Source organism: Diuraphis noxia, unplaced genomic scaffold (genome assembly GCF_037042655.1).
Source record: "Diuraphis noxia isolate RWA-SAM2 unplaced genomic scaffold, SU_Dnox_SAM2 contig0005, whole genome shotgun sequence".
Taxonomy (NCBI): Eukaryota; Metazoa; Arthropoda; class Insecta; order Hemiptera; family Aphididae; genus Diuraphis; species Diuraphis noxia.
In genome coordinates this window covers 17,000,535-17,144,713 of record NW_028301715.1, presented here as the reverse complement: position 1 = coordinate 17,144,713, position 144,179 = coordinate 17,000,535, and the positions used below count along the sequence as shown (strand labels likewise).

Genomic DNA, 144,179 nt, shown 5'->3' with positions numbered 1-144,179 from the left:
GTGTATATTATTTTGATTAATTTTGAATTTGTCATTTGAGCATTCCAGAAGATAAGAATGTTGAAATGTTACAATAATTATAAAATATACTTACTATTTGGTTCTGTAAAAAAATATATATATTATTAAACAATGGAAATTAATATTATAATTATATATAATTTTGAAATTATCTAAAAATTTTATCTAATGTGATAGACCACTTTGGTTATGTCTACCAACTACCATTAATGGAAATATATAAAATATTAGTACTGAAATGTGAATATAAATAATATGCTAAATAATATGATTTTCACCGAATGTTTATATAACCATTCTCTATATTTGGTAAATGTATCAAAATATTTTGATTTGTTTTAAGCTGACATTTTAATTTTTCAACTTTTTTAGGTTTTTTTTGTCATAAATGTCGATACAAATTTATTTGTCGGGTAGAAAAGCTTGAGAATTAATTGCAAGGCTTCTAACACATTTTGACAATAGCAGTTGAAAAATATTTAGTATATAAGTGCCTATAGGCATGTTTTTTTATATAAGCATTTAAAGTTTAAATTTTGACCTAAATTTTGAAATACGTAAAAATTACGGCATAGTTTAAAATTGTCATACATAGATATTCATAAAAGTTTTTCTTTTTAAATCTAAGATTGGAAAATTTAATACTAGGCTCGTAACATTTTTTTACGATAGCAATAGAAAATTAAAAATAAAACTTAGTCAGATTATTTTTTTTTATAAGCATTTCAATTTTAATTTTGACAGCATACGTTACAAAAAGTTTATTTTATAATTCCCAATAGACCAACTACACAAATTTGATAAAGAAATATATCCTTCACTTAAATTTATCAGGTAACGTTAAAAATATTTTATTAAAAAGGCAATGAAATGACAAACAGAAACAAAAAGTATTTCTTACCGTCTTTTTGAAAATAAATATAAAAATACAATAGTAATATTAATAATTTGTTTTCAGCCGTTAACTGACATTTTAATTTTTAATTTTCTTAGTTTGTTTTTCTATGAATATCGATACAAAATTATTCGTTGGGGAGAAAAGCTTGAGAATTAAATGCAAGGCTTCTAACACAATTCGACAATAGCAGTTGATAAATATTAAAAATACATGGTCATGATTTTTTTTATAAGCATTTAAATTTTAATTTTGACAACATAAGTTACAAAAAGTTTATTTTATTATCCCCAAAAGACCAACTAAAAAAATTTGATATAGAAATATATCCTTCACGTAAATTTATTAGGTAACGTTAAAAAATGTATTAAAAAGATCAATGAAATGACAAACAGAAACAAAAAATATTTCTTACCGTCTTCTTGAAAATAAAAATAATAATAATAAAATTAATAAGCTGTTATAAGCTGTTAACTGACTTTTTAATTTTTCAACTTTTTTATTTTTTTTTTCTATAAAAATCGATAAACATTTATACAGTGTATATTATTTTGATTAATTTTGAATTTGTTATTTGAGCATTCCAGAAGATAAGAATGTTGAAATGTGACAATAATTATAAAATATACTTACTATTTGGTTCTGTAAAAATATATATATTATTAAACAATGGAAATTAATATTATAATTATATATAATTTTGAAATTATCTAAAAATTGTAGCTAATGTGATAGACCACTTTGGTTTTGTCTACCAACTACCATTAATGGAAATATATAAAATATTAGTACTGAAATGTGAATATAAATAATATGCTAAATAATAGGATTTTCACCGAATGGTTATATAAGCATTCTCTATATTTGGTAAAAGTATCAAAATATTTTGATTTGTTTTAAGCTGACATTTTAATTTTTCAACTTTTTTAGGTTTTTTTTTGTCATAAATGTCGATACAAATTTATTTGTCGGGTAGAAAAGCTTGAGAATTAATTGCAAGTATTTCTTACCGTCTTTTTGAAAATAAATATAAAAATACAATAGTATTATTAATAATTTGTTTTCAGCCGTTAACTGACATTTTAATTTTTAATTTTTTGAGTTTGTTTTTCTATGAATATCTATACAAATTTGTTTTTTTGGTAGAAAAGCTTGGGAATTAAATACAAGATTTCTAACACAATTCGACAATAGCAGTTGATTAATATTAAAAATACATAGTCATGATTTTTTTTATAAGCATTTCAATTTTAATTTTGACAACATACGTTACAAAAAGTTTATTTTATAATTCTCCATAGACCAACTACACAAATTTGATAAATAAATATATCCTTCACGTAAATTTATCAGGTAACGTTAAAAATATTTTATTAAAATGATCAATGAAATGACAAACAGATACAAAAAGTATTTCTTACCATCTTTTTGTAAATAAAATTATCAAAAATAATATAAATATTTGTTTAATATTAATAAACCAAAGTTATTAAGAAGAAAATAACTATTTAGAAATTATATTAATGAGCTAATTGTTATGATAGACTTATTTCAAAGTTAATTATCATCAATTTTTAATCATCATTGTAGATTATAATATATATATTCAACATTTTAGATTTTGAGATAAGCGAGGAATGTGTTAATTTTATAACGATGTGTGTTTTTTTTTTTTATGTGTGTGTGTCATTACGTTTTGGGACAGGAAAAGTTCTTCGAATTTTAACTTCAGTAAATCGTTCGATTAGAAAGTGAATCTTGTCGTTACTTTGCCGGTTAAAAGTAAAAAATTCTAACGTTAAACAATTAATTTATTAAAAAGATGAATGAAATTACAAAATTGAAACAAAAAGTATTTCTTACCGTCTTTTTGAAAATAAAAATGACAATAATAATATTAATAATTTGTTTTAAGCTGTTAACTGACATTTAGTTTTTAATTTTTCTTAGTTTGTTTTTCTATGAATATCGATACGAAATTATTCGTTGGGGAGAAAAGCTTGAGAATTAAATGCAAGGCTTCTAACACAATTCGACAATAGCAGTTGATAAATATTAAAAATACATAATCATGATTTTTTTTATAAGCATTTCAATTTTAATTTTGACAACATACGTTACAAAAAGTTTATTTTATTATTCCCAATAGACCAACTAAAAAAATTTGATAAAGAAATATATCCTTCACGTAAATTTAATAGGTAACGTTAAAAAAATGAATTAAAAAGATCAATGAAATGACAAACTTATTCAAAAAGTATTTCTTACCATCTTTTTGAAAATAAAAATATCAAAAATAATATAAATATTTGTTTAATATTCATAAACCAAAGTTATTAAGAAGAAATGACAATAATAATATTAATAATTTGTTTTAAGCTGTTAACTGATATTTAGTTTTTAATTTTTCTTAGTTTGTTTTTCTATGAATATCGATACGAAATTATTCGTTGGGGAGAAAAGCTTGAGAATTAAATGCAAGGCTTCTAACACAATTCGACAATAGCAGTTGATAAATATTAAAAATACATAGTCATGATTTTTTTTATAAGCATTTCAATTTTAATTTTGACAACATACGTTACAAAAAGTTAATTTTATCATTCCCAATAGACCAACTAAACAAATTTTATAAAGAAATTTATCCTTTACGTAAATTGATTAGGTAACGTTGAAAAAAATTATTAAAAAGGCAATGAAATGACAAACAGAAACAAAAAGTATTTCTTACCGTCTTTTTGAAATTAAATATAAAAATACAATAGTAATATTAATAATTTGTTTTCAGCCGTTAACTGACATTTTAATTTTTAATTTTTTTAGTTTGTTTTTCTATGAATATCGATACAAATTTATTTTTTGGGTAGAAAAGCTTGGGAATTAAATACAAGATTTCTAACACAATTTGACAAAAGCAGTTGATTAATATTAAAAATACATACTCATGATTTTTTTTATAAGCATTTCAATTTTAATTTTAACAACATACGTTACAAAAAGTTTATTTTATAATTCCCAATAGACCAACTACACAAATTTGATAAAGAAATATATCCTTCACTTAAATTTATCAGGTAACGTTAAAAATATTTTATTAAAAAGATCAATGAAATGACAAACAGATACAAAAAGTATTTCTTACCATCTTTTTGAAAATAAAAATAACAAAAATAATATAAATATTTGTTTAATATTAATAAACCAAAGTTATTAAGAAGAAAATAACTATTTAGAAATTATATTAATGAGCTAATTGTTATGATAGACTTATTTCAAAGTTAATTATCATCAATTTTTAATCATCATTGTAGATTATAATATATATATTCAACATTTTAGATTTTGAGATAAGCAAGGAATGTGTTAATTTTATAACGATGTGTGTTTTTTTTTTTTATGTGTGTGTGTCATTACGTTTTGGGACAGGAAAAGTTCTTCGAATTTTAACTTCAGTAAATCGTTCGATTAGAAAGTGAATCTTGTCGTTACTTTGCGGGTTAAAAGTAAAAAATTCTAACGTTAAACAATTAATTTATTAAAAAGATGAATGAAATTACATATTGAAACAAAAAGTATTTCTTACCGTCTTTTTGAAAATAAAAATGACAATAATAATATTAATAATTTGTTTTAAGCTGTTAACTGACATTTAGTTTTTAATTTTCTTAGTTTGTTTTTCTATGAATATCGATACGAAATTATTCGTTGGGGAGAAAAGCTTGAGAATTAAATGCAAGGCTTCTAACACAATTCGACAATAGCAGTTGATAAATATTAAAAATACATAATCATGATTTTTTTTATAAGCATTTCAATTTTAATTTTGACAACATACGTTACAAAAAGTTAATTTTATAATTCCCAATAGACCAACTAAACAAATTTTATAAAGAAATTTATCCTTTTCGTAAATTTATTAGGTAACGTTGAAAAAATTTATTAAAAAGGCAATGAAATGACAAACAGAAACAAAAAGTATTTCTTACCGTCTTTTTGAAAATAAATATAAAAATACAATAGTAATATTAATAATTTGTTTTTCAGCTGTTACCTGACATTTTAACTTTTCAACTTTTTAAGTTTTTTTTAATATAAATATCGATAATAAGTTATTTGTAGGGTAGAAAAGCTTGACAATTTAAGGCAAGGTTTCTAACACATTTTGACAATAGCAGTAAAATGCTAGAATTATTAAAAAGATCAATGAAATTTTAAACAGATACAAAACGTGTTTTAACATTTTGACAATAGCAGTTGAAAAATAAAAGAAATACATAAGCACATTTTGTTTTTCGAGCATTAAAATTTTAATTTTGACAACATAAGTTACAACAAGTTTATTTTATTATTTTCAATAGACCAACTAAAATAATTTGATAAAGAAATATATCCTTCACGTAAATTTAATAGGTAACGTTAAAAAAATGAATTAAAAAGATCAATGAAATGACAAACTTATTCAAAAAGTATTTCTTACCATCTTTTTGAAAATAAAAATATCAAAAATAATATAAATATTTGTTTAATATTCATAAACCAAAGTTATTAAGAAGAAATGACAATAATAATATTAATAATTTGTTTTAAGCTGTTAACTGATATTTAGTTTTCAATTGTTCTTAGTTTGTTTTACTATGAATATCGATACAAAATTATTCGTTGGGTAGAAAAGCTTGAGAATTAAATGCAAGGCTTCTAACACAATTCGACAATAGCAGTTGATAAATATTAAAAATAGATAGTCATGATTTTTTTTATAAGCATTTCAATTTTAATTTTGACAACATATGTTACAAAAAGTTTATTTTATAATTCTCCATAGACCAACTACACAAATTTGATAAATAAATATATCCTTCACGTAAATTTATCAGGTAACGTTAAAAATATTTTATTAAAATGATCAATGAAATGACAAACAGATACAAAAAGTATTTCTTACCATCTTTTTGTAAATAAATATATCAAAAATAATATAAATATTTGTTTAATATTAATAAACCAAAGTTATTAAGAAGAAAATAACTATTTAGAAATGATATTAGTGAGCTAATTGTTATGATAGACTTATTTCAAAGTTAATTATCATCATTTTTTAATCATCATTGTAGATTATAATATATATAATATTCAACATTTTAGATTTTGAGATAAGCGAGGAATGTGTTGATTTTATAAACATGTGTGTTTTTTTTTTTTTTGTGTGTGTGTCATTACGTTTTGGGACAGGAAAAGTTCTTCGAATTTTAACTTCAGTAAATCGTTCGATTAGAAAGTGAATCTTGTCGTTACTTTGCGGGTTAAAAGTAAAAAATTCTAACGTTAAACAATAAATTTATTAAAAAGATGAATGAAATTACAAATTGAAACAAAAAGTATTTCTTACCGTCTTTTTGAAATTAAATATAAAAATACAATAGTAATATTAATAATTTGTTTTCAGCCGTTAACTGACATTTTAATTTTTAATTTTTTTAGTTTGTTTTTCTATGAATATCGATACAAATTTATTTTTTGGGTAGAAAAGCTTGGGAATTAAATACAAGATTTCTAACACAATTTGACAAAAGCAGTTGATTAATATTAAAAATACATACTCATGATTTTTTTTATAAGCATTTCAATTTTAATTTTAACAACATACGTTACAAAAAGTTAATTTTATCATTCCCAATAGACCAACTAAACAAATTTCATAAAGAAATTTATCCTTTTCGTAAATTTATTAGGTAACGTTGAAAAAAATTATTAAAAAGGCAATGAAATGACAAACAGAAACAAAAAGTATTTCTTACCGTCTTTTTGAAATTAAATATAAAAATACAATAGTAATATTAATAATTTGTTTTCAGCCGTTAACTGACATTTTAATTTTTAATTTTTTTAGTTTGTTTTTCTATGAATATCGATACAAATTTATTTTTTGGGTAGAAAAGCTTGGGAATTAAATACAAGATTTCTAACACAATTTGACAAAAGCAGTTGATTAATATTAAAAATACATACTCATGATTTTTTTTATAAGCATTTCAATTTTAATTTTAACAACATACGTTACAAAAAGTTTATTTTATAATTCCCAATAGACCAACTACACAAATTTGATAAAGAAATATATCCTTCACTTAAATTTATCAGGTAACGTTAAAAATATTTTATTAAAAAGATCAATGAAATGACAAACAGATACAAAAAGTATTTCTTACCATCTTTTTGAAAATAAAAATAACAAAAATAATATAAATATTTGTTTAAAATTAATAAACCAAAGTTTTTAAGAAGAAAATAACTATTTAGAAATGATATTAATGAGCGAATTGTTATGATAGACATATTTCAAAGTTAATTATCATCAATTTTTAATCATCATTGTAGATTATAATATATATATTCAACATTTTAGATTTTGAGATAAGCGAGGAATGTGTTGATTTTATAACGATGTGTGTTTTTTTTTTTTTGTGTGTGTGTCATTACGTTTTGGGACAGGAAAAGTTCTTCGAATTTTAACTTCAGTAAATCGTTCGATTAGAAAGTGAATCTTGTCGTTACTTTGCGGGTTAAAAGTAAAAAATTCTAACGTTAAACGATAAATTTATTAAAAAGATGAATGAAATTACAAATTGAAACAAAAAGTATTTCTTACCGTCTTTTTGAAAATAAAAATGACAATAATAATGTTAATAATTTGTTTTAAGCTGTTAACTGACATTTAGTTTTTAATTTTTCTTAGTTTGTTTTTCTATGAATATCGATACAAAATTATTCGTTGGGTAGAAAAGCTTGAGAATTAAATGCAAGGCTTCTAACAAAATTCGACAATAGCAGTTGATAAATATTAAAAATACATAGTCATGATTTTTTTTATAAGCATTTCAATTTTAATTTTGACAACATACGTTACAAAAAGTTTATTTTATAATTCCCAATAGACCAACTACACAAATTTTATAAAGAAATATATCTTTCACTTAAATTTATCAGGTAACGTTAAAAATATTTTATTAAAAAGATCAATGAAATGACAAACAGATACAAAAAGTATTTCTTACCATCTTTTTGAAAATAAAAATAACAAAAATAATATAAATATTTGTTTAAAATTAATAAACCAAAGTTTTTAAGAAGAAAATAACTATTTAGAAATGATATTAATGAGCGAATTGTTATGATAGACATATTTCAAAGTTAATTATCATCAATTTTTAATCATCATTGTAGATTATAATATATATATTCAACATTTTATATTTTGAGATAAGCGAGGAATGTGTTGATTTTATAACGATGTGTGTTTTTTTTTTTTTGTGTGTGTGTCATTACGTTTTGGGACAGGAAAAGTTCTTCGAATTTTAACTTCAGTAAATCGTTCGATTAGAAAGTGAATCTTGTCGTTACTTTGCGGGTTAAAAGTAAAAAATTCTAACGTTAAACGATAAATTTATTAAAAAGATGAATGAAATTACAAATTGAAACAAAAAGTATTTCTTACCGTCTTTTTGAAAATAAAAATGACAATAATAATGTTAATAATTTGTTTTAAGCTGTTAACTGACATTTAGTTTTTAATTTTTCTTAGTTTGTTTTTCTATGAATATCGATACAAAATTATTCGTTGGGTAGAAAAGCTTGAGAATTAAATGCAAAGCTTCTAACAAAATTCGACAATAGCAGTTGATAAATATTAAAAATACATAGTCATGATTTTTTTTATAAGCATTTCAATTTTAATTTTGACAACATACGTTACAAAAAGTTTATTTTATAATTCCCAATAGACCAACTACACAAATTTGATAAAGAAATATATCCTTCACTTAAATTTATCAGGTAACGTTAAAAATATTTTATTAAAAAGATCAATGAAATGACAAACAGATACAAAAAGTATTTCTTACCATCTTTTTGAAAATAAAAATAACAAAAATAATATAAATATTTGTTTAAAATTAATAAACCAAAGTTTTTAAGAAGAAAATAACTATTTAGAAATGATATTAATGAGCGAATTGTTATGATAGACATATTTCAAAGTTAATTATCATCAATTTTTAATCATCATTGTAGATTATAATATATATATTCAACATTTTAGATTTTGAGATAAGCGTGGAATGTGTTGATTTTATAACGATGTGTGTTTTTTTTTTTTTGTGTGTGTGTCATTACGTCTTGGGACAGGAAAAGTTCTTCGAATTTTAACTTCAGTAAATCGTTCGATTAGAAAGTGAATCTTCAGAATCTTGTCGTTACTTTGCGGGTTAAAAGCAAAAAATTCTAACGTTAAACAATAAATTTATTAAAAAGATGAATGAAATTACAAATTGAAACATAAAGTATTTCTTACCGTCTTTTTGAAAATAAAAATGACAATAATAATATTAATAATTTGTTTTAAGCTGTTAACTGATATTTAGTTTTTAATTTTTCTTAGTTTGTTTTTCTATGAATATCGATACAAAATTATTCGTTGGGGAGAAAAGCTTGAGAATTAAATGCAAGGCTTCTAACACAATTCGACAATAGCAGTTGATAAATATTAAAAATACATGGTCATGATTTTTTTTATAAGCATTTCAATTTTAATTTTGACAACATACGTTACAAAAAGTTAATTTTATAATTCCCAATAGACCAACTAAACAAATTTCATAAAGAAATTTATCCTTTTCGTAAATTTATTAGGTAACGTTGAAAAAAATTATTAAAAAGGCAATGAAATGACAAACAGAAACAAAAAGTATTTCTTACCGTCTTTTTGAAATTAAATATAAAAATACAATAGTAATATTAATAATTTTTTTTCAGCCGTTAACTGACATTTTAATTTTTAATTTTTTTAGTTTGTTTTTCTATGAATATCGATACAAATTTATTTTTTGGGTAGAAAAGCTTGGGAATTAAATACAAGATTTCTAACACAATTTGACAATAGCAGTTGATTAATATTAAAAATACATAGTCATGATTTTTTTTATAAGCATTTCAATTTTAATTTTGACAACATACGTTACAAAAAGTTTATTTTATAATTCTCCATAGACCAACTACACAAATTTGATAAATAAATATATCCTTCACGTAAATTTATCAGGTAACTTTAAAAATATTTTATTAAAATGATCAATGAAATGACAAACAGATACAAAAAGTATTTCTTACCATCTTTTTGTAAATAAAAATATCAAAAATAATATAAATATTTGTTTAATATTAATAAACCAAAGTTATTAAGAAGAAAATAACTATTTAGAAATGATATTAGTGAGCTAATTGTTATGATAGACTTATTTCAAAGTTAATTATCATCATTTTTTAATCATCATTGTAGATTATAATATATATATTCAACATTTTAGATTTTGAGATAAGCGAGGAATGTGTTGATTTTATAACGATGTGTGTTTTTTTTTTTTTTGTGTGTGTGTCATTACGTTTTGGGACAGGAAAAGTTCTTCGAATTTTAACTTCAGTAAATCGTTCGATTAGAAAGTGAATCTTGTCGTTACTTTGCGGGTTAAAAGTAAAAAATTCTAACGTTAAACAATACATTTATTAAAAAGATAAATGAAATTACAAATTGAAACAAAAAGTATTTCTTACCGTCTTTTTGAAAATAAAAATGACAATAATAATATTAATAATTTGTTTTAAGCTGTTAACTGACATTTAGTTTTTAATTTTTCTTAGTTTGTTTTTCTATGAATATCGATACAAAATTATTCGTTGGGTAGAAAAGCTTGAGAATTAAATGCAATGCTTCTAACACAATTCGACAATAGCAGTTGATAAATATTAAAAATACATAGTCATGATTTTTTTTATAAGCATTTCAATTTTAATTTTGACAACATACGTTACAAAAAGTTAATTTTATCATTCCCAATAGACCAACTAAACAAATTTCATAAAGAAATTTATCCTTTTCGTAAATTTATTAGGTAACGTTGAAAAAAATTATTAAAAAGGCAATGAAATGACAAACAGAAACAAAAAGTATTTCTTACCGTCTTTTTGAAATTAAATATAAAAATACAATAGTAATATTAATAATTTGTTTTCAGCCGTTAACTGACATTTTAATTTTTAATTTTTTTAGTTTGTTTTTCTATGAATATCGATACAAATTTATTTTTTGGGTAGAAAAGCTTGGGAATTAAATACAAGATTTCTAACACAATTTGACAAAAGCAGTTGATTAATATTAAAAATACATACTCATGATTTTTTTTATAAGCATTTCAATTTTAATTTTAACAACATACGTTACAAAAAGTTTATTTTATAATTCCCAATAGACCAACTACACAAATTTGATAAAGAAATATATCCTTCACTTAAATTTATCAGGTAACGTTAAAAATATTTTATTAAAAAGATCAATGAAATGACAAACAGATACAAAAAGTATTTCTTACCATCTTTTTGAAAATAAAAATAACAAAAATAATATAAATATTTGTTTAAAATTAATAAACCAAAGTTTTTAAGAAGAAAATAACTATTTAGAAATGATATTAATGAGCGAATTGTTATGATAGACATATTTCAAAGTTAATTATCATCAATTTTTAATCATCATTGTAGATTATAATATATATATTCAACATTTTAGATTTTGAGATAAGCGAGGAATGTGTTGATTTTATAACGATGTGTGTTTTTTTTTTTTTGTGTGTGTGTCATTACGTTTTGGGACAGGAAAAGTTCTTCGAATTTTAACTTCAGTAAATCGTTCGATTAGAAAGTGAATCTTGTCGTTACTTTGCGGGTTAAAAGTAAAAAATTCTAACGTTAAACGATAAATTTATTAAAAAGATGAATGAAATTACAAATTGAAACAAAAAGTATTTCTTACCGTCTTTTTGAAAATAAAAATGACAATAATAATGTTAATAATTTGTTTTAAGCTGTTAACTGACATTTAGTTTTTAATTTTTCTTAGTTTGTTTTTCTATGAATATCGATACAAAATTATTCGTTGGGTAGAAAAGCTTGAGAATTAAATGCAAGGCTTCTAACAAAATTCGACAATAGCAGTTGATAAATATTAAAAATACATAGTCATGATTTTTTTTATAAGCATTTCAATTTTAATTTTGACAACATACGTTACAAAAAGTTTATTTTATAATTCCCAATAGACCAACTACACAAATTTTATAAAGAAATATATCTTTCACTTAAATTTATCAGGTAACGTTAAAAATATTTTATTAAAAAGATCAATGAAATGACAAACAGATACAAAAAGTATTTCTTACCATCTTTTTGAAAATAAAAATAACAAAAATAATATAAATATTTGTTTAAAATTAATAAACCAAAGTTTTTAAGAAGAAAATAACTATTTAGAAATGATATTAGTGACCTAATTGTTATGATAGACTTATTTCAAAGTTAATTATCATCATTTTTTAATCATCATTGTAGATTATAATATATATATTCAACATTTTAGATTTTGAGATAAGCGAGGAATGTGTTGATTTTATAACGATGTGTGTTTTTTTTTGTGTGTGTGTCATTACGTTTTGGGACAGGAAAAGTTCTTCGAATTTTAACTTCAGTAAATCGTTCGATTAGAAAGTGAATCTTGTCGTTACTTTGCGGGTTAAAAGTAAAAAATTCTAACGTTAAACAATTAATTTATTAAAAAGATGAATGAAATTACAAATTGAATCAAAAAGTATTTCTTACCGTCTTTTTGAAAGTAAAAATGACAATATTAATATTAATAACTTGTTTTGAGCTGTTAACTGACATTTCAATTTCTTATTATTTTTAGTTTTTATTTTATTAATATCGATACAAATTTATTTTTGGGTTGAAAAGCACATTCTTGAACTTAGCGGCACTCATGTAACAGATTTCAATAAAAACTATCCAACAATTTTGTTGGACATTGTTGGAAAGGCTTTACAATTTGTTGGACCGTAATTAAGAAGTTATAAACATTTTTCCAAAAACGCCACTAAGTTCACACTAACGGCCAATATTAAATCAAACACATAAAAAACTGTACAAAACTGTTCTCCACGGTTTGTTGGATGTTGTTGGAAAGGGCCTACCATTTGTTGGAACTCTGTTTATTTTATACGAATTTTTGAAAAAGCACCGCTAACTTCACACCATCGGCCAACTTTTTTTAAAAGTTCAAAAAACAATCCAAAACTGTTGTAAACGGTTTGTTGGACGTTGTTGGAAATGTCCCGCTATTTGTTGGAACTCTGTGTGTTTTATACAAATTTTTTAAAAAATTCCCCTCAGCCAACCTTTTTTTAAAAGTTCAAAAAACTATCCAAAACTGTTGTAAAAGGTTTGTTGGCCGTTGTTTGTAAGGTCCCACCATTTGTTGGAACTTTGTTTACTTTATACGCATTTTTGAAAAAGTGCCCCGGCCAACTTTTTTTAAATGTTCCAAATGCTATCCAAAACGGTTCTATATGGTTGGTTGGACGTCGTTATAAAGGTCCCACCATTTGTTGGAACTCTGTTTATTTAATACAAATTTTTGAAAAATGCTCCACAGCCAACTTTTTTTAAAAGTTCAAAAAACTATCCAAAACTTTTGTAAAAGGTTTGTTGGACGTTGTTGGAAAGGTCCCGCCATTTGTTGGAACTCTGTTTTATACAATTTTTTTAAAAAATGCCCCTCAGCCAACTTTTTTTAAAAGTTCAAAAAACTATCCAAAACTGTTGTAAAAGGTTTGTTGGACGTTGTTGGAAAGGTCCCGCCATATTAATTTGTTAATTCATGTTAATTTGTTTACATATTCGATGTGTTAACTTCGAGTTAAGTATACACAGATTTCTTAAATTTAAGTTACACGAAAATCGTTATTCCTGGTTTAAATATGTAATTTTGTCCAAATTTAAAATTAAAATATCTGTAAAAAATAAATTTATTTATATATTTTTAAGAATTTTGGTAACAGTATGAATTATTTATGAGAATCTTTGTTTGAAATTTTCAACCCTTAATTTTAAGAACTGAACATTTTATAATTTTTTAATTACAAATTATAATATATATATAATATAATATAACTTTATAATTTTCAAAATGTTATTAAATTTTGTCAAAATTTGAACTTTAATTTCTTATAAAAAAATTCGTGTCTATGTATTTTCAATATTTTTCAGCTGCTATTCAATCAATATATCAGGAACCTTGTATTACATTTTCAGACCTTTTGACCACCAAATAAAATGTAATTGGCAATTATAAAAATAAAACTAAAAAAAGTTTAGGAATTAATTTTAAACTCATACCTTATTTGTTTGTATAATAAATTACTATATTATATTTTATTTGTTGAAATTTTTTAAACATGAGAATTATCAAAAAAATTCAACAGAGTTCCAACAAACGGCGGGACCTTTCCAACAACTTCTAAAAAACCGTTTACAACAGTTTTTGATGGCATTTGGAACTTTTAAAAAAGTTGGCCGGGGCACTTTTTCAAAAATTCGTATAAAATAAACAGAGTTCCAACAAATGGTGAGACCTTTCCAACAACGTCCAACAAACCGTATACAACAGTTTTGGATAGTTTTTTGAACTTTTAAAAAAAGTTGGCTGAGAGGCATTTTTTAAAAAATTTGTATAAAACAAACAAAGTTCCGACAAATGGCGGGACCTTTCCAACAACGTCCAACAAACCTTTTACAACAGTTTTGGATAGTTTTTTGAACTTTTAAAAAAAGTTGGCTGTGGAGCATTTTTCAAAAATTTGTATTAAATAAACAGAGTTCCAACAAATGGTGGGACCTTTATAACAACGTCCAACCAACCATATAGAACCGTTTTGGATAGCATTTGGGACATTTAAAAAAAGTTGGCCGGGGCATTTTTTCAAAAATTCGTATAAAATATACAGAGTTCCAACAAATGGTGGGACCTTTCCAACAACGTCCAACAAACCATGGAGAACAGTTTGTACAGTTTGTTATGTGTTTGATTTAATGTTGGCCGTTAGTGTGAACTTAGCGGCGGTTTTGGAAAAATGTTTATAACTTCTTAATTACGGTCCAACAAATTGTAAACCCTTTCCAACAATGTCCAACAAAATTGTTGGATAGGTTTTATTGAAATCTGTTACATGAATGCCGCTAAGTTCACGAACGTTAGAAAAGCTGGGGAATTAAATGCAAGATTTCTTACACAATTTGACAATAACAGTTGATAAATATTAAAAATACATAGTCATGATTTTTTTTATAAGCATTTCAATTTTAATTTTGACAACATACGTTACAAAAAGTTAATTTTATAATTCCCAATAGACCAACTAAACAAATTTTATAAAGAAATTTATCCTTTACGTAAATTTATTAAGTAACGTTGAAAAAATTTATTAAAAAGGCAATGAAATGACAAACAGAAACAAAAAGTATTTCTTACCATCTTTTTGAAAATAAAAATACAATAGTAATATTAATAATTTGTTTTCAGCTGTTACCTGACATTTTAACTTTTCAATTTTTTAAGTTTTTTTTAATATAAATATCGATAATAAGTTATTTGTAGGGTAGAAAAGCTTGACAATTTAATGCAAGGTTTCTAACACATTTTGACAATAGCAGTAAATTGCTAGAATTATTAAAAAGATCAATGAAATTTTAAACAGATACAAAACATGTTTTAACATTTTGACAATAGCAGTTGAAAAATAAAAGAAATACATAAGCACATTTTGTTTTTCGAGCATTAAAATTTTAATTTTGACAACATATTGACAACATAAGTTACAACAAGTTTATTTTATTATTCCCAATAGACCAACTAAAAAAATTTGATAAAGAAATATATCCTTCACGTAAATTTATTAGGTAACGTTAAAAAATTGAATTAAAAAGATCAATGAAATGACAAACTTATTCAAAAAGTATTTCTTACCATCTTTTTGAAAATAAAAATAGCAATAATAATATAAATATTTGTTTAAAATTAATAAACCAAAGGGATTAAGAAGAAAAAAACTATTTAGAAATGATATTAATGAGATAATTGTTATGATAGACTTATTTTAAAGTTAATTATCATCAATCTTTAATCATCATTGCAGGTTATGATATTTATTATACATTTTAGATTGTGAGATTTCATGATTTTCTAAGTCACAAAAACCACTCACGAGGAAAGGGGAACACTTTCCTCGTGACCTGTGAGCCGCACCGCGTGAGACCCGAGGGTCAAGTCGGTGGAACTCACAGGATTTGATACACGCAGTGGCGAATGAACGCCAAAGATTTATTTAAAAGGGGAAAACAAACAAAAAAATTTATATTAATAAAATAATAAGCGTAAAGTCTTATGATAACTATGGGGATATATTTTACATGGTTGTAATAAATAATATTATATAAGTTAAGTATGATAATAATAGTGGCTCTCGCTCACAGCAACACAAGGTAGTAGTATATTATACAATTTGGCAGACACGGTTTTGAGAACATGGTGTGTTTTAAACAACATGAATAAAAAATATATAATATTTGACACATGGCAAAGTGCCTAAAATACAGGGAAAGATGTATAATATAATGCACATGACAAAATGCACAAAATACAGGGAAAGATATATCAGGCACGGAATAATCATCATACGTCGGTATGACGCATTATACTATTACATGTGTTAAAGGAAAATACCCACGGCTCCGCATGACGGTTACCGGGGCACCTATGAGGAAAAATGGAGCATAAATAGAAATACGTTGTAGTGATACATAATCAAAATGAAAAAAGAAAAGAAAAAGTTGTGATACATAATCAAAATGAAAAAAGAAAAGAAAAAGTTGTGATACATAATCGAAATGAAAAGGGGGGAATGTTGAGGGAAATAGTTTTGTACGTTACACAAATGATGATGACTTGAGTTGTGGCTGGATGACGAAAGTGTGGATGACCGACGGCTGTGACAGGCTGGCCAGTTGGCCGTCGACCCCCAAGACACGTGGTCGACATGGCCCATCGTCGTCGGTCACTGGAAAAAAACGGAGGCTTCCCCCCCTGACATCGGGCCCGACGACGTCGCTTAGCCCATCATCTCGTACATTACGAGTATGGATGACAATACAAAAAACTATAAATCGACTATTGACCACGAGGTTGATCGGACCGCAGAATGAGTGGGCCGGTGGTGTTCGTTACGTCTTGTCGAGTAGACGTTGATTTAAAAAGTGAAAATGGCTGGCGAACGGTGTCCGGTCGCTGGCCGTTGTTGTCGCAATTGATGTCGTAGTAGGGAAGGTCAGGGTAGGCGTATTGCGGGATTTTACAATAATATGGGTAATTAAGATAATTGCACTGCGGCGATCGCACCGACGGACGCGACAGAGACATGTTACAGTGACGACGGTGAACACTGCTGCAGGCGGGGAGGTCAGGGATCATTTATTGCATAACATAGCGGTAATCGCGGGCGCGCTATTATATTAATGGGACGGTCACTGACCGACAGGTATGCTGATATTCTAGGTATTAGCATTGATTTTAGAATATACTAATATTAGAATATACTATATTCTAAAATCAATGGTATTAGGTATACCCAATGGTTTGATAATAATAATAAGGCCTGAAATTCTGTGACGTTACAAGATTTTGAGCGGAGCGAGGAAGGTGTTGATTTTATAATGATGTGTGTTTTTGTTTTTTTTTTGTGTCTGCCATTACGTTTTGGGGCAGTAAAAGTGCTTCGATTTTTTACTTCAGTAAATCATTCGATCAGAAAGTGAATCTTGTTGGTACTTTGGGGGGTTAAAAGTAAAAGATTGTCAATATTTTTCTAAATAATTGGAATAATAAAGCTAAAAATTAAGGGAAAAGTGGGAATTTTTACACACAATCAGTTTTCGACAAAATCGATTTTAGTTTTTGATGTAACTTTAAAACAAATGACCATATTTGCACCGAATGTTTATATAAGTATTTTCTATTCACCATACAATTATTATTAGTTTTTGTTACAACGATTTTGTTCTGTTTAATTTTGAATTTGTCATTTGAGCATTCCAGAAGAGAAAAATGTTAAACTATGACAATAATTATAAAATATACTTACGTTCTGGGACTGTAAAAAAATATATATACTAATTAATTTTGTATTTTATTATGGAAATATTAAAAATTATAGCTACAAAAAATTTAATTCTGAATGCTAAGATTTTAGAAGAATAACTTTCTGTACTTAAAAAAATACTTCATAAACTACACGTACTTTAATATTACGATAATATATGATACTAATGGTCACACTTATTCATAATTTATAGCTTTTGAACAATTTTATTTTATAATTCCCAATAGACCAACAAAATAGGATTTTAAAATTATAATTTAAACAAAAATAATAATATTTATCCATATACTAAAATATTTTATAATTTAATATGGATAACGGATATGATATATTAAGTCATAAGTTATTGCATAGTTATAAGTTTAAACATTTTGTTTTTTCATACATGATATCTAATAAATGTAATAACTAATAATAATAACAATAAAACATTTGAACTTTTTTGACAATAAAAAGAAATACTTTTGGTTCTGACAATAAACTTGAAAAAAATATACAATTTTTTTAACTCCGAGAAATCGTCTTACATTATTTACTCGTATTTTCAACCTAACCTAAAAATTTTTTACAATAGCAATTGAAAATTAAAAGAAATACATAGTCACATTTGTTGTTTTTATAAGCATTTAAATTTTAATTTTGACAACATAAGTTACAAAAAGTTTATTTTATTATCCCCAATAGACCAACTAAAAAAATTTGATATAGAAATATATCCTTCACGTAAATTTATTAGGTAACGTTAAAAAATGTATTAAAAAGATCAATGAAATGACAATAACAGAAACAAAAAATATTTCTTACCGCCTTCTTGAAAATAAAAATAATAATAAAAAAATTAATAAGCTGTTAACTGACTTTTTAATTTTTCAACTTTTTTATTTTTTTTTTCTATAAATATCGATAAACATTTATACAGTGTATATTATTTTGATTAATTTTGAATTTGTCATTTGAGCATTCCAGAAGATAAGAATGTTGAAATGTTACAATAATTATAAAATATACTTACTATTTGGTTCTGTAAAAAAATATATATATTATTAAACAATGGAAATTAATATTATAATTATATATAATTTTGAAATTATCTAAAAATTTTATCTAATGTGATAGACCACTTTGGTTATGTCTACCAACTACCATTAATGGAAATATATAAAATATTAGTACTGAAATGTGAATATAAATAATATGCTAAATAATATGATTTTCACCGAATGTTTATATAACCATTCTCTATATTTGGTAAATGTATCAAAATATTTTGATTTGTTTTAAGTTGACATTTTAATTTTTCAACTTTTTTAGGTTTTTTTTGTCATAAATGTCGATACAAATTTATTTGTCGGGTAGAAAAGCTTGAGAATTAATTGCAAGGCTTCTAACACATTTTGACAATAGCAGTTGAAAAATATTTAGTATATAAGTGCCTATAGGCATGTTTTTTTATATAAGCATTTAAAGTTTAAATTTTGACCTAAATTTTGAAATACGTAAAAATTACGGCATAGTTTAAAATTGTCATACATAGATATTCATAAAAGTTTTTCTTTTTAAATCTAAGATTGGAAAATTTAATACTAGGCTCGTAACATTTTTTTACGATAGCAATAGAAAATTAAAAATAAAACTTAGTCAGATTATTTTTTTTTATAAGCATTTCAATTTTAATTTTGACAGCATACGTTACAAAAAGTTTATTTTATAATTCCCAATAGACCAACTACACAAATTTGATAAAGAAATATATCCTTCACTTAAATTTATCAGGTAACGTTAAAAATATTTTATTAAAAAGGCAATGAAATGACAAACAGAAACAAAAAGTATTTCTTACCGTCTTTTTGAAAATAAATATAAAAATACAATAGTAATATTAATAATTTGTTTTCAGCCGTTAACTGACATTTTAATTTTTAATTTTCTTAGTTTGTTTTTCTATGAATATCGATACAAAATTATTCGTTGGGGAGAAAAGCTTGAGAATTAAATGCAAGGCTTCTAACACAATTCGACAATAGCAGTTGATAAATATTAAAAATACATGGTCATGATTTTTTTTATAAGCATTTCAATTTTAATTTTGACAACATACGTTACAAAAAGTTTATTTTATAATTCCCAATAGACCAACTACACAAATTTGATAAAGAAATATATCCTTCACGTAAATTTATTAAGTAACGTTGAAAAAATTTATTAAAAAGGCAATGAAATGACAAACAGAAACAAAAAGTATTTCTTACCATCTTTTTGAAAATAAAAATACAATAGTAATATTAATAATTTGTTTTCAGCTGTTACCTGACATTTTAACTTTTCAATTTTTTAAGTTTTTTTTAATATAAATATCGATAATAAGTTATTTGTAGGGTAGAAAAGCTTGACAATTTAATGCAAGTTTTCTAACACATTTTGACAATAGCAGTAAATTGCTAGAATTATTAAAAAGATCAATGAAATTTTAAACAGATACAAAACATGTTTTAACATTTTGACAATAGCAGTTGAAAAATAAAAGAAATACATAAGCACATTTTGTTTTTCGAGCATTAAAATTTTAATTTTGACAACATATTGACAACATAAGTTACAACAAGTTTATTTTATTATTCCCAATAGACCAACTAAAAAAATTTGATAAAGAAATATATCCTTCACGTAAATTTATTAGGTAACGTTAAAAAATTGAATTAAAAAGATCAATGAAATGACAAACTTATTCAAAAAGTATTTCTTACCATCTTTTTGAAAATAAAAATAGCAATAATAATATAAATATTTGTTTAAAATTAATAAACCAAAGGGATTAAGAAGAAAAAAACTATTTAGAAATGATATTAATGAGATAATTGTTATGATAGACTTATTTTAAAGTTAATTATCATCAATCTTTAATCATCATTGCAGGTTATGATATTTATTATACATTTTAGATTGTGAGATTTCATGATTTTCTAAGTCACAAAAACCACTCACGAGGAAAGGGGAACACTTTCCTCGTGACCTGTGAGCCGCACCGCGTGAGACCCGAGGGTCAAGTCGGTGGAACTCACAGGATTTGATACACGCAGTGGCGAATGAACGCCAAAGATTTATTTAAAAGGGGAAAACAAACAAAAAAATTTATATTAATAAAATAATAAGCGTAAAGTCTTATGATAACTATGGGGATATATTTTACATGGTTGTAATAAATAATATTATATAAGTTAAGTATGATAATAATAGTGGCTCTCGCTCACAGCAACACAAGGTAGTAGTATATTATACAATTTGGCAGACACGGTTTTGAGAACATGGTGTGTTTTAAACAACATGAATAAAAAATATATAATATTTGACACATGGCAAAGTGCCTAAAATACAGGGAAAGATGTATAATATAATGCACATGACAAAATGCACAAAATACAGGGAAAGATATATCAGGCACGGAATAATCATCATACGTCGGTATGACGCATTATACTATTACATGTGTTAAAGGAAAATACCCACGGCTCCGCATGACGGTTACCGGGGCACCTATGAGGAAAAATGGAGCATAAATAGAAATACGTTGTAGTGATACATAATCAAAATGAAAAAAGAAAAGAAAAAGTTGTGATACATAATCAAAATGAAAAAAGAAAAGAAAAAGTTGTGATACATAATCGAAATGAAAAGGGGGGAATGTTGAGGGAAATAGTTTTGTACGTTACACAAATGATGATGACTTGAGTTGTGGCTGGATGACGAAAGTGTGGATGACCGACGGCTGTGACAGGCTGGCCAGTTGGCCGTCGACCCCCAAGACACGTGGTCGACATGGCCCATCGTCGTCGGTCACTGGAAAAAAACGGAGGCTTCCCCCCCTGACATCGGGCCCGACGACGTCGCTTAGCCCATCATCTCGTACATTACGAGTATGGATGACAATACAAAAAACTATAAATCGACTATTGACCACGAGGTTGATCGGACCGCAGAATGAGTGGGCCGGTGGTGTTCGTTACGTCTTGTCGAGTAGACGTTGATTTAAAAAGTGAAAATGGCTGGCGAACGGTGTCCGGTCGCTGGCCGTTGTTGTCGCAATTGATGTCGTAGTAGGGAAGGTCAGGGTAGGCGTATTGCGGAATTTTACAATAATATGGGTAATTAAGATAATTGCACTGCGGCGATCGCACCGACGGACGCGACAGAGGCGCCGGCGGCAGCCGATGACGACATGTTACAGTGACGACGGTGAACACTGCTGCAGGCGGGGAGGTCAGGGATCATTTATTGCATAACATAGCGGTAATCGCGGGCGCGCTATTATATTAATGGGACGGTCACTGACCGACAGGTATGCTGATATTCTAGGTATTAGCATTGATTTTAGAATATACTAATATTAGAATATACTATATTCTAAAATCAATGGTATTAGGTATACCCAATGGTTTGATAATAATAATAAGGCCTGAAATTCTGTGACGTTACAAGATTTTGAGCGGAGCGAGGAAGGTGTTGATTTTATAATGATGTGTGTTTTTGTTTTTTTTTTGTGTCTGCCATTACGTTTTGGGGCAGTAAAAGTGCTTCGATTTTTTACTTCAGTAAATCATTCGATCAGAAAGTGAATCTTGTTGGTACTTTGGGGGGTTAAAAGTAAAAGATTGTCAATATTTTTCTAAATAATTGGAATAATAAAGCTAAAAATTAAGGGAAAAGTGGGAATTTTTACACACAATCAGTTTTCGACAAAATCGATTTTAGTTTTTGATGTAACTTTAAAACAAATGACCATATTTGCACCGAATGTTTATATAAGTATTTTCTATTCACCATACAATTATTATTAGTTTTTGTTACAACGATTTTGTTCTGTTTAATTTTGAATTTGTCATTTGAGCATTCCAGAAGAGAAAAATGTTAAACTATGACAATAATTATAAAATATACTTACGTTCTGGGACTGTAAAAAAATATATATACTAATTAATTTTGTATTTTATTATGGAAATATTAAAAATTATAGCTACAAAAAATTTAATTCTGAATGCTAAGATTTTAGAAGAATAACTTTCTGTACTTAAAAAAATACTTCATAAACTACACGTACTTTAATATTACGATAATATATGATACTAATGGTCACACTTATTCATAATTTATAGCTTTTGAACAATTTTATTTTATAATTCCCAATAGACCAACAAAATAGGATTTTAAAATTATAATTTAAACAAAAATAATAATATTTATCCATATACTAAAATATTTTATAATTTAATATGGATAACGGATATGATATATTAAGTCATAAGTTATTGCATAGTTATAAGTTTAAACATTTTGTTTTTTCATACATGATATCTAATAAATGTAATAACTAATAATAATAACAATAAAACATTTGAACTTTTTTGACAATAAAAAGAAATACTTTTGGTTCTGACAATAAACTTGAAAAAAATATACAATTTTTTTAACTCCGAGAAATCGTCTTACATTATTTACTCGTATTTTCAACCTAACCTAAAAATTTTTTACAATAGCAATTGAAAATTAAAAGAAATACATAGTCACATTTGTTGTTTTTATAAGCATTTAAATTTTAATTTTGACAACATAAGTTACAAAAAGTTTATTTTATTATCCCCAATAGACCAACTAAAAAAATTTGATATAGAAATATATCCTTCACGTAAATTTATTAGGTAACGTTAAAAAATGTATTAAAAAGATCAATGAAATGACAATAACAGAAACAAAAAATATTTCTTACCGCCTTCTTGAAAATAAAAATAATAATAAAAAAATTAATAAGCTGTTAACTGACTTTTTAATTTTTCAACTTTTTTATTTTTTTTTTCTATAAATATCGATAAACATTTATACAGTGTATATTATTTTGATTAATTTTGAATTTGTCATTTGAGCATTCCAGAAGATAAGAATGTTGAAATGTTACAATAATTATAAAATATACTTACTATTTGGTTCTGTAAAAAAATATATATATTATTAAACAATGGAAATTAATATTATAATTATATATAATTTTGAAATTATCTAAAAATTTTATCTAATGTGATAGACCACTTTGGTTATGTCTACCAACTACCATTAATGGAAATATATAAAATATTAGTACTGAAATGTGAATATAAATAATATGCTAAATAATATGATTTTCACCGAATGTTTATATAACCATTCTCTATATTTGGTAAATGTATCAAAATATTTTGATTTGTTTTAAGTTGACATTTTAATTTTTCAACTTTTTTAGGTTTTTTTTGTCATAAATGTCGATACAAATTTATTTGTCGGGTAGAAAAGCTTGAGAATTAATTGCAAGGCTTCTAACACATTTTGACAATAGCAGTTGAAAAATATTTAGTATATAAGTGCCTATAGGCATGTTTTTTTATATAAGCATTTAAAGTTTAAATTTTGACCTAAATTTTGAAATACGTAAAAATTACGGCATAGTTTAAAATTGTCATACATAGATATTCATAAAAGTTTTTCTTTTTAAATCTAAGATTGGAAAATTTAATACTAGGCTCGTAACATTTTTTTACGATAGCAATAGAAAATTAAAAATAAAACTTAGTCAGATTATTTTTTTTTATAAGCATTTCAATTTTAATTTTGACAGCATACGTTACAAAAAGTTTATTTTATAATTCCCAATAGACCAACTACACAAATTTGATAAAGAAATATATCCTTCACTTAAATTTATCAGGTAACGTTAAAAATATTTTATTAAAAAGGCAATGAAATGACAAACAGAAACAAAAAGTATTTCTTACCGTCTTTTTGAAAATAAATATAAAAATACAATAGTAATATTAATAATTTGTTTTCAGCCGTTAACTGACATTTTAATTTTTAATTTTCTTAGTTTGTTTTTCTATGAATATCGATACAAAATTATTCGTTGGGGAGAAAAGCTTGAGAATTAAATGCAAGGCTTCTAACACAATTCGACAATAGCAGTTGATAAATATTAAAAATACATGGTCATGATTTTTTTTATAAGCATTTCAATTTTAATTTTGACAACATACGTTACAAAAAGTTTATTTTATAATTCCCAATAGACCAACTACACAAATTTGATAAAGAAATATATCCTTCACGTAAATTTATTAAGTAACGTTGAAAAAATTTATTAAAAAGGCAATGAAATGACAAACAGAAACAAAAAGTATTTCTTACCATCTTTTTGAAAATAAAAATACAATAGTAATATTAATAATTTGTTTTCAGCTGTTACCTGACATTTTAACTTTTCAATTTTTTAAATTTTTTTTAATATAAATATCGATAATAAGTTATTTGTAGGGTAGAAAAGCTTGACAATTTAATGCAAGGTTTCTAACACATTTTGACAATAGCAGTAAAATGCTAGAATTATTAAAAAGATCAATGAAATTTTAAACAGATACAAAACGTGTTTTAACATTTTGACAATAGCAGTTGAAAAATAAAAGAAATACATAAGCACATTTTGTTTTTCGAGCATTAAAATTTTAATTTTGACAACATAAGTTACAACAAGTTTATTTTATTATTCCCAATAGACCAACTAAAAAAATTTGATAAAGAAATATATCCTTCACGTAAATTTATTAGGTAACGTTAAAAAAATGAATTAAAAAGATCAATGAAATGACAAACTTATTCAAAAAGTATTTCTTACCATCTTTTTGAAAATAAAAATAGCAATAATAATATAAATATTTGTTTAAAATTAATAAACCAAAGGGATTAAGAAGAAAAAAACTATTTAGAAATGATATTAATGAGATAATTGTTATGATAGACTTATTTTAAAGTTAATTATCATCAATCTTTAATCATCATTGCAGGTTATGATATTTATTATACATTTTAGATTGTGAGATTTCATGATTTTCTAAGTCACAAAAACCACTCACGAGGAAAGGGGAACACTTTCCTCGTGACCTGTGAGCCGCACCGCGTGAGACCCGAGGGTCAAGTCGGTGGAACTCACAGGATTTGATACACGCAGTGGCGAATGAACGCCAAAGATTTATTTAAAAGGGGAAAACAAACAAAAAAATTTATATTAATAAAATAATAAGCGTAAAGTCTTATGATAACTATGGGGATATATTTTACATGGTTGTAATAAATAATATTATATAAGTTAAGTATGATAATAATAGTGGCTCTCGCTCACAGCAACACAAGGTAGTAGTATATTATACAATTTGGCAGACACGGTTTTGAGAACATGGTGTGTTTTAAACAACATGAATAAAAAATATATAATATTTGACACATGGCAAAGTGCCTAAAATACAGGGAAAGATGTATAATATAATGCACATGACAAAATGCACAAAATACAGGGAAAGATATATCAGGCACGGAATAATCATCATACGTCGGTATGACGCATTATACTATTACATGTGTTAAAGGAAAATACCCACGGCTCCGCATGACGGTTACCGGGGCACCTATGAGGAAAAATGGAGCATAAATAGAAATACGTTGTAGTGATACATAATCAAAATGAAAAAAGAAAAGAAAAAGTTGTGATACATAATCAAAATGAAAAAAGAAAAGAAAAAGTTGTGATACATAATCGAAATGAAAAGGGGGGAATGTTGAGGGAAATAGTTTTGTACGTTACACAAATGATGATGACTTGAGTTGTGGCTGGATGACGAAAGTGTGGATGACCGACGGCTGTGACAGGCTGGCCAGTTGGCCGTCGACCCCCAAGACACGTGGTCGACATGGCCCATCGTCGTCGGTCACTGGAAAAAAACGGAGGCTTCCCCCCCTGACATCGGGCCCGACGACGTCGCTTAGCCCATCATCTCGTACATTACGAGTATGGATGACAATACAAAAAACTATAAATCGACTATTGACCACGAGGTTGATCGGACCGCAGAATGAGTGGGCCGGTGGTGTTCGTTACGTCTTGTCGAGTAGACGTTGATTTAAAAAGTGAAAGTGGCTGGCGAACGGTGTCCGGTCGCTGGCCGTTGTTGTCGCAATTGATGTCGTAGTAGGGAAGGTCAGGGTAGGCGTATTGCGGGATTTTACAATAATATGGGTAATTAAGATAATTGCACTGCGGCGATCGCACCGACGGACGCGACAGAGGCGCCGGCGGCAGCCGATGACGACATGTTACAGTGACGACGGTGAACACTGCTGCAGGCGGGGAGGTCAGGGATCATTTATTGCATAACATAGCGGTAATCGCGGGCGCGCTATTATATTAATGGGACGGTCACTGACCGACAGGTATGCTGATATTCTAGGTATTAGCATTGATTTTAGAATATACTAATATTAGAATATACTATATTCTAAAATCAATGGTATTAGGTATACCCAATGGTTTGATAATAATAATAAGGCCTGAAATTCTGTGACGTTACAAGATTTTGAGCGGAGCGAGGAAGGTGTTGATTTTATAATGATGTGTGTTTTTGTTTTTTTTTTTGTGTCTGCCATTACGTTTTGGGGCAGTAAAAGTGCTTCGATTTTTTACTTCAGTAAATCATTCGATCAGAAAGTGAATCTTGTTGGTACTTTGGGGGGTTAAAAGTAAAAGATTGTCAATATTTTTCTAAATAATTGGAATAATAAAGCTAAAAATTAAGGGAAAAGTGGGAATTTTTACACACAATCAGTTTTCGACAAAATCGATTTTAGTTTTTGATGTAACTTTAAAACAAATGACCATATTTGCACCGAATGTTTATATAAGTATTTTCTATTCACCATACAATTATTATTAGTTTTTGTTACAACGATTTTGTTCTGTTTAATTTTGAATTTGTCATTTGAGCATTCCAGAAGAGAAAAATGTTAAACTATGACAATAATTATAAAATATACTTACGTTCTGGGACTGTAAAAAAATATATATACTAATTAATTTTGTATTTTATTATGGAAATATTAAAAATTATAGCTACAAAAAATTTAATTCTGAATGCTAAGATTTTAGAAGAATAACTTTCTGTACTTAAAAAAATACTTCATAAACTACACGTACTTTAATATTACGATAATATATGATACTAATGGTCACACTTATTCATAATTTATAGCTTTTGAACAATTTTATTTTATAATTCCCAATAGACCAACAAAATAGGATTTTAAAATTATAATTTAAACAAAAATAATAATATTTATCCATATACTAAAATATTTTATAATTTAATATGGATAACGGATATGATATATTAAGTCATAAGTTATTGCATAGTTATAAGTTTAAACATTTTGTTTTTTCATACATGATATCTAATAAATGTAATAACTAATAATAATAACAATAAAACATTTGAACTTTTTTGACAATAAAAAGAAATACTTTTGGTTCTGACAATAAACTTGAAAAAAATATACAATTTTTTTAACTCCGAGAAATCGTCTTACATTATTTACTCGTATTTTCAACCTAACCTAAAAATTTTTTACAATAGCAATTGAAAATTAAAAGAAATACATAGTCACATTTGTTGTTTTTATAAGCATTTAAATTTTAATTTTGACAACATAAGTTACAAAAAGTTTATTTTATTATCCCCAATAGACCAACTAAAAAAATTTGATATAGAAATATATCCTTCACGTAAATTTATTAGGTAACGTTAAAAAAATGTATTAAAAAGATCAATGAAATGACAAACAGAAACAAAAAATATTTCTTACCGTCTTCTTGAAAATAAAAATAATAATAATAAAATTAATAAGCTGTTATAAGCTGTTACTATTTGGTTCTGTGAAAAAATATATATTATTAATCAATGGTCATTAATATTACCTATAATTATATATAATTTTGAAATTATCTAAAAATTGTATCTAATGTGATAGACCACTTTGGTTTTGTCTACCAACTACTATTTATGGAAATATATAAAATATTATTACTGAAATGTGAATATAAATTATATGCTTAGTATGTATATGTATATTATTAACTATATTAAGTAAATATTAGTAGTATGTTCATAATATCTCAGAGTATATGTATTCTTTTTTATGGAATCTACTTTATTTTGAATTTTATTATGGAAATATTAAAAATTATAGCTACAAAAAATTTAATTCTGAATGCTAAGGTTTTAGAAGAATAACTTTCTGTACTTAAAAAATACTTAGTCAGATTGTTTTTTTTTATAAGCATTTCTGTAACGTTACAAGATTTTAAGCGGAGCGAGGAAGGTGTTGATTTTATAATGATGTGTGTTTTTGTTTTTTTTTGTGTCTGCCATTACGTTTTGGGGCAGTAAAAGTGCTTCGAATTTTTACTTCAGTAAATCAAAAATTGATGTAACTTTATTTTGTATTTTATTATGGAAATATTAAAAATTATAGCTACAAAAAATTTAATTCTGAATGCTGAGATTTTAGAAGAATAACTTTCTGTATTTAAAAAAATACTTCATAAACTACACGTACTTTAATGTTACGATAATATATGATACTAATGGTCACACTTGTTCATAATTTATAGCTTTTGAACAATTTTATTTTATAATTCCCAATAGACCAACAAAATAGGATTTTAAAATTATAATTTAAACAAAAATAATAATATTTATCCATATATTAAAATATTTTATAATTTAATATGGATAACGGATATGATATATTAAGTCATAAGTTATTGCATAGTTATAAGTTTAAACATTTTGTTTTTTCATACATGATATCTAATAAATGTAATAACTAATAATAATGACAATAAAACATTTGAACTTTGTTGACAATAAAAAGAAATACTTTTGGTTCTGACAATTAACTTGAAAAAAATATACAATTTTTTTAACTCCGAGAAATCGTCTTACATTATTTACTCGTATTTTCAACCTAACCTAAAAAATTTTTACAATAGCAATTGAAAATTAAATGAAATACATAGTCACATTTGTTGTTTTTATAAGCATTTAAATTTAAATTTTGACAACATATAAGTTACAAAAGGTTTATTTTATTATCCCCTATAGACCAACTAAAAAAATTTGATATAGAAATATATCCAAGGCTCATACCTTGTTAATATATCATTAAATAATTTTACCAATTCAATTTCAATATTTATAAATTACATTACTAACTACGCATTATAATGGATCACACAGAAATAAAAAAATTAAAAACCAGGAATCTGAATAACTCTATAAACAGTTCAAGTAATATCAGAATATATTTGAAATGTCAATAAAATTGATACATTAGGTTAATTATTCAGATTTATCATCGATCTTTTATCTTGAGCTCAAGTTGTACGTATCACAGACTTTATTCAATAACGTATTGTTGCATTAAAATTGAATAAAACATGAAAAACTATGTTTACCATTTTTCTAAATCTTTGAATACCTACCAAAATAATCATGTCTTACTTTGTTTTTTGTTAATTTATCTCAAGTACTTTGAATAATTGTTAAAAAATTTTTTTTAATTTTATCATCAATTGAACTAACTACGTGTAATTTTTTAATGACAAATTGCCCTAAATGTAAAAAATAGAATTATTTCAAACAGATTATCATACTATACTAGTTCTTATCAGAATATCACATTTTAAATGTTACGTATCACAGTAAACAACTTAGGTTGTTCTTGTAGTATGTAACAATAAATATATTGATAATACGTACTATATAAGGCTGAAAACAATAATGTTGTATTATAACTTAAAACTCTTTAAGTATATCCATTTTTCATATATAGATAATATGCATATTTGCTATTCATAATTATAAAAATCCTAGATTTTAAAAAAAATAGTCATTCAAATTAGTATAAAGTGTATTCTAATTGTAAATACTAATTTATCATATTATATATTACGATACAGTGAATTCAATCAATTAAATAAAACTACCTATCTAATTTAGTCAAAACGATATCTTGACACGTACAGTAGTTATTTTGGACTAGTTCGATAATCCAGATATACAATTAATATTCTCCCGGAGTAGTTTAATTTGCTTAATTGTTAAACAGAATTGAATATTTTTTTTTACAGAATGTAATTTTGTTATGCATTTATGACATGAAGAAAATAAGAAATTAGGAACGTGCATCGTCATTTATTTTTTTGCTTATCGAGACGGTATACAATTTAAGTGATCTTTTAATTTATGAATTTTAAAAATTAGTTTGCAGGGTCCTTAATTTGTCAGTAATTGATTAATGTAGTGTTTGGTTTAATCATGAATCTAAATGAATTACAATTACTGTATATCAGTGTTTCAAAACCGGTTGTCGGTGGGGTAATCATAGATGGTCTGCGGTACCATAGATTTTTTCTTCGATTTCTATTACAAATTAAATTTTTTTTTTATAGTGAAAACATCACAACTTTTTGAGGAACCGTATAATATTATACGCTGTATACGGTTATAACATTTTACCGTAATATAAGGTTATCTTATCGTTGTTGCTGCTGATTTTTGTCATTAGATCATGACGACCAATTAGTAATTTCATTTTTTAAGTGTGTACATTGTAGTTATCAGAGTAATAAATGATACTAATATCGCGACGATCATAGTTATGTTAATTGCAAACGTTGTTTAACCTAACTAACGGTTGGGTCCCGTGTATTTTGTTTTTCTATGTTGTCAACCCGGTCACCAGCAAAAATGATGGGCTAAGCCAACCACTACAGGCCCGAGGGGGGCGGAGCCCACACCACGTCAATCAACAACCATGTGCAGCTCAAAAGTCGTAATTATTTTTTCCCCTCTGTCCCCTCCCCTTGTAAAAGCACGATTTATAGGCGTCGCAAGACGCGGGTTTTTTTCCCCCTCATTTTTCTCAGCTGTCGCAAATCGCTCACTTGAGCCCCAAATATAAAAAAAATAAGGAAAAACAAGCAACACGAACACCTTGTGCCTCACACTTTGCGCGAAGCGCGTTATATTTCCCGGTAACCCTGCGAGGACACATCATGAGAAATTTAATGTGCCACCTCCCGTGGGCCGGGAAAAACACGTGAACTTCGTGAGAATTTTGTACAGCAGTAATTTAATAGGTAGTTTAATATTTTGAGAAGTTAGGAATGGCCGAAGAAGATGAAAACGAACGTTCAGTGTTCGACTTTTATTTTTAATGTGAAATGGCCGGGTAAGTCGACGGTCAATGTTGATTCCGAGAGTTAGATTCGTTCATTTTAACTCCCCATTCCTCGTACCAGGCTTGTATAAGGTTTAGGTGGTCTTGAACAAAGCCAAAGGCTAGTTGTGGATCAGAACTAGAGACTAAGATAGGTTTATCGTCGGCAAAGTCACTGACAAGCGTATGGAGGGATGAAGGTTGATCAGATATATATATATTAAACAGGAGGGTAGCTGTGACTGCACCTTGTGGTACGCCTGCATTAATTAGAGTAGGAGCAGATAAAGGTGGAACCTACTCGCTCTAAGATGTTTCGGTCTTCTAAATAGGATTTGAGGATTAAATAGTAGTGACTAGGGAGAAGAATCTTAATTTTATATAAAAGACCAGCATGCGACACGCGGTCAAAAGCCTGAGAGACATCTAGAAACGCACCAGTGCAATAGAGTTTTTCTTCCAGAGCATAGGACATTTTGCCTACTAATCTGTGGATTTTATGAATGGTGAAGTGGCTATTTTGAAAGCCAAATTGAGAGTTAGATAAAGTGTTTACAGTGTCGGCAATGGGTACAATATGTTTTAATAGCAGTTTTTCGAATAACTTTGAAAGTATTGGGAGAAGACTGATACCGTCGGAGCGGGATACTTTGCTCCAGAGGTTAAACATTGCTCCAAAAAAAATATATATTGATATCAATCGTCGCACATTACGATTTTGTGATAAGCGATTGTAGTTTTTTTTATATTGTTGTTATTTTCATGACAAATGTTTTGAAACGTTTCAAACATCAACCTGTCAGTTTGCCTCCAAAGTGTATGTCGTGATAAAAGTTGTTATCAACAACAAAAAAATCGCAACGGAAAAGTTGTCCAAAATCTACAAGATTGAAATTTAATATCCAGGTAAAACGTATTTTAATTAGTAACATACCTTCTCAACTTCAAAAACATATATAGTTTATTACAATTTTATTGTTATTTTTAAATATTTATCTGTATTTTGATAAATAAACCAAAAATCATAAAATTTCATGTAACTTTGCTCCAAACATTTTTTTTTTATTTACTATTTTATTTTATGTTACCTAGCATGCCTAACAAGTACAAACGAACAGTGGGTTCAAGGCCCTATAAAAACTATTCAGATCACACATTGAAACGTTGTTTACTTGCTGTGACGACCAAACAAATGACTCAACGAGAAGCTGAAAAAGCCTTCAAAATTTCTCGGCGAACAATCATTAACAAATTAAAAGCCCCTCATGTACAACCTGTGGGACGTCCCACTGTATTTACTGAACAAGAGGAGAACAATTTTGTTGGAAACATTCATGTTATGAGTGAATATGTTTTTCCTATTGATAAGACTGATCTTAAATTTATTATTAAGTCATATTTGGACAGAAATGGTAGGCATGTTAATTTTTTTTTAAACTATCTACCTGGTCGTACATGGACAGATAATTTCATTGAACGTCACAAAACCTTAAGTGTTCGCTTAGCTTCTAATATTAAAAGGTCAAGGGCCTCTGTAAATGCCGAAACCTTAACAGAGTATATAAATAATTTAAAAATAACTCTTTCTGATGTTGATCCACAAAATATATATAATTATGATGAGACCAACCTAACGGATAACCCTGGGCAAAAAAAAGTTTTTGTAAAAAGAGGATAAAAGTATCCTAAACGAATATGTAACACCTCAAAAGTCAGCATTAGCTTAATGATATGTGGGAATGCTGTTGGTGACATTCTTCCTCCATACGTTGTGTATAAAGTTAAAGGTCTTTGGGAGAATTGGACGGAGCATGAACCCAAAGGCTGCCGCTATAATGCCACAACTTCTGGATGGTTTGATGCAAATATTTTTACAGATTGGTTTAATAATACACTACTTAGCCATTTAAAAAAAAAAACAGGTAAAAAGTTGTAATTGGGAACAACTTGTCATCCCATTTAACACCTGAAATCATTAGCATTCCATAGTAGGATTAAGAGGGAGTTAGAGATGTATGAATTATTTATAATTTTTAGATTCAATAAGTTTAGTGATGACAGTGTTCAGAAGGGTTATTAAGGGGTTAACTACTGATTTAAGTTCATCCAAGAATTTGGTAGCATGAAATCGACATTGATTGAAGAATTATCAGTATTATTTTGAGTGGTGTCGTTACCTGTTGCATTAGCGTATGATCGAGTACTAGGTTTATTAGTGGTGTGAGAGGTTGCTTGATTGGCTGGCTGGTAGTTGGACTGGTCAACTGGAGGATGTTGAGGCTGTTGTGGATGTTGTAGACGGGCATGCTTGGAGCTCACGGAATGGCGACGTCGTTGTTTGAGTTCTTTATAGACAGTGCAGCCTTTATAGTTTGCTGGATGGTTGGCATTGCACAGTGCGCAGGTGGCAGGAGTTTCGCTTGACTTGGAACAGTCCGCGGAGAGATGATGTCCGCCACACTTAACGCAACGTGGACTACAGCTGCAATAGCTTTTAGTATGACCATACGATTGGCAATTTAAACACAGAGGAATCTGACGTGGTTTGTGTGGCTCTTCGACTTTTATTTTTGTGTAGAGTATGGATGTGACATCAAATATATCACTATTTTTTTCATCAATCTCAAGGTCTACAAAGAACAGTGGCAATGGGATTTTGGTTTGATTATGAATAATATTGGTGACTTGTCTGACAGAATGACCAATTTCTTCAATTGCTGTTGAGATTTCAGAAACGGGAGTCAATGGATGTAGATTTCATAACACTACTCTGAAAGCTTTATCAGATTTTAATTGGTATGTATGATTACTCTGCATCATTGTCTTTAAGAAAGTTGATTATTTTATAGTTATCAGGGGTGTCAAGCTGGAGTTTAAGATGCGAAGACGTTGACTTAAATCTGAAGCTGTCTGGGCCAGTGATAACAGCTAGTTTGTTAGATAGTTCGAAAAAATCTTTTACGCCTTTAACGAATATCGGTGGTGGCAGATCTACTTTCTTTTGTGTATGTGTAGTAGAGTTCACGGACCCCTGACTTTGTATGTCAACTTCAACTGGATTGTTATCGTTAGATTTTGTGGATTAGGTCTCATTATCTGCCAAGACAGAGTAGCGATTTGGAGAGACAAAGAATCTTGATTTCTTGGTAGCAGTAGTAGCGGAGGAGTTAGCAGTGTTAGAGGGGGTCGTCGGCGAAGAAGGTAGAGAACGTTTATTATTTGTTGATTGCGACTGTGGGTTGTTATCTGTGTTTATATTACTCGTATTAACAACTTTGCTCATAATTATTTTTATAGGCGGCACGGTGCGTGCGCCCGAAGGTTTGTTATTAGTAGGCATAGTTATCTGAGTCCAAAGGTCAACGTAAGCGACGTTGCCTTGGTTAAGTCTCGACAATCTATAATTTAGTAGTTGGTTAAATACAGTATTTTAGAATTAGTAGGTATTACAGTTTAGATTATTAATATTCACTTTTCCCGGTGAAGGGCCTTGTGGAATGCGTGAAGAGGAAACTGGGTTATCTTTGAGTACGATTTCGCTTCTGTTGTTTTTGGACTGAGACAATTGTTTCGAGATAAACAGTAATAATATCGTTGTACGAGACAGCGAAAAAAAAATGTGACCGCACTCGACGGCTGCGCGGCTGTCCGAAGATTATCATATTATCCTAGTTCTTATCAGTATCTCAGAAAATTAAATGATACGTTTTACAGAAAACATCTTAGGTTGTTCTTGTAGTATTTAACAAAAGATATATTGATAATAGTAAGTTATTTCTATAATATAGATAATAGTGTTTCCAAACAGATTATCATACTATCCTATTTCTTATCAGAATCTTACATTATAAATTATACGTTTCACAGAAAATAACTTAGGTTGTTCTTGTAGTATGTATCAAAAGATATATTGATAATACTTACCATCATCGACTGAAAACAATAATGTTTAATTAACTTACAAAGTTACAACTCTTTAAGTATATCCATTTTTCATAAATAGATAATATGCATATTTGCTATTCATAACTAAAAAAATTCTAGATTTTAAGAAAAACAGTCATTCAAATTGCTATAATGTGTATTCTAATTTTAATAACTAATTTACCTATCATATTATATTATAATGATACAGTGAAATCAATAACTTAAATAATACAACCTATCTAAATTATTCAATACGATATCTTGACACGTACAGTAGTAATTTTGGACTAGTTCGAGAATCCAAGATATAAAATTAATATTCTCTTGGAGTAATTTAATGTGCTTAATTGTTAAACAGAATTACATTTTTTTTACAGAATGTCATTTCATTATGCATCAGAGTAATAAATGATACAAATATCGCGACGAGCATAGGTAGTTATGTTAATTGCAAACGTTACATAGATATTTAAACTTTATGTCATTGATTAATATGGGTTATGGATATTGTCATATACTATTCATACTATAATCCTATTTACACCATTCAACATAATGTCTTTACGGATTTAAAGTTAATAACAATGATATAATATTTGTAATATGCTTCTATAATACCTAGGTAACTGACAATGTCACAAAAACGCAATGGTTACAGCTAATATAATAAGCTACTCATATCGTGTTAATATATCATTAAATAATTTAAACAATTTAATTTTAATATTTATAAATTACATTATAACTACGTATTAGAATGGATCATACAGAAATAATAATAATAAAAAAAACAAAACAGGAATCTGAATAACTCTATAAACAGTTCAAGTAATTGCAGAATATATTCAAAATGTCAATGAAATTGATACGATAGGCTAATTATTCAGATTTTTCATCGATCTTTTATCTTGAGCTCAAGTTGTAGGTACGTATCACAGACTTTATTCTATAACATATTGTTGCATTAAAAGAGAATAAAATATGAAAAAAAGAGTTTACCATTTTTCTAAATCTTTGAATACCCACTAAAATAATCATGTCTTACTTTGTTTTTTGTTCATTTATCTCAAGTACTTTGAATAATTGTTAAAAGTATTTTTAATTTTATCATCAATTAAACTAACTATGTGTAGTTTTCTAATAACAATTTGCCCTAAATGTGAAAAATAGAATTATTTTTAGTGTTTCCAAACAGATTATCGTACTATAATAATTCTTATCAGAATTTCACATTTTAAATGATACGAGTACTATCACAGAAAACAACTTAGGTTGTTCTTGTAGTATGTAACAAAAATATATTGATAATACGTACCAATACGTGCTGAAAACAATAATCTTTATTTAAAGTACAACTCTTTAAGTATATACATTTTTTATAAATAGATAATATGCAAATTTGCTATTCATAATTATAAAAGCGGGTAAGTGGGTATCGCTCTGCTGTACATTGGGGGTGGGGTGGACCTCTGACTAAGGTAGGTTAAAGTTGAATGCAATGATAGGTATCATTGTATACGAAAAACGATTCTGAACGGAAATGATTTGTCAGTCAAGGATATATTACATTTAAATATTGTCATATATTCTAATTTGAAACAAATTTTTATTTTTCAATTAGGTCTTATTTTACATATGGCATGGTTAATCAATTTTTTCAAAAACATTGCATGTAGTTACCATAATTCATAATACCTTATATTATCATAGATATACATAGATATACACATACTTGGTTTGAGGATAAATCGTTATCGTTACGCAATATCATAAAAATTTAAAACTCAAACGCTCAAAACATTTTTACTATAATGATTAATGACGCTTCAAAATTTCTCTATAGCTACTTGAAGGAAAACTTATGAAAAACTTAGTGTTGAATTTTTTAAATTAAGATATAAATACAAACAATTTTATGAATTTTGAACTACAAAATAATCTGCAAATATTCATGGTTTTTACAAATTTTTGTCAATATTTGAACTTGAAAAAAAAATTGTGCCTATGTATTCTTATAATTTTTTAATCACTATAAGAATAACTTATGAGGAACATTGTATTAAATTTCAAGTATTTTGTTGTGGTCAAAAAAATTTTATCAACACTTTAAAACAAATTTTTCAGAAAAATTGAAAATTTCAGTTATCTATAAATATCTCAAAAAACTCAAAAAATTAAATCATGTAAAGAATATGCCAATCTAAATAACCTAAAACTTTCTAGTATCTACGACTTATACTTTTTGAATAATTACAAATATTTTAAATCGTTTCAGGATAAATCGTTATCGTTAAAATATTTCGTAAACATTTAAAATTCAAACGCACTTAAAAATTTTTCTATAATGATGGTCGACAGTGAGTTCTCTGTCCGACACGGAACGACACACGGCCCTCACACTCCTAACACGACTTTCATTTTAAGTGTACAATCTTTATTGTTTTTTTTTCGTGTTGATCATTTTCTTGCGGTTGTATTTTTCAACCACCACAATAAAAGAATCATAATACTATTTAAAGTACAACTCTTTAAGTATATACATTTTTTATAAATAGATAATATGCAAATTTGCTATTCATAATTATAAAAGCGGGTAAGTGGGTATCGCTCTGCTGTACATTGGGGGTGGGGTGGACCTCTGACTAAGGTAGGTTAAAGTTGAATGCAATGATAGGTATCATTGTATACGAAAAACGATTCTGAACGGAGACGGTTTATCTGTCTAGGATATATTATAGATTATTAAAAATTTTCAAATCTTAGATTTAAAAAGGACATTTTTTTAAGAATTTCTAGCTTAAAATAATTTGCAAATTTTCGTGATTTTTACGTATGTTGTTAAAATTTAAATTTAAACGCTTGTAAAAAAAAAAATGTGACTATGCATTTCTTTTATTTTTCAACTGATATTGTAAAAATATTTTAGGAACATTGTATTAAATTTTCAAATCTTAGATATAAAAGGAAAATTTTTTATGAATTTCTAGGATAAAATAATTTACGAATTTTTGTGATTTTTACGTATGTTGTAAAAATTAATAATTAAATGCTTGTAAAAAAAAAACGTGATTATGCATTTCATTTATTTTTTAACTGCTAGTGTAAAAATATAATATGATCCTTGAATTAAATTCTCAAATCTTAGAATCAAAAAGAAAAACTTTTATGAATTTCTATCTAAGATAATTTGAACATTGCCGTAATTTTTACGTATTTAGTCAAAATTTGAATTTTAAATGCTTATAAAAAAAATTTGTGACTATATATTTATTTTATTTTTCAACTCCTATTGTAAAAATATGTTAGACGCCTTGTATTAAAGTTTTAAATCTTAGATCTAAAAAGAAAAACTTTTATGAATTTCTATCTAAGATAATTTGAAAATTGCCGTAATTTTTAGGTATTAAGTCAATAATTGAACTTCAAATGCTAATAAAAAAAAATTGTGCATATGTATTTTTATAATTTTTTAATTACTATAAGAATAACTTATGAGGAACTTTGTATTAAATTTTCAAGTATTTTTATGTGGCCAAAAATATTTTATCGACACTTCAAAAAAAATTATGCTGTACATAGACACACAAAAAAAAACAACACACATCATTGTAAAATCAATACATTCATCACTTCGTTCAGAATCTAAAAATTCTAGATTTTAAGAAAAATATTCATTCAAATTGCTGTAATGTGTATTCAAATTTTAATAACTAATTTATCATACTATATATTACGGTACAGTGAAATCAATTACTTAAATAAAACTACCTATCTAAATTTGTCAAAACAATACCTTGACACGTACAATAGTAATTTTGGACTTGTTCGGGAATACAGGTATAAAGTTAATTTTCTCCTGGAGCAGTTTAACGTGCTTAATTGTTAAACAGATTTAATTTTTTTTTTTACAGAATGTTATTTCGTTATGCATTTATGAGATGAAGAAAATAAGAAATTGTGAATATCCGTCGTCATTTATTGTTTTGTTTGTTGAGAAGGTATAAAATTTTAGTGAACTTTTAATTAATGAATTTTAAAAATAAGGTTGGGTCCATAATTAGTCAACAATTGATTAATGTAGTGTTCGTGTTCATCATGAACTTAAATGAATTACAATAGGTTACTGTTTATCAGTTGTCATTTGAGCTTTCCAGAAGAAAAGAATGTAGGAATATGACAATAATTAAAAAATATACTTACAAATTGAGTCTGTAAAAAAATATATATTAAATACAATGGTAATTTTAAGTCATACGTTATTGCATTTAAAAAGATATTGATAATAATTTAGTTTAAATTTATACAAAATTCATCAATATGACCAATATTTGCAAATTTAGTTGAAAATTCATAAAGTCTTAAGTTTAAACTTTTTCTTTTTCGTACATGATTTCTAATAAATGTATTAACTAATAATAACAACAATAACACATTTGAATGTGATTCAAACTTTTTTGACATTAATTTTTAATGTAAAAGAACTATTTTTGGTTCTGTCAATAAACTTGTAAAAAAATGATATACAAGATCTCAAATAAACTGATATTTTGGCTGTTGAATAATATAATTTTTTAATATTTTATTCATGGATTCTGGAAACTTAGACGTTATAGTATACTAATGCATTTTACAATACACAATGAAATTTCCAAAACATTTGATTGATTAATAGCGCACGTCATATACTATTCATACTACAATCCTATTTAAATCATTCAACATAATTTCTGTATTGATTTAAAGTTATATCAATGATATAATATCGGTAATATACTTCTATAATAACTGACAATGTCTCAAAATGTCAAAATTGCAATGGATACAGATTATAATATGGTAAATTCATCATATCGCGTTAATACGTATATCATTAAATAATTTAACCAATACAATTTCAATATTTATAAATTACATTACAAACTACGGATTATAATGGATCACACAGAAATAAAAAAAAATAAAAACAAGGAATCTGGATAACTCTATATACAGTTCAAGTAATTGCAGAATATATTCAAAATGTCAATAAAATTGATACATAATTAGCCTAATTATTCAGATTTATCATCGATCTTTTATCTTGAGCTCAAATTGTATCACAGACTTACTAGCTATCTGCAATCACGATATACATCCATGCTACACTCATCACATCTTCTGAATTAGAAGATTTATAATACATATACAGAGTGTCCCGTGAGGATTTACCCATTGCAATATCTCCCGAAATAATGGTGATATCGAAATTCTGGTCATGTAATAAGACTCATGGGGATAAGAACTACAAGTATATCATATTTTAATTGATTTTAATGTTTTGGTAAAAAAGTTAAAAAATATATTTATTTATTTAATCATTTCCAAAAAAATTAAAGATAGCCATTTTATAGAGTTTAATTTTATGAAGATATTAACGTTTCAAAATTTTATTTTCATTAAGCTCCCGATTTTTAATATTTTTTTTTAGTTTCGAGAAAAATTTCGAATTATTTAACACAGTATAATGTTATCAAACATGTGACCAGCCGCGCCGTGCTCATTCCCATACGGCCGCGGGCCGGCCGAATGCCTTTCTATATCATATGTTCCTAATAGTTATAAATAGGGGCCGGAATTATATTCTTTACGTACGTGAAGTTGGCCCACCCACTTTGGAGTAGCGACTTAAAATCTTCACCAATATTTTGCGAGTTATTTGCGAGAATTTGCGAGTTCACTTTTAGAATTTGCGAGATAGCCGTTTATGAGCAGCAAGCAAAATAAAAATGGGTGGGCCAAGTTCACGTAGCCCACCCATGTCGTGCTAAAACTTTGAAATTGGTATCAAATGATAGCCTCTAATTTGCGAGAATTTGCGAGTCCACTTTCAGAATTTGCGAGTCGACCATTTACCCACAAAACCCACTTTTTGACCGTGAACTTGGCCCACCCATGTTGTCCTAAAACTTTGAAATTGGTATCAAACGAAAGCCTCTAATTTGCGAGAATTTGCGAGTCCACTTTCAGAATTTGCGAGTAAGCCGTTTGTGAAATATTGATGGGTGGGCCAAGTTCACGTAGCCCACCCATGTTGTCCTAAAACTTTGAAATTGGTATCAAATGATAGCCTCTAATTTGCGAGAATTTGCGAGTCCACTTTCAGAATTTGCGAGTCGACCATTTACCCACAAAACCCACTTTTTGACCGTGAACTTGGCCCACCCATGTTGTCCTAAAACTTTGAAATTGGTATCAAACGAAAGCCTCTAATTTGCGAGAATTTGCGAGTCCACTTTCAGAATTTGCGAGTAAGCCGTTTGTGAAATATTGATGGGTGGGCCAAGTTCACGTAGCCCACCCATGTTGTCCTAAAACTTTGAAATTGGTATCAAATGATAGCCTCTAATTTGCGAGAATTTGCGAGTCCACTTTCAGAATTTTCGAGTAATTTATTTGGGAAATATTTACTTAGTGTATGTGATTTTTCAAACTAAATTTCATACTTCATTACATTAAAGTTTGAAATTATTTAACCATTGTGAAAAAGTAAGTAAACTATGGAATTGTAGTTGTACAAAATATTCTCAATAATAAATGTAATTCTATTCACTTACATCCTACTAATATTTACCATATTATTTTGTCTTTGCAGTTGAACACAGAAAAATAACTTGTAAATAAAATATTTATTACTATATTTTATATCGTATTTATTGAATGCCGTATAATCTTGCTAATTTGATACGATTTACATTTTTGTACATATTGACTGTTTCAGTAAACATCTATTAATAAAATAATGGTATTTATTTAAACTAAACACTATTGGATTTTATTCTAATAATAGATATGCGATATTTTTGTATTTAATATTTTTGCGATACATATGAAGTTTATTTTTAATTGTATTGAATAATACTGGTTTATTTGTCTATGGTCAGTGTGACAGACAGCACCATCTCGACAAAAATTATTTGATTGTTCTTATATCATACAATTTTTATTAATTAATATGTTTTTTTTAAATTAGTTTTGCTTTTTTTACGTTTTGTGCATAAAAGTGTCTACTTTTAATTAAGTTTTATACTGCTATCTGATCGTTGATGATCAAAAATGGAGAGGGACAAGGTAAATTGATTATTAATTATTTTAAATAACATAGTAATATTGGAATGAACTTACAGATATTTTTTTTTTAAATAGTGCACCAATAAACTAACAATTTAATCTATAAATTGAATAGTCATAACTGCCACTGATTTTTGTTATAAAAAAGTCAAGTTATATAAATATTTATGTTTTTAATTTTTGCCTAAATATAATATATTAATAAATAGGGATGAAATATAAGTTAGTTAGTAGGCACCTAATATGGTATGCATTATGTAAAAGTATATATAAAAAAAAAAGATTAAAAAACACTACCATTTCATAATTTAACACAAAATGACAAAATATTAGTAAATTGTTTTAAATATAATAAAATCACGAAATGGTGTGGATCACTATCATATAGTATTGACTATGGAGTGTTAAATTTGAATCCAATGATAGATATAATTGTATAGGTACGAAAAACTATTGTGAAATGAGAAAATTTGTGTCTACCTACCTATGTATTTTAGGTTCTGAGCGGAGCAATGAATGTATTGATTTTACAATGATGCGTGTTTTAACCTAACCTAACCTAACCCACGTATATGTCTTATGGCTGGAGGTCATTCTATGCTATACCATAAAGGGTTTCAGAAAGTGAATCAAGTTGGCACTTTGTGTGTGTGGGTGGGTGGGAGGGGGGGGGGGGTAAAAAAAAAATATTGAGAATAATAATCGGGTTAAACAAATTAAAAATTAAGGAAAAACGGGAATTTTTACGCACAGGCACTTCAACAAAATCGATTTTGATTTTTGATGTAACTTAAACAAAAATGACCATAGATACATGCAATTTTCATCGAATATTTATATAAGTATTTTATATACACCATACAATTTTCAAAAAATGTCCACTTAAGCTGAACTATTTATAGGCATATGCAATTTTCGACTATTATTAGTTTTTTATTAAATTAATATTGATAACAAACTTTTTTTTGGGTAGAAAATCTTGAAAATGTAATACAAGGCTCCTAACATATTGTTACTATAGCAGTTGAAAAATAAAATAAATTCATAGTCACAATTTTTTTTTATAAGGAATCAAAGTTTGAATTTTGACAAAATACGTAAAAATCACGAAAATTCGCAAATTATTTTAAGCTAGAAATTCATAAAAATATTTATTTTTAAATCTAAGATTTGAAAATTTAACTCGGAGTTCCTTATAAGTTTGTATACCTTATCAAAAAAAAAATTTCCACCGGAAAGTCAAATATTTTAATAAGTTATAGTAATCTATAATATATCATAGGTGCCGGGTTGTAACAAATAGATCAATAAAAAAAAAAAAAAAATATATATATCATAGACAGATAAACCAACTCCGCTCAGAATCGTTTTTCGTATAAAATGATATAATAGCAATGGATTCAAATTTAATTCCATCCGTAATGGATTACGTATAAAAGTAACCCACTTGTTACCTACTGTACGTCTGTACAGCAGAGCGATATTCACTTTCCCACTGTTTATAATTTTTGAATCACTATAAGATAAACTTATGAGGAACTTTGTATTAAATTTTGAAGTATTTTTACTCTGTCAAAAACATTTTATCGATATTTATAAAAATAATAAACAAAAACGAATATTTAAAATGACATTAAAATAAGCGAAATATTTTGAAAATGTAATTATGTAAAGAAAATGCCAATCTAAATAACTGATGAAATTTTCAAGTATCTACAGTATCTATACTTTTTGAATAATAACAAATGATTAAAATTTAAGCATCCTAAGTCTATGCATTTTAAAATTTCCTAAATCTTCAACCACAAAATTATCGTCTAGAAAATAATAATAATAATAATCCGTTGTAAAAATAATATGATTAGAAATTTTCCAAATTTCTAGCTGTTAGGGGCAGTTAAAAAAATTATTTCCATTATCAATACTGAAAATATGTCTATGAATTGGAATGTTATTTAGATTTTATTAAATAAGATTAGAATTTTTATATAATATTTATAAACAGAAAATGTAACATATGTTTCTTGATTAAATATAGATTGTTTTATTTATTTATTGGTAATTAATGGCCTAGGGCTCGGAAGTTGTGATGACCTTAAAAACAATAAAAAATTACAAATATTAGTTTTATAATTAATAAAAATACATTTTTTTTAAATATTTTACTCTATTTTACTATAAAATTCAAAATATGACATAAAAATTACGAAAATTTCCTTAAAATAGGAAGATAAAAAAATAAAAATATTTGTTTTATAAATTTAACAATGCTTACAAATTATTTAAAAATTAAAATCATTGCATTGTACAATTAGAGCGTATTTTATGTTATCGAAAGTAAATGAACGACGATTATCTGTTAATAAATATTTATGATTGAAAAAAAACTTCTCTCTACGTCCACTTAAGTGATTGGGGCCAATCTGAAATGTACCAAATCATCAGCACTGAAATCATCCGGAAAACACTCACTTGAAGCTTCTTCACCATTTCAAATTTTTGAAATTGTTGACAACGACAAATGTAATCGTCATGATGAAATTGAATAGGTACTAATCTTAGCCTGTGGTAATTTCCAAGTTTTAAGATATCGGCATAATGGTCGACAAGAAATGATAAGAAATGAACTAGAGTGAAATCAGTAAAAATGACTAAAAATTTAGGAAAATTACTTAAAAATGTCAAAAAATGACTTAAAAAGTAATAAACACCAAAAATGCAAAATAAAAATTAGTTATTCAGATTCACATGCTTATGAAACAGATTTGTAGCCAGGAGAGCATCGTTTAAAAAGTTCCAAAAAAAAATGCAAAATGAATCAACTTCCGAGCCCTAAATTATTACTAATTATACTTTAGATTCTGAACGAAGTGATGAATGTATTGACTTTACAATGATGTGTTTTTTTCGTGTCTATGTACAGCATAACTTTTAGAAACAATAGGTACTTAAATTTCAAACTTTAGGGGTAGTTTCCGATGGAAAATTGAATATCCTTGGTGCATTATAGAGGTCAAAAGTTAATTTCCAACAGTTTTCAAAAAAATCGAGAAAAAGAAAAAAAGTGACGGAAAACGGAATATTAGTGTTATCTATACAGTAAAATTTTATTATTCGTAATACATTGATAATTAAGAAGATTGTTCCAATAACAACATGTAAACTATGAAAAAATGTTGCTATATTATAGAATTATGATCCAAAAATTGAAACTGAAAATGTTAATGGTGCTTGATTATATTCTAATATTTGAAGTATTAAAAAATAAATAATTAAAATAATTGTAAAGTTTATACAAATTATTGTTTAAAAAAAAAATATATATTTAATAAATATAAGTGTGGTCATGTAATTTTAAGACTTGATGTTAATAAACTAATTGTGTTTAATAATGGAATTAATGAAGGATTAAAAAAATTAATATTTTTTGGAGGTCAGTTCAATCCTAATTCAATTGATGGGGCTAAATAATTATGTACAAAATTTCAAAACAATGAAATAAATAAAAATATTTCATGAAATTTTTTGATTGTTAATAAATTCTCAAAGAATTTTAATAATTCTTAGTATTACATATTAAATATTAAAGGAATTTAGATTTAATTATTTATTATAGTATAAACTAAATATGTGCCAGCAGTTGCGGCTAAACATAATATACAAATAAAATATTACCAAACTATTTATTAGTATTTAAATATAATTTATAATATAATTTTTTTTATAAAGTAAAATTAATTAAGATTTACAATCAAAATTATTTTATTCTATTAAATTTTATTTAAAACTAGGATTAGATACCCTATTATAAAAATTTAAATTAATTTACTAAAAATATTATAGTTATGTTCTTTAAATTTAAAAAAATTGGCGATATTTTAGTCTTATTAGAGGACCCTATTTTTTAACTGATAATCCACGATTAATTTTACTTATTTTAATTAATTCATATATCGCTGTCATGAATATATTAAAAAAATTATTTTTTATTTTTTTATTATTATAATTTACGTTAAATCAAGATGTGGTTTATAAATAAGTTAATAATGGGTTACATTAAATTTATTTTTGGATTTTAAATTAAAATTAAAATGAAATTGGATTTAATAGTAGTAAGCATTCCCAATAGTTTTCAAAAGCACCAAAAAACCAAAAAAAAATTAAGGAAAAACCGGAATTTTTACGCAAAATCAATTTTTGAGGAAATTTTTTAACAAATTACCGTAAACGCTTGAAATTTTCACTGAATGTTAACACTGGCGTTTTCTATATTTGATAAAATTTTCAAAAATGTTTCAAATCTTTTTAAGTTATTAACAGACGTTTGAAATTTTCAATCTTTTTAAATTTTTTTTTCATAAATGACAGTAACATTTTTTTTTGTTTAGTAAAAAAGATTCGAAATTTAATACAAGGCTCCTAATATATAGATAAAAAGACAGTTAAAAATATTAAAAATACATAATCAAAATTTTGTTTAAATAAACATTTAAAGTTCGAATTTTGACAAAATACGTGAAAATAACGAAAATTTTCAATTTATTTTGAGTTACCTATAAATTCATAAAAATTTATCTTTTTAAATCTAAGATTTGAAAATTCCATACAAGATTCTTCGTGAGTTTTTATACTTTTATCAAATAAAAAATTGTTACCGGAATGTCAAATTAATTTTTTATGAGCATTTGAAATACAACATTGGATATTCACTCAATTCCTCGTATACTAATATTTTTATTTTAATGTTTTTCAAAAACATTAAACGGTAGAAAACTGAAATTTTTTAATTCAATTAATATTTTTTAAACAAATTATATTTTCATATCAACTAATATTTTTTAAATTAAATTACATTTTTTATATCAACCAATATTTTTTAATTTAAGTGGACTCACAAATTCTCGCAAATTAGAGGCTATCATTTGATACCAATTTCAAAGTTTTAGGACAACATGGGTGGGCTACGTGAACTTGGCCCACCCATTTTTATTTTGCTTGCTGCTCATAAACGGCTATCTCGCAAATTCTAAAAGTGAACTCGCAAATTCTCGCAAATTAGAGGCTTTCGTTTGATACCAATTTCAAAGTTTTAGGACAATATGGGTGGGCCAAGTTCACGGTCAAAAAGTGGGTTTTGTGGGTAAATGGTCGACTCGCAAATTCTGAAAGTGGACTCGCAAATTCTCGCAAATTAGAGGCTATCATTTTATACCAATTTCAAAGTTTTAGGACAACATGGGTGGGCTACGTGAACTTGGCCCACCCATCAATATTTCACAAACGGCTTACTCGCAAATTCTGAAAGTGGACTCGCAAATTCTCGCAAATTAGAGGCTTTCGTTTGATACCAATTTCAAAGTTTTAGGACAACATGGGTGGGCCAAGTTCACGGTCAAAAAGTGGGTTTTGTGGGTAAATGGTCGACTCGCAAATTCTGAAAGTGGACTCGCAAATTCTCGCAAATTAGAGGCTATCATTTGATACCAATTTCAAAGTTTTAGGACAACATGGGTGGGCTACGTGAACTTGGCCCACCTATTTTTATTTTGCTTGCTGCTCATAAACGGCTAACTCGCAAATTCTAAAAGTGAACTCGCAAATTCTCGCAAATAACTCGCAAAATATTGGTGAAGATTTTAAGTCGCTACTCCAAAGTGGGTGGGCCACCTTCACGTACGTATATTCTTTTGCATATTTTTTTTGAGGCTATGCAGTCAGACGGGGGTTCGAAATCTTTACAAATCATGAAGCCGGTTAATTAATGGCAAAAGTTTTTTTAGCATATTTGAGAATATTTCAAGATAAAAGAATATTTCGTACTATTAAGAATATTTGAGAATATATCGATTAATTTCTATAGACATTCGATATTTTTTGTTGCAGTGGCGTAAATAATAATAGTGTTATAAAATTGATACATTATATACGTATTATAACCATTAACCACCGTATAATGATATTTATGCTCTACATTAGTAATGTACTGTAATAGTCTGTAGTAGATAAGTGACTTATCTAAGATAACAAAATGGAATTATTACTAGGTACACTTCAAAAATAGCTAGCTCCAGGCGTTCGATTAGGTATTACTACATGAACCTACGGTACAACACTGCAGTGTCGCGTGTCGTGTAGTGTTGACATAGGTGGTATACATTATAGTTTCATTATATTTCAATAGTTACTTATTTTTACTTGTTCATAATGCCGAAAACACCATCAACTAAATTAAAAGATTTAATTTCACAGTGGATTCAACCATTAAATAAAAACAATATAAATTTTACAACTGATGGCACAACTCTTTTTTGTCAAGTGTGTAATAAAAATGTACCGTGCATTAAAAAGTCTCAATTATCACAACACGTCGATACATTTTCACACCAAGAAGCTCAAAAACGTAAGTTAAACACTTCAAAACAATTGTTTTTATCAGAATCTAACTCTAAAAAAAATGTAAATGAATTTTATGAAGATTTATGTTTGAGTCTTGTTGCCGCAAATATTCCGTGGTATAAATTGCAAAATCCACAATTTCGGGCATTTTTAGAAAAATATACTGGCAAACATATACCCGATGAAAGTTTGTTAAGAAAAAATTATCTATCACTTTGTTATAATAAGACTTTATCCAGTATAAAAAATGAAATAAGCAATAATAATATTTGGTTTGCTGTTGATGAGACAACGGATATAAATGGCCGTTATGTGGCGAATTTATTGGTTGGGATATTGAAGTCAAATCATCCGACTCGTTCTTTTCTCTTAACATGTAAAGTTTTAGAAAAGACTAATCATTCTACTGTGGCTCGATTTGTGAATGATGGGTTAAAATTACTGTGGCCCTTGGGCGGAAATGATGAAAAAGTATTGTTGATGCTCTCAGATGCTGCACCGTACATGGTGAAAACGGGACAGTCACTAGCAGTTTTCTATCCCAACTTAATCCATGTTACATGTGTAGCTCACATGTTTAATAGGGTTGCAGAAAGGGTTAGAGAAATGTACCCAGACATAAATAAATTAATTAATAACATAAAAAAAGTATTTCTAAAATCTCCATACCATGTACAAGTGTATAAAGAAATTTTACCAGATATTCCGTTACCCCCTGAACCAGTACTAACCAGATGGGGAACGCGGTTGGAAGCTGCTATTTTTAACTGTAATAATTTCCAAGGTTTAAAAAAGTTATTGAAGAATTAAGTAGCCAAAAATCCCCCAGTCAGTCAATACTTAAATGTAAATCAGTTTTTGACATAGAAACCATACAAAACGATCTAATATTTATTAAGGCCCATTTTCTTGTTCTCGTAACATCCATCAAAAGTTTGGAAAAGTCTAATGTGTCTCTTGTTGATTCGATCAATCTAATTGAAAATACAATTGGTCAACTTCAAAAAATACCCGGAGAAAATGGAAATAAAATAAAAATAAAAATTGATCAACTTCAACAAAAAAATCAAGGGCTCATCATTTTGAAAAACGTAGCTAAAGTTTTGAATGGAAATAATGAAGTTCAACTTATAGACAATTTTTCACCGGCTATGATTACTGATTTGCAAAATGCTCCCGTGACTTCAGTTGACGTTGAACGTTCATTTAGCACGTATAAAAACATACTAACAGACCGTCGTACAAATATGACACCGGAACATATGGAGCAAAATATAGTTGTTAACTGTTTTCAAAAATTTTCGTAATTAAAAATACCTTATTGTGATTAATATAATTTAAAAAAATCATTTATATCAGTTTTATATTATTTGCTTAATTTTGTTGCATATTATGTACCTATTTATATCAGTTTTTTTGTATTACGCGTTTAATTATTTTACATATAAAAGCATATTTTTAGTTCAAGAGAATATATTAATAAAAAAGCATATTTATGGCATATTTTATTATGATTTTTAAAGAATATTGGAAGAATATTTTCAACTTTTTAAGAGAATATTAGCATCTTATTTTGGCTATTTTAAAAGAATATAATTCCGGCCCCTAGTTATAAATTATAATCATATTTTATTTCTTCAAAACTAGAAAAAATATTAAATATCAGGAAATTAATGAAAATAAAATTTTGATACGTCTATATTTTCAGAAAAATAAACCCTACAAAATGGCTATCTTTAATATTTTTGGAAATCATTAAATAAAAAAATATATCTTTTACATTTTTTTACAAAAAAATTAAAATAAATTAAAAACTGAAATAATTGAAGTTCTTATCCCTCTGAATCTTATTATAAAACCAGAATTTTAATACCTCCATTATTCCGTTAGATTACAATTGGTAAATTCTCGCGGGACACCCTGTATATGTATTCTGTAACATATTGTTGCATTAAACGCGAATAAAATACGGAAAAATATGTTTTCCATTTTTCTAAATCTTTGAACACCAAAATAATCATGTCTTACTTTGTTTTTTGTTAATTTATCTCAAGTACTTTGAATAATTGTTAAAAGTATTTTTTATTTTATCATCAATTAAACTAAATACCTATATGTATTTTTTTAATGACAAATTGCCCTAAATGCGAAAAATATAAATATTTTTAGTGTTTCCAAACAGATTATCATACTATCCTAGTTCTTATCAGAATCTTACATTATAAATGATACGTTTCACAGAAAATAACTTAGGTTGTTCTTAGTATGTATCAAAAAATATATTGATAATACTTACCATCATCGACTGAAAACAATATAATGTTTAATTAACTTACAAAGTTACAACTCTCTAAATATATCAATTTTTCATAAATAGATAATATGCATATTTGCTATTCATAATTATAAAAATCCTAGATTTTAAGAAAAATAGTAATTCAAATTACCATAAAGTGTATTCTAATTGTAATAACTAATTTATCAAATTATATTTTACGATACAGTGAAGTCAATCAATTAAATAAAACTACCTTTCAAAATTAGTTAAAACGATATCTTGACACGTACAGTAGATATTTTGGACTAGTTCGAGAATCCAGGAATAAAGTTAATATTCTCCTGTAGTGGTTAAATGTGCTTAATTGATAAACAGAATTAATTTTTTTTTTTACAGAATGTAATTTCGTTATGCATTTATGAGATGAAGAAAATAAGAAATTGGGAATGTCCATCGTCATTTATTGTTTTGTTTGTCGAAAAGGTATAAAATTTAAGTGAACTTTTAATTAATGAACTTTAAAAATTAGTTTGGGCCCTTAATTAGTCAACAATTTATTAATGTAGTAGTTGGGTTAATCATGAACCTAAATGAATTACAATTACTGTATATCAGTGTTTCCAAACCGGTGGTCCGTGGGGTAGTCATAGATGGTCTGCGGTACCATAGATTTTTTCTTCGATTTATATTACAAATTATAATTTTTTTTTTTTTTTTAATAGTGAAAAACATCACAACTTTTTGAGGCTTTGAATATTACCATATACTATTCATACTACAATCCTATTTACACCATTCAACATAATGTCTTTATTGATTTAAATTTAATAACAATTATATAATATTTTTTGTAATATATTTCTATAATAACTGACAATGTCTCAAAATTTCAATGGTTACAGCTTATATAGTAAATTCATCATTCCGTGTTAATATATCATTAAATAATTTAACCAATTCAATTTCAATATTTAGTAAAATTACATTACTACAACGTATTATGATGCATCTCACAGAAATAAAACATTAATAAAAAAAAGCGGTAAGTGAATGTCGCTCTGCCGTACATTAGGTGGTGTGATAGACCTTTGACTAGGGTAGGTTAGATTTGAATGCAATGATAGGTATCATTGTATACGAAAAACGATTCTGAACGGAAATGATTTGTCAGTCAAGGATATATTACATTTAAATATTGTCATATATTCTAATTTGAAACAAATTTTTATTTTTCAATTAGGTCTTATTTTACATATGGCATGGTTAATCAATTTTTTCAAAAACATTGCATGTAGTTACCATAATTCATAATACCTTATATTATCATAGATATACATAGATATACACATACTTGGTTTGAGGATAAATCGTTATCGTTACGCAATATCATAAAAATTTAAAACTCAAACGCTCAAAACATTTTTACTATAATGATTAATGACGCTTCAAAATTTCTCTATAGCTACTTGAAGGAAAACTTATGAAAAACTTAGTGTTGAATTTTTTAAATTAAGATATAAATACAAACAATTTTATGAATTTTGAACTACAAAATAATCTGCAAATATTCATGGTTTTTACAAATTTTTGTCAATATTTGAACTTGAAAAAAAAATTGTGCCTATGTATTCTTATAATTTTTTAATCACTATAAGAATAACTTATGAGGAACATTGTATTAAATTTCAAGTATTTTGTTGTGGTCAAAAAAATTTTATCAACACTTTAAAACAAATTTTTCAGAAAAATTGAAAATTTCAGTTATCTATAAATATCTCAAAAAACTCAAAAAATTAAATCATGTAAAGAATATGCCAATCTAAATAACCTAAAACTTTCTAGTATCTACGACTTATACTTTTTGAATAATTACAAATATTTTAAATCGTTTCAGGATAAATCGTTATCGTTAAAATATTTCGTAAACATTTAAAATTCAAACGCACTTAAAAATTTTTCTATAATGATGGTCGACAGTGAGTTCTCTGTCCGACACGGAACGACACACGGCCCTCACACTCCTAACACGACTTTCATTTTAAGTGTACAATCTTTATTGTTTTTTTTTCGTGTTGATCATTTTCTTGCGGTTGTATTTTTCAACCACCACAATAAAAGAATCATAATACCGCGAACGGTTTGTGTTTTTTTTTCTTCCACCACTTCCTACGCCAGTGACACCACTGACCCACGCGGCATCCGTCAAGGACCGCCACAACGCTTACAAAAAAATGTGACGATTTTTAATTTTTTTTTAGCTACAATAAGAACAACTCATAAGGTACCTTAGATCCTACAGACACTTCAAAAAAAAAATATCATAAAAATCGAAAATTTCAGTTGTCTATAAATAACTCAAAAAAGTCAAAAATTTATGAAAATTAAACTGGATATAGACAACACTATCATACACATTTGGTGAAAATTTCATGTATTTAAAATGATTAGTTTTTGAATTACAACCGATTTGGTCGAAAACTAGTTTTGCGTAAAAATTCCCGTTTTTCTATCACTTTTTATTTGTTTTTCTCGATTTTTTTGAAAACTATTGGAAAATATTTACTTTTGACCTCTATAATGCACCAAGGATATTCACTTTTATGTCAGAAACCACCCCCAAAGTTTAAAATTGAAGCATTATTTCGACTAGTTATGCTGTACACAGACACAGCGTTGTAAATCAATACATTCATCACTTCGTTCAGAATTTAAAATAAAAAACCAGGACTCTAAATAACTCTATAGAAAGTTCAAGTAATTGCAGAATATATTCAAAATGTAAATAAAATTGATACATTAGGCTAATTATTCAGATTCTTCATCGATATTTTATATTGAGCACAATTTGTATCACAGACTTACTATAGCTATCTGCAGTATCGATATACATCCATGCTACACTCATCACATCTTCTGAATTAGAAGATTTTCAATACATATACATGTATTTTATAACATAATATTGCATTAAAAGTGAATAAAATATGGAAAAATATGTTTAAATTTTTCTAAATCTTTGAACACCAAAATAATCATGTCTTACTTTGTTTTTTTTTAATTTATCTCAAGTACCTACATTTAATAATTGTTTAAGGTATTTTTAATTTTATCATAAATTAAACTAACTAGGTGTAATTTTACCTAACCAAACAGATTATTATACTATCCTAGTTTTTATCATTTTTACATTATAAATGATGCGTTTCACAGAAAACAACTTAGGTTGTTCTTTTAGTATGTAACAAAAAATATATTGATAATACGTACATTTAAGAACTGAAAACAAAAATGTTGAATTAACTTACAACTCTTTAAGTATATAAATTTTTCAAAAAATAGATACTATGCATATTTGCTATTCATAATTATAAAAATTCTAGATTTTAAGAATAATAGTCATTCAAATAATTGCTGTAATATGTATTCAAATTTTATAATAACTGATTTATCATATTATATATTACGATACAGTGAATTCAATTAATCAAAAAAACTACCTATTTAAATTTTTCAAAACGATATCTTGACACGTACAATAGTAATTTTGGACTAGTTCGAGAATCCAGATATAAAGTTAATATTCTCCTGGTTTATTATTGTGCTTAATTGTTAAACAGAATTAAATTTTTTTTTTTACAGAATGTAATTTCAATATGCATTTATGAGATGAAGAAAATAAGAAATTGGGAATGCCCGTCGTCATTTATTGTTTTGTTTGTTGAGAAGGTATAAAATTTAAGTGAACTTTTAACTAATGAATTTTAAAAATTAGTGTGGGTCCTTAATAAGTCAACAATTTATTAATGTAGTGTTTGGGTTAATCATGAACCTAAATTACAATATTACTGTATATCAGTGTTTCCAAACCGGTGGTCCGTGGGGTAATCGTAGATGGTCTGCGGTACCATGGATTTGTTCTTCGATTTATATTACAAATTATAATTTTTTTTTTTTTTTAATAGTGAAAAACATCACAACTTTTTGAGGAACCGTATAATATTCTAAGCTGTATACGGTTATTCCATTTTACCGTAATATAAGGTTATCTTATCGTTGTTGATGCTGATTAGTGTCATTAGATCATAACGACCAATTAGTATTTTCAATTTTTTAGTGTATAGACTGTAGGTATCAGAGTAATAAATGATACTATTATCGCGACGATCATAGTTATGTTAATGGCAAACGTTGCTTATATATTTATACTTTATGTCACATTGTCACCGATTAATAACGGTTATGGATATTTATTCAGTATGGGCTCGTTATTCGTTTGATTACCACGCATTAAATTTTTAAAGAAATTAAAAGTTTATAGTTTGGTGTTGATAAGTGATTTTTTTTATTAAACCTAGTCGGACCTGGTCAGGAATATGTCACGGGAGAAGAAATATGATGATTGTTATATTAAATATGGATTCACTGAAATTAAAATAAATCGAGCAATAAGACCTCAGTGTGTGATATGTACTGTTGTGCTTAGTATAATGATGCTTTGAAACCAGCAAAGCTACATCAGCATTTGCATACGGTTCATCCTACTCTCAAAGACCGACCACACGAATTTTTTGAAAGAATGTGTAAAAGCTTAAAGAATATGAGACTTGTACTAAGTTGGGCAAGTGTCACATTGTCACAAGTACTAACTGCATCATTTTAAATCTCCCAATTGATTGTTAAGTCAAAAAAAGCACACAGTGTCGGTGAAACATTAATTAGGCCTTGCTTGATGCTAATAGCTGCAAACGTTTTCGATGAAGATGCCAAGATAAAGATTCAAATCATGCCACTGTTCAATAATACAGTAAAGGCACGAATTTGAAATATGTCATACGATTCATCGGCAAGCGTCAGCTACAAAAACATTACCAGAAGAATTAGCTTATGTTTTGAAATTAGCAATAAAGTTGGTGAATTTTCTGAACAGCAATCACATAACAGATAACACGTATTTTCAAAAACATTTTTTGTTGAATTGGGCTACGAATACGACACATTACTTTTTCATACAGAGGTTCGCTGGCTTTCTATAGGAAATATGATAAAACGGTTGTATGAATTAAAGGAAGAAATGATAATATTTTTAAACAAAAAGGATTCAGAGTTGCATGAAAAATTTTGTGATATGAAATTTGAATTACAACTTTCTTATTAAGTAAATATTTTTGAACACTTAAATAACCTTAACATACTACTTCAAGGTTCGAGACACAAAACCTTGGAATTTAGATCAAATATTTTTATTTTTGAAGATAAAATTCGCGCATTTGTAATTGTAATATGCATAATTAATCTATGGATGAATAAATTCAAGAATAATAATTATGCAGCATTTCAGACTTTCCAAACTCTTATCAACGACGATCAATACGCTGATATTAGAATCAAAATTCACCGTAATATAAAAAAAACACATGTAAAAATGACCCAGAATATCTTCAAGATGCTGTCATCGAACTGCAAAACTATACTCTGAACTTCAAAAATATGTTTGATTCTGGTATGAACCTTGAGGAATTTTGGTGCAGAAGTGCAACATTACATATTCAACTCCGGGAAATCGTATTACATTATTTACTAGTATTTTTATCTACATACTTGTGTGAACAATGGTTTTCTAGTCTACTTGTAATCAAAAATAAACAGAGGAATCGCTTGGACGTAAATGACGACATGCGTTTAGCTATGAGCAACATTCATCCGAGAGTTGAATAACTGGTCAAAGTAATGCAGTCACAAAAATCACACTATGTACATTATTTAGACATTTAGTATAGTTATAGTATAGTAATAGTATAGTAATAACAAATAATAATAATAGTATAGTAATAAAATAATAAAAATAAAAATGTTGTGTATTCTTGTTTATGAAAAAAAAAAGCTCTTCCTAGTTTTCATAAAATTGAGGTGGTGGTCCGCGATCTATACAATATTTTCAAAGTGGTCTGTGGTGGTAATAAGGTTGGGAAACACTGGTATAAAGGGTATTGTTTGTTACAATCGAACATTAAACAATAAAAACAATAAAATAACAAACAAGTGCAACGGATTTTTTTCTTTTTGACTTATTTATAGTACCCTGTATTTTTTTTTTTATATGTGTTACAATGTTATAGCTTATAACTAAGTGTTAAGGATAGATAGTAATACATAATAAATAAATTTTAATATTATAATAGTAATATTCCTTAAGGAGATTCGATACCGCTGCGATTTCTAACAAATTATACCTATTTTTTGCCAAGTGTATTGGCTGTTCTAGTAATCGGAAACAAATTCCGAAAACATATCTAAATTAGCTATAAAGTCAACTTGAAATCAACTTTTCAACATTTTTTAAATTGATCACTTGAAATCTTCAAATTATAATTTGAAATTTTGAATTTTAACAAAAAATAATGTATAATTCTATAATTTTTATATACATGCACACAAATTTATAATCTATTAATTTACAATTTTCATTCCCAATTGTTACTGGCTTAGGACTGTCAACAAATAATCATCGTTGGCTTGGTTAAACATTTTTTTCTTAATTTTATGTGTGCTAAATTTATAATATACTGAGATAAACATTAGTTGACATATTTGTTTTTCATCTAAAAATAATGGTAATAAATTATAATAATAATTAAATAATCATATCATTCGTATCGTAATATATATTTTCTAATATGTAATTGTTTTAAAAATTTACATTTGATAACTATCACAATAACGTGGTCCCGTTGCTTGCAAACAGCTATTCGTTGATATTAAGTATTGATTTTTTATTTATAAATTCATAATATACCATATTATACGAGTATATTATGAAAATTGTGGATTAATTATTTATTTTTAATTTAATTAACTAACTGTAAAATTGTGTTTGAAATTTACTGGTATAAATAATATACAACATTTTTAGCTAAATCAACTTTTTATTTCAATTTTGAAAACAATTTATTTTTTGAATTAATAGTTATATTGCATATATGTATATGAAAATTATAGAAAATATGTATTGTATACATTATTTTATGTTGTACATAAAATATTATGCATAGTATATACACACATCATTTGATGCGCAATTGTGTTGTAATTAATCAGGTCAAAAGAGGAAAAAGTGCACAATCATGTTGCAAGCATATTAAACACTCAGTCATGATGTATTTTATAGATATATTGACCCCACAGGATGTGAATATGGTAGGTTCTTCTCGGGACATCAGATATACCTGGGTAAGTCTGATGTGACTTATTCGAATTCTATTGATACTGGTTTCTATTTTTCTGTTTGAAATATTATTAGGTGAATCTATTGTTTTATTATATTAAGTTTAGTATTTTATTTAGACCAGAGATTTTGCTGATATCAGTTTTACTGTGCATTTATAGTCCTGAGCAGAGATGTTGGCCATATTACCCGTGGGGACTGTTGATGCTGTGTTTTTGGTAAGCAGGTAAACACTTTCATTGCCTTTTATTGATGAGTGTGCGGGAATCTGCATTAATTTAACTACATTTCCTTTGGCGTGATGGGCACTGGGCAGAGATGACGAGATGGATTTATTTTGATATGCCATTGGTTTGTATGTGTGTTTTGTTATTTTTTGTTATATTTGTTGTTGTGCTTAGGGAATCACTTAGAATGATGAAGCTGTTATTTTGTTTTTTCAGTGAATATTCGAGAGCTTAACCTATCTTTGATTTGTATAATTTGAATGGCCATTGTAAAAAAATAGTAATATCTGATATAGGATGTATCTACTAAGACAAATGTATCTCATAAAGGAATACTGTGTAATAGTTGTAATACTATACAGTGGCGTAATTTGGCCATGTTTGTGGGGGGGATATTACTAGTATTACTATATTACTATATTAGTTTATTATTATAATAGCACACAAATATGAGATACGTAAAATAAAAAAACAAAACAATTACGTACAGTTTACATCTATAAGTTAGAAATAATATTTAGTTGACAATATTACATTTATAAACATTTACATTTCACAATTACAAGTTAATTTGATTATGGTTTTATTGAGGATGAGATCAATAAACTGTTATAAGAACAATTTATAAATTAAAATGAATAAAAAAGTAACGATAAAAAGTCGCTTGCAAACTAGTATACGATAGTGTATGATGAATGAAACCTTGATTAATGTTTAGAATATTTTTTCAGAAATCTTTCTGAACATGTAGGTGTATTACAAACATGGTAATTAGTAATTATTATATATTTTATTTTACCAATTTAAATGAAATCGTAGACTGTAATAAGATTTATTTATAATCAACATTATTTCGTACTATAGTTAATATTGTATTATAACAATTTATCATTATTATTAAATATTAATCCTTGTCAGTTGGTCGTAATCCGCAAAATGTAATTTATTGTCAATCCAGAATATTGTTACTTTACATTTTTACAAGGAAAAATTTTTAAACTGGTATTTTAAATTTAAATCTATATTTAAAGTTAGAGTATGTATTGGCTGATAACTTCTTAAAGTTTTATAATATATTAGCAAAAGGTAAAATTTTTGGTAAATTTGAACAATTATTTTTGTGGAATTTTTTATCATTAATACTGAATTTAATTAATAAAAAACTGAATGAAATTATGAGTAAAATAGATACATTTACTATCAAATATTAATAAATAATGTGCAAACAACTCAGTCTTTATGTGGCGTTGCCACAGAAAAAATTGGTATATGACGTGTGTATAATAAACTATTTCGTCTGTACATTTATCCTATATTATAAACAATTTTACCTCAGACATTATCCTTCAAACATATTTACCGTGGACATTTTTTCTCTGACAATATTACTTTGATTCTTAAAGATTATTGGTCTACCATTTAAGTCACCCTCGGAAAATTTAATTATATTAAGAAAGCGATACACATGCGTCTGTTGTCTCCGTCTACCAAATGTATAACATAACAAAAACATTTATATGGGAAAGAACCACTCAGGCTGTAGTGGAAAGCAAGACTCCAAATTGATATACAATAAAGTTAAGAACATTATCTGGGAAATATCGTTTGTATTTATTTTTATACCACCTATAATACGAAAAAAGTTCTTATTGTTTCAAAATCCATTATTTTTGTGTTTTTCAAACTTGAATAGCTTTTTTGTAGTTCTGATGTCGAAAAAATAAAAACGATATTTCATAGCCGAAATTCTCTTTTTTAGGTGGTAGAAATTTCGTTTCTTATAGTAATGCCTGTAGTTTTGTTTCTTTCCGGTGCAAAACAGCTTTTGCTATGATTTACATTTATAAGGCGAAGACAGCATTATATGGGGGTGGCGTCCTCTTAACAGAAAATGGAAACGTTATTCACAAGAGTACATAGGTCATAGTTTAATATAATATTTACAAGCACAGTAATCAGTAGTTTGAACAACAAAATAGAGACTTCAGCAGTCAATTGTAGATTTTTAAATTATAAATTTTAATCGATTTAGTATAGTTTTATGTAATAGCTTTAATAAACTGATGGACATAGGTATTATAAAACATTAATATTTAAATGATTATAAAACTACATTGCGTTATATGAATTTAAAAGATTTCATCAACCAAAAAACAATGGAAATACTTACTTATGTTTCCTAAAAATTAAATACAATATTAAAAAGGTTAATTTGCATATTTCTGTGTCTGGCATTAGGGAACACTGGCTAGTATCTCTGCGAAGCCATAACGTTTTATCATAATTATGCATAGATTACATGCATTGAAATTTAAGTCCGTGATAGACAACTAAACTATCATAATATACTAAAAATGATGAAACCACCTTGAAACTATGCTATAGACAATAATTGTTCTGTGCTAAAGAGAAATCTATGTTATTATGTTATGCGTTTTATTTTACGCACGAATTAAGATTCAAGGTTAGGTTAGGTATAGTTAGGTTATACAAAAATTAAAAGTTTTATTTTTGTGTTTATTTAATTATGAATCAGAAGAATAGCGGACAGAGGTGCATCTACAAATTTATTTTATAATTTTAAAATAATTTTCCCAAAAACCCAGAATCCTTCACACATTCTATCAGGGATGAACTTCACACATTCTACATATTATATAAATACACCAATCACTAGGCGATTTTTAGGTAGCGAACTGTCTCGTTATAACTGTCAACATTTGTTTTATTTTTTTGTATTGATAACATTGGTTTTTTTTGGTCTAATATTCTATAATAGGGCTGGCTGTATTTTCTGTATAGGTACCGGTATTTAAAAAATCTCGGTATCCGGTATTTTCGGTATTTCAGAATACCGGTATACCGTGCTTTGGTAATTACCGTTGCTACCGAAAATACCGTGCCACGGTAATACCGAAAATACCGTGGTGCGGTAATTACCTAAAATAACGTATCCATGTAAATCTTGTAATTACCGATAATACTGAGGTGCAGTAATAACTGAAAATACCAAAGTGCGGTGATTACCAAAAATACCGTACCTAGCCACTTAGCTCTTAGGACCTAGGTAATTACCGAAAATACAATACCTACGTACCTACATTTATTTTTCATTATTTTTATGTAATCTACAGTACGGTAATTTCGGCAATTATAACATCTTGATATTTTCGGTAATATTACTGAAAATACCGTATCACCGGTAATACCGTCGTTACCAGTAGTAAATAAATACCGGATACCGGTATCAGAATTTCGAATACCGCCAGCCCTATTCTATATCATATGATTTTACTGAGTACTTTTGATTTTTTTTCTTAGTGTGATATTTTAATATAAATTATGAACATTTTAAGAAAGAATATAAAGGAATGGGAGGAAATACTGCCCCATCCCACCTTGAGGACGCTATCGACTTCACCTATTCGTTCTAAAACGTTGTTGACGACAACGAACGTGCTAGGATGGACAATCAAGTATAAAAAATATAGTAGTGATTACAGACGAAGATGGATGTGTTAGTGGTCTGGTGATGGTAAACACGCTGGTGGGCTTACTTTAGTAAGCGGGTGGGTGGGTGAAATTTCTCAATCGGTTGTTTAATATTAATGTCAGTGTTCAATTTAAATTTTAAATTAATCTTAAGAGGACGTGATAACCGCATGATGCTGTCTCCGTTTTACAAGTGAATAACATTCCAAAAACTGTTTAGCGTGGGATAAAACCACTCAGTCTGTAAACTTAGTAGAAACACCAAAAGTTAACACAATATAGAAGATAATATTTTATGTGTCATACCGTTTTTATTTGTTTGATATCTTTAATAAGAAACAAGTTATAATACTTTTAAAACTCTGATATTTTTAAGTTTTTCAAACTTCGATTACTTTTGATATATTGGTGTTATCGAAAAATTAAAAGCCCAGAGACATAATTAAAATTCTCTTTTTTTCATTGTGAAAATTTGGTTTTCTGTAGACTTCTCAGTTCATTCCCTCGCACAATGCATGCGGGTATCACGTTCTTTTAAGTGACGTTGGGAATTTAGGATTGCTCTTTCATTACAAAATTTAAAATAATATTCAGATTATGACATTAAATATTGTAGTAGGTATACATTTACAAGATAAATTATATTTAAAATTTTATTAATAATTTAGTTTAAAATACATACTGTCCTTGTCATTTACAGTGTAGTCATTCAATGTATCTGAAATTTAATTATTATATTATTAAAAATTTACTATTATAATACTACCTACTTTTTATGCAGCATCTTTCAATGAACTAGGTAAAGAGTTTTTTTTTGAATAAAACGTAATTTATTCTTTTTTCTTTTTTTTTCTTATTAAGGATTAAAGTGGTCCGAATGGATTTTGAATACATATAGAGATATAGCCTAGAGCAGGGGTCAGCAACCTTTTTTGACGGAACAGCCAAAAGTTACAATACACAACATTTTTCTGAATTTAAAGAGCCACTAAATATTTTCATAATTTTTATTTTGTTACATGTGGAACTGGACAGCCGAAACGTAAGATCAAAAGACCCACATGTGGCTCGCGAGCCGCAGGTTGCCAACCCCTTGCCTAGGGCGACCATCTGTCAAAACCTAGGAGGGTGAGAGTCATAAAATAAAAAACTTAAAAACTAAGAATCAATCAAATTTCACTAAAATTTAACTGTTAATATAAATTATATGTAAATTAACTTTTAAATTAATCAAAATATAAAATAAAATAAATAATATTTGGAAAAACATGATGATAAAACAAATGATGACTGAGTGTAACGAAAACTGGTTTTTCCATAATCCATACCATATAAATATATGTGTAGCTGATTGATCGATATAGTATTACGATAAAAACCTATATGTACCTACATTATATAGTATTATCGAAAATTAACTCATTATTCAAAACTGAAAACACTACACTAAATATCTCAAAAATTATTAACTTTTTGAATTTTTATTTTTTAACTTCTAGGTTTATGTATTTCTAAAACCGTATAATATTTAAATTTTTTTCCCCTTATATTTATTGGTGAAACCACCAGTAATCCACTATCAACTTTTGATTTTAAAATGGTAACATATGTAACAGTGGTAGCACTGTTGCATCACTGTTATCATTTTATTAATTTCATAATGAGAATGTTATGATCATTAACTTTTTATTTTCAAGTGTGAAATTGTAATTTCTATTATAATATTTTGTTTATGTAAAATAATGAAAGTATAAGTAATAAGTTATAAAAATCGATTTACTTTTATAGGTAAGTCTATAATTTATTATATGATATGTATTGTATGATATATTAATAAAATATAATTTTATAGTGAAATCGATTGACTATTTAATCCAAGAAAGAAACAGAATTACAAATCGATTTTTATTTCATCAAAGATGTATATACAGTTTAAGTTTAGACTTGAGTAGCAGATGTTTAATGGTGTATTAGTTAACTTGGTGAAAACAATCAGACGTGTGGATGATACAATGGAATATGTGTTTCCTGCTAATGCACAGCATGAAAGTATGCATAAGGAGTTATTTCAAGTTAGTATTGTAAAAAACGCATGTAAAAGCATGGCAAAAGAGGGACAATTTCGTAACCTAAATGTCATGTTATCTGATGATATTGGTAAAATATATACAGATGAGCAATATAATTTTGTGTTCAAAACATATTATTTAGAAGAGCAAAAGATTATAGAAAAGGGCACAGTACAGTCTGCTAAAAATGATATAGATCAGAATGAATTAATGAAATTATGCATGGACTTAAAATCTCAATTAGAAGTAAGAGAGATTTCATTAGCTGATATTGAAAAAAAATTTGTTGTAGATAAATTTAATGGTAAACTGATGAATGCTAAAGAGTGGTTGGAACAATTTGAAAAAGAGTGTAACAGATATGGAGTCAGTGATGAGAAAAAAAAATACAAAGTTTAAAATTATTTTTAGAAGATGGAGCAAAAGAATGGTATAGTTCAAATTTAAGAAAATTATCATTAAATAAGTGGGAAGAGTGGTCAATGTCTTTTCTAGTAATATATGCGGATAAGAGTTGGGCAAATGTAAGATTTGCATATAATTTTAAATATTTAAATGGATTACTTATTGATTATGCTCTAAAAAAAGAAGTTTTACTACTGGAAATTGAGAGTTCTATGTCTAATATATCTAGAATAAATCTGATTGTTATTGGTTTACCATTGAAGATACAAGATAAACTAGATAAAGAAGAGATTACAAGTACAGATGTATTAATGAATAAAATAAGAATGTATGATTCAGGATATTTTAAACAAAAGGGAGACGATAAGTTTAAATTTAACAATAATAATGTATTATTAAATGTTAAGAACAATGCAGACAAGAAATATAATATAACATTAAAACCGCTTAGTGAAAAAAACCTTGTGTTATGTGTGAAGCTTTAAACAAGCCGGAACGGTACCATCCACCTCATGTATGTCGGAATAAACAACAATATATAGAAATGAAAAAAGTGAACTTATTTGAAGTGAACAAAACAGAAATGGACGAAGGAAATATGGATCTAGATGACCAAAAAAACTAGACAACCCGGTAAGATTTACACCACTTATAACCTTGAATATAGTAATTAATAAAAATAAGAAAGTTAAAGGTATTTATGTTCAAATATAACACTGTGTGGCACACACATTTTGCCGCCCCATAACCCCCTCCCTCATCAACTCCACAGCAACATCAATACCAATCATTAAATTGATATACATTTTCTGATGTAATGTATCTTAATATAACAACACCTTCCTCAACCTTTTCCCGGATGAAGTGATGGCGAATATCTATGTATTTTGTTCAACGATGTTGGCTTGGATTTTGTGATAGTTGTATACAGCTCTGATTATCTTCATATAATGTTATTGGTTCAGATAATTCAACTCCAAAATCTTTTAATATATTCTTTAACCATATTGCCTCGTAAGTAGCATAGCTGGCTGCCATATATTCAGCTTCAGTAGTTGAGAGTGCAATTGTTGGTTGACGGTTGGTTGACCAAAAAATTATTGATCCATACATTTTAAAAATATATCCTGTCAAAGATTTTCTATCTTCATGATTAGCCCAATCTGCATCAACATAGCCTTCAAGTATTGTTGTAATACTTTGTTTTCTATAAATTATTGAATAATCCAATGTTCCTTTAATATATCTAAGAACACCTTTTAGATGCATCCAATGAACTTCTTGGGGTTTACTTTGGAAATGGCTAAAATAGTTTAAACAGTAGCTTAGATCTGGTCGTGTGGCTAACATAGCATACATGAGACATCCTATGACCTGACTATATGGCTGACTACAAGATGTAGTTGTAAGTGTGTTAATTGATAAATCAAGTTTGGTTTCAATTGGAATAGATCTTGGTTTGCAATCTGACATGTTGAAACGTTGAAGAACATTTTTAAGATACTGACCTTGACTTATCTTAAGTTCTGCTTTACCCACATTATGTTCAATTTTAATTCCTAAGTAGTAATTTAGAATACCGCAATCTTCAATTTCAAACTCTTCTTTTAACTGACACTTGAGTTCATTAATTCTCTTAATGCTCCCACTAGCGAGAATAATGTCATCCACATATAGCAGCAAGTGTACTAAATCTTCTTGTCCATTAAAATCTAAAGTGTATAAACAATGATCTGTGTTACTTTTAGTGAAACCAATTTTTATTAGAAATGTATGAAAACTATTGTTCCAACACTTTGATGCTTGCTTTAAACCATACAATGCCTTGTGAAGTCGACACACCAGATTATTATTTTCACTAAAACCACAAGGTTGTTCAATGTATACTTCTTCATTCACAACTCCATGTAGATAAGCTGTTTTAACATCTAACTGGTAAAGATGCCAACCTCTTTGAACTGCTAAAACTAACAGAGACCTAAATGTAGTGAGTTTTGCTACTGGAGAATAGGTTTCTGTATAATCCAGTCCTTCTTGTTGTGAAAAACCTCTGGCAACAAGTCTGGCCTTATATTTGATTATTTGTCCTTCACGTTCTTCTTAATTTTGAAAATCCATTCTGTACTAATTATATTTCTATTTGGTGGTTTTTTAACAAGTGTCCATGTTTTATTTTTGTGTAAAGATTCTATTTCTAATTTCATTGCTAGAATCCACTCCTTGTTTGGATGACTTTGAGCTTCATCATATGTTGTTGGTACATTGTCTTTTATAGTTTAAGCTGATAAAGCCGTTGCCAAATAGGATGTATCATTATCTTGCAAGTAAATTGGTGCTCTAATGGTCCTTTGTGGTCTAATATCCTGCTCTTCTTTTTTTATTATAATTTTGTTCTTTTCCTTGCTCTATGCAACTATGTGTTTTGATGTCATCGATGTTCTCCTCGTTTGGGTTGTCTTCGAAACTTTCTTTATCTGGGTAATAGGTGACAATATCTTTTGAAATTATATTTTGATCTTTAATATTTTCTTCAAAAATAATGTCTCTACCTGTTATGATTTTTTTTGTTTCTTGACACCAAAGACGATAGCCATGTGTTGTATATCCAATCATTGTGTACTGTTTAGACTTACTATCAAACTTTGTTCTTATTTGATTTGGCAAATGCAGATGTGCAATAGAACCAAAAACTCTTAAATTTGAAATGTTTGGCCTCCTTTTAAACCAAAGCTCAGCTGGAGTTTTATTAAATATTGAGTTGCTAGGTGAACGGTTGATGAGGTATGTTGCTGTCAAGACAGCTTCTCCCCACATTTCTTTGCCAAGAGAACTCTGAAGTAATAGTGCACGGCCTTTTTCAATTAATGTCCTGTTCATTCGTCCTGCATGACCATTTTGTTCTGGTGTATATGGTATGGTAAACTCGGTTTGGATTCCCTTTTGAACACAAAATTCTTTAATATTATTTGAAGTATTTTCCCCACTATTATCACATCGTAGTCTAGAAACTTTTGTACCAAATTGAGCTTCTACCATAGCAATATACTCTTTAAATACTTCAAACGTTTCACTTTTATTAGTAAGTAGATAAACAACTGTAAAATGGGTAAAATCATCTATAAATGTAATGAAATATTTTTTACCATTCCATGTAGGTGGGTTTATTGGTCCACAAATGTCACTGTGAATTAATTCTATGGGTCTAGTCTACTAGCTCTAGTTCGTTCTCCTTTAAATGGTAAACGAAACTGTTTAGCTTCTACACAAATTCGACAAAACATTCCGTCAATAGGCTTACTTAATTTCAACTCATCAACCATTGAACTCAGTCGATTTGTATATTGATGGTTCATATGACCTAATCGGCAGTGCCATAAATCATAATTACTTTCCTTTTCAGATGAATATGCATTTGATTTAATTACATTAAAAACAACTTCATATAATGTACCTTTTCTTATGCTTTCAGCTACTCAACTAATTTTATTATGAATCTCTGCTTTTCCATTATTTAATACAATCGACAAACCGTTTTGCTCAATTTTCCCGGCTGACAAATGACAATAGATCTTTTCTTAAATGCGGAAAATACAATACATTTTTAATGACACACCTTACAGTTTTACCATTTAACGTTTGAGATACATTTATTTCACCTACTTTGAAAGCTTGTAAGCTTTCTCCGCTCTTTGCCAAGCCAATTGTTGTCAGGTAATTCAGTTCACTTAAAACACTAAAATAACTTTCATCATTAATCAAATGATCAGATGCACCAGAGTCTAAGAACCATGACATATTTAAATGATTATCAACAACATGATCATGTGGAGAGACCATAAAAGCTATAAAATCTTTTTCTTCAGTCATATTGGCTGACTTATCTGTATTTTCTTGTCTTTTCCATTTCCAACAATCTTGCTTCTTATGCCCTGGTTTATGACAAAAATTGCATTTAAAAGGAAAACGATTTGTGGATGTGCCAAAAGCAGCTTTAACACTTGAGTTATCCTTTCCTGTTGAACGGTCTGATCTTGAATTTCTTTTAATTTCTCCATCTAAAAGCCTCGATTTCACAAATTCTAGTGTTATTTTATCAGATGACAAAGTTTCAATTGCTGAGATCACCATGTTGAATGAATCAGGTAACGTTAAAAGGAGCATGCATGCAATTAGATCATCAGCTAATTTACCACCAGATAATCTAACTTGTCTAAGTAAATCATCAAACTGACTCAGATGAGTTTCCATTGCTTCATTATCATCAAATTTCATTGTAATCAATTTTTTAATAAATATAAACGACTAAATGTACCTTTTCGTTCGAATGTAGTTTTTAATTTGTTCCAGATCTCCTTTGCTGATTCTCCTCGAACATACTCAACATGTGTGTCAGCGGTACATTGTATTATCAAGTCTGTAGCTTTTGTATCCCTCTTGTCAAACGCAACTTGCTCTTCGGATTTTACTGGGCGGGTGGCACTAAGAACATCTAGCACTCCATTTGCCCTTAACAGTGATTCTACACGAAATTTCCAAGTTGGAAAATTTGTTTCTTCAAATGGTGTTATACTGAATCTGTCTTCCCTTCGTGACATGTTGAATATATTATATAAAAAAACTAACAAAAAATAAATATTTATTCCGTAAAACTTTTCTTAGCAGTTCATTTTGTGCCTGGGCCGATAATCTCTTGTATTGTAATAAGAGAAGACCACCTTTTAATATAAATTCAATTTTTAATGCACACATGCTTTTACCTTACAACGAAAAACAAAAAACAAAACTTTTATAACCTCAGAAGGTAAAAACACAATATTAAAAATAATAAAACAATAATAGTAATAATAATACTAATCAATAGTAGATATTTGATAATAATATAAAGTTGATAACATAATTAAATAATTATTGAATTGCTGTTTCAACAATGTGGACGATTCGTTCAATCGTGATATATATATATAAGTAAAGGGGATGATTATCCGAAAATTTAGGAGATGGTACTCCGGGAAATAAAGAGGATGATCATCCGGAAAAATGTAGGGGATGATTATCCGGAAAATATAAGGGATGATTACCCAGAAAATTAGGGATGGTTATCTGGAAAATACAGGGGATGATTATCCGAAATATTAGGGGATACTCCGGAAAATTTAGGGAATGATAATCTGAAAATTTTGGAAATGATTCTCCGTGGAAATATAGGGCATGATCATCCGGAAAAATTTAAGGGAAAATTATCCGTAGAATTTAGGGGATGATTAACCGAAATTTTTAGGAGATGATACTGCGGGAGATATAAGGGATGATCATTCGGAAAATTTAGGGGAAGATTATCTGGAAAATGTAGGGGATGATTTCCGGATTATATAAGGGTGATTATCCGGAAAATGTTGGTTATGATTATCCAGAAAATTTAGGGGATGATCTTCCGGAAAACTTAGGGGAAGATTATACGAAAAATTAAAGAAATACTATTATAGAATTATTATTTAAATGTCACATTGATGAACATATTAGAAAACTTTGAATGCTTGTAAAAAAAATTGTGACTACGCATTTCTTCTATTTTTCAATCGCTATTGTAAAAATATGATAGGAGTCTTATATTAAATTTTCAAATCTTAGGTATAAAAGGAACATTTTTTATAAATTTCTAGCATAAAATAATTTATGAATTTTCGTGATTTTTACGTATGTTGTCAAAATTCAAACTTTGAATGCTTGTAAAAAAAAATTGTGACTATGAATTTGTTTTATTTTTCAACTGCTATTGTAAAAATGTGTTTTGTTTTTAATTTTTACATTTCATTATTTGAATCTATTTTCATTTTTTTGTCATGTCAAAAAAATATTTGCTGTGAATTGTTTCAAGTTAGAAAAATTATATTTTTTCAATCACTCTGTATTCTAAAGGAACACCCTTTATATTTTTAATTTTATAATAAAAGGTCTTACTTATATGTCATTAAATTGAATATTATATCATTTATATCAAGTAACAATAATAATATATAGTTATAGTACCTAAATGGCTATATGCCTATATATGGTATAATATTGTTGTTATCGACGATCAACGATGCACGACGTCATCATTTCGGAAAATAATAAATACCAACACTAAAGACTAAAAATAAAAACCAATTACATATCGATTTTTCGATTATAATATGGTTTTGTGCGATGTCGACGTGAGCCTGTAATTTATCAGTTTTCAGTTGAGATTGTGAACTTTTGGTTTTTATAAAAAAATAGTAACAGTAACAGTATGCACGTTGAAATATTAAAATTAAAAATACCTACTCATCATATTATTATTTATTCAACAATTTATATCAATAATGTAAGTGGTAACAAACTATAATAGCAACAACTAATATTGAATAATTGGAAATATTATAATATATTTCAAATATATGTTTAATATTTTTAAGCTGTAGTGTCTTTCAGCATTAAGATTTTTGTCATGACGAGTGAAACCGAAATAACATTACAATGGCCATTCTTAAACGATTATTTTGAAAAATTATCAAGTAAAGATGATGGACCAAATTTATATTTTAGGTGCATTTTATGCAAATCAAAAAATAAAAGGATTTCCACTTCTCAAACATCCAACTCAAATTTAAGAACACATATTAAAGTACGCTAATTATTCATAAATTATAAAAATATTTAATGGTTGAATAATCTTTACCTAATTTTAGGTACTTAAATTGAATTATTTAATATACATTTATAAGATTAGGATAATGAAATTGTGTAACTTGTTGTAAAAATAAATAATAATTTTTCTTTTTGTTTAAGTATTGTTATAATAGAATTTAAACAGATGCAATTCAGATTTTTATTTTTATTTGCACTACAACACATTTAAAAACCTTTTTAGAAAAAAGAAAAAGTGTAGATACTTTTAGAGCTAAAATTAAAACTAAAATAAAATATGCTAACAGGACATTTATAAAAGTTTTTACAGATTATATTTTTAAATATTACTAATAATTATGTAAGAACTAATAAATAATATATTTTTCAGCTTATACATCAGAATCATTTAAATGCATTTGATATTTGTACCAAAAAGAGGTCAAATGAAGATTTGTCTGTTCAAGAATCAAAAAAACAGTTGAAACTTTGTGAAGTTGGAAAAGTTCGTTTAAAAAATTTAAGCCAAGCTGAATTTGACAGTGCCAATTTACAGCTCATAATTAGTACTGTATCTCCTTATTCTTTAATTGAACATCCAGCTTTTGTTAAATATTGCCAAATAACATCAAATAAAGTACCAGTCTCAAGAAGAACCCTTATGCGTAATCTGAAGTCCATGTATACCGAAACGATAAAACAAATGAAAGATGATTTTGAAAAAATTAATTATTTTTGTATAACTGCAGACTGTTGGAGTATATTCCATAAGTATGTAAGTATAATATTATTAATTTTAATTATGAATTGAATTATATTATTGTGCACATACTATAAAAATTTAATGATTTTAATATTATTTATTTTCTGGTTATAGATCATATATTGAATTGTACAATATACCTACTATATGGAAATACTGTATAAAGTATAAACACTTTAATCTATAATTTAGTTTTGGTTTGGTAAAAAATTAAGTTCGCTGGTCACTGTTGTATAAAAAAAAACTTACTAAAAACCTAACTTTTTTTTAACGTAGTAAAAAGTCAAAAAAAATTGGTATTAACTTTCAACTTAACTGAGGTAATCTATAATCAAATTAACTTTTAAACTTTTAACTTTTTGTTATTGGTGCATATTAACTTAACTGAGTTAAAAAAAATCATTAACTTGCCCAGCCTTGATAATTATGATTGACATGATTAACAATAAAGCGATTACTTACTTTTAAATGCTTATACGAGTATATGTTTTATTTAATTATTTTTATTCACTGCATCCTATCACCAGGGTGACGGTTCTGTTCAGGAGAATTTTTTGTCTCGACAGGACGAGTACGATGACGGGGAGGTGATACAAATTAAATTAAATAACAAATAACAAAAAAAATTGAATAAAATTGAATAAAGTTTGAGTCATATGGAGATGGTACATTTAACGGGCAATGAAGTGCACGGGATCAGCTGGTTGAAAATAATTTTAAAAAAATTATTAAGTCCACAATAATTTTTTATGAGAGTAATTTTGAGAAAATTCGTAAAGTACAGTGAATTATTCGTTTTGTAGTATCATTTTATTCGTTTTAGAAATTCAAATTAAATTGTTATGAGCATTTGAAAATTAAATTTTAAAAACATTGGATTTTTACTGGATTCCATATATATCAATTATCTTATTTTGGTGTAACTCTAAAAAAAACGACCGCAGATATTTGAAATTTTCACTGAATGTTTATATAGGCATTTTCTATATTTGATTCCTTTTTTAAAAATATTTAGATTTGTTTTGAGCTGTTTACTGACATTTTAATTTTTCAACTTTTTTTTATTTATTTTTTCTTTAAATATCGATAAAAATTTATTTGTTTTTAGATTTGTTTTAAAAAAAAAAATTAAACAGATTGTTATAAGCCGGTTTTAATTATTATTATTTTTTTTTTTTTTTAATTACATTAATAATGATTTAATTTTTATGTAACAAACCATTGTATCTTATACAACTTTATCAGAATATTATTCAATAATACCTAATACCTATGTATGTAATGATATCAAGAAACAATAAAATAGATTTATTTGCATTTTTATTTATAGTTGCCACTTATAATCTGATATGTCGTAAAACTCATTATTTCTAAAAATAATAGTGATACTATAAACTGCAATAGTTAATAAGTATATTAACATATTCAAATTTAATTAAATATTAGTATACTTGACATGCAATTATAGAAATGTTATGGTCACAAAGTAATTTTGTTGTTAGTAAAATAAGTGCGAAATTGATCATACTGGGTAATGGATGATTAAAAGTCAAACTTCTTTTTATAGTTTTTATATTTAAATATTTAATTTTATTTCAAGTATACAAGATATTAGGGAAGTTAATACACTCATATACTTTTATCTCTTGTTCACATCATTCACTGACCTATTATAGATATAGTATAGGTATTTGTACACAAAAACTGAACACCTATTGAATGCATTTCCTAAAACACGTATTTATTACATATAATGTTAAGTAATTTTTTTGGTGTCAATGTAATTATAAACAATGCAAAATATATTAATTTTTATATGCAAAATAGAAACTATATTATAAGATGATTCACGAAATTTTCTTTCAAATGTTCTAAAAGCGTGGTAAATTATATATTAGACATGTTATAATATCAATAACGAGAATAATATAATATTATACAAAATACTCAGTGATAACAGTGATAACACTTTGCTCTTACCGGTTTTTTTATTTTTTCATTTGTAAGTACCTCTTTTTTTTTGCGGTCGTTTTTATTCGTTTCGTCTTTGTGCCTTTTCAAGCTTCATCTCGATAGATTAACTAGTAGAAGAATTGTGCAAACGAAACTGCATCTGCCAGCTTGTGTACATCAGGTACGTTCTTATCACTTGGAACCCCAAACTTGTGAACTACCACCTTATCAACAAACCAGTCAGCTGTTTTTCGGAGACTTTAACGCTGGGCTTTTTCATTATCCACCTGTGTTTCAACTCCGATTTAGCTTGCATGCTGTACTACATTACTGTACTTTGTGTTGTATTCTCTTGTCTTAAGGAGTTATTTTCAAGCATTTTTATATATTTCTTTTTTCAATACCCTTGCATAAAATTATGTCTTTAACACCCTCTTCCGTGGCTTCAAATACTCGTGCATAGGCTCAGAAATCTCCTTCTACCTCTGACATTTTGAAGGCAATCAATTCGCTCTCTACTTCTCAATCATCGCAGTTTAGTGAACTTAAAAGTAGCATTTCGACGCTCACTTCCCATGTAGCAGATCTGGTTACTGAAAATGCTTCTTTCCGGGCTGAAATTGGTGTGCTCCGTTCAAGAATTGATGTTTTGGAATCACGTCCGGTCCTCTCTATTGATTCGTCTTCTGTGATTTTTCGTGAATCTACTGAACGAAGCAAAATCGAATTTAATTCAATTGCATATGGAGTGCCTGAATCCGCTGCCAACACCGCTGCTTTAAGATTTAATGATGATCTAACCAGTGGTCTCTCTGTATTTTTAGTTGGAGTATATTTACCTCCTGGTACAAATTTGTCTGTTTATGAGAGTCATGTTAAGGCCTTAGACCGGGTATGGAGATCTTATAATTTTGATCTTGGTTTAGTATGTGGTGACTTCAATATGCCCAATGTTGAGTGGTCCGTCAGTGGTTCGGGTCTTGTCTATACAGGTAATATAACTGATAAGGTCCGTCTTGTTGGTGATCAGTTTAGTTTCCTTCACTTCGTCCAGAAGAACCAAATTCTCAATAACTCTGGATCTCTTCTTGACCTAATTTTCTCTAGTAATGAATCCACCTTAGTCCAGCAGGCTACAGATTTATTAGTTCCATGTGACATTTACCACCCAGCACTGTCTATTTCCTGTCCCTTTCCTTCAGTCATTCCAATGCTTGATGCTCAACACACATATTATGATTTTAAAAATGCTAACTACGAGAGGATTATTCATAGACTTGAGAGCATTGATTGGTACAACGCCTTAGATTCAAGATCCGCAGACCCCTCTGCAGATTTTTTACAGTAATCACTGCTTGATTGTATTCGTGAATGTGTTCCATTACGAAACTTTCGAATCTCTACTTTTCCTATATGGGTCTCAAGTAAGCTTAAGAAACTTCTCGCTATGAAAAAACAATCGCATAAACAATATAAAATGTTGGGTGGTCTTAATCGTTATTCGATCTTCTCTCAACTACGAGCCCAATGTAAATTTGAATCGAAGTGTCTCTATAGTCACTATTTGTGTAACTTACAGAATCGTCTATGTGTTGATCCTAAATCATTTTGGAAATTTGTTCGTAGTAAACGTGGTGTCTCTACAATACCAGACGAGGTTCATCTTGGGGAGTCTAAGGCCTCCAGTGACCAAGTTGCTTCTTTGTTTGCTTCTCATTTCTCATCTGTTTATGGTGACTCAGGATTTAACTGCAATGATTTATCCGATGAGTTTACAAACAACCAATTTTCACACCTTCCTTCTAAATTATCTATATCGATTGATGAAGTTAATACAGCGCTTAACTCTCTTTCAAATGTTCATAGTTCTGGCCCGGATGGCATTTCTGCTAACTTATTGTATCACTGCCGTACCTCTCTCAGTTTACCGGTCACTTTAATTTTTAATAAATCACTTGAACACTGAAGGTGTTTTCCCCTCTGCGTGGAAAATAAGTCGTGTTACGCCAATTTTCAAATCTGGGAATCCGGCTGATGTCGCTAACTATAGACCCATCTCCGGCCTTCCTCTCCTGGGTAAACTGTTCGAGTCTATAGTACTGAAACGAATCGAACGTTCTTTCTTAACCACCTTATCAATTGACCAACATGGGTTCTTTCCAGGTCGCTCGACTGCGACTAGTCATGTAGTTTTTGCTTCTTACCTTCACGCGGCGTTTGAATTGGGTTGTCAAGTTGATGTGATATACATGGACTTTTCTAAAGCGTTCGACTCCATAGACCACAATGCACTTCTTTATATCCTCGACAGACACCTGTTGGTGAGCCACTTTTATCATGGTTTAGTTCTTACCTTAGTAACCGTCGACAATTTGTCAACCTCTTCGGGAAGTCATCTGATCTCTTCCGTGCATCGTCCGGTGTTCCACAAGGTAGCCATTTAGGTCCCTTATTATTTAATATTTTCATTAATACTATGTGCTCAGTTGTTTCCCCTTGTTGTTTCCTACTTTTTGCTGATGATTCTAAAATTTTTCACATGATTACCTCAAATAATGATTGCCTCACTCTTCAATGCACTCTTGATAAATTTACCAATTGGTGTAGTACGTTTAATTTATCTCTAAATGTAAAGTTATGACTTTCTATCGCTCTAAAGTAGTGATATATTTTTACTATAGACTTGATGGTATACCTATTCAACGTGTTAGCCAGGTCCATGATTTAGGCATTTTATTTGTACCTTCTCTTAATTTTAGCCCTCATATTGATTATATGACCAGCAAAGCCTTTCGTGCTTTGGGATTCATAAGGCGTCACTCAACCAATTTTAGTTCTGCCAATTGCCTTCTAGCTCTCTATAATGCTTTAGTCCGTTCGGTCATTGAATATGGGTCTATTATTTGGTCACCATATACCACAGTTGACATTTGTCGGATTGATCGTGTACAAAACAGTTTTATGCGTTTCACCGGTTATTGCCTCAACGTTCCTCATCCACCACATGATTATGGGCCATTAAGTCAAGTTCTGAGACTAGTACCCCTTTCTGTAAGGCGTGATAATTTAGATATCACTTTTATTCAGCGTCTGATCGAAGGTCAAGTTGATTCCCCAAGACTACTTGGAGAACTTAGCTTTCGTATCCCTAGTAACACTAGGCTTCAATGTAATTTTTATATACCCACCAATAAATCAAACTTCTCCAGGAATGCCCCACTTATAAGGATGATGCATAATGCAAATAATCATATAGACTATTAAGCCATATGAGGTACGAAGGCTCACATTTTTTTTCACATAACTTACACCACGTTGTTTTTTTGTTTTACTTACTTACTAATTCTTTTTCTTCTCTTTTTTATTAAGTTAGTATAAGTTACGCATCTTACATATACTGTATATGTTTTTTATACTGTTATCTATGTACTTCCTGTCTGTTATTTTGTAAAAGCCGTCTGGCGTTGATTATAATAAATAATAAATTATAAATTATAATATAAATATCTATTACATTAAATAAACACAAATCAGTAGGTATATTATAAAAATAAAAATTTTATTAATTTTTATCAGGTTTCAACAATAGAATATATTATATATTTATAGATATATTGATATTATATGAATACTGTTGTTAAAAACTGATTTTCCGGGGCTTGTCGACATCAAAAAATCTGAGTATTGGCAATCAAATACAAACCAATGACGCTCTAAATATTGATAAAAGAAAATTTCTGCAAAGTCTATTATTTACAGTGATAAGGAAGGGGAGAGTTTCTAAGAAAACGTTTCTCCAGTCCCGTACACGGTAAACCGATTTTCCGACAAATTTTTGTGTGAACCGACATCAAACAAATTCTGAGTTTGGTCAAACAAATACAAATAAGTTAGGTAAAAAACGTTGGCAGAAGAAAATTTGGTAAAAGTGATATGTGGGGGGCTGGGGAAACGTACGTAGATATAAGTTGGATGGAAACCCAAGATTGAAAAACAGCATACATTCTGCCATTTGAAATATTTATTAATTTGGTATCATAAAATACCTCATAATCAAAATATATTAAGTTGATTTCTAATAATAAATTAATTTATAAATATTGGGGTTCTTTCCAAATATACGAACTTGTCGTAAAAATAAATAGCTTAAAAATATTGTCCTTAAGATCACAATACATTAATACCAATGGGCAAAGATTATTATAATGTCTGATATACTTCAAAAAAAGGATGAAATATAAATAAAATCACTTATCTGTTAATTACAATATTAACTTACCAGTATATCCACACAAATTCGTATACATTTCTATAACATTTAAAATTATGATTAATTATCATAATAGATATTGATTTAATTAATGCATCGAAAATCTCAAAAAAAAAAACAAAACAATAATGGGCAACTAAAGCTTGACAATTACAATTGACTCATTACCTATATGTACACATTATGTACCCATCTTTGTACAAACCCGTATTTAATCATACTTAAAGGATATACAATAAAATATGACATCAACTTTTACTTTTATAATTTTTCAAATACAATGTATCATACAATATATACAATAATAATTATTTATGAAAAATATTACCTTTACATAGTTCTAAAAATAAAACAATACATTTTTGTTAGTCCATCTTTACTATTTATTAAAAATTGTGATGTAATCAGTATATTTTAAGGCCCTATTCATATTTTAGATTCTAAGCGAAGTGTAATGATTTTACAATGATGTGTGTTTAATTTTTGTGTATGTTGGTGTACACGATAAGTTGTCGAAATAGTGCATCAATTTTAAACTTCAGTAACTTTTCTGATTGGAAAGTGAATCTAATTGGTGCGTTGGACAGGTCAAATTTTGAAATTCCCAGTAGTTTTCAAAAGTAACAGGAAAAAATAAAAATTAAGGAAAAATGGAAATTTTTATTTAAAATCAATTCAGTTAAAAAAATATTAAAAATACATAGATAATTACCATTTTTTTAAACAAGGATTGAAAGTTCAAATTTTGATAAGATACTTAAAATTCACTAAAATTCGCAATTTATTTTGTGTTAGAAATTCAGAAAAATTTATCTTTTTAAATCTAAAGTTTGAAAATGCTATACAAGATTTTTCATGAGTTTGTCTACTTTTATCAAATAAAAAATGTCTACCGGAAAGTCAAATTAAATTTTATGAGCATTTAAATTACAACATTGGATATTCACTTAATTTCTCTTGTACCGATATTATTATTTTGTTGTTATTCAGAAGCGAATAACTACAAGGACTTGAAATTTAAACGATATGTTTATATTACTAATTATATTCTTGATAAAATTTGCAAAATATTTCAACAATTTTTAAGTCATTTATAGACATTTGAAATTTTCCGTTTTTTTTATTTTATAAATATGAATGAAATATAATTCATTGGCTAAAAAAACATGAACACTTAATACAAAGTTCCCCGTAAGTTTATATACAAGCAATTGGAAAATATTAAAAATACAAGGTACTTTTTTTTATATATATAACCATTTAAACTAAACATAAACTATTCAAACGCATTTTTTTTATGGTAGGTATTTTGGATGAAATTACATAATAAATAATCAATAATAACAAATTTAGTTTTAAATTCATCAAATATAGTTTTAAATTCACTAAATGCATTTTTTCTTATATTTTCAATAATACATCTAACACTGTCCGAATTCTCAATAGCATCTATCAGATCTATATTTTTAATTGGGAGATGTTTACTTAGTGACAAGTTTATACCAAATACATATGTTAATACAAATGTTGCTAGTAGAAATTCAGGCTGTTGTATAGAACACAATAATAAATATGTTTATGATGAAGAATCTTTTTCAAACCAAAAACATACTTTTGTTAGGCCGTCGATAATGACATCAAATAAATAAATAAAAAACAAGTATAGAATCATGAATTCTAAATGTAATTTTAAATGTTTAGCATTTGAAAAAGGATATAATATAGAAGATATTGATTCTGTTAAGAAATTGTTTCTTTTGCGATATTTAAAGAAGACACTATTATAATGGACTGAACATTAAAAGCATCCGAAATTCTGACTAAATTTTTAACTCCAGCTTCAACTTTAAATCTTAAAAATTCTTTAAATTTACCATCATTATAAATTTGGGAATTTTGAAAATTTATGTGTCCTGAATCATTATTATGTCCTCTTAAAGCAAGGCCTTGACATCGATAAAAAATAATTATTTCAATGATTGGAATCATTTTTTTACACGATTTTCTTGTACTTCAATTTTTAACTCATTGTTTAACTGGACATCAATAGATTCCTTTTTTTTATTGTTCATGGATAATAAATTATCAGCATCAAAAATTGAATTTTTATGATATTTGTAAATTGTAGAACACCTCATTTGCTTTTTTTCAATTAACTTGCAAAATGCACCATCATGCAATTTTGAATAAGTTAGCAAAGACAATAGTTTTAACCAGCTAAGTTGAAATTTTTATTTTCGATTCGGTAGTATAGCAGAGCGATATAAGCTTTTTAATCTTTAATAATGATTTTGATTTCGTTAATCATTAAATGGTCCTTATAAAATTAAATCAAATATTAAATACATTTTAATTTTGTAGAAGGTTATAATAACATTATATTAATTGTTATGAGTTTGTGAATTAATTCTAAAAAATTTACAAATCGCTGATAAATGATAAATATAACACAATAAAATAATTTAATATAATAAATATTTCCATACTTTCTGCTGTATTTAAAACTTCATTATCACCATCATTGGAAATAGAAGGCATAACCCAAATTGTAATAATCAGAACTGTAATCTTTATTAAACGATGCCAAAAAAAAATCATTTTTATTTATTTTATAAAAAAAAGAAAATAATTCAAACGTTGAATAATAAATGAAATAATAAATGTTTCTCCATGCCTTTTATAAGCATTCAGTTCCTAATGCATATAGGTACCCTCTCTACATAAAATAAATAATGTTATTAATATTGGTGAATGCTCTATTTACTATGTTTTCAACATTTGTGTAAATAATATCTATTTTACATTAAATCTACATATATATACCATACGTTCCAATGGCCAATAGTTATAAGTTAAAATAAAATGAATAATACACATTTAGGTTTTATGAGCATTTAGATGATAGTGATAGTGATACATTTTTAATGGATAATAATAATATGTGGAAATCAACAATACTACTTCTGCATTATTGCTTTCAACATTGATATTTGATAAATGATAATAAAATAGCTACACTGTACAACGAAAAACTTTATGTTTATCACTTGTCTGCTTGAACAAAATGATTCATAAGTTATTACATAATTAATTGGTATAATATTAATAAATTATAGAAATAAAAGAAACTCAACACAGTCAACACTCTATTATGGCGGCCAGTATATTGGTAGGGTAAATGGGTTAAATGTATACTACGTTCAGAAATATTTCCTAAAATAGGTCCTCTAAAATTCTAAACAATATTTTTATGTTGTTAGACCATTATTACTCATTATTAAAATTATTATTCAGTGTCTGCCACTAGCCATACGTACATAAACACTCTACTACAACTTGCAACTTACTGTGAGTTTCATTCGTCATGCACTATCGTACGCGAGCGACAATTTATCGGTTTCTCTCATAATGTGGATAACATATCAGAGTTTATTCTATCAGATATCTATAGGCGATTATTAATTCGAAGTTCAATAGCCAATAGGTAACGAACAATAAGTAATGTTATCATTTTTGCCTGTAAATTCATATATACATAATATTCTACTTGTTGTGCTAACTTGAATAGATTTTATATTAACTTACTGTTATTATGATAAAAACCACAAAATATTACAAAATTCATTAGTAACCATTCACATTGGTAGGCTCTTAGATACAGGAGCTAAGCAATGTGAAAACAGTTCGGCCTACATGTAGTGATTTAACATGAAAATAAAAAAGGCTCTTAGATACAGCGTCTACAGTACCTGCGCGCTAATTTCAGGCAAACATATTATTGACCCGGAAGAGATTATAATATATTAAATATATTAGTATAAAAAATCGCCAGCCTTTACCTTCGGCCTTGTACACGTCTTAATACGGTTATAAGATGAAGACAACAGATTTACGCACGAGAGTGTGGCGTTCTTTTACAGCAATAACAGATTTTACGACCTTAAAATCAGAGACATATTTAGGAGGGGCAGAAGGGTGGGGGCTCGGGCAATGAGTGCCATATTTTTAGAGCACGTCAATCGTCAGAATGGTAGATTCTCAGAAAACATTTAAAAACATTTTTCATATTTTCCTTGAAAAAATCATCACATAAATCAGCATAATAATATTATAACCTAAGTAAAGGCGTAAATTGCCTAATTGATCAATAAAAAAACATTACAATGTACTTAACATATCAAAATAAAATAAAATAATTCTGTTAAACACTGTTAATTCACTAGTAGTAGCTACCTTATCTATGTATAACTACTTGAAACTATTATGATAAAATTTAAAAGTCATAAATGTAGTAAAATATATAACTTCACTTTCGTGTTGTGCTGGATACTTGTGTAGAGTACAGTAATCCCTCGTTATCCGCGGAGGTTAGGTTCGAGGAAAGTTGCGCGGATATCGAAACCGCGGATAACGAGACCATAAAGGATTGTAAAACGGGAAGTTAGGTTTTATTTGCATACAATTTTTAATTTTTATTAGAAATTTTTATTTATTTTTTTAATATAATTTATTAATTATTTATACATACATTTGGAAGGATGAAAAAAATTTGTAATTGATGTTTGTTTCCTTTTGTTTTCTATGTCTTTGCGAACTTCTTCGTAAGGCACCAGCAATTCTAGGATTCCTCTTTTGAACTTTAATGCTCTTTCAGTGAGTGGATCCGTCATAAGAACTTGTTCAGTTAGTTGGTTTAATTGGTTTATCGCACTAATATCAACCAACAACTTAACAATTTTAAGATATAACAAATTAACCGTACATATTAAGGTATGTACATTATGTAGCTTATCTGTTATAAGTATGGGTATAATAAAGATAAAATTTCATCGTATGTATAAATACAATTTTATCGCAGACCCAACCGTGGATAATCGAAACCGCGGATTAAAAATCCGCGGATAACGAGGGATTACTGTATAGGCGATTTATAAGCCCATGTTTAATGTAGCAAAATATTTTGGAATTAGGAATTTTGATTTTTGAGATAATTTTATTTACAAAAACTACTTAATAATTTATATTTTTTATATTTTCCTATATAAATAGTGTCAAGCACGTGTGTTCTAATATCCCTTAATACAACACCTAGTAATTATTATTTTTATTTATTTCTAATATAGGTACAGGAACATTATACGCATACCACTTAACGTAGTCCAATATTTATCTCTTGCCTGCTTAAACACAATGATTCATAAGTAATTACCTACATAATTAATTACCATAGTATTAAAAAATTATAGAAGTAAAAGAAACACACAACTCTTGTATGGCGGCCAGTATAATAGTAATGAATTCATTTCTTATAACTATTAAAATTTTAACGAACAGAACTTTTTCTGTTTTATATTGAAATTATTATTATTAATATAGTGAGTACAATAATAACAAGTTGATCCAATGAGATTATACTTTTCAAACATATATGATATATGTAAGTACGAACTATAATGTTCTGTTGTACCCTTTATGGGTTCAGATCGTTTTTAGAGGCACTACCCCAAATTATCATGCCATATTGTATATTAAAGATTGGTATATCGTTTGATAAACTATCTTCATATTTAATACCTACACTATATAGTTATTTCGCATATGGTTGTTTTGAGTTCCAATTCAGAATATTTATGTGTGAGGTAGGTATCCTATATATTCGATTTGAATTTTGAATAACACAAAGCTCGTGTGGTTAGAACGCTTCACCGGTGGACCACATAATTTCATGCTCTAAGCTGATCTCTTTAAATTAGTCTACAAAAGAGGTTATTCTATTCACATTTTGTTTCTTATTTATATGAAAATTATGCGATGAAATCAAATATCTTAATTTATGAAATTTAAACCAAGAAGATTACAATTTCATTATCAATGAATTGATATAACCGAATATAATCGGTTGTAACCGAATATTAGTCTTAAGTATTGTATTCTTTTGACTATGTAAATGTTTCAAAAGTTACATTTTGATCTATCAGAACACTCATTTAAGGTAATTTCATCGAAAAGTGGTAATCTATTGAAAAACCCAATTGTTTTGTTGAAGTTTAAGGATAGTTTTTAAATATTTAACCACTTTTCTTCAAATTTACTTCCGTTTTTGTCTTAAACTTTCCCAATTTTAATCAGATAATAACAAAAATGTATCATCCGCGTATACAATTATTTTTCTTTAGATTCTCTCTCATCATTCATATCACATAGACTATTAATGTACAATATAAACAAAATTGGACCCTCATACACCGCGGTCTAACGTTGTGTAAAATATAGGTCGATGGGCATCCATTCTAAAGCCATGAATATAATTACTGCTTTAACCTTCATCTAGTGTTTTTGATATTAATTGTGCGACAACATATAAAACATCTCCAGTACTTCTCCCAGATCTGAAACTATATTGGTTTTTAGACAGAAAACTATTATTTTCCAGATAATCTATCAAACGAGCTTTAATGATTTTTGAAAAACAACTCAACACAGATATTGGTCGGTAATTGTTCATATTTTCTTTGTCCTCGCCTTTATGTAGAGGTTTGACTATCGCTATTTTAATTTACCTGGTAAACACAAAGTTTTAGACTTAAATACATGTGTTAATGGGTTTATTATATAAGGTGCTATAGTTTTCAAAATGTCGTCATTAATTTTATCGAAACCACAGGCTACATCGTCTTTAATTTTTTTTTACTAGTCCCAAAGTCATCAGAACTGTTTTATAAACAAAAACCAAAAGCATCCGCTGATCGTGTGGATAATAATGATACGACACCGGTACACATAATGATCATTTTTACGACTCTGTATCACATTTATACTTAATATTAATAATAATGGTATATATGTAGAGTGAATAATATGAATGGAGCCAAAATTGAAGTGAACGGTTTGTTAGGTTATTGCAGTTAGGTCATGTAAAAATATAGGTGAATAACTAATTGTAGCTGCAGTTGTTCATCCACAACATTTGAAGTTTGTATTTATTAGGCATTATATTATGTATATTCCATTTTGATGCGATATTTTATTGTATATAATTTTTTTTGACGTTCATCCTATTCGGATATATAGGAAGGCGTGGAGTGAGCTGAACGATTTAAACAAAATATTATAATAGATATTAAATATTCGAAACTCGATGTTCAATCATATTGAAAATATTTTATATTATATTTTTTGTCGAAATATGGTTTTCGCTAAGCCATGTGCTCCTAGGCCCTCGTATACCGATTATTAAACATATGTTTAAAATGCCAAGAACAACTCCGGAGTGTATAGTTTGCAAACGAATTATTTACTCAAGTGATATACTGTATAATGGTTTGTTAGTTGTTGTTTTTCTTGCAAAATGGAACGATTTAACATTTAAAAACATTTTTCATATTTTCCTTGAAAAAATCATCACATAAATCAGCATAATAATATAACCTAAGTAAAGGCAATTTACACTGATTAATAAGGAACATTACAATGTATTTAACATATCAAAACAAATTGTCAAATAAAATTATTCTGATGGTCTGACTCAATGGTCACAAATTAAAACAGTAAACGGAAAATTGGAAGTGAATAGGTATTGACAAATCATGGCAATCATTTAAAAAATCCATTACAGAAGTAACCAAAAGTAAATTAGGACAAAATATAAGAATCAAGACAAAACCATGGATTACTGACAAGATTATGAACTTAATGAATGAAAGAAGAAAACATAAAAATGAAAATATTCAATAATATAAACAAACCCATACACAAATAATAAGAGAAATACGGCTAGCAAAAAAATAGTACTTCGCAAACGGATGCAAAGAAATTGAAAACTACAAGAGAATAGGCGATAGGAAATGTAGAAAATGTTTTGGAATCAGGAATTTTGATTTTGGAGATAATTGTATTTATATACTACTTTATAATTTATATTTGTTATATATTAGATATCATTTTATATAAGGTCTCTCATTTCATTTCCTTATAGAAAATTGAAAATATAGTCGTAAATAGTTTTTTTGTTTAAATAACATTTTGAAGTTTAAAATCTTACGAAATAGATTCCTCAAAATCATGGAATAAGAAAATATATTAATCATTTCGTTTTAAAATACTTGAAATGTATTAATATTGTTTGAATTATAACATGATGAATTTTTTTTTTTTGAATCTTTAATTGCATTAAATTATCAAATCTTCCATTTAAAATTAAAATGCAATTTGTCTAAATACTTTAGATTCTGAACGAAGACAAGTGATGAATGTATTGATTTTTCAATGATGTGTTTTTTTTTTTTGTGTGTGTCTGTGTACAGCATATCTAGTCGAAATAATGCTTCAATTTCAAACTTTGGGGGTGGTTTCTGATGGAAAATTGAATATCCTTGATGCATTATACAGGTCAAAAGTAAACATTTTACAACAGTTTTCAAAAAAATCGAGAAAAACAAAAAAAAAAAAAATTACAAAAAAACGGGACTTTTTTTATATAGTTGTAATTCAATAACTAAACACTGTAAATACCTGAAATTTTCACCAAATGTTTGTGTTAGTGTTATCTATATACAGTTTAATTTTCAAAAATGTTTGATTTTTTTAAAGTTATTTATAGACCACTGAAATTTTCGATTTTTATGAGAATTGTTTTTGAAGGGTCGGTAAAAAAATTTTGGATGACCAAAAAAACTTGAAAATTTAATAAAAGGTTCATTTTGAGTTGTTCTTATTTTAGCTAAAAAAAATTAAAAAACGTTAGTCACAGATATTTTTTATAACCGTTTATAGTTCAAATTTTTACGAAATCTGTCAAAAACGCGAAAATGTGCAAGTAATTTTGAAGTTGAAAAATCATAAAATTTTTTATGTTTTAACTAAGGATTAAAAATACAACACTAAGTTTTCCATAAATTTTCCTTCAAGTAAGTAGCTATAGAGAAAACTCGAATATAGGAAAAATTTAAAGTGCGTTTGAATTTTAAATTTTTACGATATAGCGTAACGATATAACGATTTATCCTAGAACGATTTTAAATATTTATTATTATTCAAAAAGTATAAGTTGTAGATACTTGAAAATTTTACCAGTTATTTAGATTGGCATTTTCTTTACATGATTTAATTTTCATAATATTTTGACTTTTTTTGAGATATTTATAGACAACTGAAATTTTAAATTTTTCTGAAAATTTTTTTTTGAAGTGTCGATAAAATTTCTTTGGCCTAATCAAAATACTTGAAAATTAAATAGTACATAGTTTCTCGTAAGTTGTTCTTATAGTGATTAAAAAATTTTAACCATGGATATTTGCAAATTATTTCCTAGTTCAATATCTATAACATTTTTTGTATTATATCTAAGGTTAAAAAACTCAACACTAAGTTTTCCATAAGTTTTACTTCAAAAAGCTATAGAGATAATTTGATGCGTTATTATAGGAAAAATGTTTTGAGCGTTCGAGTTTTAAATTTTTATGAAATCGCGTAACGATAACGATTTATCCTCAAACCAGGTATATGATTGTATATCTATGATAATATAAGGTATTATGAATTATGATAATTAGATGCAATGTTTTTGGAAAAATTGATTAACCATGCCTTATGCAAAATGCGTCCTTATTGAAAAATAAAATATTTGTTTCATAATGAATATATTACAATATTTAAATATAATATATTATCCTATAGACTGACAAATCATCTCCGTTCAGAATCGTTTTTCGTATACAATGATATCTATCATTGCATACAAATTCAACCTATCCTAGTCAGAGGTCAACTCCACCCCCTAATGTACAGCAGAGCGACATCTACTTTCCCGCTTTTTTAGTTATATTGAGTATTTATACTACGTTGTTATTGTATCGTAAGCCACATATTTTTATGAGGAATTGAATTTTACATTTTGATGACACCAGAATATTGGACATTCTAACTTTTATATTAATTATTAACGCGCTTTTCAAAAAATTTATATAATATTATAGTGATTTTGAAATATCCACGTTCACTTAAATTATAATATTTCTTTTATATAACATGGTATTATAAAAATACTTAAATTAATTATTCAAGCTAATGGGCAATTTTCGAATTATTTTACACTTTTTTCTACTATTGTTAGGCAATAAAAATGTTATTCTCAGATAAAACATAACAAAATAATGAATTAAAGTATTGTAAACTAGTAGCAATTTAAAAATATCAAAAATAAACTAGTATAATTGTTTTTACAGACATTCGAGAAGTTCTGATTTTGATGAAATTGGATATCGAAATGAAAACTAAATGCTTATAAAATGGTATTGTGGGGGATTGTTATTGTTTATTTTATATTAATTAAAATTATAATATTTTTGGTTATGTAATATTATAAACGTAGATAAGGTTTTATATATTAAAATATGTATAATTAAGTTGTCGCGAATCGCGACTTTTGCTCGGCGCGATTATCGTAATGAGATTGTGAATTTCATCATTTATGTTAAATATTTCGTATCCAGTAGCTCTGCGTCCGCTGCCGTTGTGGTTGAAGTAAATTATACGAGTAAACGGTTTTACGATATATATTATTAATTTTTTATATGTAGTAGTGTACGTATCACATATTGTTTGAGTTTTGTAATCAAATTAGATCTTTTGATAGTGTGCATTAGATTGCTCTACCATACATTTTTATACCTCGATTTTATACATAAATGTTTGTCTGCCTTACAATCGACGAATAAAAAATTATCATTGCGATAAATGATAATTAATATGTCGACTCGGATTGTCCCTTGTCTCTAATATACACAAAATGCACAAAAACTACTTTATAATTTATATTTTTTATATATTAGATATAATTTTATATAAGGTTTCTCATTTAATTTCCTTACAGTGCGTTATAGAAAATTGAAAATATAGTATTCAATATTTTTTTGTTTGATAAACATTTTGGAGTTTAAAATCTTACGAAATAGGTTCGTCAAAATCGTGAATTAAGAAAATATATTAATCATTTAGTTTTAAAATATATGAAATGTATTAATATTGTTTGAATTATAACAAGATAACATTTTTTTTTTCGTTTAAAGTTTTGATTTAATAAAATATTTAACTTGAAATATCTATAAAATAAATTGGTGCGTTCACCAATTGCGCCTAAAATGACCTTTTAATATACCAATTGCGCTCTGTCTTTTTTGGGTCGATAGACCAATTGCGCTTAGTTGTTTTCAGGGTTTATAATATTATTCTACATTACACCAAGTATATAAAAATACTTTTATAAAAATTACCTTTTGTCATATTAATACTGTAATCAAATTTACCTATTCTGTCAATAATACCCCCTTGACAATTTGCAAATATTTAGTAAAGAATTTAGGATTTACTCTAACACAGAATCTGTGCCCTAATATGCATATCCAGATAATCTGTTGTAAGGCTCTCAAACTATTAGGTTTCATAAGTCGTGTCTCTGCTGACTTTCACTTACTCTCTTCACTAAAAGCACTTTTCTGTTCCTTAGTCCGTCCCATCCTTAAGTATGGATACGGCAACTAGTGGAGATGATATCGTAAACTATCCATCGGAATTTTTAAACTCAATTTATTGATTTGCTAGGATTGCCGTCTCACAATCTTCAATTAAAGGTTGGATCTGTAGTTATAATGTTGTGAAATATTAACCAACCGCAATTTTGTAACGGCACACGATTATCGATAAAAAAATTACTGAATAATGTAATAGAAGCAATCATATTATATTGAAGGGAAAGTGTAAAGGAGAAGACGTTTTGATACCACGTATCCCAATGATTCCGACTGACGTACCTTTCGAGTTTAAACGATTACAATTTCTAGTGCGGCTTGCTTTCGCTATGATTATAAACAAATCTCAGGGGCAGTCATTAAGTGTTTGTGGTATTAATCTCGGGGTTTCCCAAGTGCGTCCCGAAATGACCCTTTTTTAATGTTCCTAGTGCGTCCAGAGTAAGGTATCATCCGAGTGCGTCCCAAGAAAAAAAGGTCTCATTTTTTACATAGCCTAAATGCGTCCCACTTCATTTAGAATTACCCAAGGTGCACCACGAGGAGGTGAACTGGCTTAAACCCCAAAAATATTATTTTTATTATTATTATTTATTTATTTAAGCTTACACCGTTAAGTTTAGGTGAGCATACAATTTATTAAAAAATGTTTTGTTATTATTATATATTTATATAGGCTGGTGTTTAAATGCCATTAAAATCGAATCTTGATATTTTATTATTTTTAAATTGTTTTATATTGTCTTCGATGTATGTAATTTTCTTGCACGTACTTTCTTTTGGTTTTTTTGTTTGTGTGGCCGTTCGGATTGCTATTTTAGTATCAATTTGAATTTTTTTTAATATTTCCAAAAATGTATATATGTCTGGGAAATGTGTATAAAATAATGAATTGTACTTGGAATGAAAGCTTTCACAGGCATTTGTTGTTCTTTCAGAACTACTATTCATTTCGGCCCACATGGAAATAGGAAATTTTGCTCCAGAATCTATATAATTTTCTGTAATATAATCCATAAATTCGTTGAGTTTTTTATGATTCGGCATTATAGATATAAAATCTTCAATAATACAGTTTTCTACATCTTCTTGATTCAATAATGGTAAACCAAATATATTTTTTGAAAATAAACCTATTTCCGTTTGGTCGCGATAATCTTTACTCAACCCCAAATTTTGAATGTGACGCCACCATGCTTGCCCCAAATGGAAACGACATCCTTTAATAATTATAGTTGGCCAAACTTTTAATGCGCCAAGATGAATAGATAATTTAAAATCCGCAAATATATATTCGGGAGAACAACATAAATTTAATTTAAAACATTCAGTTTTTAATATATTAAAACATTTTGCATATGATTCGCATTCTTTATTATTAAGTAAAAAATACACTAAAGGTAAGTAATGGTCATTACTAATGACCATTACTTAAGCCGTGTATTGTAAATAATTGTAAAAAAAATTTAATACAATACTTAAATGTACCATCTACATATATAGTCTTAACTCTTAACAGTACTTAAAGTATTTAAATTTTTTTCACATGAAAACATTACTATATTTTGATTACTGTCATTTACCATGAGAAATTGTTCGTCGTCATAAGTTTTGATTTCTAACGAATCCAGCTAAAATTAATTTCCCCACTGTTTCCAGTGTTTTACAGTCATAAATGTACAAATGAAAGTATTATAGTTGTGCCTTTTAACCACCATATCGATCGTCAAACATGTAGGTATCTTAAAAGTTCGATTATTTTATCTTAAATAGATACCTATAGCAACTGTGGACACAAGACGCACTCGGGCTATTCATCATAATTTGTCGATAAGACGGTGGACGCACTTGGGCACTGTAATATAATTTGTCGATAAGACTGCGGACGCACTCGGGCTATAAAAAAGGCAATAATTAAAAACGGGACGCACTCGGGATATCCCCATTAATCTAGAAAACTCATGTATACCCATAAATTATATGTTGCCTGTTCCCGTGTTCGAAAACCATCTGCTCTGTTTTTTTACGCACCAGGTAGTCAAACAAAAAATTTCGTGTACCATAAAGTACTACGATAAAAATTAAACTTGATTTAGAATAAGTAAAATTAAAATGAAATATAATAAGTAGGTATCATAATAAGAAATCTGAATTTGTAATTTTTTAGTGAATATTAAAAGATTTTTAAGTGTTTTAAAATTTTTATTTTTTGACATAATGTAATTGATGACTTACCGACTTTCTTTTTTCTTACCAGCTGATCCAGTGCCCCGAATAGACTGTTAGGTGGTACGAAGTTCGCAGAGTAGTAATTAATATATACACGAGTAGTATAAAATATTCTAGACAGATAAACCGTCTTCACTCAGAATAGTTTTTCGTATTATTGAATTCAAATTTAATAATCCATAGACAAATTATATCCATGTTATATTATATTGTTTTTGTAATTTTATTGTTTTTATATATCAATTACACTTTTGTAATTAATTTAAAATGGAGTCTGACATAACTTGACGTAGCCATATTATAGGTGCTGAAATTGTATTTAGTATGGTGTCGGCATTTGATATCGACTAATCACTATACTTATTTTCATTTTTTTATAAGTGCGTACGATTAATACAATTGCAGATGATTTGAGTATTACGAGTAGCAGTGACAAATAAATAAATTGTAGTTTACAATGATGAAAACGAATTTTATTTTTATCATAATTTTACTACACGAAAATTTGATATTTTTCATAATTTATTTTATTTATTTATTCACAAGTTTAAATATTCAGAATGATTTTTATTTTTATTAACAACTAAAACTATTTAAAATCACATATTATTCATTATTTTAACTTGTTTTTCAACTTGTATAGTTTTTTGGTGGGCCTATGTCTTTCTTCTCATAAGAAGAAGGAACAATTGGAAAATTTACCCAAACTGGACGAGGCTTTTCAAGTATTTCTTTAACATATACTATTGCGGAGTTCATATTTTTAAATTTACTTCGACAGTAACTAGTAAGTGGTGCTGTTAAATTTGGATCTGCAACATAAATTAATATTTATTAGATTTTTTGATTGTGTGCATTAGTTTGCCCTACCATAAATGTTTATAGCTCGATTTTATACATTTATTATCCTTGCAAAATGTTTCTCTGCCTTACAATTGACGAATAAAAAATTATCATTACGATAATTAATATGTCGACGCGGATTGGCCCTTGTCTCTAATACACAAAGTGCAACCTAACCACGTGTGTGTGAATTTCAATTGGTATCTCAAATTAAAATGTTACTTTCATTATCCGTATTAAAATTGTTATTTTCGAAATTTCATATCAATCGTTTTTTTCTTTTTGTCAATTATCAACTTGAATTTTTATAATCATTTTTTGCGATCTACACCCTTTTCAATTGTTTTTTTCTCTATAGCACTTGCAACTGCCATTTTTTTAAAATTGAAATGTAAGAACAATAACTTTTATAATTACGAGTATATTATTCCCAATAAATACCTGGACTTAGTAATAAAGTCCATAGTATAATTCCCCCCCTCCCACAAATAACCATAAAACGAGTCAACTGTTAAGTCGTGTCATATTATAGAGCCTCCCGGCTCACATTTATGTAAACAATATTAGCTTCTTTGAAATCCTAATGGATTTCCGGATATGTTTCTCACAATGAAATTATTTTAAGAGTAAAATCCCTAAGATAAAATCTTTTGAAAATAAAAAGAATTACGCACTTACTCGCTGAAAAAAATAAATTGAAGTTATAATAATTAAATATACAAGTCTTGAATATGTAATTCAAGGTTCCTCATAACTTATAGTTGATCAATTTTTATTTCTCAAATCATGAGTAATTTTTTTTATGTATGTGTTCTTCATAATGTTGATGAGTAAAAAATTTGCATAAAAAATTGGTATAGTCTGTTAATTAATTAAAAAAGGTAAGTATAACTTTAAAAATATTTATTATGATTGGTTTGTTATTATATAAAAATTAGTCAACAGATAGGTAGGTGCCTAATTTATTATTATAATTTATATTTTATTGGTAATATGTTGCTTAAACGCAGACTGTAGGTTATGTTCTTCAAAATATAATAAAATTAATTTTTTGAATTACTTAATAGTATAATATTGATGGTGATTATTGATTGACAATACGTAAGATTACCTATGTGAGACTGAGACAGTGAGACACCCTAATAAATGACCCATATGGAAAAAACCAAACTACAAACGTTCCCCGTGTCTCGAGTAATCTATATTAAATATAATATTATAACTTTTCTCAAAATCTGACCAGTAGTTTTCGAATCTTTAGAAGACAATCACTAATTTTTATATAATTTATATATACATTATATAATTATATTAATTATTGTCTATCAACAAATACAACTATTATAGTATTAGGTATGTAACATAATTATTTTAACAAAATTTATTTAAATTTTAAATGTGTAACATATTTAAAGAGTTGTACATGAGTACCTACCTGTAGATAAGTACCTCGTAGTCTGCACCAAAACATGTATATATTGAGGTAACAAAGGTATTTAATTAAAATATATTATTTTAATATTTAATTAAATAAAGTAAATATTTATTACCATTTACTATATAGGTAACTTTAAAATATTTAGACATTTATCTATGTATTTTAAAATGTTTGACAATAAATACAAATCGAACCTATCAAAGTGAATAGGACATAGCTAAATAGGTACCTATCAATAGGCGTTTTGCTAAATTTGAAAGTCTATTTTGAGTCACGCATTTCCTTGGTTAATTTTTTTAGGTACACTTTTTTCGTTTTGATTTTTTATTCAACCGTTAGAGATACAGATTTTTCGGCTTAAGCAAGGCGCTCTTCAGTTTAGTTTTTAGGGTTAAAAACGTATATTTGAGAGTAGGTATATTTGTGTATTATTAGCATATTATATACATTAGATTATAATATTAATAATTAATTTATTATTAATTATTGGGTAATTATTATTAATATTATTATTATAATATCATATATTATTATTATTATTATTATTATTATTATTATTAGTATATATTTTTTTGTTATTAGTATATTTTACGTATATTTGAGTTTTGATTTTTACAATTACGATTACGTAAATTATAAAAACCAAACACCTACGATTAAGTTATATGAATTTAAAATGACGAGAAATAACTAATGGACACCTATGGACCATTTTTACCTATCAACCACAATCAATTTCGGATAAAACTAAACGAACTGTAATTGTTTTTGGATTTTCAAAGCATGTCTTTACAACCCCCTAATTAAGTATATGGATACTCCGGAAGTAGTAGAGTACTAACGTCGAAAAAATTATACAGAATATAAGTAGCAATTTACTAAAGAATGGCTCGTTTGGTGTTCCAAAATTTTGAGTTGGGGTTGCGTCATGGCTCTAATATACCACCCTCCACTGTAGTTAATGAGGGGTTGTAGCACAAACGATGAGATTCGACCACAATCCCGCACAAACGTAGCACAAACGAATGGCATAATTTAAATTTTGAAATTCGGAGGTGGGGTGCAGTCGTTTCGCTGGCACCCCCAATCGCTACCCCTTATAACTCCTGAAGGGTTGCAGCACAAACGATGAGATTCTAGCACAATCCAGCACAAACCTAGCACAGACGAAAGCCCTTGGTTTGAATCCAAAATTCAAAAGTGGGGGTGCCAGGGAAATGCACCTACAAATCATGACATTTTGATCATTAATATTTATATACCTATTTATAATTTATATATAATGACTAGTACAGTGAAATTATTGCATTTATTTTGCATCTTTTTGTGAATGCTTATATACAGTGATGTAGTCCTAAATAAAATCATGGGTAAATGCCTTAATCATTGTAAAAAAAAATTTGGGGCCAACGCCCCACAACCCCCCCCCCCCACATTATTCGGTACTCGTACAATCCAACATCTATTTGTCTATATATTATACAATAGAACCTCATAAATTATGATTGATATATTTTAACCTCATTTTTTGAATACGGGTAAACAAGGATCTAAGATAGGTATCTTTAAACCATACGTTAATACGTATGGTTTATGCCATCATGGTCAGTGTACCCGTGAACCACGATTTTCGTTAAAGGTACACGCATGACGCATTAATCTAAAATTTGGAGGTGAGTATACCCGCCGCGGTGTACCCTACACTACACCACTGCTTATATACCTAGCCATTGTTAAGTGAAATTAAAATATGTTTGGTTTCAGACGTTTCAGTGTTAATTCAAACACATTTTTCTTTTTCTTAAGTGAAAACAAATTTAAAATACTTCTAATAATATAGTTTTCATTATATTACTCTAAATATATAAAATATTAAAATGTATAGTATATAAATGACTACTGCAGTCTTAAAAGTTATAATTTTTATTTGTTTTTATAAGAATATTATGATTTATGTTGTTATTTGGTTGGTAAAACTTTTAATAAATCTATTAACTTAAATTTAATATGTGGTATTGATAATGAATAGTATTTACCACTCCCATTTCAGTAGACTGATTAGAAACAGTTGTTACAACTTACAAGTGTATAAGTATAAGTTATATCATTAAATGCATTGCCTAATTCTTTCCTTTTGGCAATTTATAATTTTATCGACGAAATTTTGTTCACAATAATAAGCATAAATAATTTTAATTAGGGCCCCTTCGTTAAAAGTGACACTGGAGCCCCAGTTAGCCTAGTTGCGCCACTGTACACTTTATTTATTATATTACTATATATATTACTATACACATATTTATCAACTACTAGCAATGAATACATTTATTACTATTAAAAAAAATTGTACGAAATTACATATTACATCCAATAATATCGATTTTGGTTATTTTGTTGTAATTTAAAAATATTATTCGTGGATATAAGAAACTTTTAAGAATATATTGACATATTGTTGTATTTTATACATACGTCACACAATGACATTTTCAAATGTATTTTTTGAGGGGGAAATAAATTTAACCTACTGTAGAAGATACTAATGCCTAATACTAAAATTAATGACTTTAATCACAATAATATTATAATTATAAAATATGCCTATTGCCTACCTATTGTAATATTACAGACATACCGTCTCAAAATCGTTTTTCGTACACAATAATATTATATCATTGAATTCAAATTTAATACCATTCATTACAGTGACCTACTTGTAACCTACTATACAGCAGAATGACATCCACTTTTTAAACTTGTAACAGTTGTGAACAAGCCAGCTGGTCTGGCCGAACACAAGCCAGTCCCGCATTTTAAAATACCTAATCAGAAATCTAAGTTTTTATGTTTAATAATATTTTATATTAGGTATACATACTTATTACTTATTAAATAATATTTTAATTTATAATTTCACCATTATAATATTAATAAATATATATTTTAGTACATGATCTACTACCTATATCATATCAGTATATTGCCAAAAAAATGTTGATTGAATGACAATACAACTCTTGTATTGGTACTCCTCAAGGTGGTTCGATACATACATTCGCTATTAATACTGGTAATTGTTGTACTTTATTAGCTGATAGTTAATTCATAGGTTTATGTTAAATATAATATTTTTGAAATCCTAATTTTTAATTATTTTTCAAAATCTAAAGTTATAAGATGTTCCAATCACCAAACCGTTTCATGGATGTGTTAGTGTAATAGATGTTTACAATAATAATATTTTGATGTGATGTTATAAATCATCACATAATAAGCCTGGACAATTATTTTCAATCAAACTGCTTTATACATTTGAAGCTTATGACTTTACCAATATTTCCATCCACGAAATTTCACCATATCATAGTCTTCCTAATAGTGACAACTTTGTTGTTGAGCATGGTTATACTCTTTACAGTAAGATCCAAATAACTAAATTAATTACAGAGATCGAAAATAAATATTTGATTTAATTTGTAGATAAACCTACTACAATTCTCTATGGACCAAAAAATAGTAATTGTCCTTTGATTATATGGCCTCATGGTGGTCCTCATGCATCGTCTTTGGACTCTTTTATTGCCGACGCTGCATTCTTTATTCAAATAGGTAATGTCAAAGAATAACAATATTTTATCAATTATAGTAATAATATTATAGTTGTTATTTATTGTTGACGTATTAGGTTTTTCTGTGTTATTTATAAATTACAGAGGATCGACTGGCCTTGATAAAGATTATGTTGAATCATTACTTGGTAAGATAGGTGATGCTGATGTCAAAGATTTTTATAATACAATTCAATCCAATCCTTTATAGTCCAATAGAAAATTAGTTTTTTTTATATGGTGGTTTTTTGGTTACACAATTAAGCGGACAGTATCCAGTGAGTTCTTATATTACTACAGAGAATACTTAAGTGGACTCTACATCCGCATATGTTGTCTTTGTCTTACAAACGCGTAACATAACAAATTTTATGCTAAGCAGATCACGATTAGCTATCCGTTAGTTTAAAATTTAGAGTAAATTGACCTCTTACAAAAATTAAAGGTAACATTATTATCGAAGGCATCCGTAGGCTTTTTATTATATTTTAATTTTAAAGTGAGTTATGTGTATTTTAAAATTGTAAATTGTTTGTATATCTTAAAATACTCATAACTCACTTTAAAATAAAAATATAATAAAAAGCCTACGAGATAATGCTACCTTTAATTTTTATAAGAATTCAATTTGCTCTAAATTATAAACTAACGGATAGCTAAACGTGATCTGCTAAGCATAAAATTTGCTATGTTACGCACTTGTAAGACGAAGACAACATAATATGCGGGTGTATCGTCCTCTTAATAATGAATTGTATATTTAATTTTAATTGTACACCGATTATACAATTTAATATTTGATATAATGTTTCCCGTGATACCGTGCACAGAGTTCATCTTTCAGTAATTATTTTAAATTGCATTAATATTATTGCAGTCTGAGTTTTAAGCAGTGTGCGCTGTGCAAGTACACCATTATCTATAAATAAAGTGGTCTGAATATTTTTTAAATTATTTTCTTTTTTTTTGAATATCTACTAATGGATAATTTACTATTTTATTTTACAATTGAGAGAAAAATTACAAGTCAATTATTTGTCATAATTATATTTTTTACAAATCGAAAAAACCACAACTTTATTATTTTTAATATATTATATACGTCAACGACGATGACTATAATAACAAAAGAACTACCTACGTTCTACATAATACATATAAAATTATCTTATAATGTTTGTCAATTTCAATTAATTTTAGTGACTAATTTAATGTTTCTATTTTGTAATAACTTATTACTAATATGGTAGGTACCTACTTTTTGTAGAGTCGACCTAATCTAACCTAACCTTTGTAGATATGAGTGATCAATGATCGCAACTTTGCAAGGTCATAAACTCATAACAAATAAAGAATATAACAATATGTTAAGCCATAAAATAATATTTCCAATACCCGAACAAGCTTTAACCTGCCCGAATCATCACTTTCAGAAATATTAAACATCAATCCTCAGTCCATTACCAACATCATACAATTCATCGGGCGCATGTAAATTCCGCCCAAAATGAAATACAGGTAAAATAAGGTGCATATAAATTCCGCCTGAAAAAAATTCAGGTAAAAAAAAGTACATGTAAATTCCGCCCGAAAATAAAAATATTATATTATAAAAGTATATTTCCACGTTCTGATTCGATATGTTGAGCCATTATAGCGTAGGTACTAGGTACAAGCGTATAAGACTCTAGGACGTGTACTGAACACAATTTATAATATTTCTATCTGAAATTTTAGATCCACAATATTGCAGTCAAAGCTGATATGATATGACATGATTGACGATTATCGTTTGAGATACGATTGTTCCGTGTTCGAAAATGTTGTGACTTCCCAATACTATAAGTCATAACACGCACCGCGTCGTGAAAAGTACAGTCGCGTCGTACATTCACGGAACGCTTAGATTAAAAATATTTATTTTTCCGGGCGGAACTATTTTTGTACCTGTATATTTTTTCGGGCGGAATTTACATGTAGCTTTTTTTGCTTGGATATTTTCCCGGGCGGAATTTACCATAGCCCTTGTTTTTACCTGTTCATTTCGGGCGGAATTTACAATCTCCCAATTCATCACAGCCACCAATCTTCTAACCAAAATTTAGTATAATTTAGATATAGATACAATTCATGTAATTTTTTTCGTTTTATATATATTTCTCACTTTAAACCCAATGGCCCATGTTGCCAAGGGTATCATTAATAAAAAATAAATAAATAATATTTCAACAAAAATAGTCATCTAAAAATGAGTACAATTATGTACAAAAATTAACAAACTTCGCAGCAACGAGCAACAGCAGTAATATACAGTTACAATAGTACAATCAATATTGTAAAATGCGAGTTACCGCAATAGTTAATAAAAATTAATATTAAATTATTATCTATCTGAGCATTTTCCTTTGCTGGGGCCAATGCATGACGCGTATGACATGATCAGAGGCAGTAAGTTCTGTTCGAAACTCCCGACGAACAGATGTGCCCACGGGCCTCGAGCCCACACGGCCACGTCTTCACCGCCGTGTGTTTCCAGGGACATGGGCACCAAAGATGGGTAAAGATCGAATTTATCACCTATACACACATTTCGAAAATGTCGAAGGAAAAAAAACATAATATTTATTATTCGTGGTAAGTAAAGTGCCGCTAGACACGTGTACCTATATATGTATATATCGGCTGCGGAGTACAGCGAAATAAGTTGTCTACTTACCGTACTTGGACGACTGTTTCTGGTACTTGTGGAACTTGGCAGACGGCCCGTTAGCGTAACTCAATATAGAGTAACTTTCGCCACCGCGATCCACGCGCTCAACGATCTTGTCACCCCTGGACGGATATCCGTTTATAGTCATCGTGTGCGAATGGTCCGACGTAACCACGACCAAAGTTTCTTCTGGATCCGTGACGGTGTCTGCTACATCCACAGCCCGAGAAAAAGCAATCGTCTCGCTTAACGCCATGTGTGCCTAACAGCAGATACACAATACATTAGGTATTGTATTTTACATCATAAAATTTCAAACTATAAAGTCAGCTGTACCGACCAAAATAATTTTTTTTCTGAAGCAAACACAAAATTTGACAGAGATAAAGAATAATTAATAGTTTATTACAATTTATTGCAGAGTATAATCTACTAATTAATCTATGTTATTATATATTATCTAATGTTATATAATAATAAAAAAGGTCAAATTTGCTTGTAAGTAGGGACTAGGGACTGTGGGGTAATCTCTGTAACTACTGAAGATTGAACTTTGAACCTATTCTAAACATTCTTTCACTGATTACTGATATAGGTACACAAACCCTGAGTTATATAACCCATAGACACTATGGTAGTTACACAATAAATCACGAAATTAAACACCTAAATATTTGATTGCACATGAATTTTGATTCAGTAATATTTGAAATAAATTAATAGAATATTTTGTTGTTTATATAAAAGGTTGCCAGTGGTGTGTACTTAGAACTGAATTTCGGGGGGGGGGGTTATCCCGTTAGTACCCCAGTGAGAGTTGCATTTGATTCAAAAAATAAAATAGTTATTATATGATTGAATATATTTTTTTTTATGAAAACTTGATATAAAATATACAGCTAACGGCCGATGGAGATTTATTTGGAAATATTTTGTTTTTTTTTTCAAAGTAAATTATAAGTAATAATTTCAATTAATTTCCTATTCTAAGGAAGGCAAGTCTAAAATTTTTTACATTTATTTTGCTATAAATGCGTATCAAAAGGCAAAACGCATCGTTTACCACACAGGGCACAAATTAAGTGTCACGATTATTTACCATACTATATTATTTATATTTATTTATTTATCTTGCGTATCACAAATGCAAAGTATTCAAATTGTAGACGCTGTAATTTTTTGAGCGTAGGTACACGATTTAAATATGTAATATTGCATGACACAATGAATAATAAAACACGCACATTTGGTTGTCTACGTGTCCATGAAGTGGTTAGAAACAGATGAACAACCGATTTTTATAGGATTTTCTCAGGTATTGTATTATAAGTATATAATGGAAAACTTTAGATAGATAAATTTCAACTCGAATGGATCCGGTATAATAATAGTGTAATACACGGTTACTTTAATACATTTATAGAAAGACATAATGCAGGTTAGGCGTCATAAATGAACCTGAAAGAATATAACATCAACTGTATCCAAGTGAAATGTCAAATTGCGCTTACCATATTCTGATGATGTGCATGATCTATTCTGCCACCTTCAACGAATAATACATATCCGTTTTCGTTCTTTCGCAATACTTCAATAGCTGCCATAGTCATTTCGCTGAGTGATGGCTCGTCTCTTTCAACTTCTTTGGTGCCCGTGTAAGACATATGGCTCATGGAGAATAGACCTTGAATTATTATTATTAAATTCCAATTATTCGTATTATATTTTTGATACCTAATTGTTTACATCAAATTTTAAATGCATCGATATTCGACATTTTGTAGTTTCTACATCAGGCATGCCAAACACTCGGTCCTCAGCTCAATTTTGTGGCCCGCAGCTACCAATATTAATGAACAAAAATATAAAATAATATCTAGGTATAATAAAAAAAAAGCGGGTAAGTGACTATAAATTATAATGAACCAAAATATGAAAATAATAAAAAAATAATAAATAATAAATACTGAATATCATATACGATGTACTATATGTTTGATGTTTTTTAATAAAACACTACAAAATTTGCCGCCCCCCAAATTTTGCCGCCCTAGGCAGCTGCCTACAATGCCTAATGGGAAATCCGCCTCTGTATGTTGCTTATTATTTATTAGAGTTTATCTTTCTTTATCGTTCATTTTTTGTCAAAACTGAAATAAACAGAAAATATAATCTTTAATTAAATGATGTCGAATTTCGATATCGAATATCGATTTACTATCGATAAATTAGTCTAATCGATATCATAAAATTGGTTCGATATCGATATCGAAATACGGTATCGTTGTGTATCATTATTAATTTGGTATACATCACGGACTACAACACTGTACTGGAAACGTCATGGGAGGCGGGTGACGGGGACCGGCCCGCTTAGTGTCCGCGAGAGAGGTGTAGAAAGGGGAATAGTACATGAGCTAATCTAGCGCTACCTGGCTTACCACAGGCATACTACCCATTTCTTCAAACGATAAACGTAAGCGTAACGTAGTCCGTGCTTTAGAGTTAGGAATGTTCGTGTGGAATATAATATATGACAATATTATGTTATAGTTGGTGCTTATTATAATATAATATTTATCGAGGTTTATTTGACGGGAATAGTTTATCATTAAAGTATAGATGGCGCCAGATTCGCTCATGTATGATTCCCCCTTGTACACCTCTTTCGCGGAAACTAAGAGGCCCGGCGATAAACGTCTCGTTTCCAGTCCACTATGGTATACATTATTATATTTTCTTATCTTCTGATAAACTAATAGAATAAGAATATTTTTGTTTATTTTTATGTACGGCCCGCATAGTAAGCTTTTCAATATATTTGGCCCTTTTGATAATTTAAGTTTGACATGCCTATTGCCTGTTCTATACATCAAAGAAGGTATTTTACGGTTTATTCCAATTGTAAACAAAATTAAAAGTATACAGGTAGGTATTAGTATATTTACTATTTAAAAATAAAATGTTGATTCGAAACTTTTGATTTCCAATTTGTTGTTTTTAAAATGAACAAGAAACGTGTGGTTGAAAAAATAAAGACGCGCTATAGGAAATTTTAGAATAGCATGCATCTTAAATTTTGTAAAAATAAACGATACTTTTCGAAATAATCAATAATGAGACTTTGAGAGTATTATTGTAACATCATATAAGTCAATAGTCACCCAACAGTTTTTCGACGTCTTTTAGATTCACATCCGACAGTTCCGTTTTGTTTTTCACGTATTCGTACATTCTGTGGTTCTTCATCATGCGCACTTTCCACTCGGCGATCAGGTCTCGGCCGTCCTCTCGATTGCCATTCATATTTTTTGGCAGAAACTCTTGTCGACCTCCGCCGAGAATTACCTAAATACCATAACACACAATATAATAATTTAAAATATCGGAAAATCATTATTTTGACTGAAAAAATGTTTTTGTACATCCAACTCAATTCCAGGAGATTGAGTCACCAGCTGCTGAGCAATATCCAAACAATCACCCGGCGCGCTGCTTTCCCAACCTCTGTTTGCTGAATGAGCGTAACCGCCAGCCGGCGACGCGTGCGTTACTCTATAAGGAAAACAAAACAAATATTATGAACTAGGGGTATTAAATTTAAACCAGAATAATTAGACTCCATCGCCTATTTAAGTCGAAAAAATGTTTACAATGTGCCTATAGATTGGAGGCTTTAAAGATACTCATCTAAATTCCAATATAATATTAACATTTAACGTCAACATATTATGTATTTATGTCTATACATATAGAGTATAGACTACCCAGAGTGATTCGTAGCCATTATAATGATCATCTCCATTTTTTTTTATTAATACATTTATTTAAATTCTGGTTTTTGGAAATGTTAAGTACAGGACTATATTTTTAATTATTTTAATTGTTTATATAATTTAAGGAGTATCCTTTGGCGATATAAATACTTATTTTTTGAAATGTCAACATTTTTGACTCGTTAACTAATAATCCGATTATAGATCCATCAACATTTTCGAAAAATAATTTAATTAATAATTTACGAAAAAAAGGGGTGATTTTAGTTTAATAAAATAAATAGGTAATAGGTAATCACAGTAGCACAGAACACAGAAAACTCGTAATTCATAAATCTTATACAAAAATAAAATTCATAGTTGATGATATAATTAAAAATTCTAAAAAATCAGAGTATGAATAAATAAATTATTAAAGGAAAAATGGTGGTGAGCATGTTATTGATGAATCCAATAGGTACATAGATAGCTATATGTTGGTACCTATATGTTTTTTTACTTCTCCAACTAAACAAAAATGACCTGATCGGACATCCCAAAATTGTAGTATTAGACAGCTTCTGGTAATAATTTTAGTAGGTACAAGAGTATTAAGTAGTACACGTAATGACTGGTGACTCGGGGGGTATGTCTGGCGTGTATACTACTATTCTTAAAGTACCCGTCTGTTATACTGCATTGCTGCAGTATTATTTAATATTAAACTTGTATAATATAGATATATCTTCGAGTAGGTAAATATCAAAGAGTTTATATTATATTATCTCGTTAATGAACCACTAATATATAATATAAAACATATAATAGAATAGAATAATACGTATTACATTCTTATTTATAGTCTTATAGGTATATTAACATAATTTTCAATTGGTATTACTTAAGCATACGCTATAACTACATTTTCACAGGTACGTGAAGTTGGCACTACAAAGTACTCAAAACTTTTCAAAAACATTCCAACAATTCCTACTCGGACTTGTTGGACGTTGTTGGACATTTGTTGGAATTTGTTGGAAAAGTTTAGAAAAGTTACGAGTCTTTGAAGTTTGTAGTGCCAAGTACATGTCCAACACTACAAAGTACTCAAAACTTTTCGAAAACATTCCAACAACTCCTACTCGGACTTGTTGGACGTTGTTGGACATTTGTTGGACGTTGTTGGAAAAGTTTAGAAAAGTTACGAGACTTTGAAGTTTGTAGTGCCAAGTACATGTCCAACACTACAAAGTACTCAAAACTTTTCGAAAACATTCCAACAACTTCCACTAGGACTTGTTGGACGTTGTTGGACATTTGTTGGAATTTGTCGGACAATATTAAAAGCCCTACAATATAAACAAAATATAGTGTTGGAATTTGGCATCACATATAACACTTATAAATAAAAAAAATCATATCAAATTAATTTTGGTGCTCGCACTCCCAGTGACTTTTAGAAATCGTCCAACAAACCTATTTTAGTCTATTGAAAAATAAAAAATTTCTCAAACTACCATATATACTAACCATATACCTACTATTGACCATTTAACTATATCTCTAAATAATTTTGAAGTACAAACTCCCAATGATTTATTATTTTTCCTGCGAACCATTGGTACCTAAAAACTGGAGCTAGCTCTGGCGTATGGTATAGGAGTCGAACGGGCCTCGTCCATACAAAAAACGATTCTGATGGGAGACAGCCTAGGGTTTTATCATAATATTATACTTTTATACAAACAATTTATAGTTTTGATAATGGGTATGTATTTATTTAAAATATCTATAAAAAAATTTGCTCAGATGTACTTATTTCCGATATTTTTTATTGACAGTTGACTCTCTGCCGAGTGGGAATCCCTAGGTATCGAGTGAATAAAAAAATAATTTTTGATGTGTGTTTTTTTTTTTGTGTGTGTCTGTGTACAGCATAACTACTCGAAATAATGCTTCAATTTCAAACTTTGGGGGAGTTTTCTGATGTAAAAGTGAATATCCTTGGTGCATTAAAGACGTCAAAAGTAAACATTTTCCAACAGTTTTCAAAAAAATCGAGAAAAACAAAAAAAAAAAAGACAGAAAAACGGGAATTTTTAAGCAAAACCAGTTTTTGACCAAATAGGTTTTCTCATTTGGTTGTTATTCAAAAACGAATAATTGTAGATGCATGAAAATTGTACTGAATGTTTATATTTTCATTTTCCCATACACCATAAAATTTTGAAAACATTTTGATTTTTGTTTTGAGCTGTTTACAGACATTTTCAGTTTTCTATTTTTTTTTTTTTTTTTATAATTGTCAATAAAATTTTATTTGGTCGGCCAAAAAGTCTGAAAATTTAATACAAGGTTCCAGATATATTGATAGCATAGCAGTTGAAAAATATTGAAAATACATAGGCTCAGTTTTTTTTTTATAAGCATTTAAATTTCAAATTTTGACAACATTTATCAAAATCTCGAAAATTATAAACCATTGTAATTAAAAAATTATAAAATGTTAGGTTTTTATAACTAAGGGTTGAAAATTTAAAACAAAGATCCTCATAAATAATTCATATTGTAACCGAAAAGTCTAAAAAATGTGTAATTCAATTTTTTTTTTAAATATTGTTGTTCATATACCTAGACTGACATATCACCTCCATTCAGAATCGTTTTTCTTATACAATGATATTATATTTTATTATATTACAACTTATTTTATAATTTAAATTTGTTGTTTAGTATATAGTAATATTTATCTTAAAACATTCAATTAATAAAAATATTTTGAAAAAGCCAGGGGGGCAAATGCCCCAGCTTGCCCTTCCCTGCGGGCGCCTATGAATATACAGGTTGAATTTTTCTATCAAACAACACTCATTATTTAAAAATGTATTGACTTCTTTCAAATTTTTTTTTTTTCAAAATTGTAGATTTACACTCTTCTTGAATTGTTTATTTTTTTTATATTTTTCACCCTTATATTTATTAGATAAACCACTATCAACTTTTGATTTTCAAATGGTAACCTATACTTAAAATTTTATAAATTAATAAAGCTATTTTTTTTATTAATTATTACGTTAAAATTTCGAATTTAGCGCTAGTAGTTTATGAGTTATAGGTATTTAAAGTTTAGATTGGCAAAGTGGAGTGGTAACCACGCAAAATGTTTGTCCATTGCTCCGTTTGTCTAAAATTTAAATATTTATAACTCATAAATAACTCGTCCTAAATTCGATTTTTATTTATCAAAATTTTTAGAAAAATATTCTGCTTTGGAACGTGAAATTAAAAAACTATGTTGCCATTCAAAAAAGTAAAAAACTTAAAAAATTATAAGGATAAAAAATATTTAAAAATATAATTTTTTAATAAAAGCGTTGGTTTTTAACAACTTGAAATTATGTAAAAAAATATTTTGAAAAAAGTCAATACTTTTTTAAATAATAAGTGTTGTTTGATAAAAGAATCACCCTGTATATATAATTGATTTAACAATAATAATACTTGAAGTATGAATTTGATATGGATAGTTCTTTAATAAATGTATTTAAATTATTTATAGACATAATTTTAGGGAAGTAAAAACAATTCTACCTATTAGTTTAATGTAGCACTAATACATTTTATCAGTGATATCGATAAAATATGGTTATTTGGGAGTGCGAGCACCAAAATTAATTTGATATGATTTTTTTTATTTATAAGTGTTATATGTGATGCCAAGTTCCAACACTATATTTTGTTTATATTGTAGAGCTTTTAATATTGTCCGACAAATTCCAACAAATGTCCAACAACGTCCAACAAGTCCTAGTGGAAGTTTTTGGAATGTTTTCGAAAAGTTTTGATCACTTTGTATAGTGTTGGTCGTGTACTTGGCACTACAAACTTCAGAGTCTCGTAACTTTTCTAAACTTTTCCAGCAAATTCCAACAAATGTCCAACAACGTCCAACAAGTCCGAGTAGGAGTTGTTGGAATGTTTTCGAAAAGTTTTGGATACTTTGTAGTGTTGGTCATGTACTTGGCACTACAAACTTCAAAATTTCGTAACTTTTCTAAACTTTTCCAACAAATTCCAACAAATGTCCAACAACGTCCAACAAGTCCGAGTAGGAGTTGTTGGAATGTTTTCGAAAAGTTTTGAGTACTTTGTAGTGTTGGACGTGTACTTGGCACTACAAACTTCAAAGACTCGTAACTTTTCTAAACTTTTCCATCAAATTCCAACAAATGTCCAACAACGTCCAACAAGTCCGAGTAGGAGTTGTTGGAATGTTTTCGAAAAGTTTTGGATACTTTGTAGTGTTGGTCATGTACCTGGCACTACAAACTTCAAAATTTCGTAACTTTTCTAAACTTTTCCAACAAATTCCAACAAATGTCCAACAACGTCCAACAAGTCCGAGTAGGAGTTGTTGGAATGTTTTCGAAAAGTTTTGAGTACTTTGTAGTGTTGGACGTGTACTTGGCACTACAAACTTCAAAGACTCGTAACTTTTCTAAACTTTTCCAACAAATTCCAACAAATGTCCAACAACGTCCAACAAGTCCGAGTAGGAATTGTTGGAATGTTTTTGAAAAGTTTTGAGTACTTTGTAGTGCCAACTTCACGTACCTCATTTTCACACTATTAGATATCTACTCAATTAAATTTTAAAAAAAATTATTATAATTAATGATACTATATATAATTATAACTTTTTCGATCCTGTTCTTGGAATCAAATTATATACCTATGTCCTATACATGTAATTAGTTACATGGGTAGAAATATATTATATATTATATATATATAATACATATATTATATATTCTTATACCTACTTATCCAGAATATATAGGTAATAAATTGATTTCCAAAGACTCACCTAGTGGTAGTAACAATCCCGGTAGATTTTCCAGCCATCTGAGCCCACCGCAATATCGAGTCGACTTGGTTTTTGGGATCTAACGATGCCTTGCAGTCGTTTTCCCGGACGGCACCCGACACGCCTACCGTGCCTGAATTTGCCTTGACGCCGGTCATGTAAGCAGTCGACGAGCAAGCCGAATCAGCTACTTGTTTGTCGACACAATATGTCTATACGTATGTATATACATACGTCATACATATATATATATATGGAAAACAAAAATGCACACGTTTTCAAAAATTTAAGTAATATTAAACAATCCTCTGCAGATAATAAGTTTATCAGTTTTTCACAGTAAAGTAGATACCAATAACATGATATACAGTGTATATTATACACTGTAATATATGGCACGATAGTCGATAATACAATATGCATTTAAAGATCTTAGCGCATCTTACCATTAAAATCAATCATTCGTGCTACGACTATGCTCACTCTTCTTTATTTCTTTATTCCTTCAAGATTTAGGCGTAAACGAAAGAATAAATATTATTGTACATATTATAATACAACGTACCCTGACCAGCCCGGTGTATGGGAAGTTTTCAAACGTCAACGATGCATTTCCGTCCGGAAATGCGCTGCCGGATGACTGTTCCATGTGCACTCTGGCTGCGGTCACCGTAGCTATAGACATTCCGTCGCCTAAGAAGAATACTATGTTTTTGGCTCGACCAACGATCGGGTTCTCTAGCTCTTTGAGCCGACGTCCTAAGTCAGACATGCCCCGGTTCATCCAAAAACTTGCATCTATATAGGTAGGTGTTATTCGTGATATAGAATAATTATTTAGGTGGGTGTAGTGGCCGAGCGGATTAAGAGGACGTTACACCCGCATTTGTTGTCTCCGTCTTACAAGTGCGTAACATTGCAAAAACTGTTTCGCGCGGGAAAGAACCGAGAAAGATACAGTTATAACTAAGAAACAAAATTTTCACCACATAAAAAGGAGAATTTTGTCTGTGCAATATCGTTTTTATTTTTTCGATATCACTCATACAAAAAAATTCTTATTGTTTTATAATATATTAATTTTGTGTTTTTTAAGCATGAATAACTTATTTTGTAGTTCTGATATCGAAAAAATAAAAACGATATTGCACACACAAAATTCTCCTTTTTATGTGGTGAACATTTCGTTTCTTAGTTATAACTGTAGCTTTATCGGTTCTTTCCCACGCGAAACAGTTTTTGCATTGTTACGTACTTGTAAGACGGAGACAACACATGCGGGTGAGACGTCCTCTTAAGGCGTCGGTTGCGACGCGCAACGCCGCCGGTTCGAATCCCGGTTATAGGCGGCATCGATTTCCGGGCAGTTCATGCTGTATGAGGTAAGCGGGAAAAATGGCCACGGCAAAAAAAACCCAAACTAAAAAATACACCCCGGAAAAAAAACCACGGAAAAAAAGCCCAAGAAAATAAAAGTGTAATCATTGTAAATTGTAATATTTTATAAAACGGGGTTGATTGTTGATTATACAATGGATTTATAATCATATAATATTTTAAATTCTGAACGAAGTGATGAATGTATTGATTTTACAATGATGTGTTTTTTTTTTTTTTTAACTAAACTTTTTTTCTGTTTGAACCGACGACGCCGCCGCCACGCCGCGGGAACTGCTTTCGCATTGCTTCCGCAAACTAAACCTAACCTAACCTGACCTATCGGCTATTGAACTTCGTAATTACTAATCGCCGATGCCTATAGATATCAGATAGAATAAACTCAGATATATTATCCAAATTATGAGAAAAATCAATAAATATCCGCTCGCATACCTACGACAGTGCATGACGAATGAAACTTACAGTAAGTTGCACTAGTGTCAATGTACGTATAGTTATCGAATGGCTGGAGGCAGACGCCAAATAATAATTGTAATAATGAGTAATAATAGTCTAATAACGTCAATTATTGTTAAGACTTTTAGAAGACCTATTTTAGGAAACATTTCTGAACGTAATATACATTTTACCCTACCAATATGATTAAAACCACCGATAATAATATAAAGTCTTTATTTAACATTTTATAATTATTGATTTTTGTCTGTAGAGTTTCCCGTACTCTGTATTATATTATTATCGTCATATAACGTTAATCGTTAATCTAGAATAGAAAAGTTAACCTTACGTACATTTATTATACATAAATTTCAAGTATTTTAGATTCTGAACGAAGTGATGAATGTATTGATTTTACAATGATGTGTTTTTTTTTTGTGTCTGTGTACAGCATAACTAATCGAAATAATGCTTCGATTTCCAACTTTGGGGGTGGTTTCCGATGTAAAAGTGAAGATCCTTGGTACATTATAGAGGTCAAAAGTAAACATTTTCCATCAGTATTCAAAAAAATCGAGAAAAACAAAAAAAAAATGACAGAAAAACGGGAATTTTTACGCAAAACCAGTTTTCGACCAAATCGGTTTTTTTATGTGGTTGTAATTCAAAAACTAATCACTGTAAATACTTGAATTTTTCACTAATTGTTTATGTTAGTGTTATTTATATACAGTTTAATTTTCAAAAATTGTTGACTTTTTGAGTTATTTATAGACCACTGAAATTTTCGATGTTTATGAGAATTTTTTTTTAAAGTGTCGGTAAATTTTTTTTGGATGACCAAAAAAACTTTAAAATGTAATACAAGGTTCCTTATGAGTTGTTCTAATTGTAGCTAAAAAAAATTAAAAATCGTAAGTCACAATTTTTTTTATAAGCATTTATAATTCAAATTTTTACGGAATCTGTCGAAAACGCGAAAATTTGCAAGTAATTTTGAAGTTGAAAAATCATAAAAAATTTTCATTTTTGTGTTTATAACTAAGGATTAAAAATACAACACTAAGTTTTCCATAAGTTTTCCTTCAAATAGCTATAGAGAAAACTCGAAGCATCATTATAGGAAAAATTTTAAGTGCGTTTGAATTTCAAATTTTTACGAAATAGCGTAACGATAACGATTTATCCTCAAACGATTTTAAATATTTGTTATTATTCAAAAAGTATATATTGTAGATACTTGAAAATTTTATCAGTTATTTAGGTTGGCATTTTCTTTACATGATTTAATTTTCAAAATATTTTGACTTTTTTTGAGATATTTATAGACGACTGAAATTTTCAATTTGTCTGAAATTTTTTTTTGAAGTGTCGATAAAATTTTTTTGGCCCTATCAAAATACTTGAAAATTTTATACAAAGTTCCTCATAAGTTATTCTTATAGCTATAGCTATTAAAAAATTATTATAATACATAGGCACAATTTTTTTTTATTAGCAGTTGAAGTTCAAATATTGACAAAAATTCGTCAATCAAAACCATGAATTTTTTTTTTTGTGTTTGTCATTACGTTTTGGGGCAGTAAAAATGATTCGACTTTTAACCTCAGTACCTTGTTAAATCAGAAAGTGAATCTAGTTGATACTTCTGGGGGATCAAAAGTAAAAAATTCTTAATATTTTTCTAAATAATTTGGATAAACAAACTAAAAATTAACGGAAAAACAGGAAATTTTACGTACAATCAGTTTTCGACAAAATCGATTTTGATTTTTTATGTAACTTTAAAACAAATGACCATTGATACATGAAATTTTGACCGAATGTTTATATAAGTCCCTATGTTCTATCCATCATGAAATTTTAAAAAAAAATTGACTTAAGTTGAACTATTCATAGGTATATGCAATTTTCAATCATTATTAGTTTTTTTTTAAATTAAAATCGATAAAAATGTATTTTTTAGGTAGAAAATCTTGAAAATTTAATGCAAGGTTCTTAACATATTATTACAATAACAGTTGAAAAATAAAATAAATTCATAGTTACAATTTTTTTTTATAAGCATTCAAAGTTTGAATTTTGACAAAATACGTAAAAATCACAAAAATTCGCCAATTGTTTTAAGCTAGAAATTCATAAAAAATTTTATTTTTTAAACTAAGATTTAAAAATTTAATATAAGATTCCTTACAAGTTTTTCAATCTTTATCACAAAAAAAATGTCCACAGGAATTGCAAATTAAATTTTTATAAGCATTTGAATTTCAAATATTGACAAAAATTCGTGAAAACCATGAATATTTGCGAATTATTTTGTAGTTCAAAATTCATAAAATTGTTTGTATTTTTATCTAAGGTTATAAAATTCAACACTATGTTTTCCATAAGTTTTGCTTCAAATAGCTATAGAGAAAATTTGAATCGTCATTATAGGAAAAATGTTTTGAGCGTTAGAGTTTTACTTTTTTATGAAATCGCGTAATGATAACGATTTATCCTCAAACCAGGTATATGTATATTATATATCTATGATAATATAAGGTATTATGAATTATTATAACTACATGATAACTACACTAATTGATTAACCATGCCTTATGCAAAATGTGTCTTAATTGAAAAATAAAATATTTGTTTCAAAATAGAATATATGACAATATTTAAATATAATATATCCTAGACTGACAAATCATCTCCGTTCAGAATCGTTTTTCGTATACAATGATACCTATCATTGCATTCAAATTTAATCCCATCCATTACAGTAACCTACTGTACAGCAGAGCGACATCCACGACTTACCCGCTTTTTAATAATTATTATCATACAACATCCAAAAAATTGTCTATTGAGTATTTTCACTTACCGTATTCTCGTGTCTGCTGTAAAGGTCGTCCCTTGTCTGCGAAATAATCATCTGGAAAATCAAATAGAACCAATTGATGCGAAACGCCCATCAATGCCGATGTGGGTAGTTACCTACCTATGCTTATGTCGTAATCTTATGCCAATCGATATGTAACGATTGACCCCTAATGCAGTCATGGGTGCAAAATCATAGGCGATATTGCCGATATTATAGGACCGTGTCAAGAAATGAAAATTACTGGATAGACTTTGATTGTGACGACCTCGCAGCCGTCGAAATGTAATAATCAAACGGGAAACGGAATTAAGGGGAACCTATTGATCACTATAGATACATAGTATATTAGTATCTCGAGTGCAAAGAACTACAATGTATAGATAGGTACTTTATTGTGCTGCTAAATATTTAAATTTGCTGATGAATGTAAAATATTCTACGACGTATTATTGACAGTTGTATACCGCCTAAACAAATTATAAAATATTTGAATAAACTTATTTAGATGAGTAAAAATTAAAGCTACCACTTCATATAAGTGATAATATTTTCAAACTTGAACATTTTAATGTACCTACTATAAGTGATACACTTGCATATTATGTAATCTGCTTGACCCGTCTGTTTAACGTGGAACATATAAAATGTATGTTAAACAATTCCAATTTTGTGTCATAAGATTAATTGACCTATTACCCAACTTAGTTAAAAAAATTATCAGTGTTCTTTCACGTGTAATTTTTTTTATTTAAGTGAGTTATGCAAATTTTAACTATAATATTTTACATAATCATATCTTGCTCAAAAATTTTAAAACTGTAAGAAAAACGACGATAAAGCACAGATAAAATGTTTTTACTTTTAAATTTGATAATAACTAATAAGTCAATTCACACTATTATCAAACCTTATGACACGAAATTAGAATGTATATTATGTTGGTATATTATGACGGAAACATCACTCGACGTCCTCTTATAATAAATGTGGGGAAACTAAAACTTTAATGTGATGATATTATAAGTTATAAATTATAAATTATAATATTTAGAACTGTAAATAGCTTATCATTAAACTAAAATCCCGAACAAAGAACGATTAGATATAAAATACCATAGTATATACGGGAGCGTGCAGAACACTAAGTGGGCTCATACTTTATCATACGCATATTATAATATTAAATTAAATGTGATATTTAACCACAACAGTTTCTTAGGAAAATAAAAATTTCAATATTTACGTAATAGACATAATACACACAATATTCATAATTTCAAAAATAAATGTTTAATATAATTTATAGTAAAATAATAATCTAAACCTCTACCTTTTTTTTATTTTTAAATTGATATATTAACATAAAATGCGTATAATATATTATATTGTACTTATATATATGACCAGAATTCAACAAGGATATGATAATTTCCGAAACTCAAATATATCTAATAAAATATAGATAATAATATAACGTCAACGTCATTGAACATCAGAAAAAAAATTATCACTCGAATTGTATGCATACACACTCAAAAACCTTATGAATAATATATGCTTTTAAAATAACTAGAGTGCTAAAAATCACCAAAAATTGTCCTAACAAGATTAATGTTTCTACTAAACTTTGAATTTTGATTAAAATATTATATAAGTTTATGTTTAAAAAATAAAAATAAGTTTAATCTACTTTGACATATATACTATATAACACTTTTACCTTTACCTTACCAAAATATTTATAGCATAATATGCACTCATACACATTAATATTATATATATGCTTTAAAAAACTCAACAAATTCAAGATTGAATTATAATTCCAATCCAGGATTAAAAAACAAAAACGTAGGTATATAAGGTACGTGAAGATAAGTAAGTAAATGTATGTATATCTATGACAATGTGATTAAATCTGAATTTTGGTTCCTACGTATGACGTACATCGGTATTCAGTATATAATATAATAGGTTGATTACGGCATAGGTGTAAAAAATTTTAATTTTTTTTACTAACTTCCGTTTAACTGTTTAAGTAAGTCTTTGTACGAATATTATATTTATATAACAATGGTAAATCTACATCTACATACATAGTATATTAACCATATAAAAACCATGTAGTTAATACTACATTGTCTACATTATAATATTATATACCTGTTATAAATTTATATACGGTGATTCTTTTAAGTGGGTACAATAATTATCTCGAAAAGTATTTACTTTTTTCAAAATATTTTTTTACATGGTTTCAAGTTGTTAAAAAACCAACGTTTTTATTAAAAAATTATATTTTTAAATATTTTTTATCCTTATCATTTTTTAAGTTTTTTACTTTTTTGAATGACAACATAGAGTTTTAATTTCATATTCCAAAGCAGAATATTAAGTATTTTGATTCATAAAAATCGAATTTAGGACGATTAGTTAATGAGTTATATGTATTTAAAGTTTAGACAAGCGGAGTAGTGGACAAACATTTTGCGGGGTAACCCCATACCACTCCACTCTGCCAATCTAAACTTTAAATACTTTTTATTGTAAAACAGATTGACTATTTAACAAAAGAATAAAAAAAATACTTATAACTCAAAAACTACTAGCCCTAAATTCGATTTTTATGAATCAAAATACTTAAAATATTTTTATTTGGAATATGAAATTAAAACTATGTTGTCATTCAAAAAAGTAAAAAACTTAAAAATGATAAGGATAAAAAATATTTTAAAATATAATTTTTTTATAAAAACGTTGGCTTTTTAACAACTTAAAACCATGTAAAAAAATATTTTGAAAAAAGTAAATACTTTTCGAGATAATTAGTGTACCCACTTAAAAGAATCACCCTATATATCAATGATTATATAATAATTAATATAGCAAACTCGCAATTGTAATATTGTATATATAATTGTAAGATTATAAATAATACATTTGTATGGACTTCCTAAATAATATTAAAGTTATAAAAGAGATGTGAAGTTTTATTCATTTTTTTTTTTTTTTTTTGTTTTTGGTGGCAAATAGTAAACTATAGTAAAGTATTATCCCGCAATAATCATAAAACTATTACATGCATTTTAATTTAAACGAGGAAACCTCCTGTCATATCGATTACATTTATAATTTAAAAAAAAAAAAACTTACCAAACGATGATTTGAATTTTGGATGTGTTTTCGTCCGAGCAACCGTGTGTTTCGTGCAAACAAAAATGATAAGTAAAATTATTAGTAACATAATGTAAGAGGAAATCATGTTAACGTCTCTACGGAGACCTACGACGGTTTCTTGAAACTAATCAGTCTGGCGTGTCCGGTGTAAACCGAATGACTGGGAAAACTCAAAACAATATCGTACATTCGTACACCATGCTGTCATATTATCTGTAAACAGTAAACGGTTGTGAATGTATAATTGAAGGATTCATGTAAAATTGGACACAAGGACTAGTTCATCGATTTTATAATATTATTATTATGCATTTTTTTTTTATAACAGTTTTATAATTGTTGTCTCGAATTAATTATCAATTTCAATATAATTTTACAATAATATTTATGTTTTATTGCTAGGTTATTCAATTTGTTTTAGTAACTATTTTATACAAACCACATTTATCACAATATTAATAGAGTTACAAATATTTTGCGGTGATTAATATTTTATAGACAGCTTTATTATTATGAAAATTGTTTAGTTGAAGATTTAATGACATTGAGATCGAGGTGTCTTATAAGTTATAAGTAGGTGCCTAATATTACAGTAGGAAAATATTTCTTGTGGTTGCTTTCGTGTATACCGATTTGTTTTTACTTATAGAGATCCCTAGGTTAGGTTGGGTCATGGCTATTTAAATTAGCTGGTTCTATTTTTTTCTACAGTTTATATTATAAAATATTTAGGTGCATTTATAAAGCTCTTTATAGAAATCGGCCATATACGATAAACAGTTATACACTGTGTCGCATTTAATTATAGGCACTATTATAACTGTTATTTAGAATTTTCTGTTACACCTACATTAGTACTAACCCATTAGCTATTTCATATTTACCTATACATATATGATGATATATAAATATAAATGCCGGTAAAACCTATAAAGAAATAAAACAATCTATAAAATACTTGAATAAATTATACTTAGTCGTATTATCTGCCATCCAACAATTCTTGGTATAAAATATAAACATGACTTATTTGTTCACATTATATACATAATTTATTTTTATTTATTACGTGTTACCGTAAGTGATGTAAAGCCCGGAAAGGGTTTGCACTTCGCACTAAAATATGCGAATATGCCATGATGAACAGTGGTTCCCAATCTGTCGTCTGCGAGTCGATGTTTGAGGATCCACAGTTTTACTTGACTGGATGACAGATACGGCAAATATTTTTTTTTCCTATTTGAACAAAGTTCAAACTATACTTACGCAAAAAGGGGGACGGGTCCAAAAATTTTTCAAATATAAATACAATATACACTCATAATTTTACGTTAATAATATAAATCTAGTTAATTCTTGTTATTAAAAACATCAATCGTCATTCTAATATTACATTTACATAATAGTTAATTATTTTTATTAATATATAGAATCATTTTCATAATTAAAAAGTACAAATAAAAAAAAAAATTAAACATAAATACAAATTGTTCTGATGTTAAATTTACAAAATAATTATTAATCTCTACACCTTACACGTAGGTACAACTTTTCGTACCGGACGTTTTGCAGATTGTCTGTGACGACCAATCTAGGTAATCGGACTGTAGGAGGGGGGTCCGGACACCTGGACCTTCTCCCAATTACGGCCTTACTTCTATCCTATTAAGTCTTAGTTAGGACAGTTAGAGGTCTAGGGAATCAATAGTTTAGAATTAAATATATTCAACTTGGGTAGGTAATAATAAATGTTAGTACCTATGTGATCAATATATTTTTTTTGTCCTGTGTATTTTATATACCTACCTAATATTTAATAATGCATTAAAAATCTTTCTAGTACCTACCAAGTATGTTATCATTTATTTTGTAATTGCACTGTACATTATCATATTATTGTAAGAGGAGATTAGGACGTATTGTCCGGATATTTAAAATAAATAAATAAACAAGGAACAAAACACGATTCCGTGAAAATATTCTCACTTCTCACATTACCTACTAGACTTCAAATCTTTTATTTTACTCAATAGAGATTTTTTATTCTTTTTGAGTTTACCATTATGATAAATTGATAAGATATGATATGACTATAGGGGCGGAGAGTCATTCGGACCAGTATTATGAAAAAAATTGGTACTACCTGCTATACTATTACAAACTTAACTTTTAACTTTTGTTTATTCTGTTTTTCACAACTCGCCATAATCAATAGGTAGTTGATAAATTAGGCCCATGGTTCTGCCCCCCCCCCTCTTAACGGTATTTCTAAAAATAGAACAAGTTCTATATTTACGGGTTTGAACATAGGCGCAACTATATCTCTAAAACGAGGAGTGCTAAATCTGTGAATACATCACAGATGATTAATTTATCTTTGGATAAAACGGTTACTCATAATACATTAAATAATTTGAAAGAAAGGAATAATACGATAATAAAATCATCTAGTGATGTAGTTGACATATTTTGTTTAATAGATGTAAGGGTTTTTAGAGGTTGTGAGAATATTTTTAAAAATGATTTATTCACTTAAATAAAAAGACATATATGAACAGTACTTAAAGAATTTTTAAGGAATTAGACAGCAGACTGAAAACAAATTGGAATCGCAACCTTTAACTCAGACAAAACAAATATAGAACTAAACAATCACCTTTTTTACATCTAGATAACTATTTCAATCTAAGAAATTTTACAAGGGGTACCTATTATCATAGCAGTGAATGACTTCCCCTATCAATAAGTGACTCATGTTATGTTTCATATTATATATTATTGTAATTGCAATGACTTATTGAACAAATTATGTATATTTTATAATTTATAAATATATATTGTCTTTTCTCTATTTTCAAAAAAAAAAAAAAAAAATAAGGAATTAGATGATAATTGTGTGAGTCAAAATCTCTTTAATAACCATAGAGACCAATTAATAGCACTTATTATTTATATATATTTGGATGTCAGATTAACACCATGCAGCTAATAAAGAATCTAATCATAACAAAATTAAATTTGGGCAAAAATTAACAAAATTAATTCTTTTTTGCAACAAATAATAGTCATCAACTATTTATTTATTAGTAATCCTTATATAACTAATGGACAAGCAAATACTTTTTTAAATTTATTTTTATTGAATTACTTAAGACAATTATATGTCACTCCTATTGACAAACAGTTTTATAAACATTTCAAATTTGATTATATTATACAATATTACTATTTTATTAACTTTTTAATATACAAACATAATAATATATACTAGACCCATAATGATAATAAATTACCTTTTTGTGTTTAAGACTTGGCTACTTGAATAAATTCTCAAATTTGTAACTATAACATTTAGTTTCTTGATTTCTATACCATTCCAGTGTTTGACACCAAGTAGGCACTAGCCTGTAGTAGGTAGTCCAATAGTCCATACTTCCATAGAGTAAGACAGTAAGAGTAATAGTAGTAATACTATAATAGTATAGACAGCATAGTAGAGATAGTAGAGTTTTAATCTATGAGGCAGTCGCAGACTTTCAAGTCGCAGGCCGCAGCCTGCAGTAGGTTGTTTTTAGCACGCCAATATTATCACAATAGTTATTGTGTGGAAATTTAAAAAAATAACTTTGTTCCGAAGAAAGGCATCACTGGATCTCAATTTCTTTTGACCACATCCAAGGTTAATATCTATATTATTTAGAATTCTATCTCTTATACGACTTAAACCGTGACCAGCGTTCAGCACACATGGAAGGATATGGATGTTTCGTCTATAAGTATAAGGTCTATGTAGGACATGTAGGTACCTACTAAATTTAATTTAATTAAATAAAACATCAAACAAAGTAGATGTATTATATAACAATAACATGGTAGCCGACTTTAGTGATATGCAGCAGCTTGTAACCACAAAACTATTATGTAGTTTCAATTGATAATGTTCGTCTACTAACTTTTAATTTAGGTCACAAACTAAGATATCTTAGTTTGTGATTTAGGTATTATCTACTGAGTAGTTTGTAGATCTGACGAAGTGACGAGTAGATTTTACTTGTTATAACTGTCTGTTTTATACACTCAACAATACTCAAACGTTAAATACGTGATTTGCCTAAAGGGTAGATCCGTTTTCAGATGAAAACAATTTAGGAAAAGGCTAGCCCAAACAACTGGTGTCCATTATAGGTATGTATAAATGATATTGATATTTCATCTTATTAATTATACATACTTTTTCTCATTTATAATAACATAGTTGTATTTCTTAAACATCAAGTAATATTACTTACAATATATTTCATATAATTGAATAACACAATATTAAAATAAAGTAACATGTAAATAACAGGTAAGCCCATTGAGATACAACCAAATGGAAGACAATGTAATTATTGCTGTGGATGGACCTTTTTTTCTTACATAATTTAAGATTTATAATACAAATTACAAAATTATGATTATAGACAATTTAACAAAAACAAAATTTACATTTCAAGTAATTTAACTCTAAAGCCATACACTTCTATAAATATCTTATATTCTTATTATTAAAGCATTAAGCTAAATGTTTGATCTATAAAGAAAATTATTAAATATAAAATATAGGTAAATGTATAAATTAAATCAACTTTAAATACAATTGATAAATAAAAGCAAAATATTATTATGTAACCATGTAAGTAAAGACGATGGAATATAAAAAATAAAATGTAATTATTATAATATGCATTAATCAAATGGAATAATTGGATAAGAATTAAACAATAACACTGATAATATATGTTGCACTAATGCCCGGCAATTTTAATATCTAATCTTTAGACATTAACATAGTAATTGCACAAACGCTATTTTGTTTCAATAATTTGGCGTATAGATACCTATTGTTATACAATTTGTAGTTTAAAAAAAAAAAATTCCAACTATTTATTGTAGATTTCTAAAACTATGATGTAAGAATGATGTTAAAACAAAATCATAAATATTAACTGTATTATGCCAGTGAATAATTAGCACTATCAGCCTTCTACTTCTAATAAACAATTTCTACAATTTAAAATGTATGGCACAAAGAAGTATTTTTATGTAAGTTGATGAATAATTTGTAGTATACATACACATATTTTGAAGATAAAAATAAAAACACTTAATTAATGAGAGTATCCTGTTAAATCAGAAAATAAACTATTACTACCATGGCCGCCAGGGCTGTTCTAGATCTGACTGTTCTTCATCTCGCCTATGTTTGGTAACCAGTGCTAGGGGCAGTTCTGGTTGACTGTATGTATCAATACTATCTGTGCTACCCATTGAATAGCATGATGAAGGTCTATCAGGCATAGGCGACTCTGTATCAGAAGAATCAGATTGAGTAGATGGGGGTGTTGGTACAATCATGGAAAGGGGTGGTAGTGATGTTTCGGTAGATCTAGATGGCAAAACTAGAGCAATATCACCATTTGATAATCTTGTTGGAACCAATTGTACTCCACATGCTGAACCTGTGGTGCCCAATAGTATAGCGTTCTGGCTAGAGTCCAAATGTAATTGTAGATTTGATGTTTCTGGAGGTGTTGAAAGAATTTTTGGATTGTTATTACTGCTTTCTTTATTGAAGTATGTATTCAAGTGCTGCATGAGACGTTTGCGAACATGGGGTTCAAGCCCAGGAAATCGGTTTACTTCATTTGTACACTCTGTAAATCCAGCCTTGAATTTGTTGGCTACTGTTGACTCTGTAGCAGCAGATAAAGCTACATTATGCCTTTGCATGGATTCCAAGTGTTTTACAGTCATTTCCAATATATCTGCTTTTTCCAATTTCGAATGTCTAGCAGGCTATAAAATAAAATAGAATAAACAATTTAATATACTTCAACGTTTTTATAATTTGTTGTTTTTACTATTTATACTTACGTCTTTTTTAGTTGCATCTAGGATCAAAGTCTTTAATTCGTTTAAACAATTGTTTATTCTTGCTCTTCGTTTCTTCTCCATTATTGGTTTATTGCTCTAGAAAAAAAAATTGATACTTTTATAATTTCACATTCTAACAAGTCAGATTATTTAAGTCAGTAATTCTTAAATCACTTTATAGTTTATTTTAACAGTTAAGTTTGATATTATACCGTGGTTTATTATTATTTATAATTAGATTAAAATATATTGTGTCTCGAATCACAGGTAAAAAACTTCGGTTAAAATATTCTATTACTTCTTGTGAGTTGTGTTACATTAAACAAATTTCGTTCCAATTGTGACCTATAAGAGTGCCGTATCCACAATATGAATCAACATTAGGCACGTGTGTATAAGAAGTTGCCTATACCTAACTCATTTTTACGAGTCAAAAAATTAAATATAAAAATCAGAACTCATAAATACTTATTTACATACACCATTCTAGTACACTAGCCACACACACAAAATTGTATAAGTAAAGTAATTAAATATAATGTATAAATTAAAATTATGTTAAGTAAATTGTAAATAATATGTGTTAGCTGTTAGGCAACAAAATATTACACATGAGTGAAACTATTAATAAACTATAGTCTATACCATTTACATTTAATATTATTTACTTTTATAATATCGTACACATATTCTTCGTTGTTAAAAACATATATTTTTTTTCTCAAAAATATAAAATTTAAATTTAAATTTGTAAAGAGAAATAAACAAAATTGACTAAAATTGATTAAAATCGTTCTATTGACGTTAAGTTTAATTACGTTTATTGAAACACTATAAAGTAAAATACATACAATGATAAGATCTCTGCATACGTAAATATTATGTTACAGAGATCTTTCTTACTATTGGATTTAATCTAAATTTATAAACCTAATTCATTATCATTAAAAATGTTAAATAATGTATTGTAACAAAAAAAGTAATTATTAACAAAGTATGTTAGTAGGTAAGTAGAATTGGTAAAATTATTATAGGTATGAACTTAAAAAATTAGAATTAGTAACAAAAATAATACTATAGTTTTCACCGAAACATATTAATAAAAAAACAAATGTTTAAAAAAAAAAAAAACTCTTGTTTAAATTATAGTCTTTAGATTATAATATTGTTATTGTTACTCTGTAAAGTTATTATTGGCATTAGTTCGTTATTATTACTTTAGTTATAAATTACTTAAATATTACTGTTATTGGCAGTTATTCGTATGTTTGACAATATTTATTTGTACTTGGAAACCAAAATTATTGAAGACAAGTCGCATTAATGCATATTTGTATTATTTGTCTTAAAAAAATCAATATTAAAAAAAATATTCGATCTGTAGATTCAACCATCTTTTACGTTTTAAAATATTTAAAATAAAAAAAAAATAATAGTAAAAATGTTTAAAATAGGCAAAAATGTTTTAAATTTGTTTCGAGTCGGTACTTCTCTTAACCCATCATCTATAGAGTTACCAAAACGGTACGAATCTATCCAATTATAATGCGTTACTCATATTACCTACAGTAACAGAATAAGATAAAACGTATATTTTTATACTCGACAACCAAAAACCCACAGTCACTATCTCGGGTTATTACTTATTTATGAATTATAATCTATCTAACGCAACATAAAATAATGTAATAATTATTCTACATTTTATAGATATTTAAATCGTGTTAAACTCACTCGTCGATTGTTTTCATTTATCTTCTTTTGGCTGCACACGTCGGTGGCCAGAGGTGAACGCTGCGACTGCAACGGATCGTCGTCCGCCACTCCGGAAGTCATGGTTTTTTTTGTTTTCAAAAAACTACGAGGAAAAAACGTCAAAAACGTCCAGTTGCCAATGCGATCGGGACGTAACACAAAGTTCGCAGACGTCGGTACCACGAGTACTACCTGAGTGCGAGCGCGCGTGTGCACGAGACGGATAGACTGAGGAGGACCACCTAGTGGCGACGCGTGTCGTTGCGAGCTGCTACCGAAGAATGGACACAATGCGGTCGTCACTACTCACTTGGCGCTTCCGTGCCGAAAACCAGCGGAATGAAGACGGTCGCGCGCGCGTTCGAAAATGCACACGCGCACGCGCACGCGCAAACACGCACACGCGCACACCACACGCATATACATCAAACGCGCGCGAGCCACGGGGCGGGCACACGTACAGGTGCTATCGCGGGGACCGCCGCCGTTGTGGTGGGGGACCTGTTGCTCGTGACCGTCGCGCGACCCGTCACCGCATCCGAAGATCAGCTCGCCACGGCCACCCTCCTTCTCGCCATGTGGCGAGTTATTTACTTGTTATTATTGTTTATTTATTATTACCATCGTCGTCATTATATTTATTATTGTTATTTGTTATTACTTGTTTTGCACACTATCCTACCACCGTACTCAGTAAATATACGATTGTACTTGTACAATGTACGCGACTAAAACGGATACTGCCGATAATGGCGAAAAGCAAATATTCCGCGGAAGAACGGTCGTGGGTAACATTGATGTTTGCTTATGATTTCCGTTTGTCGCCCCGTTCAAACACACTTACGTCCCACGCCGTGTAATTTTGTTTTGTTGGTTATATTTTATTGCTGTCATATTTAATTATTTTTGTAAGATGCGTATTATTATTATTTTAAATTTAAACTATTCTCTCGGACACCGGAAGGGATATTATTGTTATGGCGAGAAGGGTTATTTGAATACGAATAATAAATATTATACAAGTATCAAGTATGTACCTTTACGTCAAGGATTTACGAAATTTCTCATATTCATCCCTTCTTTTTGCTTTATTTCTACGTAGGTACACTATTCGATTTGTTTACTGACGAGTTTACCTACGTGGATAGTGGGGTGGTCCTATATTACGTACGTGACTGCTGACTGATGTCAATCTAACTATATTCGAGTAACTCACTAACACGTTCGTCACTTTGTTAATTTTATAGACACTATATTATTATATATTAAATGGCTAACTCCTGCGACCCAACACCAGCAGTTGGCCGTGAGTATCTTACTCAAAACTTTTCTTTCGTTTTGTAATATGTACGAGTATTTTAAAACAATAATTTAATGAAAATTAGGTACATATAAAAAATAATCGGTACTATAATATATGAATAACTAATAACATAAATTAAACATATATAAAACAACTTAAATCAACATTTGATTTAAGAAACTATAAATAGGAAATCATTTGTATCCAGTCATAGTCATAGAAAAGAGATTAAATAATAATGTAGCCAGTCTTTATAACTGTTTTATGAATATCCTCAAATTACAGTCTGGACATTTTGGATTACCTTTAGTTTCTTTGTAAATTTATGTACGACAACATTTTGTTTGGGAACAAAAAACTTTATAACTTGACATTTTTTATACAAAGTTTCTTATATAAGTTGTCCTTTGAAGTTACAGCAAATTAAAAATATAGTCAATATTTTTTTTTTATAAACGTTTTGAAGGTAAAAATTTTACAAAATAGGTCTGTCAAAATCGTGAAACAAGAATCTATGTCAATAATTTTGTTTTAAAATATATAAAATGTATTAATATTGTTTGAACTATAATATAAGATAACTAATATTTTTATTTTTGTTTAAATATTTAACTTGTAATACCATCTATAAAATAAATTGGAGCATTTTTTAAATTTTTAAAGTTTTTGTATAACCTATAATAATTTGCATTACATTTTCAAACTTTCAATTTATAATTTAAAATTAATAGTAATCATGCAAATTTTATTAAGTAGGTATAGAAAATGATAATTAGACTTAAGTAACAGTGCAATGATAAAGTTTCCATGGTAGTTATTTTTTGTTGCTGTCAATTCCATCAAAATTTAAAGTGGATTTATGCAAAATTTTTGTTAAATTCTTGTTTGGGAAACTCATGAGAACTGAAAATACTTTTATTCAATTTTCAAACTTTAATTTATTATTAGTCGGAATAAATTTATGCTATTTTAAATACCTACTGCAGCCATTTCAAAATTTAATGATATTTCAAGAAGCTATCAGTGAAATCGATTTAATTGTTTTATGGATATTCAAAAATTTTAAATTTCCATTATCATAGTTTATACTTATATTAGGTAGTTATTTTATTGTAAGCCACATATTTTTTATGAAGGATTGAAGTTTACCTACATTTTGATGACATTAGAATATTGAACATTCAAACTTGTATGTTAATTATTATCGATTTACCTATTTTCAAACGAATTTTGTTATTACCATGTTATCCAAAAAATAGGTAGGTATGCATAGTGATTTTTAAAAATTCACGTTAAGTTAAATCATATTTCTTTTATATATAATGAAATTGTAAAAATAATTAAACAAATTATTCAAGCTATATTTATAGGCATTTTAAATTTTCGAATTATTTTAGTTTTTATTTTACTGTTGCCATTTAAAATATTATGCTCATCAGATAAAACAAGACAAAATAATGAATAAAAGTATCAAGGCGTCCGCAGAAATTTTTCTAGGGGGGGGGGGGGGCAATGTTAGGCTTTGAGGATAAATATTATAATTTAACTAGGTGTTTTAAAATAATAACCTCTTTTGTTATACTCGTATACAATGTATTATATTTTATTATATTACAACTTATTTTATACTTTAAATTTATTGTATAGTATATACAATGAATGAATGACTATTCATTTATCTTAAAACATTCAATTAAAAAAAAATATTTTGAAAAAGCCAGGGGGGCAAAGGCCCCAGGTTGCACCCCCCTGCGGGTGCCTATGAAAAGTATTGTACTTGTAGCAATTTAAAATTATCAAAAATAAAAGAGCATCATATTTTGTTTTTATTGACATTCGAAAAGTTCTAATTTTGATGAAATTGGATATCGAAATGAAAAATAAAAGTCTATCCACGAACTATAGTAAAGTGCCTCCACGCAATATCGTATTGTTATAACGCTGTCACCTGCAGTGTATACTTATTAATAATAATAATATAATATTATATAGTTATAAATATATTATATATTTAAAATTCAAATAAGTTTAGGATATTGTGTTGTTGGATAATACGAGAACGATATCGAAACGTATCATCGACATTGGATACTGGATATAATATTATGCTAAACAAATCAATTTCTCGATTTTATTCACTTGCAGCTCCCTCGACGTCGCGGTTCGTATTATAACATAACATTATTACACATTCTTTGCACACAAATAAACATTAAACAACGTCAGATCTATTGTGCGTTGTGTGTGTGTTTGTTTCTGTGACTTGTCGGGCTCGGGCGACGACGGACACGGCCCATGTGAGACGAGACAATGATTTCACGCAGCATCTGCAAAACCGCCGCCGCCGTCGATGACGCCGCCACGGTCGCGTGTTCCAGTCGGTCGGTTTCCAGCAGCAGCCTCTGTGCGCGCACCCGCCGACTGAGCATATTTTATTATAATATATTATTATACGGTGCCGCAGCCGTGCGTGTATATGCCATATGGGGAAAGAGATTTTCTTTTTTCTTAACGAGCCCGCGGGTTACCAACACGCGACCCGCAGCCGTGTCGCCGAATCGGTGCCGGTGCGCCGTTTTGGACACCACTAGATCTGGGCGAGTCTCGCACGCGCGTCGCTGCTGCAGTGGGGTGTCCGTGAACACAAAAGGACAACCGAGCTGAGGTCTCGTCGTCGGGCTACCTTAAATAATAACGCGCCCGCGCTCGTGCATCCATCCCTTGATATATACATCGCCGCCCGAGATGTATTTTCCTTGTGTGCGCTTGTGTATTATGTATATAAATATAATATCATATTATGCCTACTCACAATACAATAATACAATATAACGATGATGATGATGATGATGATAATAATAATAATATAATATAATACTAGCCATATATAATAATGTATCGGGCCAAAGGTAAATCCATTATGCGCGTTTTGTACCTATTGGGTTTTTAAAAACGTACCCCCCGAGTATAAAAAAAGAAAAATATAAATAAATAAAAATACGGCTCGCTGATGAAATTATATTATTATGCTGTCGACCCATTATAACTGGCTCGCGGTGTGTGTGTATAAAATATTTTGCGGATAACCTCCGATGGCACAATGAGGTTTGGTTACATCTCCGATTACTCTGCGTGTGCATAAGGCGGTGAGCCATTATGCGCGTCCGTCCGAGTGTAAAACCGTCCGCACCGATGTGCGTCCAAACGTGTTAATTCCGTGTGTTTTGCCATAAAAATAGCTATATATATGGCCGTCGCCACTGCAGCTCGTGGTACTCGTTGATGGGGGGGGGGGGGGGGGTAGAAGTGTCTACCGGCATGTGTTATCCGGGGCCACCCTTAACGCGATAAAGTGGCCTAGTGTATACGTTCGTGCGTGCATGTATACAATAATAATATATAATGTTATTATTATGTGCACACAGGATATACGTACCATGCTCTCTTCCAAGAACTCAATCTCTGACCAGGAACAAACTGCATGCATGCAAAGATTCGCGTACACTGCAGTACTGCACAATCGCGATGACGACGATAGTCTGCCAAAGCTGTTTTAATACCGTCACCTGTATACGGGTCAACGAGTTGTAAACATAATTATATCATACTGACATACTGTATACTTGATTTGTCGTTTCGAGGTTTGGGCGGCGATATTTAAAATATTATCCTTCTATTTTGTAGGTACCTACATATTATTATTAAATAGGTACTATTATCTTTTCATTAATTAGGTACTAATTCATATTCATATACAGTGTCCCTCGAGGATTTACCTATTGCGATATCTCCCGAAATAATGGAGATATCGACATTATTTTTTAGCTTTTTTACCAAAACATTAATATAAATTGAAATATGAAATAGTTGTTGTTTTTATCCCAGTGAGACTTATTACAAAACCAAAATTTTAATACCTCCATTATTTTATGAGATATCACAATGGGTAAATCCTCACGGGACACCATGTATAAACATTATACATGTGACATGCCTCAATGCATTTGATTAATTGTCGCAGTCAAATTATCAATCTAATATATATACTTAACATTGCATTTTATATTATGCGTAATTTGTTAATTGGTATTAATTACTAAGACGTTTTTTTCGGGAATAATTACCAACTTAAGATCTCTAACAGTTTGTAAGGACTGGTAAAACAAATTTTAAATTATATACAAATTTTATTGTAGTTTCTAAATACATGTTTATGTTTATAAATATATTTTAAACGAATAACTCTTATATTTAGAAATGTGTGATAAATATAATATATGTTTCCAATATTGTCGTATTGAAAGATCCATAACACAAGAATAATATACATATAATATATCCATTACATTTTTAAATTAAATCAACTTAACTATATTACTCTTTTATCACCATTAGCATCAGAGTTTATATTATTATATAGGTATTATAATAATATATTATAACATAGTTAATATAACCATAATAATATTTGATTCACAAAATAACATAATAATTTGCAGGTATTTTTGGTATTATATTAATTATTTTGTATAATATGATGATAAACAAAGACAACATTACATCTAATATATTGTACATGATATAGTTTCCACTAACCAGTAAATATTTAATATTATAGGATCAAACAAGTTTCCATAGATAAGTTATACCTATGGTAATTAATTAGCATAATTATTTTATTTTCATCTAAATACACTTTTATATGTATATATTTTTATTAAAATTCTTAATTTAAACTGTAACTAACTTCATAATGTTTCTATTTCACCATAAGAGAAGAGATTAACTATTATTCTTTCTTTGTTCTTATAAGTCAAGACAATGCGAGTCGATAAATCTTTTTTTTTTACTGTTCTACATGAACGAATCATTCATTCACTAACCATTTTTTGCGGCTTTGGAGAATCTAAAAAACCATGTCTGTTGTTTCTTTTTGTCTTATAGGTACTATAGGAAAGGCGTGACTGTATGACTGGAAATACTGACGCGTTAATGATCACATGGAAAAGGTAGGCTTCTAATAATGACTACGATAATCGTTATAAACAACGACTAGAATATGAAGTGTAATCACGGGCCAATTTTTCCGGTTCTCTTATATTTTATTATTGTATTTTTTTCTCTAACCATGCGTTGTTATCAAGGTGCCGAATGTACACACTATAATATACAGGTTGGTCGAGATTGTTAGCCAGGTGTAAAGATGGCCCATTAACTTGTTGCACCTTGCTCGCTTGCCCGTTTTGCCGAGGTGACGCCTACTTATTCACGGGGTGGTAGAATTTCGGACTTACTGGCCTCCGGCCAAATTTAATGTTAGTGCACGCATATAATATGTATTTTTAATCGAACACATATGCCGAGAATATTTTTTAAGTAACCTTACAGGTATTAAAAAATGTTTGTTCTTTGGGCTATGTAAACACCTTAAGTGTTGGAAATTAATTTTTATTTCATTTTTTTTTTGCCACGAACGTGATATCTTGTACAACCACTAATAATTATAACTATCAGACTAATTTATGGTTTTTCAATTTCGCACCTGATCTAGTAAGTTATTTTACAGTTTCGAGTAGGTACCTACTGAAATCCAATAATTTATAATACATTTATGAGTTACTTACTCGCTGAATTTGCTGACATAAATTACCCTTATGTACTCATTAGACGATAATAGATTTTAACCATTAATTAAAATTTTTCTATATGTATATTAGTAATTGACTATGGTTTTATATTTATATGATGTGATAGTTAGGCCTTTAGATAATTTATAAAACGTATGTTTTGTATAAGACTGTTCTCGAGGGTTAAAATGTAATATGAGAACATATTTAATGTCAATTTAGAGTTATTTCCTGTTTTAAATGAAATTAATTAATCCTGAATCCTGATGAATTCTGAATTACAATAACTAATGAGTGTAGGTATTTCGTATTTTCATTATTTTATATGTCATAGTTTCCTATTAAATGTTTAAGATTATTTGAAAATGTTGAAACTGTGTTAAAATTGGTTCGCAACTCTTGAGATACAAAGTGCATATACGTACAATTTTAGAAAATCCTAGTGAAATATTTTCGCGCATTTTAATATATTTGTCAATGTTCTAAAAATAACTTTTAAATTTATATTATATATTGTATTTCAATGCTTATCTCAACGAGATTTAGTGGCAATTAAGTTGCTGTACTAATAATTTTAATAAATATTAATTTTTGATCTACTTGATGGTTGTTCAATCTCCAATATAATACATAAATTGATTATTAATTATGATAACATTTTATATGATACTAAAAAAACATATTGTGATTAAATATATAATCAACAAATACTGAATATTCTGGTTAGCTAAGCCTGTACTTGGTTTTCCAAGTAGATACATATATGACAGGTTAGTTTATAGGTTATACTGTCGACAGATTTTTTTGTTCATCCTTGACTTCACTGATCTCAAAACTGATAAGCATATTTTAAATGTGTTTAAAACGAATCCTGGCATTATCAAATAGATATTGAATCGTACATAATTTTTTGAAATGCCACTTCAAAAATGTTCACCTGCTCGGGGTTTCTGTAGTTATTAACTCCGTTCTCGGGTTGTCATGAGTTTCGGCTCCAGCAGCGATTCTAATTATACTAGCAGCCATGGAGGGGTTGGCGTTTTGTTTAAAGGTATAACGTGGCTGCTGAAATGACGGGCTATTCGTGTATATTGTATATGGTACATTTGTATGTATACACTATATATATAGTCGGTGTTTTTCTTTTTTTCGCCAGGTAAAAATACATCTTTTAGATATGTACGGTACACGCCTTACAAATAACTACAAATAACGGGGCGTTTATCCAATAACCAGTGTAGCAGAAACTGAATATTTACTGTACAAGGGGAGGTTTAACAACCCGAGACTGGGTAACAAAAATACCCTTATAGGATTATTTTTTACGATCTAACTAATACATCAATGTCTTGTTCAATATTGATATTCTAGTTGGTGTATTAACATTCTAAGGCAGATGTTAAATACTTATACATTTATAAAAACTCTAATGATCTTTGTTATTGTATACATACCAATACTGATGGATTTTATTTTAAGTATATTATTTTTTGATGTTTATTGTATATTCATTTTAAAGTGCCATAATATGAGGAATCCGGTTTCAATCCTTTTTTTGAGTTTTGCAGCTTATAATAAATAATGTATTGTGTAAATTATTTTATTTTGAGTATTTATTTACTTTACAGCTACGATATATTTACGATCGTATACTAATATTTAATATTTTTATATGGTTAAAAAAATTTTTTGGTAGCTTAAAAATATTTTAAACATACATTTAATTATATTTTACTAAAATTAAATATATTTTCATTACCATTATTATATTTATTTAAGAAAAACTAAAAATTGTCCTAGTATTCGTAACAAAATACGTCATTTGAGAAAGAAACCTGCAATACTCAGTATTCAACCATACATCCTTGCTGGTTTTAGGGTGAGTGGTAAGAAGGTCATATTGAAATGTGATAAACAGGTGCTATTCAGGGTGTTAGGCAAAACACATGCCGACAGTACTCACCCTTGTGGTAAAATCACAAGTCGATGAAATTCTAAAAACAAGTAATAATCCATTAAGTTTGAAACAGGAAATGCTGTTTATATTTCATTAATTTTAAACAGACGTTTTAAAATACGTACTTAAGTAGATAAAAAGGAAAAATTAAGCATTAATTTATTAACATAGTGAGTTGGCAGGTAATAAAAATTAATAAGAAATATTGGAAAATCGGGAAATTACTCTTTATTTTACTAAATATATTAAATAAATATCTAAGTTAAATGATTTTAGATTCTGAACGAAGTGATGAATGTATTGATTTTACAATGATGTGTTTTTTTTTTTTTTTAGTCTGTGTACAGCATAACTAATCGAAATAATGCTTCGATTTCAAACTTTGGGGGTGGTTTCCGATGTAAAAGTGAAGATCCTTGGTACATTATAGAGGTCAAAAGTAAACATTTTCCATCAGTATTCAAAAAAATCGAGAAAAACAAAAAAAAAATGACAGAAAAACGGGAATTTTTACGCAAAACCAGTTTTCGAACAAATCTGTTTTTTTATATGGTTGTAATTCAAAAACTAATCACTGTAAATACTTGAAATTTACACTAAATGTTTATGCTAGTGTTATTTATATACAGTTTAATTTTCAAAAACTTTTTTTAGTTATTTATAGACCACTGAAATTTTCGATCTTTATGAGAATTTTTTTTTGAAGTGTCAGTAATTTTTTTTTGGATGACCAAAACAACTTAAAAATGTAATACAAGATTCCTTATGAGTTGTTCTTATTGAAGTTAAAAAAAAAAATTAAAAATCGTTAATCAAAATTTTTTTTTAAACGTTTATAGTTCAAATTTTTACGAAATCTGTCGAAAACGCGAAAATTTGAATATAATTTTGAAGTTGAAAAATCATAAAAAATTTTGTGTTTATTACAAAAGATTAAAAATGCAACACTAAGTTTTTCATAAGTTTTCCTTCAAGAAGCTATAGAAAAAACTCGAAGCATCATTATAGGAAAAATTTTAAATGCGTTTGAATATTAAATTTTTACGAAATAGCGTAACGATAACGATTTATCCTCAAACGATTTTTAACATTTATTAATATTCAAAAAGTATAAGTCGTAGATACTTGAAAATTTTACCAGTTATTTAGATTGGCATTTTCTTTACATGATTTAATTTTCAAAATATTTTGACTTTGTTTGAGATATTTATAGACAACTGAAATTTTTAATTTTTCTGAAAAATTTTTTTTGATGTGTCGATAAAATTTTTTTGGCCCAATCAAAATACTTGAAATTTAATACAAAGTTTCTCATAATTTATTCTTATAGTAATTAAAAAATTATAAAGATACATAGGCACAATTTTTTTTTATTAGCATTTGAAGTTAAAATATTGACAAAAATTCGTCAAAACCATGAACATTTGCAAATTATTTTGTAGTTCAAAATTCATAAAATTGTTTGTATTTATATCTTAATTTAAAAAATTCAACACTAAGTTTTTCATAAGTTTTGCTTCAAATAGCTATAGAGAAAATTTGAAGCGTCATTATAGGAAAAATGTTTTGAGCGTTTGAGTTTTAAATTTTTATGAAATCGCGTAATGATAACGATTTATCCTCAAACCAGGTATATGTATATCTATGATAATATAAGGTATTATGAATCATGATAACTACATGCAATGTTTTTGGAAAAATTGATTAACCATGCCTTATGCAAAATGTGTCCTAATTGAAAAATAAAATATTTGTTTCAAAATAGAATATATACTTATTTTTTTTTTTCGTATGGCGCTATGTCCGGGAGTAGGCCCGGAGGCCTAGTTCGGTCGCCTGTTGGCTGTTTGGCAGAATTTCTATTGCGGCACCCGTAGGTTTCTGCCATGCCCCGGAGTGGGGGATGGCGGAACTTCTTCTCCGGACACCATGACTTGCCCGGAGAAAAATGCAGCCCGATGATGGTCGAGGATCGAACCCGGTCCGGCTGAGCCACAGCCGACGCGTTAGACCACTCCGCCACCTCCGTCCCCCAATATATACTTATGACAATATTTAAATATAATATATCCTAGACTGGCAAATCACCTTCGTTCAGAATACAATGATACCTATCATTTCATTCAAATTTAACCTACCCTAGTCAAAGGTCCACCCCACCCCCTAATGTACAGCAGAGCGACATCCACTTATCCGCTTTTTTTTTTTAAATATGTTGGTATGGAACTCAAACATTGATTTAAAAACATTTGCAAGTACAATTTTATCGAAAAACATGCATTTAATATTGAATTTAATGGTTTTAATAAGAGTAACCTTGTTTACACACCACATGTTTAAATAAGCACTTAACAATGGTGAGTCGAAGTATAACCAAATAGCCAATAGGCAATAGGTATATAATATTATGTATATTGGTATATTATATCCTATTACGATGTAGTGGTACTCTTACTATCATCATCTCAAAAAAAATAAAATGTAACTCGTCAGTTAGTAAGTTCCAATTGCTTTCAAATAAGTATATATTGTAAATACAGCTGAAAATAAGCTACTTAAGAGTTTATAAAACTATAAAAGGGTTCAAACTCCACCAATATTATACCCGAGTACTCCCAATCGGTGTCGATAGATGTGTTGGTATATATTATATCGACACGTCGATATGATTAGTGTGGCAACTACATAGTTATGATGATGTTGGTGTCTAAGACCCCGGCGAAAGAGTTATAATCAGGTGTTAAGGGCGAGTTGGGTCCGCCTTCGGGGTTGCATCGCACGTCTCAGTCGATGATTACGAATAATAATAATGATGATGGCAATAGTGTTAGGCATATTATATTATAAGAAGATGAATAGACGGGCAGGAAAAAAAGAATACTTACAACTGGGTGTGGATGACTGCAGAAGAGGGTGTGTACCAATATGTAGTATGTACCTATATACTCTGTGGCGCGTAATGAGGGTAGGCAATAATAATAATAATAATTATTATTATATAACAGACGAGTATCGGCGAATAACAGAACACGACTGTCGTATATTATGTATATAGTGTAAATCAGTAATCGGTTCATATTCATACGTATAAATAGACTTAATATATTATAGAAAAAACTTGTTTCTTTTTTTTTTTTGGTCCTTATATTACGGCAAACAAGAGGGCATGAGAGATAAAAGAAAAATCTTTAGTGTCCTTTTGCAGTCGATCATTAAATGCACACGGCCGAGGATCCGATGGAATTCGGGTGTACCGTGTACCAGATCTCGGATTCAGATAGTATTGTCATTTCAGGCATCTTGGACTGGGTTTCGGGGAGAGGAAAATGTATATAAAAAAAATCATCGTGAAGATAATGTGCGTGCGTACGCTCTGCTGCGACGAGATTGCACCTGCCACCTGCCACCGCGGCAAGGTGGCGTGGTGGTGTGCTTATACGGTTTTCTTTAAAAACTCGTTTTCTTTTGATTTTGTGTGCACAGGAATTATAACGCTCAGACCTATACGTATATATTATACATATACACGATAAAACAACTACCTATACGACAACGGTCAATTTTTTGGCTGCAACAGTCATTACGGACCGTAACTTGCTTTTATATATTATCCAAGTCGGTACCTACATACTATTATTATATTATATACTACTATATTATACATATTACACTAAATAATAACGGTCTTCGGAAATAATACACTTTTTTTGTAAGACGAGAATAGACAAACACATATTTTACGGGGACATAATACACGTTTCAAACTTATAACTACTACCTATAACTGACATATTTTATATTTTATAATTTATAGTTTGCACACGTTAGGTAACGATCCACAAAAATACAAAATACTCATTTAATACATTTAATTTGAATAAATATTTATTTTTAATGTAATTTCATTTAAAACTACCATATTGGATCACATTAATATGACTATGAGTCGTTGATCGAAATCTCTTATTAGTAGCAATACCATATATGCTGGTTATTGGTTATATGAATTATACATACCTAATAAAATAATATAACTAATATAACTTAATAATAAACCAACTATTAATACTTAACTAAATAATAAACTTTATAAAAAAATCATCATAATATTACACAAGTTATAATTTAACTGCATGTAATGGCCGTATAAAAATATCAGAGGTTCTGCAATAAACAAAGTTCATTATTTCATTTTTAATTTGTGAATTTATGATTATAATTTTTCCGACTGTACCTACCTATCTGTAAACTTATTAAGAAATAATAGTATATTTAAGATGAGTTTATTTTGTAATATTAAGTGTATCGTATAATATACCTATAGTTCATTAAACTCAATCTAAGGTGCGATTAGAATGCAGTTGCATATATTTAACAATTTTTATCTATACTTTGATCGCGTGTTATTGAATTTATGTAAAATAAAGATAAAACAGCGATATATAACTATATGATTTAATGTGTTATGATTCAATAAACATAAAAGCATCGAACACATCTCTCAACCGTTAGCCACATTTGAAGACTATTGTTTTTAATACCCAGGAAATGATTTCCGGTGATCGGTATCCAAAACACCTTATTCAAATGACGATGTACATATAATAATACCGAAAATTCAATTGGTATACCACCTAGACTCTAGAGCTGCAGCTGTGGTTCCTAACCCTTTTTTGAACATGCCCCTAACATTTTAAATTTAACTTTTCATGGTCCTTAAAAAAATTATTATAATATCTCATCAAAATGTAGTCTACCGAAAGTCTAGAATTATAAGGTAAATAATAGAAGTTTTAATTGAACAAAAACTTAGTGTTGTGCTATAGAAAAAAAACTATTGGTATGAGAAATAAGTTATTTGATTTCATGGTATTATTTATTTGTGAATAAAAAATTGTTTACATTATTTTTGTTTCTACGGAAGTATTGCATCATTTTGTAGCTATCCACTGAAATGCAAAAACCAATAAAAAAAATCCTCTTATGTTATTAATTTATTAAATATAATAATATTTAGCGACTATTTATTAATTGCATCTTATAAAATGCAACGCCTATGTGCGTCATAAAGTATTATATAGTTTTATATACATACGTATATAATTTATATATATATATATATATTATATTTATATAGGTACAATGCTATAACTGCTGTTATACGTTTTAATATTTTGCCGCCGAACGAGATCGTACAATTATGGCAATGTTTTCTGGCCATGATGATGAGGACGATGAGGTTATCATTTAATGGATGACTGCGTGCCGCGGTACAAAAGCGAACACAAAGACACAATAAAAACTAAAAGGGAGTTGGGATACAGTCCCTTAATTCGCATAATTCGTGCCCATATAGTGTTGGCAAAATAATATAAGTAAGAATTATAATACAATATTATAACTTATAAGTTATAAGTAATAATATTATGAGGTTTGTATAGATACCTTTCAAGGCGAAATAAATTAAAATACCATCAAGGCGGTAGATCTTCGTGCGAATAAATCACGCGTCATATCCATTATTATTATTACCAACGTAGTACCTATCGCTGTCGTCATCATCGTCGTAATAATAATAATAATATAACATAAGGTTTACCTATATATAATACAATAACAATAATATACTTGTAGGTGTTAGCGAGGGGCCTATTTTATTGCTGACTGTGGCACTATTATAAGTTATAACTTGTAACAACCGATTATATTATGCAATGAAAGTGTTTTTGCGTCAAAATGAATGTTTTGTATTCTACACTTGTATATTACAATATATACCTTAGTTAAGAAACAAGCAACTACACTATACGATTATCTTCGAAGTCATAAAATTCTGCTCAAAAAGATTAATAACATCTCGAGCCCGGAAATGTATATGGTGAAGTACTGAAGTGGTGAAAAAAATGTATACCTTAATTATTGTTCTCAATCTTATGGTACAAGTTCTGTGACCTAAGTGCCCATTATAGATTGCAAAATGGTTACTTTTTTTATGTAGACTTAATGAAGCAGCGTTTTTCCATAAACGTATAGATGTAATTCAATGGTTTTTAATAGAAGCACAGAGTTTTGAACTTTTATGGAATTACATATGAATCAAATTTTCTAAAAATTACTTTTTACTCGCATACTACTTTAATTTAATGTTATCTAAGTTTACGATATTATTCTGTTACATCATTTCAATTCCATTACTATAACGTACATAATATATTTTAAGTAATTAAGGTACATACTAGAATTTTTAATTTGTTTGTGCATAGCGTATACTAAATAATATGTTAATGTTATAGCTTGATCCGTATAAATTCTTATTAAAATCTTAAATCAATGATTTTTGGATGAATATCTTTGCAGACCTGTGTTGTAAATACTAATTATTAATTATTAATAAAGATATAGTACATTATAACAAACCATAGATGATTTTCAACAACTTGGGTCAAATATTAAGTAATTTCTGAGGACAAAAGTGTTAAATTGTGTATTATTTTTGGTAATTAAAAATCATTATTCATTAATAATTCGTTAACTATAAGGACCCAATTCAAAAAGTCAAAACAATACTTTTATAGACCAAAATATTAAATAGTTATATTATATAACTCACTATATAAATCAATATTATTTTTACCTAATTAATAAATTATTTTTATTCATATTTAAACATTATAATAATTAGACAACCACATTTAATTTTAAGTTATAAATTTATAATTAATATTATGTTATCATAAATAAATACGGTAGGCAATTAAATTTTAAAAATAACAATAACTTTGAGTAAGTTATTTAAGTTTATAATTAAATATGGTATAAAAAAGTAGGTACCTAAAAATAATAGTAAGTACCTACGATATTACAACTCTGATCATAATACAGTAATAGCCTTATTTTATTTCATAGATTTCTGTGGACTGTGGAATAAACAACACGAACGGAAATCATCATGTCAAATGTCTGTTACATCCCTTATTTATTTTTATTACAAAGAAATACCGCCGCGTACCGGAAGGCATCGTACCCAAAGGTAATTGTTAGTTAATAATAAGGCTTATAAATTGGATACACAAAAAAAAAATCTTATTATAAAAGATAAATCTGTCGGTCGTTTTTCATATGATTTATAACAGTAAAAAATAGTTTTTATTCGAAGTTCTTGGTAGGATATTGACGAATGAATTTCGATTTTGATAATTTACTATATGATTCATAGGTCACTGCTCTACTGATAGTCGACGACGGCATAATATTTTGTATACAAACAAGCAATATCGAACGTTCTGGTTGAAAACAAATTCTCGATACTTTGCTTCTACATCGGGTAATAATTTTTAATTGTTCAAATATCAAATACGTATAAAAATATCTATTCAAACATTAAATAACTGTGCATTGTGGTTCCAAGGGAGTCGCGACACGGAAGAGGAAAAAATATAATAATAATAATTGCGACTAATAGATTATTATTTTAGGTATTCTAAACGTAAAACACTTAGTTTTCTATGCATAAAAGAAAAAATATATAAATAAATAATAATTATTACTTAATTAATTTTTGTCTATTATAATATTAATGTGTTATAATTTATAAAATTAAACATTAAATGTGTGAGTCATATTTAATAATTTAGGAGTCACCAAAATGTTATGAAGAGTCGAAGAACTATATGAGATGAAGAAGTTTGAATATTTCTGACTTAACATAAGAATATTTTTCTCCCTACCACTAGTGGAAAATTTCATTTTTGTTTTGGAAATTTTACCTCTTGAAAAGATTAAGACATACCGGTACGTATAGAAAATAAAAATATTGTATTATTATTCAAATTTTAACTAAAAATATTATTTTTATTATATTCTAAACGAAATAATTTTAAATGTCTGCAGTGATTTATTTTATATTTAAAAAAAATGCCAAATTAAAAAAAAAATGTTTTTATTAAAATGTACAGCATGTTGCGTTCATGTCATAGTTGCAATGGCTTTGCCCCTTTGAAGGTCTTCCATATGGATACCCAAATGTTTGGTTTGTTTAAAATATTCAAGTGTTTAAAGTTCTAATGCCTTCTAGAAAATATATACATCAGATTAATAAAAATAATTATAGAATATTCTAAAATTGTTTTTCACAAACATTATTTGTCCGCTCAATTCCTTTAGTTGGGTTTCTGAACGCGTATTTCAATAACGAGGAGGAAATGTTAGTGGAGTTCGTACGATTCGTATATTTTCGTGCAGAATAATAATTAGCGTCAAACCCTACTCTTATCTATATATATTCCTTTATGATTTTCATTTACGTAATTTGAATCAAAATAATCCAATAAATTTGTTGCACTTGGAGACTTTAATTTCAAATGACCCGGGTGAGTGGGGTGGGAGGGGCTAATGTCCGCCGTTTTACCCTGACCTATGATGTAATTTTTAACAAGAGAGAATCTTACGATATTCACTTGGAATGAAATGAAATAGTTTTATATAATCTCATAGATATTTCAAACGACGTCTATCGTCTCCGACGTCACGTAGGATGATATGATGCTTGCAGCGTATACCCCTCGATAGGAGCTGAACATTGTTGGCGGACGGCGGCAGCCTCACCCCCTCGGGCGGTATATATTATGTCGGGGAAAAAACCCGTTGAGCTCATAATATACACACTCGTCTGGGCTGTTTGTTTCATCCTGTTATAATACACAATACATATTATATGTAATGTATAATAATATAATATAATACAATATATAGGTATATATTGTATGGTTATATTATGTACGTCGTGTCGGCGGCGGCGGTACACAACAACGAAAAGAAGATTGGATTCGTATAGGTACACACACACACACACACACACACTCACACGTCGTGTATTATGCGCTTACGTATATCATTATATGCGTGCGGAGCCGGTCCGTTTGGTTCGTGATCGCGTGGAAGACCGGTCGTCGGCGGCGACCACGGACGGGCTGACTGGCGGATGGGCGGGCGGCGGGGGATTTATAATATGACGGCGTGCGTACACCTGCCGTTTCGACTTTCGGATCTCCTCCTCGCTATCACCCGCCCCCCTCACCCCCTACCGGTGGCCGTCAGCGCACGTCTCACAGCCACCGCCGCATTTTCCGTCGCCCGTGACCGGCCCGGCCACCGCCGACCATCTCCGTCGTGGTCGGTTCGACGCGAGCGCGCGCGCGGTGTGTATCCAGTTTCATTGTGACACACACACACACACACGCATCGCTGGTGTGACCGCCGCAGGTTTTTTTTTTTTACTTTATTTTTTAATGGTTGTGTAAACACAGGAAACCCGTGATTTCACCACCGCCGCCGTAGATAAGGACGGGTGCGGCAGCGACACTTCGTATAACATCATGATGGTCTTTTTTTTCACTTTTTTCAAGTTTTATTTTTCGAAAACGGTTGAAAAAAATCACGAAAACACCCCGCGTACCCGCCATCACGCCATAAATCATAATTAATAAGTGGAGCTCTATAGGTTTTCATAAGTTTTTATGGGCTTTATGCAACTTTACGTGCATGAAAAATGTGGATAATTTATCCATCACATGCAGAGTTCGCAGGAAGTCAATTATTTTGCATATTAAATCATATCTTGGACATTAAAGAATATATTGAGCCTATTTTTCATACTTTAGAATAATGTGTTCTATTATTGATGTTCATAAAACATCATATAATTTTTTTATCTCTCGAGTTTTAAATTTTCCTTGCAACAATTTTTCCTAGGCCAAAAAAATAATTTGATTTAAGAATGATAAAAATTAAAAATCATTAAATTATTTACATTTTTTATGTTTAAATAATTTACCTGTTACCAAAGGAATAGTGCGTAACAGTTATTTATTCTTATAATTGA

General features: G+C 28.3%; 3 protein-coding genes, 1 long non-coding RNA gene and 1 pseudogene across 6 annotated transcripts; 2 read left to right on the top strand and 3 right to left on the bottom strand.

The window, feature by feature from the left end:
• Positions 1 to 33,220: 33,220 nt before the first annotated feature.
• LOC149054976 (uncharacterized) lies at positions 33,221 to 34,116 on the top strand (annotated as a pseudogene).
• A 15,345-nt stretch (positions 34,117 to 49,461) lies between these two features.
• LOC149054975 (uncharacterized) lies at positions 49,462 to 59,504 on the top strand. Its single transcript, XR_016192043.1, has 4 exons — positions 49,462 to 49,561; positions 52,232 to 52,318; positions 55,475 to 55,561; positions 59,219 to 59,504. It is a non-coding gene; the product is annotated as an uncharacterized LOC149054975 (long non-coding RNA).
• Positions 59,505 to 63,432: 3,928 nt separating this feature from the next.
• Positions 63,433 to 81,531, bottom strand: LOC149054974 (uncharacterized). The gene is made up of 4 exons (XM_089229475.1): positions 81,371 to 81,531; positions 79,213 to 79,224; positions 78,894 to 78,923; positions 63,433 to 63,494 (listed from the first exon to the last, which is right to left on the bottom strand). Exons 1-4 carry the CDS (start codon positions 81,480 to 81,482, stop codon positions 63,433 to 63,435), a joined length of 216 nt encoding a protein of 71 aa, XP_089085601.1. The 5' UTR covers positions 81,483 to 81,531.
• An 11,716-nt stretch (positions 81,532 to 93,247) lies between these two features.
• LOC107162976 (membrane-bound alkaline phosphatase-like) lies at positions 93,248 to 117,921 on the bottom strand. 3 transcript variants are annotated; one of them, XM_089229170.1, is made up of 9 exons: positions 117,718 to 117,921; positions 114,568 to 114,618; positions 110,425 to 110,657; positions 109,860 to 110,071; positions 104,663 to 104,792; positions 104,402 to 104,585; positions 102,749 to 102,921; positions 101,244 to 101,499; positions 93,248 to 93,450 (listed from the first exon to the last, which is right to left on the bottom strand). In XM_089229170.1, exons 1-9 carry the CDS (start codon positions 117,824 to 117,826, stop codon positions 93,269 to 93,271), a joined length of 1,530 nt encoding a protein of 509 aa, XP_089085296.1. In that variant the 5' UTR covers positions 117,827 to 117,921; the 3' UTR covers positions 93,248 to 93,268. The 3 variants fall into 3 exon arrangements, with proteins under 3 accessions (XP_089085296.1, XP_089085295.1, XP_015365666.1); XM_089229169.1 differs by lacking the exon at positions 93,248 to 93,450 and adding an exon at positions 100,661 to 101,104 and having other exon boundaries at positions 117,718 to 117,920; XM_015510180.2 differs by lacking the exons at positions 93,248 to 93,450; positions 117,718 to 117,921 and adding exons at positions 100,661 to 101,104; positions 114,685 to 114,866.
• Positions 117,922 to 121,972: 4,051 nt separating this feature from the next.
• hry (bHLH transcriptional repressor hairy) lies at positions 121,973 to 125,769 on the bottom strand. The gene is made up of 3 exons (XM_015510185.2): positions 125,392 to 125,769; positions 123,658 to 123,753; positions 121,973 to 123,579 (listed from the first exon to the last, which is right to left on the bottom strand). The coding sequence occupies exons 1-3, from the start codon at positions 125,491 to 125,493 to the stop codon at positions 122,932 to 122,934; spliced, it is 846 nt and encodes a 281-aa protein (XP_015365671.2). The 5' UTR covers positions 125,494 to 125,769; the 3' UTR covers positions 121,973 to 122,931.
• Positions 125,770 to 144,179: the final 18,410 nt, after the last annotated feature.

What these genes read in the sequence shown, in the direction of transcription:
- LOC149054974 (XM_089229475.1), bottom strand. Translation starts at nt 81,482, where the DNA reads ATGATTTTTTTTTGGCATCGTTTAATAAAGATTACAGTTCTGATTATT. An exon ending in GAATTTGTGTGGATATACTG is followed by an intron (nt 63,495 to 78,893) that starts GTAAGTTAATAT and finishes ATTAAATTTCAG; the next exon opens with ATACATTGAATGACTACACT.
- hry (XM_015510185.2), bottom strand. Translation starts at nt 125,493, where the DNA reads ATGACTTCCGGAGTGGCGGACGACGATCCGTTGCAGTCGCAGCGTTCA. An exon ending in TAAATGAAAACAATCGACGA is followed by an intron (nt 123,754 to 125,391) that starts GTGAGTTTAACA and finishes TTTTTTTTCTAG; the next exon opens with AGCAATAAACCAATAATGGA. An exon ending in TAGATGCAACTAAAAAAGAC is followed by an intron (nt 123,580 to 123,657) that starts GTAAGTATAAAT and finishes TTTATTTTATAG; the next exon opens with CCTGCTAGACATTCGAAATT.
- LOC107162976 (XM_089229169.1), bottom strand. Translation starts at nt 117,826, where the DNA reads ATGATTTCCTCTTACATTATGTTACTAATAATTTTACTTATCATTTTT. An exon ending in CATACACCGGGCTGGTCAGG is followed by an intron (nt 110,072 to 110,424) that starts GTACGTTGTATT and finishes ACATACGTATAG; the next exon opens with ACATATTGTGTCGACAAACA. An exon ending in CTCCTGGAATTGAGTTGGAT is followed by an intron (nt 104,586 to 104,662) that starts GTACAAAAACAT and finishes TATGGTATTTAG; the next exon opens with GTAATTCTCGGCGGAGGTCG.